Raw genomic sequence first — 144,179 nt, forward strand, 5'->3', positions numbered from 1 at the left:
TTAGCGGCTGCATAGGGCAATGTTTATCCAGACATACTGAACAGTTGTAACGGCACGAGTGCCCCCCCATGCGTGTGTAGCCGGTATGACAGGCTGGACAGACATATGGCGCGCCTAAAAAGGCTGTGATGTTAGTTACGGCATAGTAATGCTCATTTTGCACATAAAAGTACATAGTCTTAGGATGTGGTTCGGGTATATTTTGGAACTTGAGGAGAGCGTCATTAGCCCTACTGTGGTACAAAACCACAATCTTGATGTTCAGAAAGTTTTCAAATTTGACTATGTCTGAGAAAGCCACAGCATCCTGTATACCGAGACCCACCGCAGTTTGTAGCTCTCGAGCTTTATGTAACGCGGATTGATCCGTACATCCTGGGCTGAGTAAGTGGGCCAAACCTATGGCAAAACATAGCTTATTACCTGGATTGTGAACGTTTATGAGATAGGCCCTTTTATTGCTTATGATTTCGGACTGCATTAAACTCTCGAGCTTTCGTCTCTGACCCCCGCCCCCTTGTGGTTGGCGTACTAATTGTACTACAAGTTCGAGGGTCCTATCTGCTAGCACGTTTAAATTTGACTGTACAAGGCGTTCTAGCAGTTTAACAAATTGTTCAAGCTCTGCTTCACCATTCTGTAAAATAAGCGATACCTTGCTCTGTAGACTGTCTCCACAAATTTCCAACTGTAAGAGATCCCTAGGTTCGCTATAATCTCTAATCCTCGCTAACAGTTCATTCAAAGTGTCCATAAGCATTACGTAAAACACAGCATATTCCCGAATCTGACCCCCCCATGCGAAATTGAAAAACTGGCGAACCTCAATATTGTTGAATTTATTTCGACGCAAAACATGTACACTTCGATCAAGACCTCCCCCCTCCAGATTTACTAGGCAATTGTCCAACTGTTCAAAAACATCGTATTGGGTTTCAGACTCTTCGGACATTGGTGTTAAAGGCTGATTTATAGGTGTCTGGGGTGCCGAATTAAACCTAGCGCTCTCGTTCTGTACACTGATCTCAAGACCGCCCCCCTCCAGATTTGCTAGACATTTGTCCAACTGTTCAAAAACATCATATTGACTTTCAGACTCTTCGGACAATGTTGTTAAAGGCTGTCTTAGAGGTGTCTGTGGGGCCGAATTAAACCTAGGGCTCGCGTTAAGCTGGGTAATTAGAGATATGATGGTTTCGGGAATCTGTGTTAACATGTTTTCCTCGGAAGGCCCTGACTCATTCATACGTGTAATAATGTCTATGAGTTCGGAGGGAATCTGGGATAATAGATTTTCATCTATTGTCATTATGTCAATTACCCCCGAATCATTCATATGGTTAACTATATCTTGGAGCTCTGTAGGGATCCTGGCTAAGAGTGTTTCAATTGTCTCACTTTGGTCTATAGGGGGCGCCATCTGTCTAATTAAGGATGTGTGTGTGTGTGTGTGTGTGTTTACATGTGTGTTTTTTAACGGCGGTATTTGCTTGTTTTAGCCCTAATGTTTTTTAACATACGGGGTAGCTCGCTACGCCAGAATGACACATCCTGATTGTATTGATGCTCGAGTAGAATACACATGCGCCTCTGGAGTAGAGCCTTTCGTGATTTTAAACCCAGGGTAAACGCTTTGAAAAAACGTTCTTGGTCTATTTCAGAATCTGCTGTTTCCCCCACAGAATTGGCCGATTCAAGAAGGTTGGCAGCTTCACAGAACATCAAATCGTCTACCTCAGAAATGTCATTTAAATCTTTGACATCATCAGGTTTCGCTGGTGTCTTTGGAGCCTCCTCGGGGATGCTTGTCTGGGCATCCTCCGATGTTTGTGCGTTGTGTTCATAAGCCGGTGAGGAGTCTGAAATAAAAATAATACATACACAAATAGGTTATTAACCCTAAAATATGTTAAAAATGCCAAATACATTTCAGATATAAGCCTATATATTAACAATACATTAATTAAATACCTCGGCTTTTTTGACGAGGGCTGTTCTGAAGAAGCTCTGAAACCAGGGGCTTTTGTCTTTGTTCAACCTGTATTACAACATCTGCAGGTCCGGTAGATGGGGAGCCTGAAAAAAACAAAAAAAACAGCATTAGGCCTTGTTTTAACATATTCCGGCATAAAAAAAATATATAAATATTAAAATAATAATATATATAAATAATAATATATAATTGATTCATACCTAGTCCTTGGAACGACGTCTCGTGAATATCGGCCAAGTAGAATTGTTCGGGTGAAGCGGAACTGTGGATCTGAGCACTAATTATCCTTTGGTGTTTAGAAATATGGGGGACAACGTTGTCCTGGCCAAGGGGAGTTGACCTGCCGTTTAAAGTCTCTGTTCGCTGCTTTTGTGTAAATACATCCTGGGAGTAGGGCAGAATTGTCTCGTAGTCATATGCTTCGCAGAAACCGTTCAGGCTCCATAGGGCATCGTTTAACCTTCTAGGCTTTAGGTCCTCTGTAAACATATAAAATAACTTTTAATATAAGATGCCCACACTTTTTGTTTTTAAGGTATAAATATTTTTATGTATGGAATTCTTGGAGCTTACTTACGTTGACAATTCAGGGCAGGCGTTTGTTTGTAGGCACTTTGTTTCGGAGCCCCATGGGATGATTCGAGCTCAGTTATACCTCGGAGTATCTGCGTGAATGCTTCAGAATCTATAAAACATTCGACAATATTAAAGCTATAATCACTTTAGCTAATATTGCCTTGTTATACGGTAAGCATACTGATCCTAATGATTGTTTAATATTTCTATAACATCCCACGCTTTTCAAACAATTCCCCACAACAATCAAATCTAATAAAGATTTATTTCAAGAACTCACCTTGCGATAGATCCATTAGACTGTTTTCCCCGATTATCTTTTTTAACGCTTCAGTCCGATAACGATTCTTGGAGTTTCTGGAGGTGCTGTTTGCATCGGAACTAAAACGCTGCTAACATTGCCCATGGTTTCTAGCGCTTTTGTACCCTACGACCTAGAGAAAAACCCCTGAATGATTTTTTTACATAGCATTTGGGGTTTGTCGTTTTTTTTGGGCTATACCCCCGCCCATGGTATATTTGACACATTTCAAACACATGGTATTGGGTGTGTCTAAACATTAGGATCCTTTTGGAGCTTCTAAAATCTCCGGGGTGCTAGCACCTAGATGCATGGGGGTGTGTTGTTCTCGACATCGCTGGGATGAATGACTTTTTAGCCCACCTAAAAAAAATAGTTTTATGAAAGGCCTTTAAGATTAGGAGTCGTAAGACACAATATTATTGTTGGGGGGTAGGCATCTGTTTTGCAGGCTAGTGTAAACCTTGGTTTCAAACGACCCACCAGGCATGCATGGGTATTTTTTTAACAAACAACCCGCCCCCCTTTTTCTGTTTTTGAAACACACACACACACACACACACACACAGCCACTACAGAAAACTCCCTCACGCACATGCGCGCGCACATGGCTTTTTCCGCAAGATTTTTCTCAGGGACAGACTGCGCTAAGAGTGAACAAACGCGAGAGTTCATAACGTGGTGAGATTCTGATTTTAAAACCATTTATTTCATTCAAAATATTTAGTACATACATTTTATATCGTTACATTCTTAAGGTATTTTACGATGCCTTTCTTACAGATCCTGGGAGCTTATGCAACCAACCGCAATTGTCCGTGTCGAGTTCACCCTCAAAAGGCAAGGCTCTCTTGCTATGTCCATCAACACATGGTAAGTTTTCACTCCAGGGGTAGATCCGCCGTCGGGCCTTTTGGTCTTGACTCTGTCTCAAGGAAAGCCTCGCCCAGCGCTTTAACTGTTCCCCATTTTGGAAGAGAATGTCCAGCTTATTCATAAGTGTTATGAAAATTGGATAATCCACCCATTTAAAACTAAACACAGGAATAAAAAAGTTTACATGTTTGCGGGCTCTGGAAGCTACCGGAGAATTGACAGACTTTGTAGCATTAGCCTTATCATAAAGGTCACAGGCTAAAATTGTCACTTTGTTGTCAGGGCTATAGTCCATTGAAGCAATTCTTAGAGCCTTGAGATCACTGCGGCCGCAGACCTGTTCTTCCAACGCATATCCTGGCACATTTGTAACACTTAGGACCTGTTCAATTTTACAAAGAGCCAGCCTGATGTTTAGCCATTCTCTCATCCCCAGAGCCGGGGGAAAACTCCCAGGTTTTGCAGGATAAAGGGGTTTGGGTCCACGGTCTGTGAATATCTTTACCGTAGAATCCTCCGGGTGGAATATGTAAGACATGTGGCCCTCACTCGTACCCAAAAATCCTTTAAAACATTCTGGAGCTTCACACAGAACTTCTTCAAGGCTTTGGTCACTGGGTTCATGACAAGCCGAGCATAACATCCCTAAAATTGGCATAGGTGTCATTTTTGTTTAATATTCAGGGGGGTTATCATGTACAGTCTTAAACAGGTATTGTTCAGCGGCTTTATAAGGGGCCTTAACCAACCCAAACCGTGAGAAACAGTAACAGGTTGACCTGACACATGGTCACTTACTCAACCCAGGGCATGCACCCTTCTACATGACATAGGGTCATAAATCATTACATAGGGTCATAAATCAGGCTTGGGTCATCAATCATTAACGGCCTGTCAAAGGGACCCTTACTCACCCCATAGCCCCCACCTAACCAGGCTTGTCTATCAGGCTTGGGTCATCAATCATTAACGGCCTGTCAAATGGACCCTTACTCACCCCATAGCCCCCACCTAACCAGGCTTGCCTGACCAGAAGACATGCACACGTCATCACTACATAGGGTTCACATAGAGTTCACATAGGGTCATCAATCAAAATTTTGACCCGTGACATCTACTCTATTCTCTCTTACGGGTATGCTTTTCATCATCAAGAACGAGGGAGTTTTTTCAAATAAAAAATAAATGTAATAGAGCTAAGCACAGGCAACATCCTAGAGAAAAACCTGGTTCAGTCTGCTTTCAACCAGACACTGGGAGATGAATTCACCTTTCAGCAGGACAATAACCTAAAATACAAGGCCAAAGATGACATTGAAAGTTCCTGAGTGGCCTAGTTTTCACTTAAAGTAGCTTGAAAAATCTATGGCAAGACTTGAAAATGGCTGTCTAGCGATGATCGACAACCAACTTGACAGAGCTTGATAATAATGTGCAAACATTGTACAATCCATGTTTGCAAAGCTTTTAGAGACATACCCAGAAAGACTCACAGCTGTAATCACTGCCAACGGTGATTCTAACATGTATTGACTCTGGGGTTTGAATACCTATGTCAATGTGATGTTTCTGAATTTCATTTTCAATAAATATGTAAAATGTCTAAAAACATGTTTTGACTTTGTCAGTATGGGGTATTGTGTGTAGATGGGTGAGAATTATATATATTTTTTTTATCCATTTTTTAAATCAGGCTGTAACACAACAAGATATGGAATAAGTCAAGGGGTATGAATACTTTCTGAAAGCATTGTAACATCTCAAGTTAGTCATTTCATCTCTGCTCAGGCAGTAGCAGCCAGACAGACAGCAGGATAGCCAAGACAACCATCAAAACGTTATCTCTTTGCTCCACAACTAGCCAAGCTCCCCTTGGCTAGCGAAAAGTGTAGCCAGTAATCATTGGGTTGCCACAGCTGCCCATGCTGCACAGCTGTCTGACCAAATCCCTATTTAAGTAGTTCTTCAAAGCATACTATCAATATTGCTACAACTATCAATCGGGTAGAGCTACTTCATGAACTGTCTCTATCGCTCTCGTCACTGTGTTTTGTACATTCATCTCGCTCTCATGCGGTCTGTGCAAGGGGCCAAGAAGAATAGGCGCAAGGGATTCTGGTGATTGTAGTTAATTACCACATGTTCTGCACTGACCTAGGTTGAATATTTACCTCTTGAAAACTACAACTCCCTACAGCTTCCCACAGTTCGTTCTTGATTTGATTATTGCTCTCGTGTTTGATATGATTTCTCATTAGAGAAACGGCACATTCAGCTCACTTTCAACATGCAACAACTTCAAAGATTTTACTGAGTTACAGCTCATATATATAAATCAGTCAAAAAAATCGATTAGGCCCTAATCTATGGATTTCACATGACTGGGATTACAGATATGCATCTATTGGTCACAGAACCCTTAAAAAATAAGGTAGGGGCTTGGATCACCATTTGCCTCATTCAGCGTGACACATCTCCTTCGCATAGAGTTGATCAGGCTGTTGATTGTGGCCTGTGGAATGTTGTCCGACTCCTCTTCAATGGCTGTGTGAAGTTGCTGGATATTGGCAGGAACTGGAACAGACTGTCGTACATGTCGATCCAGATCATCCCAAACATGCTCAATGGGTGACATGTCTGGTGAGCATGCAGGCCATGGAAGAACTGGGACATTTTCAGCTTCCATGAATTTTGTACAGATCCTTGCGACATGGGGCCGTGCATTATCATGCCGAAACACAAGGTGATGGCAGCGGATGGATTGCATGACAATGGATCTTGTCACAGTATCTCTGTGCATTCAAATCCCCATTGATCAAATGCACTTGTGTTCGTCGTCTGTAGCTTATGCCTGCCCATACCATAACCTCACCACCACGGGGCACTATGTTCACACCGTTGACATCAGCAAACCGTTCGCCCACATGATGCCATACACAAACGTGGTCTGTGGTTGGACATGCTGCCAAATTCTCTAAAACAACATTGGAGGAGGATTACGGCAGAGACATTAACATTAACAGCTCTTGTGGACGTTCCTGCAGTCATATTTGATTTCAGCTCATGAAACATGGGATCAACACTTTACACGTTGCATTTATATTTTTGTCAGTGTAAATGTAAACTAAATACATATTTGGTTAATCGTTCAGCACTAGCAAAGGGTCAAGTCTATTGAAGTTGGTGCGCTCTATTCCGACCAGATTTGAGTTTTGAACAGAAAACTGTACTGAGATAGGATGTCATTCATGAGAACATTTGCAGAATGTCAGCCCAGCTTAATCTTCTGCCTCTGCCTTGCCACTACACTTCCTCTCATCACCATATTTGGTCATGATTGGATGCCCCTAGCAGACGCTTCGAGTTGTTCTACATGTGTCCAATCTGGGTTTCCACCGTTATGTCAACAATAGTTATTATTTACCACTTAGCTACCTCGTTTGTTTTGCTTTCTGTTGAAAGAGCTTACCAGGCTGGGTCAGGGAGTTTCATTTAAAGACATTCATTGAGCTAGTCCACCTGTGTAACTTTCAGAACACTTGTTCAAACCACTTTTGCACGTGCCAGGTTTTCCATACAATTTTGTTTTGGAGGAAGACACATGAAAAAACATGACTGTTGCTCCTCACTCAAAATGATGCACTTCATTTGCACACACCTGTTCAAACCTTCCTACCCACTGTGTACCCACTGTGTACCCAGTGCATCAGTCACATTTCCAGACATCGGACAGTGAATTTGTTTGGGGGGGAAATGATTTGTGTTTCTAGATTTGCTTGTTGCGTGTTTGAATGAGCATTCAAAGGAACTTTCCTTTCGTCTCAAAAACAACTAAGAAATGTCCATTGTGCCTCCAAACAGAACAGCCTCATCCTCATCACTCATGAGTCAAATCATCAGACGGATCAGACACAGCAGAACAGACACACTGTACTTCACACCTCACATCTGAACACAACACCGCAATGGTGAAGACCATCTCCACAGTGCTCCTCATGTCCAGTGTGTTTGGAAAGAGACTGATGACTTGAGCACAAGCTCAGAAGTTCTGCAGAGATCATTATACTGGCCTGTCCTCCATCAGCAGTGATTGGGAAGAGTAACAGCTAAGAAGTGTTGCAGATGGTTGGTTATACCATTGGATCTGCATTGGTCTGTACAGAGAGCCTTACAACCTAACAGGCTAGAGGTGATCAGGAGGTGGATATGCAACCTACCTTGGGACCTGTGCACCTGTACAACCAAACAATCTTGAAAAACGCTGGTTGTCTCTATTGTGATGGGTGGCATGATAACTATGAGAATGTTCCATCCTCCTGCTGCTCTGTGCTGATTGTGGTGAGGGAGAGCACGATGTGGGAGGAGGCTCTGGAGTACTCCAGGGAGCAGCACACAGACCTCGCCAGCCTGGTGTCTGAGACGGAGCTGCGTCTGGCCCCGAGGGAGAGCAGGGAGGCCCAGACCACCTCGGCCCACGTGTGGACGGGCCTGCTCTATTTTGCCGCCCGCTGGCTGTGGGTGAACGGGGATCCCCTTGAGGACCAGGCCCCAGGGTGGACAGCATCAGTGGCCCCCGCCTGGAACCTTCTCTGTGGGGCAATTGCAACAGAGGCAGGGTGGGAGGCCAATGATTGCCAGAAGGAACTCAGCTTAATCTGCTACTAGAGACTGAGACCTTTTTACAGAAGAGGGACCTGAGAATCTCATTGGGTGCATCTCAATAGTCCAAAATGCTTTTCTCTCAAATTCGAATAAGATTTTTCGGCATGATAATGCACGGCCCCAGCAAAAAAAAATACACTTTACTTCACACCTCGCACAACACTGCAATGGAGAGACCATCTTAAATTCTTAAAATAAGAATTTGTTCTTAACTGACTTGCCTAGTTAAATAAAGATTTTAAAAATTAAAAATCTCCACAGTGCTCCTCATGTCCAGTGTGTGAGGGATATTTGAGAAGAAACTAATGAAAGACTCAAAATTAAAAGTATCTGAGAAGCACATCTATGTTTGACAAAACATGGGCAATAGCTCAGGAGTTCTGCAGAGAGCCTTAGACTGACCTGTCGTCCTCCATCAGTGAAGAGGACAGGGTGCGTCTCAATAGTCCAAAATGGTTTCCTCTCAAATCCTAATAACGTTTGAACAATAAGGATAAAAAATCCACCATTTTAATTTAAACATGCCCTATTTTCTGAAAATGTTCCTACAGACAGTGAAAAAGTACACACACTGTAAAGTACAAGCTCGTACAACTTTTCAATGAGAGTTATTTTACTTTCAACACAGCCCTGTTCCTCCTTCAGGTTTAACTTTACTGTGAGCCATTGGAGGTAAGCAATTATGTCTGCTTTATGATATTCATATAAGCAGCATACAGTATGCCTTTGCTGTTAGGCTCTAATACGTACTTCCCCAGGAAAATACCGTTCTGACAGCGAGGCTGAATGTGAGCCAATTACGACTGTTGTGCATTTCCATTACTAGCGTGTCGGGTTCTATATTTACCGTGTCAATTGAAGTAGCCCGCCGGGTTGCTAATAGCTAACAGCGTTTTTGACACAAACACATTGGAGGTGAACAACAGGTTATGACTGAGGGTCCAACGGAGACCAGGCGCTAATAGGAACATGTTGCACCTCACTGCTGTACTCCTTCCCTTACAGAACGGACCTGAGTACACTTAGTGATGATCAAACCCAGTTGGTGGGAGGAAGGAGGCAGCAGAGCGCCATTCAGTGCTGAATCAACCATTCGGAGACCTCTGCACCTCTTTCATGAGGTTATTAGACAGGAAGTGTGCCTCACAGCGGGTGCTGCCGCAATGCCAACCTGAAGTGATTGCCAAGGCAACAAACTCTGACGGTTAGGGCAACACACAAGGAGACCTCAGCATTAAGAATCTTTATATTATTAGAAAATGTTGGATAATCCATTAACTTTACACTGTTAGTTGAGATTAGAAGTCCACCCACACTAGTTCTTCTTGTATCTGAGTGGCTCTCTGGTTGTAATAAATTCAAATATTCTTTAATTATACTAGTGTGGCTGCCCGAAGCCTGTCTGCAATCTGACTATTAAAGTGCCCCACTAATTTGATTTGATGTTGCCATACCAACCACGACCAGACAAATCTACGGGGATTTTTAGTTGGTGGCAATTCAAGTAGTTAGTCCTGTATTAGATGTTCAATTATGCAAAACAATGTATCTTTTTCAAAGGTCGATTTGATGGAGGGTCCCTGTTGCAGATGATACTGTATGTATTAGTGAAATGGATTGTTTTGCGTCAAAACAGAATCAAAAGTGGAGAGTTTTTCTTCTGGGTCTGTAATCACAAAGCGTCTCAGAGTAGAAGTGTTGATCTAGAATCAGTTTTCACTTTTAGATCATAATGTTTAAGGTTATATGGACTGGTAGGATCTGATCACAGATCAGCACTCCTAGTCTGAGAAACTTTGCCAATACAGGCCCTGAGCCTTTAATTTCTTTGCACCTGCTTTGTCCATCACAATGGTATAACTGCAAAGCAGGAAGAATCCCATTAGCCATCACTGTCACTGTTACAATGGTGACATACCATACCCTGGTCATTTGTTTGTTTTTCTAAATGACAAGTCTGACTGGAGCTGAGGAGATATCCTTGAATCGCCCACTGCGGGAACAGGCACTTTGCATGAGAGGTTAAAGAACAGGTGTGTGTTCGCGTGAGGGTGTCTGCATGTGCGTGTGTGTATGTGTGTGTGTGTGTATGTGTGTGTGTGTGTATGTGAGCATGTGCTGAGGGGTATAAATGCTCAAAATAATACTTATCATGTGAGTTTAAAGGGCAGGTGTATGTTTGCATGTGTATGTCTCTGAGAGTGTGTGAGAGATCTGCATGTGCACACACACACACACACACTTTCGGAGACGCACTGACTATCAAAGGCACCTCGGCAGCATCCAATTTGACCAGGTCCATAAATGATTGAGTGGGGAGAGGGTCAGGTGTTTCTCTTCTATTTATGCCTGTGAACAAAGTTCCTACCCACTCGTTTCATTACCGCCAGGCTTGTCACTCGGGACTCCAGAGGTGCCTTTGTTCAGACAGATTACACGACAGAGAAATGAATCAAATAAATCTTTCAAATGTTTCTCCATGAATATAAACACTATTTGACTGTAATCAACAAAAAAGGGGAGTCTATATACATTGTGTGCAAGAGGCATGAGGAGGTAGGCGAATAATTACAATTTTGCAGATTAACACTGGAGTGATAAATGATCAGATGGTGTTATAGTGTTTTAGACGAGTCAAAAGTTTAGTATTTGCTACCGTATTCCTAGCCAGCGATGACTACATCAAGCATGTGGCTCTACAAACCTGTTGGATCCATTTGCAGTTTGTTTTGGTTTTGTTTCGGATTATGCAAATTCATCCAAAAAGCAAACGCTTCCAACAAGTTTGTAGAGTTACAAGCTTGATGTAGACATTGTGTGCTAGGGGACCAAATCCTAAACTTTTTGGCTAAATGTAATACGCTATAAAAGTGAATTTGTCTAACTACTTATGACACCTTCAAATGGAGGGACAAGATACTTAAAGTGCATTCATTTCGAAAAGGCAAAACAAATGTATGAAAATACCCTCGAATAAAGAGTGACATTTTATACATTCGCCTCATAAAACATTTGATCTCAAATACCAAACTAAAAGATTCAGTTTCACTGTCCAAATAAATATGTAGGGGAGTGTACCTCTGCACTAGCATTTCTTTTCTATCAAAGAACCAGATAGATGCTCGGAAGGCGGGACTACAGCACCCCAACACACACACATTCACACTCACACACTACTTCTAATGCAGCAGCTGTATTCCACCAAAGCCAGGCAGATTTTTAACCCTCGTCCATCGATTTGGAGAGATTTCTATCTGATCCTACAGAGCTTTGATTGACAGTTTTCAGGGAGAGCGATCACCGATCCCTCTCCCATCCCGCCCCTGGCCATACTGTTTCTGTGCAGTTTAACGCCCAGCCATTATGCTGGGTTATGTGTGCGTCCATCTCTGGTCCTTCTCATGAATCTCATATCTGCCCAGTGGAGTGAAGAACTGCCAGGAGTTTCCTCCTCCCAGAACTTGACACTAACATAGAATACACATTTTTACGGCTTTTTCACTCCTCATTGCAGTCAATCATGCGACTGGATCGTGTTTTAAAGGCAATGTTCATGTGCGGGCATATTCTACCTGTCAATCAAACATTTTTACCCCCATAATTAAAATCTCTCACAAGTTAAAGGCAATGTCCATGGGCAGCATCCTCTACCTGTCAATCAATTATTGTTCACCGCCACAATCAAAGTGAATAGTTTTTCCTATGAGAAGGTGATCTTCTTATGAGAATGTAATATTCCTATGAGAATGTACATTTTTAGTTCTGCTTTCTAGTTGTATAATTGCTCTACGACGGTGTCAGAACAGGTCATGTGGCCAGGGGCTGGGGAACTGGTAACACCGCGCTACATCTCGTGGTGTTGCAGCATATGTTGCCTGCCAGCATATGTCAACTGCCGAGGGAGACCCGGCAATTAAACAGCAGTCTATGGCAGGAGGTGGCTGTCTGTAACACCATCTCCCAGGTGCGTTTGTAGCACAGGATCACTGAATTATTCTAGACCACCCCATTGGCTGCCTCCCTTTAAAAGTGCTGCCAGAAGAGGAGTAAGGTGAGCTTGTGTTTTGGCTTTGCCTTTGAGATACAGGATGTGTATAGTGTGGACCTAGTACAAAAGTCCCTGCATCCCAAACCAGCCAGTGGAACCAGCCGGTGCTGCATCCTTCCTGAGACCTAGAAGTACTGTCACCCAGGTTAGAGAAATGCTTTTCAGGGCCAGTGTTATAGACGATGTTTCGGGAGTTTGTTGTGTTGCAGTGCGGAGGGTTGTGAGTTCGCACCCCAGTCAGGGCGGAATTTCCACTCCTTCACACTTCCAGAGAGAGAAAAGTGCAACAGTGAAGAGTTGCATTTTACCTTGGAATAAACAGAACATTACTCATCTGTGGCCGGTGAGACTTTATACGCAGGCCGGCAGGAAGAGACAAATCTATATCTTATTTATGCAAGTGTCCTTCGTCCTCCAGATTGTCTGACACAAAAGCCTTTTCAGTGGTGTATCCCTGAGATGTTCTTTTCGATTCTCTACAGCTCCATTCAGTACATTTGTGCTCTTGCTGTGTGATCAACACTAGATAATAACAGAAGCATTTGAGATGGCATGTTTCAAGTGCAATCTTTCAGGAAGTCAGGTGTCTTTCTCTAACTGGCTATATTGTTTGGTGAGTGTGATTGGACCATTTGAGCATCCTGTAGTTACTTTGTATGCTACAAAGAGACACAATGAAAGGCAAACAAAAGAAGTCAACATCAGCACCCACCTGAGACAAAAAAATACATGAATGACCTCATGTTGAGAATTGTATGGGATAATATTAAATCTGCATGAAGAAGCCTGACACAGATTCTGCTGCCGAGGTTCATACAGTGCTGACAGCTCTCTCTCTCTCTCTTTCTCTCCACCATCTCCCTCTCTGTCTGTCTCTCTCTATCTGTCTCTCTCCCTCCCTCTCTTTCTCCACCATCTCTGTCTCTCTCTCTCTCTCTCTTTCTCGCTCTCTCTGTCTCTGTCTGTCTCGTTCTCTCTGTCTGTTTCTGTCTCTCTCTCTCTCTGTCTCTCTCTCCCCACCATCTCTGTCTCTGTCTGTCTCGTTCTCTCTCTCTCTCTCTCTCTCCCTCTCACTCCACCATCTCTCTCTTTCTCTCCATGCTCTCTCTCTCCATCCCAGCTGTGTTCTACAGTGTTATTTATCCTGGTCTTCTGGAACAACAGCTTATCGCACCATCCAAGCCTGTTCCAATTAGCTCTACTTCATGGGATCATCGACACACTCTCTAAGCATCTGCTCTGTCGTGCGCATGTATGTGTGTGAGACACTGACAGGGTTCGAACCCATGTCTCGTGAAAAGTGCATTGGCCCGCTAAGCCAAACACCTGCGCCTAATTGAAAGGGTAGACACCTGCGTCTCAGTCTTTGTGTGATATGTTTCATTTGATAGATGTTGCTCAGCTCAACATAACTGCAAATCAGTACCTCATTTATTTCATTTGGAACCATGCCTCTCTCATTCCTTTCCAAGCCAACTTATGTGATATAAGGCCGGGTTGTTTTTTTCCCAGCTACTCTCGTGTTGAAACCGTACCACCAAACAAAGAGAGGAATGAACGAGAGAGGAGTGAAGCAGTAATTACTGGCTTGGTTGCTGTGTTTCAGGGCTGCTGCCTGTGTTAGTGGCTCAAGGTGCCTAGCTAAGTGAAATAGACTGCTTTCTTTGAAGGGCATTCTGTCCTCATATAGAGGTGTAACTAAGCACACACACACACACGCACATGCACATACATATACACACATACACATACACATACACATACACATACATATACACACATACACATACACTTATTGAAAGAGAACAACTCTCTGGGCTGATATGTGACCCGCTAGCACCTCCCCTGGTAAGAGGGAAATGAGGCAACCTCAGAGTTCCACACAAGGATACTAGATTGACACATACAGGAATGAAATGGACATGGAATGGTAGTGGTTCTATAATGGACAGAAAACAGGGGTAATGAATACACTGTACACAATACAATAACTCATAGCAGAAGTAGAGTCACAAAGCTATTAACAAAGGGAGGACTGTAGACTGCAGTGTATCAATGGAACATTATGCCAATCTATACAGTATTGTCACGTCTACTCCAATTGCCCCGCTCTGGCGCTCAACGTTGCCGGTTTACTAACCACCAGACCTGGCAACCCATTATTACGGACACCTAGCAACCCATCACTATGCACACCTGCGCCCCATCATCCTTGATTACTTACCATTTATCTAGCACTCTATTTCTGTCAGTCATCAGGTAGTATTGTTTATATTTTCTTGTTAGACGCTGCTCTTGTTTTGTATTCCTTCCATGCGTCTACTTTACAAGTATCCGTATGTGTGATATATGTGAAGTAACCCAGACTGCTCTACATTGACAGTTACATGTGAAGCCTCGTACAAGGGATTATTTTACAATTGTCCCATCACTGGTGAAGTTAGTTTAATTCATTCATGCATTTGTGTGTTCAGCTAGAGTAAGAATTAAATTTTTAATTTTTTTAACATAAATCCTGTGACATGGTGAAATATTTGATTCATTTGACGTTGGTTGACAACTCAACCAAACTTATATCAAAACTAGAAGTGACATCTGTGTCTAACCGGTGGGGAATGCACGGGACTCTTGATGCTTTGCCAATCCTTTATCAGCCTTGTCATCTCGGTATCATAGAACCAAAATTACATTCTAACCCTTCTGTCAAATGACTTGCCTAGTTCTCTCAGTTTGCTTCATCTGCATTTGAAATCCACTGAGCATTGGACTTTAGAAGCACGACCATGACTGATATCCCTCTATCTGCCTGCGCAGCTTTCCTACCCCATTTGTAATCCCATCCAATTCCAGGCTTTGCAGGAGCGAGACCCATACGGAATACCGGGAAGAGATTCCCAGGGATTTTCTGCCCCATCTGTTCCTGGGAAGCAGATGGTGATGGAAAACTGAAAGGTGTCGTTTGTCTTCATCAGCCTCCCACTCCGTGAGGATCGAATGGAGGGGTGGAGGGAGGAAAGGAGGATGCAGGTTATCTATAAATGGCTGTGACTGAGATTGTCGTGTGAGCTGGGAGCTTGAGACATGAGACATGTCAGCTCCCGAGATTACTAATATAGATTTTCCCATACAGCCTGGGATATGGAGGGACAGAAGAACGGAGAGAGGAGAGGGGTGGAGTGTGGTGTGGGGGGCGGAGGTGCTCCCAGCTAGAACATTTGGATCTTTGAAAGTTGTGGGAAAGTACGTTTTTGGTTTTCCATTGGTTCTGGGTACAAAGCCATACGTTTCCTGACTGGTAAAACTGACAGTATTTTCAACTTTCCGAGAAGTGAATTACAGTTCCCTGTTCTGGGAACCTTAATGTTTATTTATTTATTTTTATTTATTTTACCTTTGTTTAACCAGGTAGGCAAGTTGAGAACAAGTTCTCATTTACAATTGCGACCTGGCCAAGATAAAGCAAAGCAGTTCGACAGATAAAACGACACAGAGTTACACATGGAGTAAAAACAAACATACAGTCAATAATGCAGTATAAACAAGTTTATATACAATGTGAGCAAATGAGGTGAGAAGGGAGGTAAAGGCAAAAAAGGCCATGATGGCAAAGTAAATACAATATAGCAAGTAAAATACTGGAATGGTAGTTTTGCAATGGAAGAATGTGCAAAGTAGAAATAAAAATAATGGGGTGCAAAGGAGCAAAATAAATAAATAAATAAAAATTAAATACAGTTGGGAAAGAGGTAGTTGTTTGGGCTAAATTATAGGTGGGCTATGTACAGGTAAGGTTTAGGTTGCAGGGAGGTTCTGAGAACGTTTTACTATGGTTCACTGAACGTTTCTTTGAATGTAAATTCTAGGTTATTTGAAGGTAATAAAAATGATGTTCTGAAAACATGTTTTTTGATAACAATGCTAGCTTAGTTTGGGTTAACTGTTTTGAACTCCAAGCACTGATGGAAATTGATTTGCTTAGGCATTAATCATGCAAATACATGTTTTCTATTGTGGCACAGCATTAGTGAATTTCTAAGCTATGCTCTTCTGTTTTAGTTTTGTTGATGCTGACAACAGAATGTATATGTTTTCAATAACATTCTTAGAACGTTCTCTGAAAGTTACTAAAGTTTTCTTGTGGTTTTTATGAAAGGTTTTCTTAACGTTCTCTGAACAATGTGAGAAATAAATAACCTTATGGCCTTTCTCTTGCATTTCAAAGATGATGGTACACAAAAAATACAAAAAACGGTCGTTTTTTTCATTGTATTATCTTTTACCAGATCTAATGTGTTATATGCTCTTACATTCCTTTCACATTTCCACAAACTTCAAAGTGTTTCCTTTCAAATGGTACCAAGAAAATGCATATCCTTGCTTCAGGGCCTGAGCTACAGGCAGTTAGATTTGGGTATGTCATTTTTGGCAAAAATTGAAAAAAGGGGCCGATCCTTAAACGTGCTGAGTTGGTTCCAAAGCCAAGCAACTATCCTGCACCATTCCCAGAAAGTTGTGGGAAGGTTCTATGCAAAATAACCATAGGACAACCACACTCTCACCGAGCTATAAGTAATATATGGTTCTCAGAACGTTATATGCTAGCTGGGTTATCTCTTATGTGACTCTCTCTGTCGCTACCCACTCCTCTCTTTCTCCTCTCATTTATCTCTTTCTCGCTTTCTCTCTCTCTCTGCCTCCCTCCCTCTCCTCCTCCCCAGAGCCTCCTCTTTGACATGCTGCACCACAATTATGTATCACTGTGCCATCTGCCCCATCAAAAGTGAATAACTTTACAACCGCACTTTCTCGCTCTGCTGAGACACACAAACACATACAGGTAGCCTCGAGGTTAGAGCATTGGCCCAGTAACTGATAGGTTGCTGATTTGAATTATGGAGCTGACAAGGTGAAAAATGTGTCACTGTACCCTTGAGCAAAGCACTTAACCCCAATTGCTCCAGGGGTGCAGGACAATGGTGACTCTGGCTGTGACCCCATTCCTTGCAGGTGTCTCAGGGGGAGTTGGGATATGCAAGAAACACATTTTCATTACGCACTTGTACAAGTGTGTAACAGGACAAGTAAAAGCACCCCCACCCCTAATTAGTATCACACACCTGCCCTTTAACCTTGCATGAGAATCAAATTAAATTAAATGTGCCGAATACAACAGGTGTTACCGAGAAATGCTTACTTACAAGCTCTTAATCAACAATGCAGTTTTAAGAAAAATAAGAATTAAGAAAATATTTACTAAATAAATGAAAGTAAAAAATGTAATAAATAAAAACACAATACAATGACAAGGCTATATACAGGGGGTACCACTGTGTGGGGGTACATGTTGGTAGGGGTAAAGTGACTATGCATAGATAATAAACAGAGTAGCAGTAGCATAAAAAAAGGGGGGGGGCAATGCAAGTAGTCCGGGTAGCCTGTTACCGTAGTGTGGCGGTCCAAGCTAAGCTCTCTGCACCAATCAGACAGGTCCTTTAGAAAAACAAACAAATGGGCAGGGTGTGTCACCATGACTGTGGTCATCCTACAACACATCTCAGACCAGTGTGCAGCAACTAGCAATGCTATATCGACTGCGGACCGGGACATTCACTTGATCAGCTAGCTATGCTGATAACTTGTTTGGTCCAACGGGACCAGTGGCTCATTCTAGTTAGTCTAGTTAGTCCTTTCTAGCTATAGAAACTATCACTAGGTTCCATGGGGTTTACAGCTACACGACAAACCCCCCCTGTCCATGCTGGGAAAGATCCTACCCTCCCTGGGGCCTTTATCAACCTCCCAGTCTCAGTCTGCTCCAGAAGGTTGCTGTTCTGTTCTAATGTTCTAATCAGCAGGACAGGAGTAATGGCAGACAGGAGGGAGCGTGCCCGGAAAAAAAACAGGGATCAAAAGAGGGACACTCCTCGTCACTCACTCACTGGTGATTGGCCTCCACAGAGGGAGGGAGAGCGCTCTCGGCTACAGGCAGACAGACGCCGAGAGTAAACAGCTCCACCACAACCACCCCTCTCACACATAGCTCCGCTGATGATTGGAGTTCAATTGGAAAGGAGAGGAGAGGCATGCAATGCACCATAGTAATCAATGGAGCTGTGCTCTGGCTTTGCTCTAGTTTAGTCGGCAACTCTTGACATTGGGGAACATCATTGTGTTGATCCTTTTTATTTTCCCTCCAGAGTTGACCTTATTAAATGGATCCTGTGATGATGAAGTATTATTGATTTGATTGTTGAACAGAGGGAATGTAAGGTAAAGGTTGTTGGTGATGATGATGATGATGGTGAAGCAGGGCTAGTGCTGCTGATCTCAGAACTGGTAACCTTCTTGGGACGGTAGTAGTTCCATCTAGTCTATCTTATGGCATCGCGTGATCTAGAGGGACAACATGTTCAATCACCAAAACAGCTGTCTTTAGAAGGACTTTTTCATGTACAAGTTCTCTTCATAAAATGGCGTACGGCTCCATCTAGTGGCTCTTTTTTTTTTAAGAAACAGGAGACAGCAAAGAGCAATTTCTCAAGCAATAATTTTTTCTGGGAGTGGTCTGAGTATGGAAGGGGAGAAAAAGCTGTTATTGTCAGAGAGGTTTAGACCTCTTTATTATTGGTCCATGACATAATTTACCACCTGGTGATGTAGCCAGGCAGGCCAAAACGCCATCCTACCTAAACAGATTGGAATTTCAGGTGGCCTTTTCAAACAGCTCTTACACTAAAAAGGACATTATCATTATGTTCACAATTTCACATTATTATTCAAACCTCATAGTGTGGAAATATATATAAAACACAGGAAATGTTCGTTTTTGACTGCATTGGGCCTAATGTTTCCTCTTTTCTCTTCTGAAGTGAGCAACACCCCTCCTATTGTTGAGCATCTGAAAAATTTATTAAAACATAATTACACATTGGCTTGTGGCACAATTAACATAAACAGGCTAACTCTTTACCTAACAAATGACTTTGGTTTATCTCAATCAAATCTTTAAAGTGGTGATTTCTCCTCTTCCGCCTGCTGCTGGGCTGACAGAGTCTGCCAATCTCCTTCTCTGCTTTCACCAGCTTTGTGGCCAACTCAGTGCTGGCCCCAGGCTCTTTTTCGAAATGCCTCTCTTCCTTCATTATTGCCATCTTGCCCTCCAGCTCAGCCTTGAGCTGCTCAAAGGAGATCCTCCATTGCTCCACATTAGCCTGGATCTCTCTCAGCTGGGTGCAGATAGTCGAGACTGTTTCCCTTTCAGTGAAGTTGTTCTCCAGCTCACTCTTCTTCTCCTCCATTTTCCCTGGCTCACTCCTTAGCTCGTCACAGGAGGTTCTTCTCCTCATTCAAAGCTCTAGCCAGCTGAGAGGCCCCGCTCTCCTCGTCCTGCAGTCTGGCCTCCATAACTGCCATCTACCCCTCCAGCTGGGAGGCCCTGGTCTCAGACTCCTCGTTGATTCTAAGTGTGTCTTTCAGAGCCTTCTCCAGCTGGGAGGCCCTGGTCATCCTTCAGTTGATGAGATGTCTCTTCAAGGCCTCTCTCTCCATCCACAAGGCTCCTCCACATTCCTCTTCCGCTCCTCAATGGTTCTCTGCTGCATGGCCCCACGGAGCGTCTCTTCAGGCTGTCCTTGACGTTCTGCAGCTCACAACATTTTATCGCTGGTGTTTCCGCCATAGATACGTTTCGACACAGATCCAAAAAATTATTGTACGCGATTGAGAAAAACTGTAAGTAAACAGATCTTATACAGCTAGCTTATATACCTCGCTGACAGAATCCATTTTATACTAGTTTATAGAATTACATTTGAGTAATTTAGCAGACGCTCTTATCAAGAGCGACTTACTAGTTAGTGCATTCATAGCTAGGTGGGACAATCACATATCACAGGTAAGTACGCATTTCCTCAATAAAGTAGTTATCAGCAAAGTCAGCTGATAGAAATGGGTGGGGTGGGTGTGAGGGGGGAGGGGTCTATTGTATGTGTTGGTTAATTCAGTACATTCCTTATAACGTATAAGATAAAGTGCTGTGTGTCAACGTATCATGATTGAGATGTTTTGCTATCACCTCCAGATGTGGTTTGATGTCTTTTCAGTACAGTCTGTGCTGCGCACTAGCCCTCAGCGGAGGGATGGTTTATGTTTGTTGTAGGAATATAGCGTTTGGTGTGCGCATCTGCACTAAACATTAGGAACATCTTCCTAATGTTTAGTTGCACCCCCTTTTGCCCCCAGAACCGCCTCAATTCGTCGAGGCATGGACTCTACAGGGTGTCGAAAGCGTTCCACGTGGATGCTGACCCATGTTGACTCCAAAGCTTCACAGTTGTGTCAAGTTGGCTGGATGGTGGACCATTCTTGATACACATGGGAAACTGTTGAGCATTAAAAATATATATTTTTTAACACCAGCGTTGCAGTTCTTGACACACTCAAACCAGTGCGCGCCTAGCATACCCCGCTTAAATATTTTGTCTTGCCCATTCACCCTCTGAATGGCACACATACATCATCTCTCAATTGTCTCAAGGCTTAAAAATCCTTCTTTAACCTGTCTCCTCCCCTTCATCCACACTGATTGAAGTGGATTTAACAAGTGACATCAATAAGGGATCTTAGCTTTCACCTGGATTCACCTTGTCAGTCTGTCATGGAATGTTTTCTGAATGTTCTGCAAATTAATGAAGTGTTTTTTATTGGGCATTTACTTCCTGTAGCTAATGTAAAAATATATACATAAAGTTAGAATACACATTACGTTCAGATAAGAACCAAGTGCAGACTATGTTGAAGTAAGACTTTATTTCAACAACAGACAAACAAGTCAAAGCAGGCAGGGGTCAATAATCCAGAATAGTGGGGCAAAGGTAGAGGACGGCAGGCAGGCCCAGGCAGAGATCGGTAATCCAGAGTAGGGGCAAAGGTAGAGGACGGCAGGCAGGCCCAGGCAGAGATCGGTAATCCAGAGTAGGGGCAAAGGTAGAGGACGGCAACACTCAATGTTAGATGGTTCAGGCGAGTTAATTAAGAACAAATTCTTATTTACAATGACAGCCTGGTCACTGACAACTGGGAAGTGCAGAGCAATACATAAAATAACAAAACAACATTGAAATCACAGGACAAGACAGACAGAAGGACAGGGACAATTGACAAACACAAATACAGAAGAGTTACAGCACAAGGAGAACAGATATCACACAACGGGACAGAAACACATGGCCACAACACAACACTTAATAAAAACAGTCAGCATAGATAGTAGACGGTCAGCAATAAATATGATAGAATATCAGGTACTGTGTCTATATTAAACATTTTAAGCGTCCATTGGAATGTTCATAATTCACATGCTATTTGTTAGAATAACACGTTTTCCGTGAAAGTGTCTAAGAATGACGTGATTCTGCAGAGTAACAATTTAAAGTCAGTGAGAATGACCAAGAATGACATGATAGGTTGCTGTGTGTCCACGGTGGAACTTAGACCGGGACATTGACTGACCAGCTGACGGAGTGGAGGCCACAGTGGAAATGCGGGACCAGGGAATGCAGGAACAGGCTTGGACAAAGCAGCTTGGCAGCCCGGCAAATGCCGGGACCGCAGAGGGGACAGTCGCCAGGTAACCACAGGTAGCGGGTGTGAGGAGCTCCGATTCAGTTTGTTGACCATCACTAATTAGGAAGAGAAATCTTTGAGAATCATAAAGATGCTCCAATCAAATCCTAAAGGTGCTCCAAAGACTGTGAAGACTCATTTTTTCTCCTCAGCCTGTTAAAAAAAATGTAATGTGTTTTCTCTTCTCTAGATATGAGACCCCCATAAAGGATGTTACCTAGAGGAAGTTTCCTCCTTGGCTACATCCTGTGGCAGTTTATTGCATTCTTCTGCTTCCACGTTAAAGTGAGTATCGTCAGCCAAGTATTGGTTGGTGATGAAAATGATGATGATCACAGAGTATGCTGTGCAGGTCCTCCCCGGTGGTTCAAAGTACTCCTGAGAAGAACCTGAACCAGCCCTCTCAGGAGATGAATACTCCATCCAGCGATGATGTCCTACAGACCTGTACGGAGGGTTAAGCCAAAGCCCTGGACGACAAACTTATCGATAGCCCACCTGACAATGAACCCCCACTCTGTGACAACATACAGGCCTTCCTTAGGGGGAACGAAAAACCACTCAAACTCGAAGACGTGAAGGACTCTAGAGGGTGATACTACTTCCCCTCCGTGACCTGCAGGTGTCGTCACAGATCAACGGCACACCCCTCGTCGACGAGCATCAGTGTCAGTTGGTTTGCGGAGCCCATGTGGACAGGCTGCAGCCCTGTCAGATGAGTGAAAGAGTCCAAAGTGCTGTACTCAGTACTGCTGGGAAAACACCTTGAGGCAGATCCAAGGAGGACATGCGGAGGGAAGGTGCAAGCAGTCTACTGTCAGCCCAGCCACCCTCCCCTCGCCTTCACATGCCCTTGCACACACCTGGGGATAATAAGGAGAAGAGAGAGAAGAGGAAGAAGGAGAAGAAGCCAGTCAGCTTCTTTCCTATGGACAACACACAGACATCCAACCATGTCCCCACAGATGTTGAGGAGCCCATTTCACAGGACAAGGTTTGGGGTGAGGTACAGACCTCCACCCATGTCGATGGCCAGGACAACACTACCAAAGCTAACGATACAATGGAGGATGAGGATCCCATTTCAACAAGGGACAAGGTTTGGCGTGAGATGCGACCCTTCCATTACTCCTACCAGACCATCACAATTCCACCCATGGCCGATGAGGAGGAGCCTATCTCCCAGGCTATTGCTCCCTCCATTGCCATTAGGCAGTCCCCAAAAGTCGACGCCCCACCTCCCAATGAGGCCAGCTCATTTGCCCCAAAGACTGAGGGGTGGTTCATTGAGGGAACGGGGACTCTACTGGCACTCCTAAAGGAGTCGACATGTATGTACTCTATGAGAGCAGGTGATTGTTTTAGTCAACATGTGGTTTTAACTCCAATACTGTCAGCCACCGTGTTACACAGCTTTATACCTGGTAGTGAACGTCTCAAACAACACATTATCAGTCAGTAGCTTCATTTCTTGACCTTGTATTTGTTATGAAGAAGATAACGGTTTGTTTTTTCTTCTCATGCAGTAATTGACTTTTCTTTTTCAATCATCTAACCCCAAAATCAGAAGGAGTTCTCGAGGCATGATCCTGAACAGCATCTTAAAAGGCATTGTTGAAACGTTCATGACATCTAATGAAACAGCATCTTCAAAATGTAATAAACACAAGATGTATTCAGGAAAATCGTACTCTCTGACATTTCTTCAAAATAGTTGTATTTTTTCTGGTTTTGCATTGCCATTGACTATTCCATGGGCCATGACTTATTTTTAATTATTGTGTTCAACTGTGTCTCACTCCTCGGGCTACATTTCCCTCTACAATTAAAAATGGTAGACTTTTGCAAGCATTTATCTCATTCTCAGAGGTGCCTAGTGAGTGTGCAGTGATGTCCTCTGCACTTGTCCAGGTGTGAGAGCTCTGGGGTATTTTTAGTACCAGAGAGGGGTGGGGAGCTCCCCAAGACAGAGAAACTGAGACAACAGCTGCACAGTGATACAGAAGAAGGGGAACCGAAATGTGGTCTCAAACCACAAGTCAGTGCACATACACACCCACATTCTTTTACAAACATGTCTGCGTCCCAAATGATACCCTCTATCCTTTATAGTACACTACTTCTGACCAGAGCCTTGGTCAAAAGTAGTGCACTATACTGGGAATAGGCCATTTGAGATGCATAAACATTCAGATAGATGACACAGGGAGGTGATAATAAAAGTGGTCCGTGATTTTCTTCTCCAGATCATGATTCAGCTTACTCATGAGTCCACTTTGAAAATGAAAACACAAAGGTTTTCTGCGACGTGTTTTATGACCTCTATGCATTATGTTATATTATAAACTGGGTGGTTCGAGCCCTGAATGCTGATTGGCTGAAAGCCGTGGTATATTGGTATATACATTGCTCAAAAAAATAAAGGGAACACTAAAATAACACATCCTAGATCTGAATTAATGAAATATTCTTATTAAATACATTTTTCTTTACATAGTTGAATGTGCTGACAACTAAATCACACAAATTATCAATGGAAATCAAATTTATCAACCCATGGAGGTCTGGATTTGGACTGACACAAAATTAAAGTGGAAAACCACACTACATGCTGATCCAACTTTGATGTAATGTCCTTAAAACAAGTCAAAATGAGGCTCAGTAGTGTGTGTAGCCTCCAAGTGCTTGTATGACCTTCCTACAACGCCTGGGCATGCTCCTGATGAGGTGGCGGATGGTCTCCTGAGGGATCTCCTCCCAGACCTGGACTAAAGCATCCGCCAACTGCTGGACAGTCTGTGGTGCAACGTGGCGTTGGTGGATGGAGCGAGACATGATGTCCCAGATGTGCTCAATTGGATTCAGTTCTGGGGAACGGACGGGTCAGTCCATAGCATCAATGCCTTCCTCTTGCAGGAACTGCTGACACACTCCAGTCACACGAGGTCTAGCATTGTCTTGCATTATGAGGAACCCAGGGCCAACCGCACCAGCATATGGTCTCACAAGGGGTCTGAGGATCTCATCTCGGTACCTAATGGCAGTCAGGCTACCTCTGGCGAGCACATGGAGGTACTGTGCGGCCCCCCAAAGAAATGCCACCCCACACCATGACTGACCCACCGCCAAACCGGTCATGCAGGAGGATGTTGCAGGCAGCAGAACGTTCTCCACGGCATCTCCAGACTCTGTCACGCCTGTCACGTGCTCAGTGTGAACCTGCTTTCATCTGTGAAGAGCACAGGGCGCCAGTGGCGAATTTGCCAATCTTGGTGTTCTCTGGCAAATGCCAAACGTCCTGCACGGTCTTGGGCTGTAAGCACAACCCCTGCTGCTGCTGGGTTGTTGCCCTCCTACGGCCTCCTCCACATCTCCTGATGTACTGGCCTGTCTCCTGGTAGCGCCTCCATGCTCTGGACACTACGCTGACAGACACAGCAAACCTTCTTTTCACAGCTCGCATTGATGTGCCATCCTGGATGAGCTGCACTACCTGAGCCACTTGTGTGGGTTGTAGACTCCATCTCATGCTACCACTAGAGTGAAAGCACCGCCAGCATTCAAGTGACCAAAACATCAGCCAGGAAGCATAGGAATTGAGAAGTGGTCTGTGGTTGCCACCTGCAGAACCACTCCTTTATTGGGGGTGTCTTGCTAATTGCCTATAATTTCCACCTGTTGTCTATTCCATTTGCACAACAGCATGTGAAATGTATTATCAATCAGTGTTGCTTCCTACAGTGCCTTGCGAAAGTATTCGGCCCCCTTGAACTTTGCGACCTTTTGCCACATTTCAGGCTTCAAATATAAAGATATAAAACTGTATTTTTTTGTGAAGAATCAACAACAAGTGGGACACAATCATGAAGTGGAACGACATTTATTGGATATTTCAAACTTTTTTAACAAATCAAAAACTGAAAAATTGGGCGTGCAAAATTATTCAGCCCCCTTAAGTTAATACTTTGTAGCGCCACCTTTTGCTGCGATTACAGCTGTAAGTCGCTTGGGGTATGTCTCTATCAGTTTTGCACATCGAGAGACTGACATTTTTTTCCCATTCCTCCTCGCAAAACAGCTCGAGCTCAGTGAGGTTCGATGGAGAGCATTTGTGAACAGCAGTTTTCAGTTCTTTCCACAGATTCTTGATTGGATTCAGGTCTGGACTTTGACTTGGCCATTCTAACACCTGGATATGTTTATTTTTGAACCATTCCATTGTAGATTTTGCTTTATGTTTTGGATCATTGTCTTGTTGGAAGACAAATCTCCGTCCCAGTCTCAGGTCTTTTGCAGACTCCATCAGGTTTTCTTCCAGAATGGTCCTGTATTTGGCTCCATCCATCTTCCCATCAATTTTAACCATCTTCCCTGTCCCTGCTGAAGAAAAGCAGGCCCAAACCATGATGCTGCCACCACCATGTTTGACAGTGGGGATGATGTGTTCAGGGTGATGAGCTGTGTTGCTTTTACGCCAAACATAACGTTTTGCATTGTTGCCAAAAAGTTCAATTTTGGTTTCATCTGACCAGAGCACCTTCTTCCACATGTTTGGTGTGTCTCCCAGGTGGCTTGTGGCAAACTTTAAACGACACTTTTTATGGATATCTTTAAGAAATGGCTTTCTTCTTGCCACTCTTCCATAAAGGCCAGATTTGTGCAATATACGACTGATTGTTGTCCTATGGACAGAGTCTCCCACCTCAGCTGTAGATCTCTGCAGTTCATCCAGAGTGATCATGGGCCTCTTGGCTGCATCTCTGATCAGTCTTCTCCTTGTATGAGCTGAAAGTTTAGAGGGACGGCCAGGTCTTGGTAGATTTGCAGTGGTCTGATACTCCTTCCATTTCAATATTATCGCTTGCACAGTGCTCCTTGGGATGTTTAAAGCTTGGGAAATGTTTTGTATCCAAATCCGTCTTTAAACTTCTTCACAACAGTATCTCGGACCTGCCTGGTGTGTTCCTTGTTCTTCATGATGATCTCTGCGCTTTTAACGGACCTCTGAGACTATCACAGTGCAGGTGCATTTATACGGAGACTTGATTACACACAGGTGGATTGTATTTATCATCATTAGTCATTTAGGTCAACATTGGATCATTCAGAGATCCTCACTGAACTTCTGGAGAGAGTTTGCTGCACTGAAAGTAAAGGGGCTGAATAATTTTGCACGCCCAATTTTTCAGTTTTTGATTTGTTAAAAAAGTTTGAAATATCCAATAAATGTCGTTCCACTTCATGATTGTGTCCCACTTGTTGATTCTTCACAAAAAAATACAGTTTGAAGCCTGAAATGTGGCAAAAGGTCGCAAAGTTCAAGGGGGCCGAATACTTTCGCAAGGCACTGTAAGTGGAAAGCTTGATTTCACAGAAGTGTGATTGACTTGGAGTTACATTGTGTTGTTTAAGTATTCCCTTTATTTTTTTGACAGTGTATATATCCTCTTAAGGATCGGACCCTTTTTAAAAATGTTTGCCTAAAATGACATACCCAAATCTAACTGTCTGTAGCTCAGGACCTGAAGCAAGAAAGCAAGAAATCCCCCCCTCGTGATTTATTGCTTAAATAGATGCCAGACAGACAGAAGATGCTTCTGAGAGGAAAAGAAGACGCCATGCCATATCTAGTGGATATATTCTCCTGAGACCCAGCAATTCATTTTTGTCGAAAAACATTCATTTTGGTTTGTGTCAAAGGCCATACATGCCACTCTGTTAGGGCCTGTTGTACCTATGAGAGGACATTCAAGACCTTTTAATGATATCACAATTGAATCAAAAGTTATGTGTTCATACCCCTTTTTCAGAATGAGAAATCATAGAGTTCTTATTGAACTCAAAAGCTACAAAAAATAGAATTGCTAAACTGTTCATTGACAATGCAAATGGTAGAGGAAGTGTGTGTTTATGGGTGGCTGGTTTTGGAAGGGGGAGTGGGGCTGGCTGACGGTTTCAGTACAGTAAGCTACTCTTTATAGGAGGCTTTGGGAGTTTCAGAGCTGCACTGAAGTGAAGACCGTGTGTGAAGACATCTCTTTCTCTGATATCACCTCTGCTTCCAACAGAAGAGATCACCATGTTCCTTTCTACTGCTTCTATTACAGCCCTGCTACTCACTCTGTCTGGTAAGACTGACTTAACACTGACTAACTACAGTAAAGTGAAATCCCTGACTATAGATTATATTGTAAATATGGAGATGATTACTTTCAGAAGTATTAATACCAGATCCATTGATATACTCTGCACTCACTAGGAGGCACAATGGTCTTGTATTGTAGGATCATGATGTATTGTAGTATTTTTTATCCCCAATTACATCAAAATCTTTCTATATTTCTGCAGGTATGGAAGCTCTCGTACTGACCCAGGAAAAGTCCCTCTCTGTGAACCTGGGAGATAATTTGAAAATATCCTGCGCTGTTAGTGATAGCTCTCGGACCTGGACAATTTCATGGTACCGACAGAAGGCTGGAGGTGGCCCAAGTTTTTTGCTTGCTGACACCAATAGAGCAGCTGGGCTTCCTAACAGGTTCACATATTCTGAACCAGGATCTGGCTACACTGAGTATCTACACATCAATGAAATCACGGCTGAGGATGAGGCAGTGTATATCTGTGCTTGTGTTGGTGGCTGTGGCGCCAGTGTATAACACAGTGATGCAGTTCAATAGACTGCTCGTACAAAAATCCAACAGAGCTTCAGATTGGAAAATACTACTAATTAAATATGCACAGGTCACTGAATGCCACCGTGTATAAAAGGGGATTGCGTTGGGTAACAATTCAATATCAAACGAAGTCCTTTGCTTAATTTTTTCATGGATTTCTACATCTTGATGAATGGAGACTTGACAATGAGAAGTGCATGAAGAACGGTCTTCAGCACAGATGTTTTTGTATCGAGATGTATCACTGTGAGGACATGGTACCAAGTTTGGACAAGGAACTGAAGTCACCATTGGTGAGTAAAATCCCTTGTAAATAATCACGTGATATGTTTTCTTATATCAACAAATCTGTATTTTTTTTAACCTTTATTAAGTGACATGTAATAGTTAGAATACATTTTCAAATCTTCAGCATGTGTTGATTCAAATGTATATAACACAAAATATACATGATCAATAATAATGAATATTAATCATTGTTGAGGTAATATATTAGTTAAAATCATACTGTACATTCATTTATTTAATTTATGGTAACAGGGACTACAGATGACAATTTGCCAGCTTGTTAAATCTGACACATTTATAGAGATGATCTTGATCAATGTGAATAGTGTCTTTCATATAAACCTAATTAAGTCAAGTACACTAATTGTCTTATGAGAAAGAGGAAAGCATGTATTTTTTTGTTTCAGGATTATAAGTGATATTCTGGAAAATATAAATAGACTACTGAGGCAGTTGAAAGTTTAACACTAGGATATTACATCTATGTTGAAAGATAAATAATCAATTGTTTTAATTTTGACTGAATTTCAAACAATTACAGTGTACTTTAAGTTAATTCCATTCTTGTTTTTTTCAATGAGAAAGTATCTTGATCCATCTCACTGTTGCAGTCTGTATCTTTTGTGTCCTCCCCTGTCAGCCCGTCCTCCATCACCCCCTTCTCTGGTCCTGATGGCCCCAGCCCAGGCCCCTCTCTCTGGGGACAAAACCACCCTGGTGTGCCTGGCGCAGGGCTTCCACCCTGACGGTGCCTCCCTGTCCTGGTCTGATGACGGTGGCTCTCTGACGGGTGCTGAAGTCCAGAAGGGCGAGTCTCAGCGCCAGGCTGACGGCACGTACACCCTGAGCAGCCTCCTTAGTCTGCCCTCAACACGCTGGAGCTCCGGACAGACCTTCACTTGTCACCTGAGCCACTCAGCACTGACCAACCCACTGAGCAGGAGTGTGAACAACGGGCAATGTTCAATGTTCGGTTAGGTTTGCATTTCCCCCACTAATGGTTAAGATTAGGATTGAGGGAGGGGAAGCTGATCCTAGAACTGCCCCCCCCCCCCCCCCCCCCCCCCAGCAGCAGTGTTCCCCCAGATAGAGGGACTGTTAGTGTGCTTCACATAGTTTAATAGATTGGCAACTTGCTTTAGAAGTTATTGAAGTTTAGTTTTTTTCATGATGTCTCTTTTTGTGAATAGGGACCTCTGATGATGAAAGCTGTATTGCTTGTGAAGTAATCTGAGGAATTTCTGCATGTTGATGTGATGAGTTGAATAAAGCATTTCATGATATGATGTTGCCTTTATTTGATATTTCAATAATGAAAGCCATTGTGCAAAGGCTTTAAAGTAGACTTTTACCATACAATTCTTCAGGGTTGGTGTTGATCCATTAATTTATTGGGACCGTATTCTGTTAGTCAGCACCTCTCCAACATTTTAGGGTGTGCGTCAACGAATGCTTTAGACTGCATGAGTGGAAATTCATTTTAGGGGTATATTCAGTCCGCATCGCTGAAGTCCAACTTTACAGCGTGATTGAAATTTAAATGGAATGTTTAAATACTACATTCATGTAAACACTGCATATATCGGCTCAATCGGAAATTACCTTTAGTCTACATTTCTATCTCCGAATCTGTAACATGCTGACCAGACGGACACGTCGCATGCGTGAGCGTCACAAAATAAATGTAGAAATCCATGTTATTCAATTATTGCACCCACACTACTCATGCGCCAATGAGCATCTGCGATGCCAAGGGCTAAAATAGAACTCCTTTCTATTTCTGACGCAGATCGCGCTGCAAGTCCTGCCTCTCCCATCTCCTCATTGGTTTATAGAAGCAGGTACCCACGTGCCATTTCCTCATTGGTTATACCCACGTGGGTGATTGAAAGACGGACTGTTTTGCCGGTTGTCGTGGTAATACTATGAAAGTGTAGATGCAATCACCATATAAGTTCAAAGATGAAAAAGCCTGGAAGGAGGAGAGATGACTAGAAACGATTCGGTTGGCCGGACAAAATACATTTATGCATGATAGCGCACAATGGCAAACTCGTGTAGCCGGTTTGGGTTCCGTGTAAAGCTTCAGCTTTACAGATTGAACAGAGCCTTACACGGAACCCAAACCGACCGTGTGCAATCGTGCGCTATCGTGCATACATTTATTTTGTCCCCCTACACCAAAGGTGATCATGACACGCAGGTTAAAATATCAAAACAAACTCTGAACCAATGACATTAATTTGGGGACAGGTCGAAAACCATTAAACATGTATGGCAGTTTAGCTAGCTAGCTTGCTGTTGGTAGCTAATTTGTCCTGGGATATAAACATTGAGTTGTTATTTTACCTGAAATGCACAAGGTCCTCTACTCCGACAATTAATCCACACATAAAATGGCCAACCAAATCGTTTCTAGTCATCTCTCCTCCTTCCAGGCCTTTTCATCTTTAGAACTTATATGGTGATCGGCATTTAAACTTTCATAGTATTACCACGGCGACCGACAAAACAGTCCGTCTTTCAATCCCCCATGTGGGTATAACCAATGAGGAGATGGAACGTGGGTACATGCTTCTATTAACCAATGAGGAGATAGGAGAGGCAGGACTTTCAGCGCGATCTGCTTCAGAAATAGAAAGGAGTTCAATTTTAGCCCTTGGCATCGCCGACGCTCCTTGGCGCAGGCGAGCAGTGTGGGTGCAATAATTGAATAACATGGATTTCTACATTTATTCTGCGACGCACGCGACGTGTCTGGTCTGGTCAGCATGTTAAGGTGTAAATGCACCAGAGTTCGAGAGTGTTGGAGAGACTACAGAAAGATAGGGAGGGTGTTGATCCATCTGATTTGTTTAATAGATGTCTGGAACTCTGGATACTGTGTATCAGGATTTGGTCAGCATTTGTAGTGCAGGAATATGTGTGGGGGGTGGGGGGGGGGCAGTCAAGAAACGTATTACAGGAATGTGGGGTGGCAGTCACTAAACATATTACAGACAGTGGCGATCTGTCATGAATTTTGGGGGGGGGGGGCTTGCCCGTTTTGCATGTTATTTTTTGCATTAATACGTGTCACATCAGTTCGCAAACAAAGTAAAAAATAATATATCATTGAGTTAATAAAGCCACATACAAACATGGTCTCTTTTTTGTTTTCTCGAGTAAAGCAGCTCCAAAATACAGGTGTTTCAGCCTAGCTCAATGTTTTCTGTGGTGGTGGCGAAGCCAGCAGACAATATGGAACGTTGCGCCATGATTGGCTCAGTGTTCCATCACTCGTGGGGACTTTACGTCACTGCCAAGTGTAAGAGGAGACATTGAAAATTCTAGTCCTTCGGCTGCTGCGGTAGAAGTGCCCATCCAAGAAGGCTCAAGGTCAGTGGCCACAGATAAAATGACATCAAATCACGTTATATGTACAGTAGCTTTGATTGGACTGATCATGTCAACATCATACATTCAAAATCTCAGCTAGCAGTCATCATCATGAATCAAATTGACAATCTACTGGCAAATCCTTTTTAATCCTTGTCATATGAAGAGAAATTATATATAAAACGTATAGGTGTTCATCGGCTATCGGACATTAACACTACACAAGTTGGAAATCGCAAATTCAATGAGTGGTTTGGAAGGAATCAGGGACAGTGGCTGTGTGGTCCCAAATCTAGGATTAAGGGGCTATTTTCCACATTTAAAATGATAAACAATCAACATTGGCCATGCTGTCAATGAAGTATGATTTGTGCCGTGCTCAAAACAACTTTTAACTTGGAGGACCGCTGCCCACTATCCTGTTAAAGTGAGCTGAGCACAACAATGTGAGTCCAAAAAGTTCAGTTAGGTCAGTTAGGATCACCACTTTATTTTAAGAATGTGAAATGTCTGAATAATTGTACAGAGAATGATTTATTTCAGCTTTTATTTCTTTAATCACATTCCCAGTGGGTTCAGAAGTTTACATACACTCAATTAGTATTTGTTAGCATTGCCTTTAAATAGTTTAACTTGGGTCAAATGTTTCGTGTAGCCTTCAACAAGCTTCCCACAATAAGTTGGGTGAATTTTGGCCCATTCCTCCTGACAGAGCTGATGCAACTGAGTCAGGTTTGTAGGTCTCCTTGCTCACACACACTTTTTCAGTTCTGCCCACACATTTTCTATAGGATTGAGATCAGGGCTTTGTGATGGCCACTCCAATACCTTGACTTTGTTGTCCTTAAGCCATTTTGCCACGACTTTGGATGTACAGTTGGGGTCATTGTCCATTTGGAAGACGCATTTGTGACCAAGCTTTAACTTCCTGACTGATGTCTTGATCTGTGGCATTGTGTCGTATGACAAAACTGCACATTCTAGAGTGGACTTTTATTGTCCACAGCACAAGGTACACCTGTGTAATGAATCATGCTGTTTACTCAGCTTCTTGATATGCCACACCTGCCAACTGGATTCATTAACTTGGCAAAGGATAAATGCTCACATACAGGGATGTAAACAAATTAGTGCACTACATTTGAGAGAAATAAGCTTTTGATGCGTATGGAACCTTTCTGAGATAATTTATTTCAGTTCATGAAACATGGGACCAACACTTTACATGTTGCGTTTATATTTTTGTTCAATATATGTAGCTCGTGAATGGCCTCACACTCCAGTGGGTGGCGGTGTATGCATCTTAAATTGGATGCGATCCGCCAACACAATCCCAAAGAAGAAGTATTTTTGTCATTGAGGCGGCATGCTAGCAAAGTAGAGCTCATTTTCAACTTTTGTTAAAATCCTACATGCGTTTATGTTTAGAGGAAAGGAGATGATTCGCAGGGATGGAAATGACCGAAACACATTGATGAACATGGTAAGAAAAGTGTCCTTGCTAACCTACCAGCCAAAAGCTGACGTTAGCTTGCTACGTTTGTTAAACGTCCAACCAGGCCAAACAAGTGTAACGTTATCTAGGACAATGACTGGGTCACATTTTGTAAAAAAACGGGAACTTGTTTCTGGTGACTGTTGAATTTATAACATGTAAATGTCACCTGTTTCTGGTGACTGTTGTATTTATAACATGCAAATGTCACCGTATTCCCTATTTTGACCAGGGCACTTAGGAAATAGGGTGGCATTTGGCAACCACGGTGTCGCGTTAGCTAATCTGGTTATGGCCAGGTGCTGCAGTGTAGCCATCATGGCGGTAGGCTGTAACAGTTAGCATGTTAAAATCTGGTGACTGACGTACACACTTTAAACCATATATGCTCTTTTGAGACCCCTCTTTCAAAGATTCAAAACTCTTCTAGCGATGGTAGTGAAAATAATAGGCGACTTAATTATTTTTTTTAATACATGACCCAAAACATTATGGGACGTTAATTGCTTGATGAATTCAGAAACCACATCTGTGTAGACGCTTTCAATCTACGTTGTATCCTTCATTTACTCAAGCGTTTCCTTTATTTTGGTAGTTACCCGTATACTATAGCAGTGGGTTCTGTGAAGCCTGGCAGTTGTGAATATGTATACAGCAGTTTGACGCTATTGATACTGTGCACAAACCTTTGTCTTTAGAAACACACGTTCCCTCAGTTTTTTTGTGTTAATCTAAAATGATGTAATGTATTTACTATTCAATGAAACTAGATTCGTTTTTACTAGCCAGCTGTCTAATTTAGTGACAGAGGTACTATAGAAAAGAGTACAGGTTTGGCTAGTACTCCACTGCCATAAAGGGTTCCCTGTTGGTGGTAATGATACATGTTGTCCAGTAAAGGGTGTGGGTACTAGGATAAGATCAATAAACTCAAGAGGAACAGAACATTTTGTAACATATGAAACCAATGTTTGTCATCAACAATAAACTGCTCTTCTAAAAACACGAATCTCCTATGTTTCCCATCTGTAGTGGTTCAGCATATCTCAACGAGTCTGCTGTCCTTGGAAGTCAAGAGATGCATGCTGACTATAGTACACACTTCTGTGGAGCCAAGATCATGGATCCCTCTAACCTCTGCTGTAATTGGCCTACTGGGTAAGTAGGCTACATGGCTTGGCCTATAGTCTGGCTTTTTTCCTAAATGGCACACTAGTCCCTATTTAGTGCACTGCTTTTGTCCAGGGCTTTGGTCAAAGTAGTGCACTATATAGGTAATAGAGTGCCATTAGGGAATCACTGTGTAAATAATCTGGTCTTGGGCAGGTGCTGCAGTGTAGCCATCATGGCTGTATGCTGCAGCGTGTCTTGTAGGACCTAGACTATAACAGGGGGTTCTGTGAAGCTGCCCTGGCAGTTGCAGGTGTGAGCATGTATACAGCAGTTTGATGCTCATGTATGATACTGCAGACAAACTGTGTCTTTAGATAACAGAAGTGTCCCTTCTATCTTTTTGTGTTGAAATAATGTTGTAGACGTATTTACAATAAAAACAAGATTGGCTTTCGCCAACTAACTTTAGTGGGAAAGGGGTACTGTAGAAGATTATACAGGTTTAGTAGTCTAGTGCAGGGGTGTCAAACTCATTCCATGGAGTGCTGAGTGTATGCTGCCTTTTAATTTCCTTTCAATTTGTGTGTAAAGACTTAAACAACCAGGTGACTGGAGTTTAAAACTAATCAATGAGCTCAATTGATCACGCAAGTACGAGGGAGAAGCGAAAACCCGCAGACAGTTGTCCCTCCACTGAATGAGTTTGACCACATTGTCTAGTGACTAAGATTTCCCTGTTGGTGGTAACGATAACGTTGTCCAGTAGAGGGCATACTTTGGATAATATCAATAAACTCATGAGGAGCCGATCAAATTCTTAAATTGAACTGTCCCACATATGAAACCAATGTTTATCAGATCAGCAAACTACTGTACTAATAACGTATCATCTGTTTCTCACCTGTAGTGGGTCGGCATCGCATCGTGCCCGATGTCCTTGATGAACTCACATGATGGGTCGTCTGTTGAGACCAGATGCATGATGACAATGAAGGGGCAAAGCATAGAAATATATTATCACATTCGATTTCTGTTAGAAATGGGTTCCTCTCACCGCTGCTGTAATTAGCCTACTGGGTAAGTAGGCTACATGGCTTGGCCTATAGTTTGTGTGTCCCAATGGCACACTATTCCCTACTTAGTGCACTACTTTTTAAGCTATGTGGCTTGGGCTATAGCCTGGCCTTTTCACCAAATGGCACTATTCTCCATTTAGTGCACTACTTTTGTCCAGGGCTTTGGTCAAAGTAGTGCACTATATAGGTACTAGGGTGCCATTAGGGAATCACTATGTAAATAATCTGGTCTTGGGCAGGTGCTGCAGTGTAGCCATCATGGCTGGCTGTATGCTGCAGCGTGTCTTGTAGAACCTAGACTATAACAGGGGGTTCTGTGAAGCTGCCCTGGCAGTTGCAGGTGTGAGCATGTATACAGCAGTTTGATGCTCATGTATGATACTGCAGACAAACTTTGTCTTTAGATAACAGAAGTGTCCCTTTTGTGTTGACATAAATCAAATGCTGTAGACGTCTTTGCAATTCAATTAAACTAGATTTGACCAGCTTGTTAACTTTAGTGGCAAAGGGGTACTGTCGTGAAAAGTGTACACAGGTTTAGCTAGTAGTCTAGGCCCAGAAAGATTTCCCTGTTGGTGGTAGTGACCCACATATTCCAGTGAGGCGTACCAGGGTAATATCAATAGTCATGAGGGACAGATCAAATAGTCTGTTTTATAAATTGAACTGTCTGACATATGAAACTGTAAATCATTTCAACAATAAACTGCATACTAAAACACTTCTGTAATCTTTCCCACCTGTAGTGGTTCAGGATATTTTAACAAGTCAATGTCCTTGAAGTCACGTGCGGCATTGAGACCAGATGCATGAAGGGCCAAAGCATAGAAATAGAATGACAGATTCTATTTCTGTGTCGCCAACATCCATGGATCCCTCTCACCTCTGTTGTAATTGGCCTACCTGGTAAGTAGGCTACATGGCTTTGCCTATAGTGTGTCTGTCCCAAATGACTCCCTATTTAGTGCACTACTTTTGTCCAGGGCTTTGGTCAAAGTAGTGAACTATATTGGTACTAGAGTGCCATTAGGGAATCACTGTGTAAATAATCTGGTCTTGGGCAGGTGCTGCAGTGTAGCCATCATGGCTGTATGCTGCAGCGTGTCTTGTAGGACCTAGACTATAACAGGGGGTTCTGTGAAGCTGCCCTGGCAGTTGCAGGTGTGAGCATGTATACAGCAGTTTGATGCTCATGTATGATACTGCAGACAAATGTCTTTAGAAAACTGATGTATGCCGGCCTCCCTTATATATTTTATGGTGGTTAAATGCTGTAGGTGTATTGTGCAACTCCCAGCCTATTTCCTCATTGCATGTGTCATGCTTCGTAGGCTACGCCCACCATTTTCAACTTATCTTGTGTAAAGATTTGTCAATTACATAAGCGATAATCAAGGAGCTATGTGTTCTGTGGAAAATGATGAACGACTTGGAAGGCATGTTCTACGACGCACTAGCGGAGTGGAACTTACCTCCCAGTGTGTTGCGTTCCAGAGAACGCATAGATCCCCCGCGTTGTATCATGGCTATAATTTTGTATCATGGCTATAATTTGACATAATTAGCAGAAGTGTGTTCCAAATCCACTGAAGTAGCTAGCAAGTTTAATTGATAGCTACAGTAGTTGCCTTAGTAACCGAACAGACTTGCTTATTTAGCTTACCGAACCAGAGAAGACTCCCGTTGGGCAATGGAGGAATGTATAACTCCTCGGTCAACAGATTGTCACCAATCATGTTCACATTGTCATGCAGCATCACACAGTTAGCTAATTGTCATGCTTGTGAAAATCTGCCAATTTTCCTCAACAGTACGTAATGTCACTGAGAACAAGTTAATAATCTCGAGAGAAACATGTGTAATGTTGTAGTTGATGAAATTCATGCTAATGTTTTTGTCAACATGAACTCCTTGAAGGAGAGCTTTCCTTGTCCGGCCGGCCCATTGATGACACATGGGCAATTTACACAATGGCTGTTAATACAATTCCAATGGAATGTCTGCTTCTCAAAAGTATCTGACCAAACCAGCAGTCTTATTTTACTATTATGAAAATGTTTTCAATTGGACTTTTGCTGTAAAAAGCAGTTCAAACATGAAAGAATGAACTCTAGCCATTGAATTATACTGTTATTTTATCTTTATTTAACTAGGCAAGTCAGTTAAGAACAAATTCTTACATGGCATTATAGGGAAATAATGCATACTCTAGAATGCCAATCCGAAACGAGTATTTAACAATTCCATGGTATAAAGTAGTGGTCTCCAACGTTTTCTAGCATGAGAGCTAGGGATGCACGATATATCGGTGAACATATCAGAAACTAGATGTCTAGTTTAACGCTTATGTTCAAATCCGATGTCAAAGTTTGTGCATACCTATATAACGTAGGTACATAGCGTAATGGTGCCACGTAAAATGTTGCGCTACACATGCAACGCAGCATTCCTAACCTAGCCCACAATGTCTGCTGTCTGGATCGAGCAGTCATTTGAAAGAGTAAAAATTTCAGCGCGACAACTCAAAAGGCGAAATCATTAAAGCCAAGATAATGGAATTCATTGCCCTTGACAAGTAACCGTTCTCTGTCGTGGGTGATGTTGGCTTTCACCGACTGGTCGAGCACCGGTACACACTACCAAGTGCGTTTTTTTTCAGATGTTGCCCTATCGGAGATGCACAGTAATAGCGTCACTGCTATTAGCTTCACGACATGCATACTATGGAACGCCGTTTGGGTCTTTACGTGTCAAAAAGGATACAGTAGCACTGTCAAAGCTGTACAAAAAAAGTCTGCAAACACCGGCCACGAACGATGTGTTGACAATACCGCATTGGTAATAAAGCATCATTTGTTCGACCGCAACTTCTGCGGTAGCTAGCTTTACCTTGGTACCTAGCTAGCACCAATATAACCAGCCTGAAAACAATGACAATTATAAACTGCAGTAATTTTCATTATTCTTAGAAATCATTTTGGAATCCTTTTAAGTATTGTTATTCGACTATTGAAATTGTAACTAGCCAGTTACTTAACCCTGTTGCCCAAAGCAAGCGTTATAAGCAGCCAGCGAGCTTCATCTGGCTAGTGATGCTCGACAGGACCGGGTTATGTTGTGAAGCTAACCACAATAAGGATTAGGCACAATAGAAGAAATTGCGGTTTGCCTTCAAAATAAACGTATGTAATTGACAGTGATGCAAATTAATACAAAGTAGACCTATGCCAAACTTATTTTGAAGGATAATTGCAAAGTCCACTACTGTTGCTATGTTTTTGGGGAAGAACATTGTTTGCATCCATGAGCTAGCTAGCTTTTTTTATGACCTGCATTGTAGGTGCGTGAGAACTTTACCAGCATATCATACATATTGATGAATCGTTGTGACGTGATACTGTAATCAATGTGTAAGAAATGTATAAACGTGTTCAATTATGTGCAGTCATTCAGGTCCTGATTGGTCGACAAGCTTATTTAGTGTTATTTGACACGCAAAGACCCAAACAGCGTTCCATAGAAATCCTGGTTGAGAATGAAATGAATTAACAAATGAACGAAACAGCACAGCATGTAAGTGAAAGAAATAGGTTTTGATTATGTTTTACTTGTAATGGGGACATGCGTAAATGCCAACAAAATAACTTTTTGGTGTGTGTGTGTAACCTTTATTTAACTAGGCAAGTCTGTTAACCAATTCTTATTTACTATGAAGGCTTAACCAAGACAAACACTGACGACCCTGGGCCAATCGTGCTCCTCCATATGGGACTCTCAATCACGGCCGGATGTGATACCGCCTGGAGTCGAACCAAGGACTGTAGTGACGCTTCTTGCATTGAGTGCCTTAGACCGCTGTGTGTGTAACTATTTAACTGTACTAGAATGCTTAAAAGCCCCCTAAAATGTTTATCTGTATTTATTCATTTTAAAAAATGACAAGGAAAATATTGGATATCAGCAAATTGTCATCGGTGCATCACTAAATGAGAGCTACTAAAACAATTTATTTTTTATAGCGTTCAAATTGGCACATTATTCTCCTCTGCAACTCTTCCATGGGATTTGTTTGCTAACTGGTCAAATAATGGGTCATAAAGGTATTTTTTTAAATGTTACACTCAATAGGCTTATTACAAATGTGCATTGAGAAGTTGTCAATGTTTAAATCAGATAAATTGAGGTCTGGTGGAAACTAACACATTTGAGTTTAATTCTCCTTTAATTATGCATTAAGCAAGAAAGGAATGTCAGTCTAGCTATGTTTCTGCTGTTAGGCCTGCTGCAGCACAGTTTGCAAAACAATGGCAACCCAATTGATACTACAAATCATCTTTGTCAGGTAAGCCTACTATGCAGTTACCATTTTAATTGGTTTTGGGGGAAAAGTCTGCCTACCCGCAGGGCGGCTATCATTAGCGCGCGTCTACCCGCAGGGCGGCTATCATTAGCGCGCGTCTACCCGCAGGGCGGCTATCATTAGCGCGCGTCTACCCGCATGGCGGCTATCATTAGCGCGCGTCTACCCGCAGGGCGGCTGTCATTAGCGCGCGTCTACCCGCAGGGCGGCTGTCATTAGCGCGCGTCTACCTGCAGGGCGGCTATCATTATCATCCCTAACTGGATATATACGGAGTGCTAGACAAATGCGCACACCAAACAGACAGACTGGGGCAATATTGCTGGAAATGAATTGGCAGATATTGTTACCTTTGTCTTTTTAAGCCGACGGTTGCTACCCAAGGGTGGGATAATGTCAATGTGGTGTTGATTGGATAGCAGCCGGGAGCTTTGTTTATGACCGTTTGCGATAGAACGCAAAATAAAAGCAGTGAAGGAGCAGAATCAAACTAACCGTTGATGTTTTGACTGATGTATATTCATAGAATTAGATTAAATGTTATGTATAGTGGTGTATTGTCATCACGATAACCATTTGTCAAAGATTCAGTGATGTATGTTATTATCCACTTCCTGTAGCAAGCAACAAACGCTACAACCATGAAAAATGTGTTCATGACAGAATGACCTTGCAGGGGGCTCTGTAACAACTTGACTCTCAGCCAAGACCATATCACATTTGTGTGACTGTATTTCTGGAACATGCTGTTCTCTTGGTGTAAACTAATGTGGCATGATATCAGAACTGTAGTTTTGCTGTACAATTGTTCATGACTCATCAATAAAACTAGTAAACAAATTAATTTTTTCCACGTCAAATCTATTCATTTTAATGCTGTAAAAATGTCACCATGAAAGCATTTGCACCACCTGAAGTTTTAACCTTGGTGGGTTTGATGGTAGACCTTGGTTTGGTGCTGAATGGATGTCATGTTACTAGTTTGCCTTAGAATGGAGTCGACTACATTTCAATCAGCACTAGCCATCTGTGCTAAATGTGTTGGGACGAAGCTTATTCTTCAGTATGCAAGGCTGATGCTTATGCCCAGAAGGCCTTGTCATTGATGGCACTGTTATGAAATATGAGCTAAAATCCCTATGTTTGACACGCACGTGCTAAGAACGGCACGGATAGATTGACATTGCCCTGTGTGGATCTTAGAGGATTATCTTAGTTCTACTTAGATAACTACATGTGCATGATTCCACAGCCATGTGAAATGTTTCCATATTGCAGCTGAATGCAAATTATTCTTACCTCTTAATTTCCCTGCTGGGATTTGGTGTTCTCAAATGGTTATCCAACAGGAAGCCCTGCCCTAGGGGAAGTGGGTAATTGTGGAACCTCACATGTAAAACATTTGAGGACACAAGGCTATGCCTTACACAACAGTCCCCCCCTGTGCCATAATGTCCTAACTTTATCAAATTGAATCAATGGAATGTTGGTAAAGGCATTGCAGCGGTGGAAGCAGATAATACATGGCTAATGAGGTTAGTAATGAAAATGTCATTACCAGTTCAGTCAAGTAAAACAAAGTCAAATACGTTTTCATGTTAGCTTCATGATTTCCATCTATCTTGTCATGGTTCCTCCTTTGTATCCCATGACTCATTTTGCCGTATACTGGTGATTTGAATTCCCAATGTTGACTCTGCAGCCTACTGAACATTTTGCTCATGCAATTGTATCTTATACAGTAACCATAACCTTATCATTTTGGGGGACCCTTCAACTCATGCTTATGATCTACTGTACTGCCAACTTAGGCCCCACACTTTTTTGAAAGACTGGCACATGGACTTTAGGAGAACTAAGCTGAAATCCAGTAAATGGTTTCTAGAGACTGAGTTGTGAAGTGCATGTCATGCTGTATTTTAAATGGATAAAGCTCTCATAAATTATACGAGATTGAGGGATTTAGATTATATTTGAGTGCAGAATTGGGCAAATATTTTATAAATGTAGTATGGATTTTAGGGGATCCACACAGTAAATTACTCATTTTGTAAACAGAAATATGGTGAAAGAGACTTAACACGTCACATGGGCATATTGTCCAATATCATGAATTGATGCATGGTCATGAAATGAAACGTTATTTTTTTTCAAATGTGCATGTGCACAGTTCTCTGCTCAGTGAAGATGACAGCTTTACTCATATCATGTAGCTTTTCCCTCTGTCGCTCGTCACAGTATGACAGCTGAGCCGGAAGCATAAAAAAAAATCATTTTCAATCAAATGCCAGCTCATCGGTCATGTCTCCTAATATTCTGTCCCATCACTCAACTATTATTTCTCTGATAGGCCTACATATTGATTTAGAAACGGACTTATATTCAATGATTTGTATTGGAACCGCATATGCACCACACCGCGGCACTGCTGAGCTCTGTCTGTCCCAAAGGGGGAGGGGCGAAGCTGTCAATGAGAAAGCTCAAGCTTTCAAATACATTAATTCTCTCCAGTCCTCAAGGCTCAAACCTTCAGCTGGCTGTCTTTAGCTCGCTAGCTGCATCTGGATATGAAAACCCAATTCTGAACCTGTTCGCTAGCTATGCCTTTTTGAAGTGCTGTTGTCGCTATCAGGTCGATGGCTAATTGGCTAGCAAAACGGCTAGCTAACCTTCAGCACTCGTTCATCACCGACCGGCGAAAAGGGAACCGAATAAGGCTATGGATTAACAGTTAGAAGTGTACTTGAGTTTCCTGTTCAGTCAAAACAATACGAGACAAATATATCGAAAGAAGCACATACTTGTTAAAGAAATTCGATAATTCATTGGTGAGTGTCATTTATATTTGTTAAGTTAACGTTATACATGTGTAAATTCTTATTACCTGCAAGGCACATGCCTGTAGTGATTGTGTACAGTGATGACTAGCTAATGTAGGCTAAATAGCCTAAATCATGCTTTTAACTACATAGGCTTCTACATGGTATAGCTATATAGGGTGTGTGAGAGTGTCACTCATTGAGCATCACTGAGTGACTGTTGCTGGTTTCTGAAGGGCTCAGCTATAAATGTTTGAGTAGCACTGGCACAGCTTGTTTGTACAGTAGATTACAGTGCTGCTGGCTATGGCGTATTGGTTAACAGTGAACGAACCTGTCTGGTTTGGTTTCTGAAATGTCACCTGTCCTTTTCCCCTTGACTTACATCTTTTGTTCAGCAGGGAAGTATCATCTCTCTCTAATACATGACGGTAACAATTGTTCACCTGTTTTAAGTAGCCTAAATAACCCCTATAGTTGCCTAAATGGAAAGGTTTAGCCTAGTTTTACTTTAGTAGAATATGATTAGCTTTTACATACAGTAGCATAGATGTAGCTTGGTGCCGGTCTTCTGCTCTCTTGCCAACTCATATGAAATTGTTATGCCAAATTTCATTTGAAAAACAGGCTGACACACAGGCTAGTGGGACGTTTTAGTTGAAAAGCCCCATATCACTCAGAAGTATAGCTCTGGTCCAGTGCATTACGTATGGCTTATGCCTTAAACGTTGGAGGCTCAAGCCGAACCTAACGCCCTGGTTGGAACAGACCTACCAGAAGTAGTGCTGTGTAGCAAGTGTTTGACACCCCTATCACACGATGTCCCTACCTTGCCGCACGGCTGCTGAAAAAGTAAAGCAACACTTGCTTAGTAACATGTATCTGCACGTTAAATAAATCAACAACACTGAACAAGTAAGGTATGTCGTGCTAAGACTGGGCAGGTACTCTGCCTGTCTTTACATGTCCTTGTCGGAGCAGTTTTACAGCAACACTTACATTTCACAATGTGATTTTTGTTTTGAGATCTTGTACATCTGGCTTGTGTTCAGTAGGCACAAAGCATAAGAAAATGGTCTGAAACAGGGAGGTAGTACAATCTGAACCTGTCCAGTAAGAAGCGCTCGTTGTGCCTGTTTGACAACAGGGCAATTCCACACCTGGACAGCCCGGAAATATTTAACGTATCTCAGATTGGTCTGGCAATTCTCACATAGAAACTTTGGGAGGAAGAATGTTTGACATGCTTTTTACATTTGTATCACAAACCATTAGAGAGTGGCAATTTTAGGCCTTTTTAGAATATAGGGCCTACATTCCTCCTGTAAGACCCTATGAGCTGTGAACCGTACAAGATAACATCTGTGTCCAAATAACCATACTAGCGTACAAAATAGTATGCGTAAAAAGAAAGTGTTATAGTTAGGGATGCAAGATATATCGGTGAATGTATCGGGATCGGCCGACATTAGCTAAAATTGCTGACATCGGTATCGGCCCAATGTCTAGGTTAATGTTGATGTTAAACCGATGTCAAAGCTACCGTGCATACTTTTATAACATGACATGACGTAATGACACCACGTAAAATTTTGCGCTACACATGCAACAAATCAAATCAAATCAAATTTATTTATATAGCCCTTCGTACATCAGCTGATATCTCAAAGTGCTGTACAGAAACACAGCATTCCTAGCCTAGCCCGCAATGTCTGCTGTGTGGATCGAGCAGTCATTTGAAAGAGTAAGAAGATTTCAGCGAGACAACTCAAAGGTAAAGTCCATTAAAGCCAAGATAATGGGATACATTGCCCTTGACAATCAACCATTCTCTGTCGTGGGTGATGTTGGCTTTCACCGACTGGTCGAGCACCGGTACACACTACCAAGTGCGCTATTTTTCAGATGTTGCCCTACCGGAGATACACAGTAATAGCGTCACTGTTATTAGCTTCACAACATACATACTATGGAAGGCAGTTTGGGTCATTGCGTGTAAAAAAAAAAGATACAGTAGCACTGTCAAAGCTGTACAAAAAAAGTCTGCAAACACCGGCCACGAACGATGTGTTTACAATACAGCTTTGGTAATAAAGCATCATTTGTTCGACCGCAACTTCTGGGGTAGCTAGCTTTACCTTGGTAACTAGTTATCACCAATACAACCAGCCTAAAAACAATGACCAGTGGAAACTGCAGTCATTTTCATTATTCTTACAAGGATTCCTAAATCACTGCCAAGTATTAGCTAGGTTGCCACTTGTTGTTCGCCTATTGAAATTGAACTTGAGTTCATGAAAATAAATAGCTTGTCAGCTACTTAACCCTGTTGCCCAAAGCTAACCGCAAAGTCCACTATTGTGGCTAATCATTATTGTGGCTAGCTTCACATAGATGGGTCCGACCACCATTAATCAAGTAAGAACTGTCTTATAAATTAGGGTTGTTTTAGATGACACCTAGCTATATAGTTAGCTCGCTAACTACTGAAACAGATGTCATTTTGCTATGTTTTTGGGGAAGAAAATTGTTTGCATCCATGAGCTAGCTAGCTTTTTTTTATGACCAGTACTGTAGATGCGTGAGACAACTTTACCAGCATCATAGCATACATATCGATGAATCGTGAAATGCGAGTGATAGTGTAATCAATGTGTAATAACTACGTAAAAAATTTATGAAGGTGGAAAATTATTTGACGTGCAGTCATATTCAGGTCCTGATTTGGTCAAATAGTGTTATTTGATGTGTATCTTTGACACACAAAGACCCAAACGGCGTTCCATAGAAATCCTGGTTGAGGATGAAACGAGTGAACAACAAAACAGCACAGCATGTAAGGGAAATAAATATGTTTTGATTATGTTTTACTAGTAATGGGGACATGAGTAATGCCAACAAAATAACATTTTGGTGTGTGTGTAACCTTTATTTAACTAGGCAGTCAGTTAAGAACAAATTCTTATTAACAAGACTGCCCGGACGACGCTGGGCCAATTGTGCGCCATCCTATGGGACTCCCAATCACGGCCGGATGTGATACAGCCTGGATTTGAACCAGGGACTGTTACGCCTCTTGCACTGAGATGCAGTGCCTTAGACCGCTGTGTGTGTGTGTTAACTATTTAACTGTACTAGAATACTTAAAAGGCTGCAAAAAATGTAAATATCGGCTATCGTTTTTTGTTGGCCAGGAAAATATCGGGTATCGGACATATGTTATATCGGTGCATCACTAGTTATAGTATGTGACATTTTGAAAATAGCACTCCGAATGTGTTGCAATTGCGTTGACTCCCACCATTAGTTTATTTTGGTACAGCTCGTCAATTTATCTGAGTATCAGCTGTTAGACACGTGAGTCAGAAAAGATGATTGAATTCTACTAGATTAGTGCTTGGTTATGTTAGGGCAGGAGATTCTGTATAAACACAAACTCACATCATTGACAACTTCCTTCACAACAGCTCTGCGAAGCATAAGAAGTATGAATGTCCTGACTTCTGCAGATGCCGTATCACCGTAAATGTTGCAAGGCCAATGCAGAAGTTGGATTGACCATGCAGAATGCACGTCTTTCTCCAGAATGTGGTCTCTCCTGCTAATTTGTGCACATTCATTGTTAAATAACTTGATTGTTAGTGTCTATCAATTCCCCATTACATACAGTAGATCACCAGTAGTACAATTACTGGTCTGCGTGCAAATGTAGGCATATAAATGTGTCCATTTGGGGATCTGATCGTATTTCTGATTGGCTTAACGCACCACCACTAATGAGCTGTGGAGCTTCTCAAAGTAATGTTTTCTTCACATCAGACAGCAAGCAAAGTCTTGTTTTTACATGAATTGAGAATTACAATAGTTCCTAAAAGTTTTCAAAAGATCTTTCCAGCTTTCTCCCTTTCGATAACCACTCAGCATGAAAAGGAAAAATGTCATGCTCTGATCCAGTGGAAATGTCATACAATAGGACTACTTAATGACTTCTTATCCGTTGCGCAAATAGCCTACAGGAAACTCTGAAGGCCCAGAATAATTTATCATATATCCCATGTTAATAGTTGATACATTTCAAGTTCGTTGCAGACAATGTGATTCATAGGATATTTATTATCAGGATATTCTCTACCTGCAAGCTACAATGTTTTTATTTGTTGGCTTTATAGGCAATTTTTACATAGTTGGCAATGGCAATATAAGTAACTTTTTACAATTGTATCATTTTCATTTGGATATAATTTAGATTAACCACATGACAATGATTTTGAAATATGAAGATGTTATTATAAATGAGATGAAACAGTTTCACGAAAATATGCACATGAAAACTTTAACTGGCACGCAGATCGGTAGAAATGGTAAGATAAATTGGTATTCACGTGAGAAAGGTTGCCGATTCCTCGTGTAGCCCATTACAGGCAACTTCGGGAGAGTAATGGCAGAATCTGCGAGTCAGTAGAAGTGGGAGGAGAATGGTCGGGTTAAGTTAGAGGTTTTTGTTATCTTGATCTCTGGCTCCCTCTTGAGTCATTTGTCTTATTTCATCAAAGGTGTGCTTAAGGCATCAGACAAGCTCTATGCATAGCTAGTTGATTTTATTAAAACACAGGGTGTGTCCTATATATTGAAAAATACACATTTTAACATTTCGACCAATCCAAATAACATGCAGTGGAACATTCCAGCGTTTTCAGGGTCCACATCTGTTGGCTCTATCAGGACCATAGCCTAGTCCTACTGTATTTGCCAACGTCTGCACTGTGGTGGTTACCACCACTAAGTTCTTGGAATGCGCTGCTTACATTTTACATCACAGAGGATGCATTAATTCATCAGTTCTCTACGGCCAAGAACGCATTCATGCATTTACGTAGGCTGTAGTGCAGTATTAATGACTCCCAAGCTTTCAGTTCTACCGCTAGCTCCACATCATATTTACATACGCATCAATGTAGGTCTACCTGAATAGTTTATCAGCCATGCGGTTGTGACTAATTGGCACTTAGCAGTCCCTGACTTTCCAGTATTTGGCCATGTCTATCTCCATCTCTGTTCCCAATGCAGTTCAGTACCTGAATGTGTGATGCATGGTGCGAAACTCTGCATTCATTGATCAGTTCAATGAGACGCGCTTCCTCTCCCACGGCAGACCAAAGTGCCTTCCTGCAGGCAATCACTGCAGACAAACTGCCAAGTACTCCGGGCTCCCAGCCAGCTGCCACACACACACGCACACACACAAACAAACGTGGCTTACTTAATGACATGTCAGATGCCTCCAGCCGGGCCATCCAGAACTATACTGCCATTTTAACAACTCAAGAACAATTTTCTTTGTATGTTACGCACCCAGTCTAATGCAGTCTGGCCCATTTCTGTCTTCTCTCACCAAGACAAGTCTATGATGTTGGTTATATGAGCTCTAATATCAGATTGTTTTCTCTCAGGTCGTTGGCACCACAGTCATTCCCACCATGGTGCAGAAGTATCAGTCACCCATCAGGGTGTACAAGCAGCCTTTTGAGCTGGTGATGGAGGTAAGTGTTACTCTACCCTAGACTCTTGACCTCCATTGACGCCCCACATGAATATTAGATAGTGGTGGTTATGCAACGGTAATGAATGGGTCGACAAGACAACCTCTAGGAAGTGGTTGGTAAGGACGTTAGGGCAACCCTGTCCTTCATATGATTGACTTGAACTTGACAACATGGTTGTTTGAGATGTAGCCTAGGTCTAACAAATACCCAGGCAGTAGTGGTTGGGTTATGTAATGGTAATGAATGGGTCCCCAAGACCACCATGAGGGAAGGGTTGGTAAAGTACGTTAGGGCAACCTTGGCTTCATATTGAACATGTGTGCCACATGATGTGTGGTCGTGTTGCACTGTTTTATTTATTTATTTTATTTTACCTTTATTTAACCAGGTAGGCTAGTTGAGAACAAGTTCTCATTTACAATTGCGACCTGGCCAAGATAAAGCAAAGCAGTTCGACAGATAAAACGACACAGAGTTACACATGGAGTAAAAACAAACATACAGTCAATAATGCAGTATAAACAAGTCTATATACAATGTGAGCAAATGAGGTGAGAAGGGAGGTAAAGGCAAAAAAGGCCATGATGGCAAAGTAAATACAATATAGCAAGTAAAATACTGGAATGGTAGTTTTGCAATGGAAGAATGTGCAAAGTAGAAATAAAAATAATGGGGTGCAAAGGAGCAAAATAAATAAATAAATTAAAATTAAATACAGTTGGGAAAGAGGTAGTTGTTTGGGCTAAATTATAGGTGGGCTATGTACAGGTGCAGTAAAACTGTAGCGTACGAAACTAGCTGCCTGGGTCTAACATGCACTAGCAGTCATAATACTTTGATGGTCTTCGACTGGTCTTCTTGACTGATCATTTGTAATGTACCAAGCAGACCGCTCAAGAATTGTCAAGCCAAGTCCAGTCCAGGATGCACAAATCTCTTCTAGTCCATCTAGTATGTAGACAACTCAAACCTCCACACCATCTCAGGCCATGTCCGTGCACCAACCCTTTTAATATCTCAATAGTAAATGGTGGGCACTGTTATGTTGAACAGAAGTACCACTGCTGAATTGGTTGCTGGTCTGTTTCCTCTGTTAAATGCAGCACCTGTGCAGGCTTTTGGTGAGTGAATGTCTTCTGGCTCCTATAGTGTGCTTGAGTTGTACTCACTCAGATAAGATGAGGGGATGCGTGCAGTACACAACCTGGAAGTATAGACGTAGCGTCTGCCTCGGTCTGTATCTCTCTCTCTGTATGTCTATCACTTTCTCTCTCCTCCATTTTGCCTCAATGAGTATATGTACACAGTAATGCGACCTATTGTGCATAGTCAGATTAATATAATAGTTCGGTTAAAACGTTTACATGCTTTGCAAGAACAATTTCCTTAATAGTCTTGTTTCCATGGAGACATCTGAAATCGGGCTACCTGATGGCACTCTGATAAATGCAGGAAATCCAAAATAAACATTCTACCACAGCGACCATGTTATTTTTGGGAAGCATATTTAAATCTGAAAACTACTTTGCATATATTCAGCTGTTCCAAACTCACTTCACTCACGCTAAAGAGGGACTCTCACTCGGCTGGTGCTGGCACATGCGCAGATCAAGCGCACAGCTGGATTTAAAACCAGGTGTTGTAATCCGCGTATGCGTACATAGATTTTGACCTTGAGCCGACGTACGGCGTTTACATGACTATTGCATAATATGCCTACTGCCTTAACCAGTTTAATATCAAATGATTACTGTAAACGTTAACGCACTCACTGTCCTTCTCTTTTTCATTCTCGTTTGCTCCATCTTTCTCCCTATTTTGGCAACTCTTCCTCCCCCTCTCTTTCTATCTCTTCTCAGCCTCCAGAGCTAGAGGACAGGACTGTCAGGCAGGGCTGTCACAGAGGGTTCACTGAGTAAACGGTTCAGTGGCAGATGAGCAGTGGAAAAACACTGGCTTATTCCGCCTCTCCACAGTACCACAGTACAGTGGCTACAGGCCGGGAGGCACATGTTCACTACATTAAACTGTGTTATGGTGGGTTATCAGAATAATTCACTGTGGTAACTTACTAGTGTTACTTCATGACCGTGTTTCACATAGCTAGGAGGAGGACGATAATATATAATTTTGGTTAACCATCTCATCTTGCTTTACTTAATAGGTGTTGTTACTCAGTTTTCATTGGAAAATCAAGGTTGGCCAACTTTAAGACCTGTGACTATTTCCAGAAGACATGCAATCAAGGCATTGTTTTTAGTTCAATCTCATTTAACTGCGCTTCAATTGAATGTGATTCAATAAACTATTTTGAGTTTGGCTATTGTAGCCATGCATGCAGGTTTTATTTGCTGCCTCAAATAAGCTTTCTCCATTAAAGTGAAGAAGAGGCAAATCTCCTTAGCGCTGGCCTTGGTGAATGGTGGGCAAGCACTGGACAGGGGGCTATAAATAGTCGGTGAGTGGCAGCTGCTTGAACACTACACCTGGGGGACAGCAGGGGAGGAGGAGGGGAGGGGGGCTGGACTGAAATGGCAGGAAAACCACATTGGGCTGCCTGAGGGGCATCCAAGCTGGGATGAGCTGCCTTAAGGCTTCGGTTCGGCTAGGTGAAACGATTTGATGTTGCTCTTAAAAGACCTTCACTTGAAAAACGTGAAATAAGCTGCAATAGTACTTTGTCCATCTTGAGACGCTGTAGCCAGTATACACTTCCTCAAAATAGTCAGAATTAATGTAACGCAAGAGATCTGTCATTAATTTTGACGTTTTTCCTGAGATCTCAGTCATGCAATTTTATGTTTGGTGCAGTATTTCTCAAGTGAAAAAAATTGCATGAAAACGAGTTGTCTCTTGTTGAATGACAACAAACACTTGATTGAATCATCCCTACTGTTGACCAAACATCGACGAAGTGGCCAAGACTTCACTACCGTCTTCGGCTTGCCTCGAAATGTTTGTGTGTGTGTGTGCACAAACAGCCCCCCCTCCCCCCACAAAAACACTTTGCTGAAGACCAAAACGAACAAAAAATTCACAAAATATCATGATATAAGCACAAACTGTTATGACCTGTCAAATGGGAAGCATGCAGATGCCTTTAGAGTCAGATGGGACGGGTTCTGTTAAACTGGGGCACTAGCAGAGGGGTAGAGAACCAACATAAGTAGCTGAGGAATCAAGGCAGAGGGTTATTTGGCAGGAAAAATGGTTGAACGATGCACACGTTTATGTGCAGATACAAGTGGTTCACTGTGTCTTAATGGCCAATTGTCTGTCTGTCTCCTGTATTTTCAAAATTTGATATCTCTTCAACAGGTCGGCCTGACTCAGTTGTCAGAATTCTGTAGCCTAGTAGAAGAGGTGGTTCACTATGCCACGTATTCTCTAGCCTATTGTCTGCTCTTTTCTTTATTGATGTGCGTGGTACATTTACACTGACTGATATGGCCCCTCCTAAAGCTGGTGCATTTGAAGAGGCAGTTTGATATATTCTCTCTCCACGGGGAAATTACAAATTGGCAGACACTCTGGGTATTTTCTGTATCAAAAAGCGGCTGAGATGGTGGTCCCCCCATCTGGGCGGCGTAGAGAAATGTTAGCATTTTTAAGACAATTTCCTGCAATTATACAGATTTCTCCATCGAGCTAAGAGATTGTTGCAGGTTTAAAGCAATTTCCTGCAACTCTAAATATTCTGCCATGGAGCTGAGAGACTGAGGGGGGGGGGGGGGGGGGATATTTACTGAACAGGACATTGCCCTGGTGTTATTGATGCCCTAGTGAGATCACAAAGCCATGCAAGCTGTCTGTCCCTGCTCTGCTCTCAGCTAACTCCTTGACTGCACCTATTTGAGTGTCCCTACTTTGTGCCACACCTTCATGCAGCATAGCTGTGGGCGTGCACTGCATGAGAATGTACGTGTGTTTAGGTGTTTTTGCAGGGCCCGTGTGATTTGATATGTCGTTGTGGGTGTGTTTATAAACAGTGCTGTGTTGTCATCAGATTCTGTTTAGTATGACAAGGCTTGCAGTTCGTCTTTCAACAGACTTGAAAGTTGGCCAACATGGCTTTTCATTCTTTAAGGGATTTTATTTGGCATTTTGCTTTGAGGAATGTTGCATGTCTCTTTCTCTCCCTGTCCACTTTTCTTCCCTGTTTGGAAACTGTCAGTCTTCTGAAACACCCTCTTACCGTCTCTGGAAGGAGAGAACTGAAGCGCTACATTCCTCTGACTGTCAATTACCTTTTTAAACGCATTCCTTCTAGAAGAAATACAGCCTCTTTCTTTGCTGTGCCTCAACCACCCACTCAAGGCAATGACAGGATTGAAGGAAAATGTTTCCACCTCCATCAATGTTGCTATTAGGCTCAAATGAATGTATTAACAGCATCATGATGTCTTCTTTTTTTTAAGTATTAAAATGGTTCTATCCCGCTTTGACTCGGGGCAATTTGAGAGGAGTTTAGTTAAAGTAGGCCTACGTTGCATTAAATCGCTTTTTGAAATGAAAAACCATGTGTTTGTATTTGATACCATTCTGCTCCAGCCATTACCACGATTGGGGAGCCCATCCTCCCCAAATAAGGTGCCACTAACTTCCTGTGCTGTGCCCATGTAGGCCCCACCGGGCCTTCACGACTGGACTACCGACGTTATCTGCCCGAGGGAGTTATCCAACTGGCCCCTCCATCGCGACGTTACCTGAATGACCATCTGCGGCCCGCTAATCGTTAGCTGTCTTAACGGCTGCTATCTGAATAAGTCTATCGGACAATTTTTTGGGGGTCACTATAACTATATCTATTTTGCCAATTGGATTGATCCCCTCTACCACACGGAATCCCACTAATCTACCGACAGAAACGCACGGGGTGGCTAAAAACAGACCTCCATCCTATGCTAGCTTGCTACCGATGGCCCGGCTAGCTGTCTGAGTCGCCGTGACCCCAACCAACCTCACTACTCACTGGACCCTTATGATCACTCGACTAAGCATGCCTCTCCTTAATGTCAATATGCCTTGTCCATTGCTGTTCTGGTTAGTGTTTATTGGCTTATTTCACTGTAGAGCCTCTAGCCCTGCTCATTATACCTTATCCAACCTTTCAGTTCCACCACCCACACATGTGATGACATCACCTGGTTTCAATTATATTTCTAGAGACAATATCTCTCTCATCATCACTCAATACCCAGGTTTACCTTCACTGTATTCACATCCTACCATTCCTTTGTCTGTACATTATATCTTGAAGCTATTTTATCACCCCCAGAAACCTCCTTTTACTCTCTGTTCTAGACGACCAATTCTCATAGCTTTTAGCCGTTCCCTTATCCTACTCCTCCTCTGTTCCTCTGGTGATGTAGAGGTGAATCCAGGCCCTGCAGTGCCTAGCTCCATTCCTATTCCCCAGGCGCTCTATTCTGTAACCGTAATAGCCTTGGTTTCATGCATGTTAACATTAGAAGCCTCCTGCTTAAGTTTGTTTTATTCAATGCTTTAGCACACTCTGCCAACCCGGATGTTCTAGCCGTGTCTGAATCCTGGCTTAGGAAGACCACCAAAAATTCTGAAATGTTCATCCCTAACTACAACATTTTCAGACAAGATAGAACTGCCACAGGGGGCGGTGTTGCAATCTGCTGCAGAGATAGCCTGCAGAGATCTGTCCTACTATCCAGGTCTGTACCCAAACAATTTGAACTTCTACTTTTAAAAATCCAACTCTCTAAAAACAAGTCTCTCACCGTTGCCGCCTGCTATAGACCACCCTCTGCCTCCAGCTGTGCTCTGGACACCATATGTGAACTGATTGCCCCCCATCTATCTTCAGAGCTCGTGCTGCTAGGTGACCTAAACTGGAACATGCTTAACACCCCAGCCATCCTACAATCTAAGCTTGAACCTACCAGGTACCACCCCAAAGCTATGAACACGGGCACCCTCATAGATATCATCCTAACCAACTTGCCCTCTAAATACACCTCTGCTGTTTTCAACCAAGATCTCGGTGATCATTGCCTGCATCCGTAATGGGTCAGCGGTCAAACGACCTCCACTCATCACTGTCAAACGCTCCCTGAAACACTTCAGCGAGCAGGCCTTTCTAATCGACCTGGCCAGGGTATCCTGAAAGGATATTGATCTCATCCCGTCAGTAGAGGATGCCTGGTAAAAAAAAATGTAATGCCTTACTCATCATCTTAAATAAGCATGCCCCATTCTAGAAATTTAGAACCAGGAACAGATATAGCCCTTGGTTCTCTCCAGACCTGACTGCCCTTAACCAACACAAAAACATCCTATGGCATTCTGCATTAGCATCGAACAGCCCCCGTGATATGCAACTTTTCAGGGAAGCTAGAAACCAATATACACAGGCAGTTAGAAAAGCCAAGGCTAGCTTTTTCAAGCAGAAATTTGCTTCCTGCAACACAAACTCAAAAAAGTTCTGAGACAGTCCATTGAGAGTAAGAACACCTCCTCCCAGCTGCCCACTCCACTGAGGATAGGAAATACTGTTACCACCGATAAATCCATTATAATTGAGAATTTCAATAAGCATTTTTCTACGGCTGGCCATGCTTTCCACCTGGCTACCCCTGCCCCGGTCAACAGCACTGCACCCCCCACAGAAACTCGCCCAAGCCTTCCCCATTTCTCCTTCTCCCAAATTCTGTCAGCTGATGTTCTGAAAGAGCTGCAAAATCTGGACCCCTACAAATCAGCCGGGCTAGACAATCTGGACCCTTTCTTTCTAAAATGATCTGCCGAAATTGTTGCAACCCCTATTACTAGCCTGTTCAACCTCTCTTTCGTGTCGTCTGAGAATCCCAAAGATTGGAAAGCAGCTGCGGTCATCCCCCTCTTCAAAGGGGGGGACCCTCTTGACCCCGCTGCTACAGACCTATCTATCCTACCCTGCCTTTCTAAGGTCTTCGAAAGCCAAGTCAACAAACAGATTACCGACCATTTCGAATCCCACCATACCTTCTCCGCTATGCAATCTGGTTTCAGAGCTGGTGCACCTCAGCCACGCTCAAGGTCCTAAATGATATCTTAACCGCCATCGATAAGAAACAATACTGTGCAGCCGTATTCATTGACCTGGCCAAGGCTTTTGACTCTGTCAATCACCACATCGTCATCTGCAGACTCGACAGCCTTGGTTTCTCAAATGATTGCCTCACCTGGTTCACCAACTACTTCTCTTCTTTGTATACATCAATGATGTCGCTCTTGCTGCTGGTGAGTCTCTGATCCACCTCTAAGCTGATGACCCCATTCTGTATACTTCTGGCCCTTCTTTGGACACTGTGTTAACAAACCTCCAAATGAGCTTCAATGCCATACAACACTCCTTCCGTAGCCTCCAATTGCTCTTAAATACAAGTAAAACTAAATGCATGCTCTTCAACCGATCGCTGCCTGCACCTGCACGCCTGTCCAACATCACTACTCTGGACAGCTCTGACTTAGAATATGTGGACAACTACAAATACTTAGGTGTCTGGTTAGATTGTAAACTCTCCTTCCAGGCTCACATCAAACATCTCCAATCCAAAGTTAAATCTAGAATTGGCTTCCTATTTCGCAACAAAACATCCTTCACTCATGCTGCCAAACATACCCTTGTAAAACTCATCCTACCAATCCTCGACTTCGGTGACGTCATTTACAAAATAGCCTCCAATACCCTACTCAATAAATTGGATGCAGTCTATCACAGTGCCATCCGTTTTGTCACCAAAGCCCCATATACTACCCACCACTGCGACCTGTACGCTCTCGTTGGCTGGCCCTCGCTTCATACTCGTCGCCAAACCCACTGGCTCCAGGTCATCTACAAGACCCTGCTAGGTAAAGTCCCCCCTTATCTCAGCTCGCTGGGCACCATAGCAGCACCCACCTGTAGCAGGGGCTCCAGCAGCTATATCTCTCTGGTCACCCCCAAAACCAATTCTTCCTTTGGCCGCCTCTCCTTCCAGTTCTCTGCTGCCAATGACTGGAACGAACTACAAAAATCTCTGAAACTGGAAACACTTATCTCCCTCACTAGCTTCAAGCACCAGCTGTCAGAGCAGCTCACAGATTACTGCACCTGTGCATAGCCCATCTATAATTTAGCCCAAACAACTACCTCTTTCCCTACTGTATTTATTTATTTTGCTCCTTTGCACCCCATTATTTCTCTCTACTTTGCACATTCTTCCACTGCAAATCAACCATTCCAATGTTTTACTTGCTATATTGTATTTACTTCACCACCATGGCCTCTTTTTGCCTTTACCTCCCTTATCTCACCTCACTTGCTCACATAGACTTATTTTTCTACTGTGTTATTGACTGTATGTTTGTTTTACTCCATGTGTAACTCTGTGTTGTTGTATGTGTCGAACTGCTTTGCTTTATCTTGGCCAGGTCGCAATTGTAAATGAGAACTTGTTCTCAACTTGCCTACCTGGTTAAATAAAGGTGAAATGTATTGGGGGCCGATTAGGCCTATGTAGCATGCTGTTATACAATATCACTCCAATTAGTTTGCCTTTGCACCCCTCCGAAGAAATAGAGGAAACACTGAACATTATTTCAAAAAGATAAGACCGCTAACATTTGAGATAGTGTTCCCAATGTGAGATAGTGTTCCCAATGGGAGGAGAGAGGGATGTCGAGACTTGTTGTTCCAGGTTAGAGGACTCTGTCCTCCTTGAAACAAACAACTGCTATTTCCCCTACGGACTACATAGGTTTTTTAAGTTTTGCCCTTTGTGGGAAATTGAGTTTCTCGCCTACTTTGGGAACAAACACGGTTTGTTGTTTCAGGTGAAGAGAGGCTCTGTGTTCTGATTTGAAGCAACCAACTCCTCCCTCTCCCTCAGACTCCAATAGTGTCCAGATGAATTAGAGTAGCGTGGCTCAATATTTAGCAGACGACACCAAAAGCAACTTAGAGTACAGAACATACATTGTTAGTGGGTCTAGCCTATGTGTTTGTGATCCCTGCAGGAATTGAATCCACATCCTTTGGATTGCTAATGCCACGCTCTTACCAACTGAGCCACAACAGACAGGGGGATGCACTAATCCACTAGATTAGGACACAGCACCACCGGGCCATTAGGGAAGGAACAGAGTGTCCCATGCCAGCCTGCTGCACATCTGGGCACGGTCAGAAAGGTGATTTTTAGCGTGGCCGTAAGCCTAGCCTAGTCTAGCATGCCCATTTTTTTAAGTGGAGGGTTGCGCTAGGCTAATCCGCTAGGACAAAACGCCTCAGACCTTGGGAATGAACAGTGTGTCCATTGCCAACCTGCTGTTGCAGCTGCACATCTGTGCACCGTTTGAGAAGCGGAAGAGTCCTCTTTTTAGTCAAATCCTCTTTGGGTTGCAGCCTTGCTACCTCCGCACACTCTAGCGGATAGAGATAGGCCATCGCAGGGTAATCTCCCTTAATATTTAATGGAAATGTCTGTTTTGCCATCAGCCAAGCATCTGTGTGGTATAGACTACTGATGCAATTTCCATGACACTAGTGAATTAAGTAGCTTTTCCACGAATTAATGTCATTGGGCAGATGGTTGTAGGCTAGTGGATAGTAGCCTATAGGCTAATAAGGGTTGGAGCTCTGATACTGTATCAGACAGCATCACGTTTATGCAGATGGCGTGAGAGACGGAAGGGAGGAGAGAGTAGCCTATGTTTGTCTGTGTGGTCCTGATGAGTGGATTTTCAGGCCAGATTCCAAGAATTTCTGCATATAATTTTAACCTTGTGGGGCCCTGTTTTTGGTGGACTCTACTCACTTTCGATATAATTTGTCTGGTAGAACAACACAATTTAAACGTCATCTCAGAATTTAGAACTTTTCTCACCTCAACTGTCTTACTGTCTTCAGAAGGTTTTCACACCCCTTGACTTTTTCCACATTTTGATGTTACAGCCTAAATTGAAATGGATTAAATCAACTTTTTTTTTTGTCACTGGCCTACAAACAATACCACAAGGTCAAAGTGGAATTTTTACAAATTAATTAAAAATGAAAAGCTGAAATGTCTTGAGTCAATAAGTATTCAACCTTTTTGTTATGGCAAGCCTAAATAAGTTCAGGAGTAAAAAATGTCTTAACAAGTCACGTAATAAGTTGCATGGGCTCACTATTTGAAATAATAATGTTTAACATGTTAGATGAATGATTAGCTCATCTCTGTACCCCACACATACAATTATCTGTAAGGTCCCTCAGTCGAGCAGTGAATTTCAAATACAGATTCAACCACAAAGACCAGGGAGGTTTTCCAATGCCTCGCAAAGAAGGGCACCTATTGGTAGATGGGTAAAAATAAAATCAGACATTGAATATCCCTTTGAGCATGGTGAAGTTATTTATTACACTTTGGATGGTCTATCAATACACCGTCACTACAAAGATACCGGTGTCCTTCCTAGAGGCCGACCGATTATGATTTTAACGCCGAAACCGATTATTGGAGGACCAAAAAAAGCCGATACCGATTAAACGGCCTATTTGAATTTTTAAAATATATTTTTTTATTACTATTATTTATATATTTGTAATAATGACAATTACAACCATACGGAATGAACATTTTTATTTTAACTTACTGTAATACATCAATAAAATCAATTTAGTCTCAAATAAATAATGAAACATGCTCAATTTGGTTTAAATAATGCAAAAACAAAGTGTTGGAGAAGAAAGTAAAAGTGCAATATGTGCCATGTAAAGAAGCTAACGTTTAAGTTCCTTGCTCAGAGCATATGAAAGCTGGTCGTTCAATATTCCCAGTTAAGAAGTTTTAGGTTGTAGTTATTATAAGAATTCTGACTCGTCGTCTATTTCTCTTATACCTTTTGTATTTCATATACCTTTGACTATTGGATGTTCTTATAGGCACTATAGTATTGCCAGCCTAATCTCGGGAGTTGATAGGCTTGTCATAAACAGTGCTGTGTTTCAAGCATTGCTGGCAAAAGGAGTAAAGTTTGAATTAATGCTTACGAGCCTGCTGCTGCCTACCACCGCTCAGTCAGACTGCTTTTTCAAATATCAAATCATATAAATATATATAATAAACACACAGAAATACTAGCCTTTGGTCGTTAATATGGTCAAATCGAAAACAAAAAGTTTATTTCAGTGAAATACGGAAGCGTTCCGTATTTTATCGAACGGATGGCAACCCTAGTCCTGTATTAGTGGACCAATATAGCCATCATTTCTTTCTTCCCCTCTCCAAACTTCTAACCGCAGCTATGGTCAACATTGTATTTACTCCACAGTACTAACCTAATTGACTGAGTGAAAATGAAGCCTGTACATAATACAAATATTCCAAAACATGCATCCTGTTTGCAACAAGGCACTAAAGTAATACTGCAAGAAATGTGGCAAAACAATTCACTTTTTGTCCCTGAATACAAAGTGTTATGTTTGGGGCAAATACAACACATTACTGAGTTCCACACCATATTTTTAAGCATAGTGGTGGCTGGCTGGCTGCATCATGTAACGGGTATGCTTGTAATCATTAAGGACTGGAGATTTTCAGGCAAAGCTAAGCACAGGGGAAATTCTGTAGGAAAAACTGGTTCCGTATGCTTTCCACCAGACACTGGGAGATGGTTTCACCTTTTAGCAGGACAATCACCTAAAACACATGGCCAAATCGACACTGGAGTTGCTTAGATGGAGAATGTTCCTGAGGGTCCGAGTTAGTTGTAACTTAAATCTACTTAAAAATCTATTGCAACACCTGAAAAATGGTTGTCTAGCAATGATCAACAACCAATTTTAACAGAGCTTGAAGAATTTGGAAAAGAATAATGGGCAAAATGTTGTACATTCCAGGTGTGTGAAAAACTGAGACTTACCCAGAAAGACTCAGCTGTAATCACTGCTAAATATGCTTATACAAAGTAATGATTCAGGAGTGTGAATACTTATGTACATGACATTTAATATTTCATTTGCAAAAATCTATAAAACATGTTTTCACTTTGTCATTATGGGTTATTGTGTGTAGAAGGGTGAATGTTTTTGTTTTAATCCATTTTGAATTCAGGCTGTAGTATGAATACTTTCTGAAGGCACTGTAGCCTTTTCTCTCCACTACGATTCTACACTGAGAATCAGAGGCTTGGCTGTAGAAACCTCAGAACCTATAGAATTATGAAATCATTGACAAGACGTCCAACCCCTCTACCCTACAAAATGAGGCTTCTGAATTTATACAGTAGTACATGTGGAATCTTTAGGTAGAGGCAATGTCTAGGCGTATATGTTGTAAAATATAAAGACCTTTTGTGGAGAGGGTTTAGATTTCACTCGAGGTTTGCGGGTACTCAACTCCCCTTGGGCCAAGGCAGCACTGGGTGTTGGATTGGCTATGAAGACGCAGTGCATATATCTGCAGTGTTTAACCAGCTCATTATGAGGATAACAACTGCTCTTGGCAACCGCTGGACAAAGCTGATGTCTGTTGACTAGACCCCAGTCAACTGGTTCCAATTTGCTCCATCTTTCCTCTTTGTCCTTTCTCCTTGGAACCTCTCTCCTTTTCACTTTCTCTCTGTTTCTCTCTCCCAATCTCTGTGCGGTGTGTGTAGTCAGCTGGCTGGTTAACCTTTTTTCTTTCTTACTTTCCTCCCTCTCCTTGTCACTTCTGTTTCTCTCTCTCTCTCATTTTCTCACTTTCTCTATGTGGGATGTTTGGCTTCAGTGTAAAGGTGTGCCAACAGTGCAGCAGGTCTGGCCTATGGCCAGCTTAATCAAATAGGCCTGTTTGCTGCCACGCTTGGTTGTCCCTCTGAGCTTCTCGCACCATACAGTCCCTCCAGGATTTCGCAAAATGTTTTTGTGATATCTGCGGCCAAAAATGCTTGATTTTGCGGCAGCTTTTCTGAAATTCTGCGATACATTTTGCAATGTTTTTTTTCACGTAAATTTTATATAAAGCAATAAAAAGTCATATGTGCGCAGTTTTTTTTTTGCCAAATTAGATTTATTTATGTTCATTGTACTGTCTATCAGCCATCAACAATCACCCATTTTAGCACGTGAATACGCTGACAGGCCAGGGGAAAAACTTTGTTTTTGGATTGGGCCATTTTCCACCTTAATAGTGCAGTAATTGGTCAAAATTACAAACCTGCTTTTGATTTGGACCCTTTTATGCTCTAAAAGTGCGGGGATTGGTCAGAATTGCGAGCGCTCGTGTAATCTGCGCTAATTGGTTGATTTCTGCATTGAATTATGCGATCGCGGAATCCTGGAAGGACTGACTATAGTACACACAAACAAATGTTATTAAAGCAAGCAGATTCTTGCAGATCCACTAAACGCACATCTCCCCAGCCCAATGGAAATATAATTTGAAACCTGAAAACCAATCGGACTAGATTAAGTTAACCTCACTGTCCTTACCCCTTTACTCACTATGACTCAAAACAACGGCGCCGCAGAAGGGGTAGAAGGAGCGGTCTTCTGGTCAGCCTCCGTAGACGGGCACATCGCCCACCGCTTCCGAGTATACTACTCGCCAATATCCAGTATCTCTTTTGACAACAAGGTGAACAAAATTCAAGCAAGGGTTGCCTTCCAGAGAGACATCAGCGATTGTAACATTCTCTGTTTCACGGAAACATGGCTTACTCGTGATACGTTATCAGAGTTTGTACAGCCACCCGGTTTCTTCACAAATCGTGCCGACATGGAAAAAAAAACTTCTCTCTGCTAAGAAGAAGGGCGGGGGTGTATGTCTTATGATTAACGAGATGTGGTGTGATCATAACAACATACAGGAACTCAAGTCCTTTTGTTCACCTGACCTAAAATTCCCTACAATCAAATGCTGACCGCATTATCTACCAGGAGAAGTCTCCCCAAGCAGACACCTCGACAGCACTGAGCGAACTTCATTGGACTCTATGTAAACTGGAAACCACATATCCTGAGACTGCATTTATTGTAGCTGGGGATTTTAACAAAGCTAATCTGAAAACAAGGCTCCCTAAATTTTATCAGCATAACGAATGCGCGACCTGGGCTGGCAGCATTCTGGATCATTGCTACTGTAACTTCCGCGACGCATACAAAGCCCTCCTTTCGGCAAATCTGACCACGATTCCATTTTGTTGCTCCCAGCCTATAGACAGAACTAAACTGCCGGCCCAGACGGCATCCCTAGCCAGCTGGCTGGTGTGTTTACGGACATATTCAATCAATCCCTATCCCAGTCTGCTGTTCCCACATGCTTCAAAAGGGCCACCACTGTTCCTGTTCCCAAGAAAGCTAACTGAGCTAAACGACTATCGCCTCGTAGCACTCACACCCGTCATCATGAAGTGCTTTGAGAGACTAGTCAAGGATCATATCACCTCCACCCTAGACCCACTCCAATTTGCTTACCGCCCCAATAGGTCCACAAACACAATCACACTGCCCTAACCCATCTGGACGAGAGGAATACCTATGTAAGAATGCTGTTCGTTGATTACAGCTCAGTATTTAACACCATAGTACCCTCCAAACTCATCATTAAGCTCGAGACCCTGGGTCTCGGCCCCGCCCGTGCAACTGGCTCCTGGTCTTTGACGGCCGCCCCCAGGTGGTGAGGGTAGGAAATAACATCTCCACCCCGCTGATCCTCAACACTGGGGTCCCACAAGGGTGTGTTCTCAGCCCTCTCCTGCACTCCCTGTTCACCCATGACTGCGTGGCCATGCACGCCTCCAACGCAATCGAGTTTGCAGACGACACTACAGTGGTAGGCTTGATTACCAGCAACGACGAGACGGCCTACAAGGAGAAGGTAAGGGCCCTCGGAGTGTGGTGTCAGGAAAATAACCTCACACTCAATATCAGCAAAACAAAAGAGATGATCGTGGACTTCAGGGAACAGCAGAGGGAGCACCCCCCTATCCACATCAGCAGGACAGTAGTGGAGAAGGTGGAACGTTTTTAATTCCTCGGCGTACACATTACGGACAAACTGAAATGGTCCAACCACACAGACGGCATGGTGAAGAAGGCGCAACCGCTCCTCTTCAACCTCAGGAGGCTTCAACCAAAAGCACTCTCAAACTTTTAGATGCACAATCGAGAGCATCCTGTCGTGCTGTTTCACCACCTGTACGGCAACTGCTCCGCCCACAACCTTAAGGCTCTTCAGAGGGTAGTGCGGTCGGCACAACACAACACCGGGGGCAAACTGCCTGCCCTCCAGGACACCTACAACACCTGATGTCACAGGAAAGCCAAAAAGATCATCAAGGACAACAACCACCCGAGCCACTGCCTGTTCACCCCGCTATCATCCAGAAGGCGAGGTCTGTACAGGTGCATCAAAGCTGGGACCGAGAGACTGAAAAACAGCTTCAATTTCAAGGCCATTGAGTGGCTGCTGCCAACATACTGAATCAAATCTCTAGCAACTTTAATAATTCAAAATTGGATGTAATAAATGTGTCACTAGTCACTTTAAGCAATGTCACTTTATATAATGTTTATATACCCCACATTACTTATCTCAAATGTATATACTGTACTCTATACCATCTACTGCATCTTGCCTATGCCGTTCGGCCATCGCTCATCCATATATTTATATGTACATATTCTTATTCATTCCTTTACACGTGTGTGTGTATAAGGTAGTTGTGAAATTGTTAGATTACGTGTTAGATATTTCTGCATGGTCGGAACTAGAAGCACAAGCATTTCACTACACTCGCATTAACATCTGCTACCCATGTGTATGTGACCAATAAGATTGGATTTACAGGTGGACCTGCTTACCTCCAATTTCTAAACTAGCTTGCTGACCTGACTAGCTGTGCTCTGTCTAGTAGTTTCTCTGGCCCAGTGTAGAAGAACAACTCCAGTATGACCTGGCAGCCGTCTCATCCCATCCCTCATCCTGACCCACTTCCTTCATCCCTCTTCCTCCATCCCAGATCTAGGCTATTTCAGCTCTCGCCACATTCTCACCTGAAGTGTTGTAGTTTCTCTCTTCATCTCTGTCTCTAGCTGTATTGTTATTATAATCTCTTTACCATCTCCTATAGGCCCCTAAGCCTGGGGATTGTCCATTTATTATCTCAATCCATCCTGTCCAGCGTGTCACCTTTCAGGCTTTTGTCATTAGGATTTCAACAGTAGTAGGCTAAGTACAGCTGTTTCATTCCTATGTTGACCATGTGAGCTAATGGGAATTCAAGTGCACTTACTGCGCTAATGAGAATTTTATACAAGACGGAGCCATTTTCCCATTCTTTCGGGTTAGGCTAGAGGTCTTTTTAATTGAGGTTTTAGAAACATGAACTCATTACATATTGCCTACAGTATTATTTCCATTCTCTGTGATGCGAGGTATTTATGCATTATGCAGAGAGTTGCATTCTCCCCTGTGGCTGGCGTCATGACTATATTTTGGTTCGGAATTGTTCCTCCACACACTTTGTGAATGAGTCTGTCAGCAAGCAGCATCCGCCTGCAGACTGTAATTCACTTCGTCGGATACAGTTCTGCGTCTGCCAGAGACTGGTTGTAGCCCCTAGAGAAGCGCTCTGCTCTGTGAGGCAGCATTGATGAGACTGACTCTGGGCCTGCTATGTGCGAGTAAGCTGTATTAATCAGAGTTTCTATCAACTGACTCTGGGACAGTGAGAATTATCCTGATCTGTTTCACTTATCACAGGACTCCCCATTGCAAGGTCGAGATGCTGCGACGACTTATCGACGACAACCCTCCCCCACTCCAACGCCTCGCTCTACCAGCAGTAGCACACACACACACACACACACACACACATGTCACACAATTGACCGTTAGCGTATTCTGCTGCACCTGTATGGTGCAGTCTACGTAGAGCCAAGCTGCAGTCAATGTGACTCACTACAGACGTAGGGAGCCAGTGTGACGTTAATAGGAATATGATTAACCTACATATTCCCATACAGTGTAATGTTTGTGTATGTGTGTACATATGTATTGTATACCAGTATGTAGGCTAGGCTATATGTACAGTGTGTGAGTCCTTCCCCCATCCTGCGTCTTCACTTACACAAACACAATAACACACACTCTCCTTCTGTGCCGTTATTTCCCTCTGACGCAGTACACCACAAATCACCTGCGCCCTGCTCCCCCGGTCTTCCTCGTTGTCCCATGCTTCACGACCCATAGCCTCCTGACACAGCAGCCTTTATTTCCAGGAAGCGATGACACGCTCAATGCAGCCTCTGCACCATTCACTAATACAGTCAATGGAGTTGCTCCACAGCCAGTGAGGATGGGAAGAAATTATGAAAAGAGGACCAGTTTCCAAAGGCTGTCAGCAAAAGTGCCAAGTTGTTTTCTATAACTAGTCATCGGGGATGGGAAGATGTTATAGAGCCTTGTCAGCTCGGGGATTCGATCTTGCAACCTTTCGGTTACTAGTCCAATGCTCTAACCACTAGGCTACCTGCCGCCCAAGTCCTGTGTATGTTGCTACAAGCTTGGCACACCTGTATTTGGGGAGATTCTCCCAAGCTCTGTCAGGTTGGATGGGGAGTGTTGCTGCACATCTAATTTCAGGTATCTCCAGAGATGCTCAATTGGGTTCAAGGCTCTGGCTGGGCCACTCAAGGATATTCAGAGACTTGTCCCGAAGCCACTCCTACGCTGTCTTGGCTGTGTGCTTAGGGTCGTTGTCCTGTTAGAAGGTGAACCTTTGCCCCAGCCTGAGGTCCTGAGTGCTCCAGAGCACTCTTCATCAATGATCTCTCTGTACTTTGCTCTGTTCAGCTTTCCCTCGATCCTGACTAGTCTACCAGTCCCTGCCGCTGAAAAACACCCCCACAGCATGATGCTGCCACCACCATGCTTCACTGTAGGGATGGTGCCAGGTTTCTTCCAGGTGTGACGCTTGGCACTCAGGCCAAAGAGTTCAATCTTGGTTTCATCAGACCAGAGAAGATTGTTTCCGATTGGTCTGAGTCTTTAGGTGCCTTTTGGCAAACTCCAAGCGGGCTGTCATGTGCCTTTTACTGAGGAGTGGCTTCTGTCTGGCCACTCTACCATAAATGCCTGATTGGTGGAGTGCTGCAGAGATGGTTGTCCTTCTAGAAGGTTCTCCCATCTCCACAGAGGAACTCTGGAGCTCTGTCAGTGACCATCGGGTTCTTGGTCACCTCCCTGACCAAGGCCCTTCTCCCCCGATTTCTCAGTTTGGCAGGGTGGGCCAACTCTAAGAAGTTTCTTGGTGGTTCCAAACTTCTTCCATTTAAGAAAGATAAAGGCCACTGTGTTCTTGGGGACCTTCAATGCTGCAGACATTTTTGGTACCCTTCCCCAGATCTGTGCTTCAACACAATCCTGTCTCGGAGCTCGACAGACAATTCCTTCCACCTCATGGCTTGTTTTTTGCTTTGACATGTACTTTCAACTGTGGGACCTTATTTATATAGACAGGTGTGTGCCTTTCCAAATCATGTCCTATCAAGTTGTAGAAACATTTAAAGGATGATCAATGAAAACAGAATGCACCTGAGCTCAATTTCAAGTCTCATAGCAAATGGACTGAATACTTGTGCAAATAAGGTATTTCAATTTTTATTTTTATTTTTTATACATTTGCGTGTATATGTTGTGTGTAGATTGCTGAGGATTTAAAAAAAAAAATAAGAATAAAATGTAGAAAAAGTCTAGGTCTGAATTAGAGGTCGACCGATTATGATTTTTCAACACCGATACTGATTATTGGAGGACCAAAAAAGGCCGATGCTGATTAATCGGCTTTTTTTGTGTGTGATAATGACAATTACAACAATACTGAATGAACACTTATTTTAACTTAATATAATACATCAATAAAATTTGCCTCAAATAATGAAACATGTTCAATTTGGTTTAAATAATGCAAAAATAAAGTGTTGGAGAAGAAAGTAAAAGTGCAATATGTGCCATGTAAGAAAGCTCAGAACATGAGAACATATGAAAGCTGGTGTTTCCTTTTAACATGAGTCTTCAATATTCCCAGGTAAGAAGTTTTAGGTTGTAGTTATTATAGGAATTATAGGACTATTTCTCTCTATAAAATGTGTATTTCATATACAGTGGGGCAAAAAAGTATTTAGTCAGCCACCAATTGTGCAAGTTCTCCCACTTAAAAAGATGAGGCCTGTAATTTTCATAATAGGTACACTTCAAATATGACAGACAAAATGAGAAACAAATCCAGAAAATCACTTTGTAGGATTTTTAATGAATTTATTTGCAAATTATGGTGGAAAATAAGTATTTGGTCACCTACAAACAATGCAAGATTTCTGGCTCTCACAGACCTGTAACTTCTTCTTTAAGAGGCTCCTCTGTCCTCCACTCGTTACCTGTATTAATGGCACCTGTTTGAACTTGTTATCAGTATAAAAGACACCTGTCCACAACCTCAACCAGTCACACTCCAAACTCCACTATGGCCAAGACCAAAGAGCTGTCAAAGGACAGCAGAAACAAAATTGTAGACCTGCACCGGGCTGGGAAGACTGACTCTGCAATAGGTAACCAGCTTGGTTTGAAGAAATCAACTGTGGGAGCAATTATTAGGAAATGGAAGACATACAAGACCACTGATAATCTCCCTCGATCTGGGGCTCCACGCAAGATCTCACCCCGTGGGGTCAAAATGATCACAAGAACGGTGAGCAAAAAATGTCAGAACCACACGGGGGGACCTAGTGAATGACCTGCAGAGAGCTGGGACCAAAGTAACAAAGCCTACCATCAGTAACACACTACGCCGCCAGGGACTCAAATCCTGCAGTGCCAGACGTGTCCCCCTGCTTAAGCCAGTACATGTCCAGGCCCGTCTGAAGTTTGCTAGAGAGCATTTGGATGTTCCAGAAGAAGATTGAGAGAATGGCATATGGTCAGATGAAACCAAAATATAACTTTTTGGTAAAAATTCAACTCGTCGTGTTTGGAGGACAAAGAATGCTGAGTTTCATCCAAAGTACACCATACCTACTGTGAAGCATGGGGGTGGAAACATCATGCTTTGGGGCTGTTTTTCTGCAAAGGGACCAGGATGACTGATCCGTGTAAAGGAAAGAATGAATGGGGCCATGTATCGTGAGATTTTGAGTAAAAACCTCCTTCCATCAGCAAGGGCATTGAAGATGAAACGTGGCTGGGTCTTTCAGCATGACAATGATCCCAAACACACCGCCCGGGCAACGAAGGAGTGGCTTCGTAAGAAGCATTCCAAGGTCCTGGAGTGGCCTAGCCAGTCTTCAGATCTCAACCCCATAGAAAATCTTTAGAGGGAGTTGGAAGTCCGTGTTGCCCAGCAACAGCCCCAAAACATCACTGCTCTAGAGGAGATCTGCATGGAGGAATGGGCCAAAATACCAGCAACAGTGTGTGAAAACCTTGTGAAGACTTACAGAAAACGTTTGAGAAACTTTTTAACAAAGTATTGAGTAACTTTTGTTATTGACCAAATACTTATTTTCCACCATCATTTGCAAATAAATTAAGTTCCACAATGTGATTTTCAGATTTTTTTTTCTTCTCATTTTGTCTGTCATAGTTGAAGTGTACCTATGATGATAAATTACAGGCCTCATCTTTTTAAGTGGGAGAACTTGCACAATTGGTGGCTGACTAAATACTTTTTTGCCCCACTGTACCTTTGACTATTGGATGTTCTTATTGGCACTTTAGTATTGCCAGTGTAACAGTATAGCTGCCCTCCCTCTCCTCGCCCCTATCTGGGTTCGAACCAGGAACACATTGACAACAGCCACCCTCAAAGCAGCGTTACCCATCGCTCCACAAAAGCCGCGGCCCTTGCAGAGCAAGGGGAACAACTACTCCAAGTCTCAGAGCGAGTGACGTTTGAAACACTATTAGCGCGCAACCCGCTAACTAGCTAGCCATTTCACATCGGTTACATCAGCCTAATCTCGGGATTTGATAGTCTTGAAGTCATAAACAGGTCCATGCTTGAAGCACAGTGAAGAGCTGCTGGCAAACGCATGAAAGTGCTGTTTGAATGAATGCTTACGAGCCTGCTGGTGCCTACCAGCGCTCAGTCAGACTGCTCTATCAAATCATAGACTTAGTTATAACATACAGAAATTCGAGCCGTAGGTCATTAATATGGTCAAATCCGGAAACTATCATCTCGAAAACAAGACGTTTCTTTTCTTTCTTTATTTCTTTCTTTATCTAACGGGTGGTATCCATGAGTCTAAATATTCCTGTTATATTGCACAACCTTCAATGTTATGTCATAATTACGTCAAATTCTGGCAAATTCGGCGGCCCAAACTGTTGCATATACCCTGACTCTGTGCAATGAACGCAAGAGAAATGACACAATTTCACCTGGTTAATATTGCCTGGTAACCTGGATAACTAAATATGAAGGTTTGAAAATATATACTTCTGTGTATTGATTTTATGAAAGGCATTGATGTTTATGGTTCGGTACAGTCGTGCAACGATTGTGCTTTTTTGGCAAATGCGCTTTTGTTAAGTCATCCCTGTTTGGCGAAGTTGGCTGTCTTTGTTAGGAAGAAATAGTCTTCACACAGTTCGTAAAGAGTCATGTTAGCAGGCAATATTAACTAAATGCATGCAGGTTAAATTTTTTTTTACCTGTGTATTGATTTTAAGAAAGGCATTGATGTTTATGGTTAGGGACACGTTGGAGCAACGACAGTCCTTTTTTGAGAATACGCACCGCATCGATTAAATGCAATGCAGGACACGCTAGATAAACTAGTAATATCATCAACCATGTGTAGTTAACTAGTGATTTATGATTGATTGTTTTTATAAGATAAATGTAATGCTAGCTAGCAACTTACCTTGGCTTCCTACTGCATTCGCGTAACAGGCAGTCTCCTTGTGGAGTGCAATGTAATCAGGTGGTTAGAGCGTTGGACTAGTTAACTGTAAGGTTGCAAGATTGAATCCTCGAGCTGACAAGGTAAAAATCTGTCGTTCTGCCCCTGAACAAGGCAGTTAACCCACCGTTCGTAGGCCGTCGTTGAAATTAAGAATGTGTTCTTAACTGACTTGCCGAGATAAATAAAGGTTAAATAAAAAGTAAAAATAAAATAACAATTGGCCAAATCGGTGTCCAAAAATACCGATTTTCGATTTGTTATGAAAACTTGAAATCAGCCCTGTGACTGCCCCGTTCCGCCCTGTGACTGCCCCGTTCCGCCCTGTGACTGCCCCGTTCCGCCCTGTGACTGCCCCGTTCCGCCCTGTGACTGCCCCGTTCCGCCCTGTGACTGCCCCGTTCCGCCCTGTGACTGCCCCGTTCCGCCCTGTGACTGCCCCGTTCCGCCCTGTGACTGCCCCGTTCCGCCCTGTGACTGCCCCGTTCCGCCCTGTGACTGCCCCGTTCCGCCCTGTGACTGCCCCGTTCCGCCCTGTGACTGCCCCGTTCCGCCCTGTGACTGCCCCGTTCCGCCCTGTGACTGCCCCGTTCCGCCCTGTGACTGCCCCGTTCCGCCCTGTGACTGCCCCGTTCCGCCCTGTGACTGCCCCGTTCCGCCCTGTGACTGCCCGTTCCGCCCTGTGACTGCCCCGTTCCGCCCTGTGACTGCCCCGTTCCGCCCTGTGACTGCCCCGTTCCGCCCTGTGACTGCCCCGTTCCGCCCTGTGACTGCCCCGTTCCGCCCTGTGACTGCCCCGTTCCGCCCTGTGACTGCCCCGTTCCGCCCTGTGACTGCCCCGTTCCGCCCTGTGACTGCCCCGTTCCGCCCTGTGACTGCCCCGTTCCGCCCTGTGACTGCCCCGTTCCGCCCTGTGACTGCCCCGTTCCGCCCTGTGACTGCCCCGTTCCGCCCTGTGACTGCCCCGTTCCGCCCTGTGACTGCCCCGTTCCGCCCTGTGACTGCCCCGTTCCGCCCTGTGACTGCCCCGTTCCGCCCTGTGACTGCCCCGTTCCGCCCTGTGACTGCCCCGTTCCGCCCTGTGACTGCCCCGTTCCGCCCTGTGACTGCCCCGTTCCGCCCTGTGACTGCCCCGTTCCGCCCTGTGACTGCCCCGTTCCGCCCTGTGACTGCCCCGTTCCGCCCTGTGACCGCCCCGTTCTGCCCTGTGACCGCCTCATTCTGTACTTGGATCTACATTTGACACCTTTTAAAGTAGCCTAACTCAGTTGGTTAAATATCAGGACTACTTTATGTTGCAGAAGTAGAACCATGTGTAGCATTACTGGGCAACACCAACAGCTTTGTGTGTGTCACGGTGGCAGTGGCCTCTCTAAATGCCTGTCTGGCCGTGGCACAGTGAGTGTCTACTTTTAGCTCAGCATTTCCTGTTTTGATGGCAAGAGTGTTTTTTACAGCTGACAGATGGGCTTCCTCAGCTCTCCTCAGTCCTCTCTCTCTCTCACACACAGAAAGGGGGCTCATGCCCACTATACCGTCCTTGGCAGAGCTAAGAATCCTGCCCTGACATTACCCTCTGTGTTGATGAGAGCTGTAGAGTGGGTGGTGGTGGGTACTTAGTAGCTGCCCTATACAGAGCTTAGGCTAGCTATGTAGCTATTCAAATAGTTCTAATAGTGTACTGTACTGTGCACCAAACTGAATACTCCAGTTAAACTCTGTAGCTACTTAGCGTTGAGATTAAGTGTGGAAACAATCAGGATATGAACAATAAAATAGCCCATACATGATGTACAAAACATTAGGAACACCTTCCTAATATTTATTTGCACTCCCTTTTGCCCTCAGAACAGCCTCAATTCGGCAGGGCAAGGTGTCGAAGCGTTCCACAGGGATGCTGGCCCATGTTGACTCCAATGCTTCCCACAGTTGTGTCAAGTGGGTGGTGGACCATTCTTGATGCACACAGGAAACTGTTGAGTGTGAAAAACCCAGCAGCGTGGCAGTTCTTGACACACTCAAACCTTTGCACCTGGCAACTACTACCATACCATGTTCAAAGGCACTTCAATCTTTTGTCTTACTCATTCACTCTCAGAATGGCGCATACACAATCCATGTCTCAATTGTCTTAAGGCTTAAAAACCTTTCTTTTACATGTGTCCTCCCCTTCATCTACACTGATTTGAAGTGGATATTGGTGTTCCTCATGATTTGTACTCTGTGTATAACAGGGAAGCCATTGCATCCTGATATGCCCCACTTTAAAGCTGTATAACCTGTTAGCCTATGCTCTGTATTGAGCAGGAGTGACAGGCCTCGGTGTTTTACCCAAGGACTCCCAACGGCGCGGTTCCACCTACTCCAGGCCACACTCAGTCAATAGCTATCATCCTATTAAACAGGAGAGGTGAGGGACTGGGCAGGATAAGGAAACCGGTTTTGATGAGCAGTGAAAAGACTTAAATGGAGGCTGTGACACCTGGCAGGAGTTTGCAATTTAAAGGGAATTTAGGCTATTCTACACTGCCTACAGAAAGGACGAACCATAGAAATATACTAGGAATACTCTAAGGGATCCTTAAAGCCCCTAGGCTGTGTCTCAGTAGCTTGTAATGGCTTCCTTCCTCATCTCCTTTCCTTGACCCCTAATCTTTCAAGGATGTAATGGTTGAACATTTAGGAAATCTATCCAGCCCCTTTCAGTACTCACAGAGGAAAGGAGACAAGGAAAGGGAGTCACTCAGGAGTATTAAGACAAGTTTTTTTATATCCCTATTTTTGTGGAACTTACCAAGTCTGGACTTGCATAAAACCACAATATTTTCTTAGCATTTCGACCGTTCAGAACAGTCTGGAACACAGCTGTCTCTCACTCTCTCTCTCACTCACTCACTCACTCACACACTCACACACTCACTCACTCCACTGTGACCTGCTTTTCTGGCTAAACTCTGAAAATAGAAACCATGAGGAATTTTTTTCCCTCACATTACATTTGGTGCAGAGTGCAGCACACCTGAACGCCTGCCCTGACCCTTTTAGGATGGATGCAGTCTTGTAATCAAGTTGTGTAAGCAGGTGTGTGTGTGTGTGTGATCTCTTGAATAGATGTGGAATTATGCTTCATATTTCAGCTTAATGCCAGTGGGAGAGGTGCCAAAAATATTGCCAGTTGGACTACATAGCAACAGCACAGGACCCAGCCACTGCAGAGAACCCAGCCACAGGCGTCACATATACTCTGGGGTCAAGTGGTTATTTGACCAACACACGTCACACACCATCCTCTCTGCCAGCTAGGTCAGTAGACACGACCCAGTCAGTCTAATCAACAGCCACCCTGTACCGTTCACCTGGCTACAGCCCGCATGTGGCACAACATATTCAACATATTGAACCACCAGGAACCCTGGGCCATGTTCAATAGGGGCCCTGGTCAAAAGTAGTGCACTATATAGGGAATAGGGTACCAATTCAGACACACTCAAAGCATCCATTGATCACTGCCATCATAGTCAGCAACACTGCATTCCCCTGACTACCAGCACTGGCATTGACTGTACAGTACTTTCCAGAATAGTGCTGAAGGCAATCACAATAATGCTCCTTTTGTTTCTCTGTTTACTGTGTGTGCACGTGGGGGGGGGGGCTGCCCTGAATTAAATCCACTTTGTGCTGGAAAAAGAGAAGAGAAATAGAATAATGGATATAGGGAATGTAAAAAAGGGGATTGTTCTCATTTCAAATATTACTATGAAATGTCATCTGAAAGATTTCATCTGAAAGTCTATGTTGGACCAAAGAGCTTCGTACATAACCGAACACTCCAAATACTTCAATCTCTTTTGTACAAATAGCTTCATTCTAAGGTAAACATCTGTCTTTTCGAACAAGATCATTGTTTTGTCAACCATTAAAAACCAAAGAAAAAAACATTCCGGCCATATCACAGACATCTAAATGCCTTGTTTTTTTGCTTTTGTTTTGATGTTGCGTGGCAACCAAGCCCTCATCAAAAGCGGCCCCTCACCAAAATGTCCTGCTTGTCGCCGTTGAACGGCTGTTATAAATATAGGAACTGACGTCCTGTTGGCTCTTGGCTCTGTTTTTACACAACAATGCTGATACAGTCCGGAGACGACACTCACACCCATCTAGGAAGTCCACTGGAGTCCCAGGCAATTTCAATTGCGTTTGAGATGATGTCCCTTGCAACTGTGTGAAAGTTGCGTTGTGTAACCCCAGCACTAGTATTGTCACTATAAACAGTGTTTTGATATAAGCCATGGGTCCCCCCATTACTATTGATTTAACCATTAGGCTACGTCAGCACTGTGCAATTACATCAATATTCCCTCTGGGTGTGTGTGTGTGTGTTAGGGAGAGTGTAGGACTAGGTATTTGTGATCTCAGTTTGTTGTTGGGCCTGTCTGCATTGTCCATTTTTCTTAATCAGATCCTGTCATCTGATCTAGAGTCAGTTCTCAGTGTCGGGCTTGACCTCTGCTGATTGCCAAGTAGGGTGAATAACTGATCCCAGAGCAAATCTTAGCTTAATTAGAGCTGATGTAATTGTTGTGATGTGAGGATGATTGTGTGTGTGCCGTGCATACAGGCTGCTCCGCCCCAAGCTACATGAGTCTCTACCCTACCCAACCTCTTTCACACATACAGTAGGCATAAATAGCAGAACAGGTCTCATAAACACACTGCGGTTCAGTGGTCATTGACCATCGCAGGGCACGTCAATTTCCCTTCCCAACACACACATTTACACACGCACACACTCAAACATTATCACTGCTACTGACGAACGTCATCGGCAACACTAAGGCAGTCACCCGCCCACACGTCAGCTCCAGCAGCCTGACCTTGGCCAGTGTCCTTCCCTTTCTAAAGACCAGTCTCTTTCACACACCTTCTAGTCCCCTCTAGTCTGGAAATAGTCGTGATAATATCCTTCGGTTCCTTTTCCACCCAACTCATTTATTCCCACTGTTTTCACTTCCTTGCTTTCCATTCCAAAGTGTGCTCCGTTCCCCTTCCTGAAAACACTAAGAAATAGTTCCTCTTCCAGTCTTTCACCCTCAGTCTTACTATCCTTTCCTAAAGGAAGAAGGCCTGTTTTCTATTTCCTGGAAAGGATTAGGTAGTGTGTATTGTTTTGACATTTCCCCATGCATGTCTGGAAAGTGATCCTATAAACGTCCCAGCTAAATTCCTGGGAATGTTACTCACACACTTGGCCTGCCTATCCTCTTAGTGTATCCTGTAGCTATGGAGACCTGAGCTGACACACACAAACACACACGCATGCTTTCGTGCTTATTTGGAAACCTGATATAGCCAATTTTAGTCAAATGTCTCTTTACGTTTTGTTTGATAGCTAGCCTAATCTGCTTCGGGGAAGAGTTGAGCTGGAGGCAATCGAATCCAAATTTGCAGTGCTGTGGTGGAGCTCTGCCGGTTGGGTCTGTTTGGATTAACTGCTGCATTTGACTGACTGTAGCTCTGTTAGAGTCATGTGACAATGGGGCGGTGGCTCGCGTGACTGCCTAGGCCTTTGTCCCAATTACCTTTTCATCTTTTGAATATTCTTAAATATTTCCCCCTTCCTTCCTTTCCGTCACAGTACACAACCTCTGATATCAGAAGTTAAAGCAACATGTTGGGGAAAACCATCCTGCCATTCCACCGATCAGCATTAATGATGGAAATGAAACAAGAAATGAGACCATGTCAGAGTATTGGAACATGTCCTCGTCTTCCTCTTGTCAACGTCGAGCGTGACATACTTCTCCCGTGACTTTTACCGACACCCTTATCTTGAATTGACTTTAAAAAGACCATGATGCTTTGTATCAATATTAGACGGCCTAAGGCCTAAATATTGACCCAGTCTCCCTTGTGAGTTTCTGATGTTTGAAGATGTGCTCAGCTGTGACCGAGCAATGAGTCATGCTTGCAAATGTGGTATTTGAGTTTCAGTGATGTGACTCAGGCCTTTTGAAAATATGTAATAAGTAGGTCATTTCCTGTTTGGAAGAAGCATCCCGGATCGATTTGACGGGAATCTCTAGCATCAAGCAACACCCTCAACAAGCTAGTACATTGTCTTTGGGCTACCACTAACAGCCGCTACATATTACACACTGCACCGTGTTTAGAAGGCACTTGGCGGGTTATGTGATTTCTAGTTACCATCATTGTTTTCCCCACACTGATCTGGAGTCAGCGCTCCCCCCCCCCCCCCCCCCCCCCTCTCAGTCAGAACACTGAGTACTGGCCTGAGTAGTGTTGCGTTTCTCTGTTAAAAATAGTCACTATCATGGCCTTTACATTTCCTGTTTTGCTTTCCTATTCATTGTGGGGTTTGTTTTCCCTTGTCATGTGACCTTTGTTTAGCATTGGGTGTATGTTGACTCTTTAAGTACATCTAACCTCCAAAATCAATCACACTTGAGTAAATGAGGTATACAAAGTAGGCCTATATTGAAAGTAGTTGGTTCCACACAGGTGTGGTTCCTAAGTTAATTAAGCAATTAACATCCCACCATGCTTAAGGCCTTGTATTAAAATGCTGGCAAGGCCATTACTTTGGCAACCAGAGCTATGAGTTTGATGAGCATGAAAACGATGTTAACCATTTTGTCATGGCCCTCTCAAGTCACCAGAACTCAACCCACTTGAACACGTATGGGAGTTTCTGGAGTGACGTCTGAGACTGCGTTTATCCACCACCATCAACAGAACACCAAATTCTGGAATTTCTCATGGAAGAATGGTGACAAATCCTTCCAACAGAGTTCCAGACACTTGTCAAATCTATGCCACGGTGCATTGAAGCTGTTCTGACTCGTGGCGGCCCAACACCCTATTAAGACACTTTATGTTGGTGTTTCCTTTATTTTGGCAGTTACCTGTAGCCTATAGCCTAGTGTGTTGTTTTTGGTCTGAAACAACATGTTGGACATGAGAGTAAATCCATTTTAGAATTCAATCACTTTTTAACTACGTACCTTTTTAATTAAAACTAAACTTGCCATACGTGTTTGCCCATGGAATAAGTGGTCATAAAATGCCTTTTTGTACCTTAATGCCAAAACATTCAGAAATGAAGGTTCTCAAAGTTGACACATTTTTCATACTTTACCATACCATGAAACATCAATGGAAAAGAGAAACAGTTGAGTTTATCATTTAAAAGCTTAGTGTTGTCAAACAATTTTATTATTTCATGGGAAAAAAAGTTTTTCATAAATTCTAAAATGTTAAACCTTTTTAAACTCCGAATTTGTTTCATCTCAAATGTTGCATATTTTGTAGCTTAGACAATTTTTCATATCGTCTGAGGTTTTTGTGTTCAAATCAAATCAAATCAAATTTATTTATATAGCCCTTCGTACATCAGCTGATATCTCAAAGTGCTGTACAGAAACCCAGCCTAAAACCCCAAACAGCAAGCAATGCAGGTGTAGAAGCACACAACAATCAGTATCCATCGTGAAATTTCAAAGTGTCCATAATGCACTCAGGTCGCCCCCGACAGAGAGGTAGTGTTCAGGTAGTGTTGTGCCTGCCATCGGTTGAGCCAAAACATGCTCTTGAATACAGGGGCAGGTGTAATTTCAATCCATAGAAAATACCTATCCCTTCAGACCACTGCAATTTAGCTTCCACCCACTGAATGTCAACTTAAATGGTCATGTCTATTCTATTTATATTTTTAGGATTTCAATAGGTTTCCTATGGAGGATGGACAGTGTAATTTAAAACAGATATTCCCATTCTCTGATGTGTGGACCTCCAACCATCTTTGTGTTCCCATTTGAAAGTAGAAATGTCTGTTATTCCCATGTTTGTACATTTGTCAGCCAAAACATAACACCCACCCTGTATTCAAGAGCATGTTGTCTCATCACAACCTGATGCAAAATAGGGTCTAAGCTATGCGAATGTGTAATTGACGTTAAAGGTTAAAAATAACAAATTCATTTTTTTTTTTTTTTACAATTCTCTAGAAATTCTAAGTTTTACAACCCTGTTTTGTAAGCTTTTAAATTATCACTCAACTGTTTATTTTCCAGTGATGAAGACACGGATGGGGTACGCAAAATGTCAACTTTGATCACATTTATCTCATGAATATTTTGGCGTTCAGGTCCAACAACTCACTTTCTGACCACTTCTACAATGGAAAAATATTTATGGAATGTTTCATTCAAATCAAAAAGGGTACTGTCAAAAAGTGATTGAATTCAAAGGTATTTTGTTTATGCAGTCTGAGGTGTAAATTGGGATTGAACATGTTGGCTGTTGAGTTTTTTTAATATACACTGCTCTATATACACACTTAAACAACACAATGTAACTCCAAGTCAATCACACTTCTGTGAAATCAAACTGTCCACTTAGGAAGCAACACTGATTGACAATAAATTTCACATGCTGTTGTGCAAATGGAATAGACAACAGGTGGAAATGATAGGCAATTAGCAAGACACCCCCAATAAAGGAGTGGTTCTGCAGGTGGTGACCACAGACCACTTCTCAGTTCCTATGATTCCTGGCTGATGTTTTGGTCACTTTTGAATGCTGGCGGTGCTTTCACTCTAGTGGTAGCATGAGACGGAGTCTACAACCCACACAAGTGGCTCAGGTAGTGCAGCTCATCCAGGATGGCACATCAATGCGAGCTGTGGCAAGAGCGTAGTGTCCAGAGCATGGAGGCGCTACCAGGAGACAGGCCAGTACATCAGGAGATGTGGAGGAGGCCGTAGGAGGGCAACAACCCAGCAGCAGGATCGCTACCTCCGCCTTTGTGCAAGGAGGAGCACTGCCAGAGCCCTGCAAAATGACCTCCAGCAGGCCACAAATGTGCTTGTGTCTGCTCAAACGGTCAGAAACAGAGATGAGGGTGGTATGAGGGCCCGACGTCCACAGGTGGGGGTTGTGCTTACAGCCCAACACCGTGCAGGACGTTTGGCATTTGCCAGAGAACACCAAGATTGGCAAATTGGACCTGAATCCAATTGAGCACATCTGGGACATCATGTCTCGCTCCATCCACCAACGCCCTGTTGCACCACAGACTGTCCAGGAGTTGGCGGATGCTTTAGTCCAGGTCTGGGAGGAGATCCCTCAGAAGACCATCCGCCACCTCACCAGGAGCATGCCCAGGCGTTGTAGGGAGGTCATACAGGCACGTGGAGGCCACACACACTACTGAGCCTCATTTTGACTTGTTTTAAGGACATTACATCAAAGTTGGATCAGCCTGTAGTGTGGTTTTCCACTTTAATTTTGAGTGTGACTCCAAATCCAGACCTCCATGGGTTGATACATTTGATTTCCATTGATAATTTTTGTGATTTTGTTGTCAGCACATTCAACAATGTAAAGAAAAAAGTATTTAATAAGAATATTTCATTCATTCAGATCTAGGATGTGTTATTTTAGTGTTCCCTTTATTTCTTTGAGCAGTGTGTATGTATGTATGTATGTATGTATGTATGTATGTATGTGTGTGTGTGTGTGTGTGTGTGTGTCTCAGCCTCCAGTATTTATGCTGCAGTAGTTTATGTGTCGGGGGGCTAGGGTCAGTTTGTTATATCTGGAGTACTTCTCCTGTCCTATTCGGTGTCCTGTGTGAATCTAAGTGTGCATTCTCTAATTCTCTCCTCCTCTCTCTCGGAGGACCTGAGCCCTAGGACCATGCCCCAGGACTACCTGACATGATGACTCCTTGCTGTCCCCAGTCCATCTGACCGTGCTGCTGCTCCAGTTTCAACTGTTCTGCCTTATTATTATACGACCATGCTGGTCATTTATGAACATTTGAACATCTTGGCCATGTTCTGTTATAATCTCCACCCGGCACAGCCAGAAGAGGACTGGCCACCCCACATAGCCTGGTTCCTCTCTAGGTTTCTTCCTAGGTTTTGGCCTTTCTAGGGAGTTTTTCCTAGCCACCGTGCTTCTACACCTGCATTGCTTGCTGTTTGGGGTTTTAGGCTGGGTTTCTGTACAGCACTTTGAGATATCAGCTGATGTACGAAGGGCTATATAAATAAATTTGAAATTTGATGTATATGTATGTATGTATATGTATGTATGTGTATATGTATATATATGTGTGTGTATGTATATATATATGTATGTGTGTGTCTGTTTTGTGTTGAGGTATGTTGTTGGGTGTGAGGAATTGTTGTATTTGGCCTACCGCTTCATGTGATGTTTAGGGGTGTTGAGAGCATTTGTTGATGTTGATGCAGTAGCCTGTTTTGATGGGCGAACACCAAACACCGTGTTTACTCCTGCCATAGTGCTGACTGTACACCTCCGAGAGCCTCTGTTCTAGACCAGAGAGAGAGACAGAACTCAGCATGATGATAGTGGACACAGCTCAATGGTTGCAACCCAAATAGCACCCTATTGCCTATATAGTGCACTACCTTAGCACTTTAGGGAATATGTTGCCATTTGGGACACAGCCAACAGCCCTGGCAGTGTTATTAGGCAGTCTGGTACCATGCTGACTGGAGCTACAAAGAATGGGGGGTGCAGCTATTGCCAATTTCCTAAGCCCCTAGTTAGCCTGGTTTGCTCGTCACCTCACACCCCGACCTGAATACCGGTCCCATTTTAGCAGGGTAAGCTCTAGCCCTTATTACAGTTATGACAAAGCCCTTTTTTTCACCTTTATTTAACCAGGTAGTCTCGTTGAGAACAAGTTCTCATTTGCAACTGCGACCTGGCCAAGATAAGCATAGCAGTTCAACACATACAACAACACAGAGTTACAGATGGAATAAACAAAACATAGTCAATAAGAACAGTAGAAAAAAAGAGTCTATATACAGTGAGTGCAAATGAGGTAAGATAAGGGAATTAAGGCAATAAATAGGCCATGGTGGCGAAGTAAGTACAATATAGCAATTAAACACTGGAATGGTAGATGTGCAGAAGATGAATGTGCAAGTAGAGATACTGGGGTGCAAAGGAGCAAGATAGATAAATAATTATATACAGTATGGGCATGAGGTAGTTGTCTAGGCTACAGGGGTGTTTCTCAACCTCCAGTCTGTGGCCCCAAAAAGGAAAAGCCATAGCTTGCGAGTCCCGGGTGTGAAAGGATTTCAAAACACTGGTTTTAGAGGACCTGAGCTGAACCCAAAGCCTTTTTAGAGGACGGGGACATCTTGCTCCATAATAACTGATGATTGAGCTGTGAACCCTGCCAACCTTGAGTAAAACATTTGTAAAAAAGCTTGTTCTTTCTCGCTCGCGCTCTTACTTAGCTTTTAGTGAGTGCTTTTACATGTATGTTTTCAGTCTGAGCCATCTTGACTAAGTGGTGGATTTGTGCCCGGTGGTGGATTTGTGCCCGGTGGTGGCCTCTCATTGCCCCAACGAAACTTCCCTCCTTTTTCTCGCTCTCTCTCCTTCCTCTCTCCTCTCGCTCTCTCTCCTCTCGCTCTCTCTCCTTCCTCTCTCCCCTTCCTCTCTTCTCTCGCTCTCTCTCCTTCCTCTCTCCTCTCGCTCTCTCTCCTTCCTCTCTCCTCTCGCTCTCTCTCCTTCCTCTCTCTCCTTCCTCTCTTCTCTTGCTCTCTCTCCTTCCTCTTCTCTTGCTCTCTCTCCTTCCTCTCTTCTCTCGCTCTCTCTCCTTCCTCTCTTCTCTCGCTCTCTCTCCTTCCGCTCTCCTCTCGCTCTCTCTCCTTCCTCTCTCCCCTTCCTCTCTTCTCTTGCTCTCTCTCCTTCCTCTCTTCTCTCGCTCTCTCTCCTTCCTCTCTTCTCTCGCTCTCTCTCCTTCCTCTCTTCTCTCGCTCTCTCTCCTTCCGCTCTCCTCTCGCTCTCTCTCCTTCCGCTCTCCTCTCGCTCTCTCTCCTTCCGCTCTCCTCTCGCTCTCTCTCCTTCCTCTCTTCTCTCGCTCTCTCTCCTTCCGCTCTCCTCTCGCTCTCTCTCCTTCCTCTCTCCCCTTCCTCTCTTCTCTCGCTCTCTCTCCTTCCTCTCTTCTCTCGCTCTCTCCTTCCTCTCTTCTCTCGCTCTCTCCTTCCTCTCTTCTCTCGCTCTCTCTCCTTCCGCTCTCCTCTCGCTCTCTCTCCTTCCTCTATCCCCTTCCTCTCTTCTCTTGCTCTCTCTCCTTCCTCTCTTCTCTCGCTCTCTCTCCTTCCTCTTCTCTCGCTCTCTCTCCTTCTGCTCTCCTTTCGCTCTCTCTCCTTCTGCTCTCCTTTCGCTCTCTCTCCTTCCTCTCTTCTCTCGCTCTCTCTCCTTCCGCTCTCCCCTTCCTCTCTTCTCTCGCTCTCCCCTTCCTCTCTTCTCTCGCTCTCTCCTTCCTCTCTTCTCTCGCTCTCTCTCCTTCCGCTCTCCTCTCGCTCTCTCTCCTTCCTCTATCCCCTTCCTCTCTTCTCTTGCTCTCTCTCCTTCCTCTCTTCTCTCGCTCTCTCTCCTTCTGCTCTCCTCTCGCTCTCTCTCCTTCCTCTCTTCTCTCGCTCTCTCTCCTTCCGCTCTCCTCTCGCTCTCTCTCCTTCCGCTCTCCCCTTCCTCTCTTCTCTTGCTCTCTCTCCTTCCTCTCTCCTCTCGCTCTCTCTCCTTCCTCTCTTATCTTGCTCTCTCGAGACTGCAGACTCCAGCTGGGCCAGGATAAGAATCTGCCCATTCAGCACAAAATGAAATAAATAATGGTGTCTAGAGCAGCCAGGAAGAAGTAGACAAAATGAGTTCCTTTATTACAACACATGGCACAGACTTGGCCTAGAATTAGCAAAGACGCTGTCATAATGTACAAGTCTCTTGACTGTACTGAGCGCAGTGTCACTTAGGTGGGCTGAAGCATTAACCTTGTCTCCCACACCTCTCCAAACTGATCGGGGACCTGTCGATACATGTCCCCTCATGTCCCCTTGCTGCTTACGTAGCCCTGCCAATTAGGTCCAGGATCAGTAATCAAACCATAATGAAACCAATGCAGGCCCATTGTGTGCCAAGGACCTTACATTGTGTAACAGCTGCCTTCAGCAGCACAATAAATCGAGGGCTGTGTCTGAAATTATACCCTATTCCCTACATCATGCACTACTTTTGACCAGGGCCCATAGGGTGCCATTTTGGTCGCGACCTAGGTGGTATGTGTTTATGAGCAGAATTCTACTGATATATTGTGCCTGGGGTGCCATTAATGGGCCTATTATTACTGGGCCTATTATTTTGCATCCTAGATAATGAACGATGCGTTGTGTAATGCTGGAATGTGTGCCAGCTGTTGAAACAATTGGATACGAGTCAACGATAGAACCAGAGTGCGGGTCAGGGAGTTTAATAGACCTGAAGGGTGTTTTGTCTCTCGCTGTCTATGTTCTCTGTCCTAAACTTTCATGCCCACCTTTCTCTCTTACTCACTTTTTTGAGATATGAAAACGGCTGACAAAATAGATTTTGGGAACTAGAATATCCATCCATTTTTCTTTTTATATATATATTTTTTACCTTTATTTTACTAGGCAAGTCAGTTAAGAACAAATTCTTATTTTCAATGACGGCCTATGAACAGTGGGTTAACTGCCTGTTCAGGGGCAGAACGACAGATTTGTACCTTGTCAGCTCGGGGATTTGAACTTGCAACCTTCCGGTTACTAGTCCAACGCTCTAACCACTAGGCTACCTGCCGCCCCATTAAATGTCATTGTTGGCTATACAATGGCTAGACTATCTTGTCTGATGCATCTCACGCTCTCTCAATTCAATCAAGTTTATTAACATGGAATGTGAAGGAGTTTGCGTTGTTTCAACAAATGAGTCCCACACTAATAACCCTTTCTCTTTCCGTCTCTCTCGCAGGCCTACGAGAGGCGATTCCCCACGTGTCACCTGATTCCCATGTTTGTGGACAGCGAGGTGTTGGAGGAAACTGAGAGCGAGGACGGATCCATACACCAGGTCCAGCGCCGCTGCAAACTGGACGTGGACGCCCCTCGTCTCCTCAAACGGGTACGGCTAACCTGTCGCTAACCTGTCGCTAACTTCTCTCTTGAGTCTTGTCAGTCAATCAATCAAATGTATTTTTATCAACCATTGTCAGTCAATGTGAGTCAATCAACCAATCCAATGTGTTTATAAAGCCCTTTTTGCATGTCAGGGGTTGTCAAAGTGCTTTACAGTAACACAGCCTAGACCCCAAAGGCCAAGCAGAAAGCCATATGAGAGTTTCAGTATTGTTTAAAGTTTCCGCTCAATGTTTCCAGACTTCTGTGAAATTTGACCTATAATTACTTCAAATATGAGTGAAATAGTTTTCCTTCCAGAAATGTTAATTTAGTATGTTATAAAGTATATTTTCTGTGTTGGAATGGTGTTGGCTTACCCCAAACAAAGAGTGGTGTTGATGTATACCGGTCATGAAAAATAGTGATGTGAGTAAGATCGCTGATTGGCCAGCTCATCCTCCTCGAGAAGATGATCTCTTCTATGAGGAAATAGCTAGCATTTTTTTACGGTTTATTTGAGATACAAGTTTGATGTGTTTTTCTCCAATTTATGCTTTGGCCACAAGTACGAGAATTGGACAGGTGGGCAACATTATTTGGATACGAGTTAACAGAATATTCATTTTAAGTGAGATTTTCAGGGGACAGTTGAAATAAAGTTGCATTTGAAACATCCGTAGCTTGTATTCTAAGCGAAGCTGACGTGACAAATAAATACATAAAAATACCTTCGGTAACAGGCAAATCAGGCATCGGCCATTTTGTAATCAGTGTATCCGTTTTTCCTTTTTGACCATTTAGTTTTGCTGCAACTGGTTTCATCAGTGTTCTTTGTGTGCAGATTGCGGGGGTGGACTATGTGTACTTCAGCCAGGAGAACACTCTGAACAAGAGAGAGAGGACGCTCCACATCGAGTCCCACAACGAGACCTTCTCCAACAGAGTCATCATCCACGAACTCTGCAGCTACTCGGTGTGTTACACACACACACATTTTAAAATGTACCTTTGGTTAGTATGGTTACATAAGCTACCTGTCCATTCGCTAACACACATTCAAGCCTTGGCTTTATTTTGTCAAACGCATGCACACACACTCACACAGCCCTGTTAAACCACTTTGAAGCCAGCTGTCGGCAGCACACCTGTGCATTCACAATGTCTCTTCAAATGGACGGATCAAGTTGTGTTCCAACCAGCTCCTGATATGTAGCTACACACATGCCACTTCAGTCTTAGTTTTATATCAACTTACCTCACACGACACTGACACGCACACAGCCCTGTAAAAGCAAGTTGTCGACGGCACACTTGTCTGAAAGCCCTTCCCTCCAATGCAATCACAATGCAGAGAAAGCTGTGCTCCAACCAGCCTCTCATGTGCTGCTTCCTTCCCACTGAATAATTCAGACCTCCCATTGTTCCCTGCAGCACTCCGCCTCAATGCACTCGCACACTGTTCTGGAGTCAGTTCTTTCACACCGCCCAGGCCTACTGCAGTGTGTTGCGGCACTCCCTCCTCTGACCTCAGTGCTACTCTCACCAGACTCCCGTGGTGAATGAATGCGCTCTGAGTTAAGGCCCGCTAGCCTCGTTAGATGCTATTTTAGGTCCGTTATGCAGCTTTCCTTATGGAAGAACCGTTACAGTTAGCTAGCGGAAGCTAACAGGGCTAGGTAGTTAAAGTTGGCTAAAGCTGACATATTTTGGTAGCCAGAGATAACAGGTATCCAATGCCGGAGCTAGCCGAAGAGCTACATAGTAAAATAAGCTCTTTCAGAAGTTGTGTGTCACAGAGGGATCACTGTATGACTTGCCTCGGTTTGCCTAGCGGTGTCTGACATTCAACACTCTCACTCCCAGTCCTATCTAACACACTCCACTCGCTGACATTCGACAAAATCTATTTTGATACAATCTCGGGCTGTGTCTGAATGTGCTGTCTGTGCTTGATACAGTCACAAAATTCCCTCCTATCAATATTTGTTGGCATATAACGACACAACCTGTCAGTATTGGTATAATGCAAGTGGGCAGTGTCATCAGTACGCACTCCCACACATAGCTGAGGATGTGTAGCTTGTAGTGTGCGTCAGTGCTCGGCACAGTCATATTGGTGTATGTGGTTGCCACGTTAACACTTGTATATTCTCTTTTGTGTGTGTGCGCGCAGGCCCACCCTGAGAATGAGGACTGGACGTGTTTCGAGCAGTCGGCCAGCCTGGACATCAAATCGTTCTTTGGCTTCGAGAGCACGGTGGAGAAGATGGCCATGAAGCAGTACGCCAGCAGTATCAAGAAGGTGTGTGTGTGTGTGTGTGATCCAGATCTGATCAGGGTCATATTCATTAGACACTTACAGTAAGAAACAGACTGAAAGGTGGCAGGACTACCTGAACCTTGTCCAGTAAGAAATGTTGGTTTTCGTTTACCGTTGGTACGTTGCGCCCTAATGAATACAACCCAGATGTATCATATGTAGAGAATTCACCAGAGGTCAAACATTCCCCTCATGCAAAAAATTATTAATCTAACTAGGTTCCATTTCAACTCAATAATTGAATTGAAATTCCAATTCAAAAATAACCAAATTTAATTCATCTCCTGCATTGAGTTAAATGAAAAGGAACCGGCCCAACCATGGAATCCAGTGTTGATACAGCAGACATACCATTGTGCCGTGAGTGGTGAGGTCTCGGGCTAAGTGGTTCTTATTATGTAATGTAAGCCACTTTGCTGAGCCAATGTAAACAAAGGTAAGCTACTATTCCCTATTTAGCCTCCTTCCATATTAATAACTATCTTCTTTTTCTCACTCTGTCGTTCGTTCTCTACTCCCCCCCCCCCCCCCCCCCCCCCAATCTCTCTTGCTTTCCCTCCCTCCCCCTCCCTCATCTTCAGGGTAAGGAGATCATAGAGTTCTACCTAAACCAGCTAGAGGAAGAGGGGATAAGCCACGTGCCCCGCTGGACTCCCTCCCTGGATGCTCCCTCCTCCTCCTCCGTTACCACCAAACATGTCTGTGCCACCCCAAAGCTCCTCCACCTGGAGCTGCCTGTCACGCCCGCCGTCTCAATCCCCGTGTCCACTGATGCCAGTGACCATGAGATTGCCACTGCCACCAATAATGATGCCACCCAAAGTGATGCCACCAGCAACGATGCCGCTAGCCAACCTGACAACCAGACAGAGAACCAGACGGGCACACCTGATGGTTAGTACTAATGAATGAATCACTGTTCAAAAGTTTCAATACACTAGGAAAATGGGAAACACTATTTTTAAGTGGCGTTTAGCGGCGTGATTGATTTTGAAGGAGATTGAATTGACTGACTTGAGAATTCCCTAAAGTTGTGTGTGTGTTGTAGACAAGTTAGATGCAGACTACATCAAGCGCTACTTGGGAGACCTGACGCCTCTGCAGGAGAGCTGTCTGATCAGACTACGACAGTGGCTGCAGGAGAGCCACAAGGGCAAGGTGAGACACGCATCCTTACAGCTGTCAATACACGCATACTAAAGCATATTCTATCTTTAAGATCATACTCTGCTACTTGAGACACAAATATAGAGGCATGTGTGACATGCTCACACGCGCACGCTCTTACCCTGCCCCCTCTGAACCCCCCCCCTTGGAGACCCTTACCCTCACTCCCTCCTCTCCCTCCTCGCCACCTTTCCAGATCCCTAAGGACGAACACATCCTTCGTTTCCTGCGGGCCAGGGACTTTAACATGGAGAAGGCCAGGGAGATCCTGTGTCAGTCGTTAACATGGAGGAAACAGCACCAGGTGGACTATCTGTTAGAGACGTGGACCTCACCACAGGTCCTCAATGACTACTACACTGGAGGGTGGCACCACCATGATAAAGGTATGGAGTATGGAGACGGAGAGAGGTGCACAGGCATACACACACACACACACACACACACACACACAATTTGTCGCTAATAATTGTCATGAAGTCTTGATTTGATGTAGAGGGATAGGCATATGATGTTCACAATATACAGTAGTCACTCAGAATTACTCACTCAGACACACACGGCACAAACACTGTTGTACTCGTATTATTTACTCTAATTATTGGTTAAAAAAAACTGGTGTGTGTGTGTCCGGTTTCTTTGTAAATAACTTCCCAAAACGTCACTTTGTATTTCACTGTGATAGAAAAAGAAGTCTAAGCCACAACTTCCTGTCTTGGTCCAATGAAGGAATACAACTTAGAATTGACATTGCAGTTCACCAGTCCCAATTTCAAATACATTGTTGTTACTTCATACTTGCCCTGGGTATTTGCATGCTCTGGTTTATTGCATGTCTTCACGGCAGTCCCAAGGCATTGCGCTCATCACACAATTAAATGTATAAGAGCCTTGTTTGAGGAGCAGTGCGAGAGCAGCTCCGTGCTTTTCTAAGCAGCAAACAACAACTCTAAATGCGATCGTGTGTAAACTGTTTTGATGGCCACGATTGGAAAAAGAGCTACCGTACAGTTTTTTTTTTTCTCAATCTCAACTTGTAATTAAAGCCCGCCTCGAATTCGCCTTTCAAGTGCATAAGCTAAAGTCAGAGGTAGGCAGGCTATCAGCGTGTCACACACCACTTTGCCATGTGAGCGTGAGGCAGCATAATTGCCATGTGAGCGTGAGGCAGCATAATTGCCATGTGAGCGTGAGGCAGCATAATTGCCATGTGAGCGTGAGGCAGCATAATTGCCATGTGAGCGTGAGGCAGCATAATTGCCATGTGAGCGTGAGGCAGCATAATTGCCATGTGAGCGTGAGGCAGCATAATTGCCATGTGAGCGTGAGGCAGCATAATTGCCATGTGAGCGTGAGGCAGCATAATTGCCATGTGAGCGTGAGGCAGCATAATTGCCATGTGAGCGTGAGGCAGCATAATTGCCATGTGAGCGTGAGGCAGCATAATTGCCATGTGAGCGTGAGGCAGCATAATTGCCATGTGAGCGTGAGGCAGCATAATTGCCATGTGAGCGTGAGGCAGCATAATTGCCATGTGAGCGTGAGGCAGCATAATTGCCATGTGAGCGTGAGGCAGCATAATTGCCATGTGAGCGTGAGGCAGCATAATTGCCATGTGAGCGTGAGGCAGCATAATTGCCATGTGAGCGTGAGGCAGCATAATTGCCATGTGAGCGTGAGGCAGCATAATTGCCATGTGAGCGTGAGGCAGCATAATTGCCATGTGAGCGTGAGGCAGCATAATTGCCATGTGAGCGTGAGGCAGCATAATTGCCATGTGAGCGTGAGGCAGCATAATTGCCATGTGAGCGTGAGGCAGCATAATTGCCATGTGAGCGTGAGGCAGCATAATTGCCATGTGAGCGTGAGGCAGCATAATTGCCATGTGAGCGTGAGGCAGCATAATTGCCATGTGAGCGTGAGGCAGCATAATTGCCATGTGAGCGTGAGGCAGCATAATTGCCATGTGAGCGTGAGGCAGCATAATTGCCATGTGAGCGTGAGGCAGCATAATTGCCATGTGAGCGTGAGGCAGCATAATTGCCATGTGAGCGTGAGGCAGCATAATTGCCATGTGAGCGTGAGGCAGCATAATTGCCATGTGAGCGTGAGGCAGCATAATTGCCATGTGAGCGTGAGGCAGCATAATTGTTTGAAACCTGAACGTTTTTACTTTACTTCAAATAATGAGGCATGTCTTACCTTGAAGTAGCATCCATCCATAGAAATGTGGAACTAATTATTTTATATTGACTTCCTCATACCATTTATCCAGCATGATTTTATAAAAACTTCCTCATACCATTTAACCAGTATTAATTTATAAAGACTTCCTCATACCATTTAACCAGTATTAATTTATAAAGACTTCCTCATACCATTTAACCAGTATTAATTTATAAAGACTTCCTCATACCATTTAACCAGTATTAATTTATAAAGACTTCCCCATCCCATTTAACCAGTATTAATTTATAAAGACTTCCTCATACCATTTAACCAGTAGGATTTTATAAAGACTTCCCCATCCCATTTAACCAGTAGGATTTTATAAAGACTTCCCCATCCCATTTAACCAGTAGGATTTTATAAAGACTTCCCAAATCCCATTTAACCAGTAGGATTTTATAAAGACTTCCCCATCCTATTTAACCAGTAGGATTTTATAGCGACTTCCCCATCCTATTTAACCAGTAGGATTTTATAGCGACTTCCCCATCCTATTTAACCAGTAGGATTTTATAGAGACTTCCCCATCCCATTTAACCAGTAGGATTTTAGAGACTTCCCCATCCCATTTAACCAGTAGGATTTTATAGAGACTTCCCCATCCTATTTAACCAGTAGGATTTTATAGAGACTTCCCCATCCTATTTAACCAGTAGGATTTTATAGAGACTTCCCCATCCTATTTAACCAGTAGGATTTTATAGAGACTTCCCCATCCTATTTAACCAGTAGGATTTTATAGAGACTTCCCCATCCTATTTAACCAGTAGGATTTTATAGAGACTTCCCCATCCTATTTAACCAGTAGGATTTTATAGAGACTTCCCCATCCTATTTAACCAGTAGGATTTTATAGAGACTTCCCCATCCCATTTAACCAGCATTTCTCACCTGTTCTATTGGTTTTCATATCAACTGTATTTTGTTGTCCAGAAGCCAAAGACCCAACCCATCCTAGTTGTTGCTATTAGATTCCCCCTCTACGTTTCTAGCAGAGATTTGAATCACTGTCATATGGAGCCACTTGCATTAGGCACACAGTTTTAGAACTGGTTTCCCGCAAATTGCATTTTGGTAAATGTTTGAAAAATATACTTTATTAGCTGCTTCATTACAGGAGTTGAATGTTCAATAATAGACTGTAATTAGCCTTTTGACTGGAAGACGATAGACTTGCTGTTGTTGCATGTTTCACATAATGAAAAATGTCCATTCCTTGTATGCATGCATAATATTTTACTGTTTGGAATTGTATTTTTTGTTTGTTGACTGGTTAACGAGGGTTAGTTAGTCTGCAGCAAACTGGACCGAAATTTGCATCCCTAGACTATTCAAATATGCGTCTGTCTGTGTCCTTCCAGAGGGTCGTCCTCTCTATATCCTGCGTCTGGGACAGATGGACACCAAGGGGCTGGTCCGAGCCCTGGGGGAGGAGTCTCTACTCAGACACGTGAGGGGGCCTCTTTTGCTGTCAGTCACACATGTGATAACTAAAGTGTGTGTGAGCATACCTACATTAAGTGTGTGTGTGTTTTTAACCCTTCAGGTTCTATCCATAAACGAGGAGGGCCTAAGGCGCTGTGAGGAGAACACCAAAGTCTTCGGCCGACCAATCAGGTACACACCCTGTTGATATTAGGTAGTAGCTCCACCACTCCCTCTGATAGGTCAAGTGGAGTTTAAGCCATATTGCATACACCTATCCAGGCTTCTCAGATCTACAGGACATGAGTTCTTGGGAGAAGGGGGACTAAACGTTAATGAGTCCTATGGTACCTCTGTTGCTAAGCTAATGTGTATCATGGGAATTACCTTGGTGCAGTGGGGTTATTAACGCAGAGTGCTGAGTGTTGGGGATGCTCTTTAAAGTTATCTCTAGGCAAGATGGAAAGAATGGAGGGTTCCTCTCTGAAGGGTGTGGGTGAGAGAGAGAGGGAAATTGATTAAGTGACAGAGAAATGGAGCGAGTGAGAGGAGAAGTGGAAAAGAGAGGGGAGAGAAGAAAGAAGGTGAGAAGGGGGGGGGGGGGGTGTTACCTGGCAGCTGTCAGGCTTATCAGATGGACGCGACTGTGGAGAGAAGCCATGCAGGAATCTCAAGTGTGCTCGGGTGGAATGCCATGGAGCTTCCCTCACATAAGACAGGGAGCCAGAGCCCTTGATTGAGAGAGGGAGGAATCTGTCCGTTTCCCTTTTTTGACGTCATACGGTCGTATTTGGAAATGTAATGTGTATTGTACTTGCAATCTGTGTAGAGTACTTACAATCTCTCTCTGTCTCTCCCTGTGTGTGTAGTTGTTGGACGTGTCTGGTGGACCTCGAAGGGTTAAACATGCGCCACCTGTGGCGACCGGGGGTTAAGGCCCTTCTGAGAATCATTGAGGTGGTGGAGGCCAACTACCCAGAGACCCTGGGACGTCTGCTCATACTGAGGGCTCCTAGAGTCTTCCCTGTGCTCTGGACCCTGGTGAGACACTATGAAATACTATGGCTGGAGACTCCTAAACGACACCCTATTCCCTATATAGTGCTCATAGGACACTAGATAAGCTGCAGTTAGGCATGACGTGTTTAGGCGGGAGCAGAATGGGGGTTGACTCGTCCCACCGTCTCTGTCCTGTGTTCAGGTGAGCCCGTTCATCGACGAGAACACCCGTAAGAAGTTCCTGATCTACGCTGGAAATGACTACCAGGGCCCCGGCGGCCTGCTGGACTACATAGACAAGGAGGTCATCCCTGACTTCCTGGGAGGAGAGTGTATGGTGAGTGTGTGGTGTCATCACCCAACATAGTCACGTTGTCGTGTGGTTGCCATGATAACGTTTGTATCCCTTTTTATAAATTATATTATGATTTGAATTTAAGATTGTAGCAAAGATGTACTTTCTATGCAGTTTTCGTTCTCCTATGGCCTAGTTCTTTGTGTGTCGTCTGTGTGCAGTGTGAAGTCCCAGAGGGAGGCCTGGTGCCCAAGTCTCTGTACCGTACTGCAGAGGAGCTGGAGAACGAAGACATCAGCCTGTGGACAGAGACTATCTACCAGAGTGCCAGCGTCTTCAAGGGAGCGCCCCACGAGGTGAGCCCCCAACACAGTGCACCTCGGCTGGGGCAGAGCAGAGACGACTCGAGGAGAGCGGAGCGACTGTGGCCTTAGCTGGAGCTTTGAAGTCATTTGTGGAGAAGGAGAAATAAGAAAGCGAGAGAAGGGCAGATAGGCGGGAGGAGAGAAAGAGAGAGATGGGGAAAGAGGTATGGGAAGAATGAGCGAAAGATGTGGATAGAGGAAAATAATTAACAAGCCAAACGTTGGTCTGCTGAAGTTCCTTGACCAACACTGCCACCGACTGGAGAAATCCTGAAAGTGCATTCAAACTGATCTTCAGACATTAAGCCACTGTTCTGTCACACTGTTCTGTCACAAATTGAACATGAACGTTGCTTTGAGAGGAATCTGCACCCATTTGTTCTTTTGTTTCTGTTACAGGAAAGTAGATTATATAATCTATTATAAACGAAGCCATGTGGATACTACTCGGTAGAAATCTGCTGTCTTCCCTCCCTCGGTCATCTGTTCTCTTTAATTCTTTCTCAATCTCTCTTTTACTTCTACTCTTCTCATCTCTTTTTCTCCTGATTTTCCCATCCTTCCTTTTCTCATCCCTCCCTCTTTCTCCTTTTCTCTCCCCTCGTCTTCAACCCTCCATGGTGGCATAGCAGTTCAGACGTCTTTTGTCCTCGTCTTGTCGTGTCCTGTATATATATATATTTACAACTTTTTCACATACATTTTATTTTTATTTTCCATCAACTCATCTTCAAAACACTCTCCTGCAACCCGCCTCACCAATGTATATTTATAAAAAAGTATTATTTACCTCAGATCTGTAATCCTCCAAGAAGCTAGCCAGAAACTCCAAGAAGCTAGCCTGAAACTAGCCAGAAGCTAATCCAGAAGCTAGTTCAGAAGCTAGTTAGCTCCTTTACTGGCAAATCGTTAGTATCCAGCTAACCACGGTTTGTGGTCATCAGCTATCCTTTAGCTCGAAAATCTATCGCCAGTTCTGTACGGCGCAGCGCGGCTCGGAACGGAACATACCGGACCAATTTTTCTCTCCATGTCCCTGGATTTCGACTGCTCTCTGGACATTCATACCCGGATCTCACAGCTAGCTAGCTGCTATCCGTGTGACTATCGGCCTTCGTCGATTCCGGAGCAAACATCAATTATTCCGGAGCTAGCAAGCTCCGTCAATCACTCCTGAGTTCCATCAATCACACCTGGGCTGCAGTCACCTATCCGGACCCGTTTTACTGCTTTCGCGGAGCCCCACCGGGCCTTCACAACTGGACTGCCCACGTTATCTACCCGAAGGAGTTATTTGGCTGGCTCCTCCGTCGCGACGTTACCTGAACGCCCATCTGCGGCCTGCTAACCGTTAGCTGTCTTACCGGCTGCTATCTGAATAGACAATCGGACATTTTTTTTTTTAAATATATTTATTTTTATTTTTTTATTTTTTTATTATTATTATTATTATGTTTTCTTCTTGGGCCTCTATAACTATATCTATTGTTTTTATTTTTGTTGTTGTTGTGTGATTTGGATTAATCCCCTCTACCACACGGAACCCCACTAATCTACTGACGCAAGAGGTAGCTAACAACAGACCTCCATCCTATGCTAGCCTGCTACCGATGCCCTGGCTAGCTGTCTAAATCACCAACCAACATCTCCACTCACCGGACCCTTTTGATCACTCGACTAAGCATGCCTCTCCTCAATGTCAATATGTCTTGTCCATTTCTGTTCTGGTTAGTGTTTATTGGCTTATTTCACTGTAGAGCCTCTAGTCCTGCTCACTATACCTTATCCAACCTATTAGTTCCACCACCCACACATGCAATGACATCTCCTGGTTTCAACGATGTTTCTAGAGACAATATCTCTCTCTTCATCACTCAATACCTAGGTTTACCTCCACTGTATTCACATCCTACCATACATTTGTCTGTACATTATACCTTGATGCTATTTTATCGCCCCCAGAAACCTCCTTTTACTCTATGTTCCAGACGTTCTAGACGACCAATTCTCATAGCTTTTAGCCGTACCCTTATTCTACTCCTCCTATGTTCCTCTGGCGATGTAGAGGTGAATCCAGGCCCTGCAGTGCCTAGCTCCACTCCTATTCCCCAGGCGCTCTCTTTTGACGACTTCTGTAACCGTAATAGCCTTGGTTTCATGCATGTTAACATTAGAAGCCTCCTCCCTAAGTTTGTTCTATTCACTGCTTTAGCACACTCTGCCAACCCGGATGTTCTAGCTGTGTCTGAATCCTGGCTTAGGAAGACCACCAAAAACTCAGACATTTTAATTCCAAACTACAACATTTTCAGACAAGATAGAACTGCCAAAGGGGGCGGTGTTGCAATCTACTGCAAAGATAGCCTGCAGAGTTCTGTCCTACTATCCAGGTCTGTACCCAAACAATTTGAACTTCTACTTTTAAAAATCCACCTCTCTAAAAACAAGTCTCTCACTGTTGCCGCCTGCTATAGACCACCCTCTGCCCCCAGCTGTGCTCTGGACACCATATGTGAACTGATTGCCCCCCATCTATCTTCAGAGTTCGTGCTGCTAGGCGACCTAAACTGGAACATGCTTAACACCCCAGCCATCCTACAATCTAAACTTGATGCCCTCAATCTCACACAAATTATCAATGAACCTACCAGGTACCTCCCCAAAACCTTAAACACGGGCACCCTCATAGATATCATCCTAACCAACTTCCCCTCTAAATACACCTCTGCTGTCTTCAACCAAGATCTCAGCGATCACTGCCTCATTGCCTGCATCCGTAATGGGTCAGCGGTCAAACGACCGCCACTCATCACTGTAAAACGCTCCCTGAAACACTTCTGCGAGCAGGCCTTTCTAATCGACCTGGCCGGGGTATCCTGGAAGGATATTGATCTCATCCCGTCAGTAGAGGATGCCTGGATATTTTTTAAAAATGCCTTCCAAACCATCCTAAATAAACATGCCCCATTCAAGAAATTTAGAACCAGGAACAGATATAGCCCTTGGTTCTCCCCAGACCTGACTGCCCTTAACCAACACAAAAACATCCTATGGCGTTCTGCATTAGCATCGAACAGCCCCCGTGATATGCAGCTGTTCAGGGAAGCTAGAAATCATTATACACAGGCAGTTAGAAAAGCCAAGGCTAGCTTTTTCAAGCAGAAATTTGCTTCCTGCAACACTAACTCAAAAAAGTTCTGGGACACTGTAAAGTCCATGGAGAATAAGAACACCTCCTCCCAGCTGCACACTGCACTGAAGATAGGAAACACTGTCACCACTGATAAATCCACCATAATTGAGAATTTCAATAAGCATTTTTCTACGGCTGGCCATGCTTTCCACCTGGCTACTCCTACCCCGGACAACAGCACTGCACCCCCAACAGCAACTCGCCCAAGCCTTCCCCATTTCTCCTTCTCCCAAATCCATTCAGCTGATGTTCTGAAAGAGCTGCAAAATCTGGACCCCTACAAATCAGCCGGGCTAGACAATCTGGACCCTTTCTTTCTAAAATTATCTGCCGAAATTGTTGCCACCCCTATTACTAGCCTGTTCAACCTCTCTTTCGTGTCGTCTGAGATTCCCAAAGATTGGAAAGCAGCTGCGGTCATCCCCCTCTTCAAAGGGGGGGACACTCTTGACCCAAACTGCTACAGACCTATATCTATCCTACCGTGCCTTTCTAAGGTCTTCGAAAGCCAAGTCAACAAACAGATTACCGACCATTTCGAATCTCACCATACCTTCTCTGCTATGCAATCTGGTTTCAGAGCTGGTCATGGGTGCACCTCAGCCACGCTCAAGGTCCTAAACGATATCTTAACCGCCATCGATAAGAAACATTACTGTGCAGCCGTATTCATTGATCTGGCCAAGGCTTTCGACTCTGTCAATCACCATATCCTCATCGGCAGACTCGACAGCCTTGGTTTCTCAAATGATTGCCTCGCCTGGTTCACCAACTACTTCTCTGATAGAGTTCAGTGTGTCAAATCGGAGGGTCTGCTGTCCGGACCTCTGGCAGTCTCTATGGGGGTGCCACAGGGTTCAATTCTTGGACCGACTCTCTTCTCTGTATACATCAATGAGGTCGCTCTTGCTGCTGGTGAGTCCCTGATCCACCTCTACGCAGACGACACCATTCTGTATACTTCCGGCCCTTCTCTGGACACTGTGTTAACAACCCTCCAGGCAAGCTTCAATGCCATACAACTCTCCTTCCGTGGCCTCCAATTGCTCTTGAATGCAAGTAAAACTAAATGCATGCTCTTCAACCGATCGCTGCCTGCACCTACCCGCCTGTCCAACATCACTACTCTGGACGGCTCTGACTTAGAATACGTGGACAACTACAAATACTTAGGTGTCTGGTTAGATTGTAAACTCTCCTTCCAGACCCATATCAAACATCTCCAATCCAAAGTTAAATCTAGAATTGGCTTCCTATTTCGCAACAAAGCATCCTTCACTCATGCTGCCAAACATACCCTTGTAAAACTGACCATCCTACCAATCCTCGACTTTGGCGATGTCATTTACAAAATAGCCTCCAATACCCTACTCAACAAATTGGATGCAGTCTATCACAGTGCAATCCGTTTTATCACCAAAGCCCCATATACTACCCACCATTGCGACCTGTATGCTCTCGTTGGCTGGCCCTCGCTTCATACTCGTCGCCAAACCCACTGGCTCCATGTCATCTACAAGACACTGCTAGGTAAAGTCCCCCCTTATCTCAGCTCGCTGGTCACCATAGCATCTCCCACCTGTAGCACACGCTCCAGCAGGTATATCTCTCTAGTCACCCCCAAAACCAATTCTTTCTTTGGCCGCCTCTCCTTCCAGTTCTCTGCTGCCAATGACTGGAACGAACTACAAAAATCTCTGAAACTGGAAACACTTATCTCCCTCACTAGCTTTAAGCACCAACTGTCAGAGCAGCTCACAGATTACTGCACCTGTACATAGCCCACCTATAATTTAGCCCAAACAACTACCTCTTTCCCAACTGTATTTAATTTTAATTTATTTATTTATTTTGCTCCTTTGCACCCCATTATTTTTTTATTTCTACTTTGCACATTCTTCCATTGCAAAACTACCATTCCAGTATTTTACTTGCTATATTGTATTTACTTTGCCATCTTGGCCTTTTTTGCCTTTACCTCCCTTCTCACCTCATTTGCTCACATTGTATATAGACTTGTTTATACTGCATTATTGACTGTATGTTTGTTTTTACTCCATGTGTAACTCTGTGTCGTTTTATCTGTCGAACTGCTTTGCTTTATCTTGGCCAGGTCGCAATTGTAAATGAGAACTTGTTCTCAACTTGCCTACCTGGTTAAATAAAGGTAAAATAAAATAAAAAATAAATAAAACCCTCGTCTTTTTCTCTCCCTCCTCCCTGCTTTCCCTCCCAGGTGGTGATCGAGATCATCGACGCCTCCTCCGTGATCACCTGGGACTTTGACGTGTGTAAGGGAGACGTGGTCTTCCACCTCTACCACTCCAAGCGCGCCCCCCAAACCCCCCGCAAGGACCCCCTAGTGGGGCAACACAGCAGCAGCACCACCCCCGGGGGGAACAACGTCCAGCTCATAGACAAGTCCTGGACCATAGGCCTGGACTACAGCATGGTGGAGTCACCACTCACCTGCAAGGAGGGGGAGAGCGTTCAGGTCAGCACTGGAACAGCAGACTAGATGTTCATAGTATTGAGAAAGACATGAGGCATGCAGGTGGCTCTTTGTCAGTGCCTGAGAGAATCTCTTGACTGAATGAATTAAGATTGACTCATTAAAATATACAGGTTTGCATATTACACCAATGTTGAAACCAGTAGTTTAGTGTTAAGTGTGATTTTAAATGCCTTTCGATACTTAATAGATCTAATGTTAAGAACATTCAGATTGACAATGATTACAACCTCATCTAATGCACCCCCCCCCCCCCCCCCATCTCTCCCTCTCGCCGTCCCTCTCCTCCCCCTCTCCCAGGGTTCCCACGTGACCAGGTGGCCCGGTTTCTACATCCTGCAATGGAAGTTCCACACTATGCCGGGCAGCGCCTCCACCAACCTGCCCCGCGTGGACGACGTCCTCGCCTCCCTGCAGGTCTCCTCACACAAGTGCAAAGTCATGTACTACACAGAGGTCATTGGCTCCGAGGACTTCAGGTTAGTGTGTGTGTGTGTGTGTGTGTGTGTGTGTGTGTGTGTGTGTGTGTGTGTGTGTGTGTGTGTGTGTTGATATCAAATGGGTCATCAAAGTAACTTTAATTAATTTTTAAATCATATTGTATATTGTGTTATGAATTTATTGTATCATCACTTTTTTCCATTTTATATTTTTTGTATACAATATTGACATCAACATTGTATCCACTATGAAGTGCCAAGCGTAGGCTTCCCCTCCTAAAGAGAGAGATGTCCGTTTTACCCTCCACTCTCTTTTCAATGCGCTCCTGTCCTCTTATCGCTCACCAACCCCTCTTCCACTCCTCCTTCTGTCCCTTCTCTTTCTGTCTCTTCCTGTGAAGAATGGCTTGCTTTGATGTTCAAAGTTTGTAAGTGGACTTGTGTTCCCTTAGCTTTGCATTGCATTTGGTTGCTTATGAGAACTCCCATTTAACAGTTAGTGACAACTCTAAGATGCTAGCATCTAAACCCTTCGCTTATGGCTTTATTTGAGCATTACCTCACCAGTAATGCTAGGCTTTCTCTGTGTGCGTCAGCTAGAGAAAGGCCACTCACTAAGCTAGCTAGTCTCACCGTTGCATGAATGACTAACAGACACATGCCTTTTTAGTTTGAATTGCCTTCCTCCTTTGCCACAAAGGGCTACCTGTATTTCAGGGTTCCCCAACTGGCCGCTTGCGGGTGTTTTTTTGTTTGTTTTTTACATAAAAGACGGATAAAAGTTATTTTTAATTTAGGAAATCTGTTCCCGAGTATTGCCATGCATAATAGAAGTACGTGATGTCATACAAATCTATGTACATTTAAAATGAAAAGGTTTTAATCGAAATATGATATCTGTTTGGGCTTCTTGTGGTCAATTTGCAGTCCTATAAATGATTTGTAATTATGTTCCGGCCCCCTGACCATCTGCTCAAGACCAAATCAGCACACAGCTGAATGTAGCTGATGATCCCTGCTGTGTTTTTCTTTCTCTGCAAATTGGTTGATAAGGATAAGAAGTCTTTTCATTCGTGCCCCTCAAAACTATCACTGAAGCATGAGAGGCCATGTTTTAGTCCCCGTGGGTTAGAAGGACAACCTATTTAGTGCAGTATGCTAAATGAATGTCACACAGAGTGGATTCACCTCCGTTTGGTTTGACTTGCTGCATGATCTACACTATTCGGCACTAGACTTGACAAAGCAGGAGCTTGAGCTGGGCATCATTAATACCAGACCAGGGATCAAATACTATTTGAAATCGTTTCCTATGTGACAAGATAACTTTTTTTTGTTGTTTATACTTCAGCTGTGCTTGATTGAGCTTTCCTGCTGCAATATAACCAATAAACGAGTCCCACAAGTGCAAACCCCTCCCACTGGTCACTCCTAATGCAAACGCTCAAAGTAATTGAAAGATTTCAAATAGTACTTGCACCCAGGTCTGATTTTTAAGCCCATTTAGTATGTAGTTCTAAAACCTTAGTTAGGCCAACAATACGTTTAAATAAAATCTAACCTTTTTTCTCTCAGGGGCTCTATGACCAGTTTGGAGTCGAGTCACAGTGGTTTCTCCCAGCTCAGCCACGCTACCTCCTCCTCTAACCACTCCCAGTCCAGCTCCATGATCTCCAGGTAGAGGACTACATCTCCTGCCAAGGACTTACAATTCTCCCTCTGCTGAACTACAAGTCCCAGCTCCTCCAGCCTTCAGTCTACACTTTCCGCCCTAACCACCTCAAACCTGTACTACTATTAGTCAGTCACAATGTGGAACTGAAGCATGCTTGCACAACAGAGGAGAAAGAAAATGTCGGCGGTTGAACAACTGAAAACAAAGACTTGTGATTTAAAGGGCTCCTATTTTCTTGCAGCAGTCCATGTATATTTCTTCCTAGCTTTCTCCTGGGCTGCTGAACAGAACGTTGGCAGAACGTTTTCTGCTTGCTGAGACTTTGGTAGGTGTGGGAAGTGTCGCACCCATGGAGCGCAATGCCAGTTCAAGCAATTGTCACACTCATTTAAGGGAGCTGTGGAACTGGATAAAAACGGGATGCGTCGATACATATGTGCATTAGAAGACTTCACACACGTGCACACTTCCATGGTATTGGTGATACTGGATGCGCTGTTACATAAGAACATGGACACTTTATAGGTTGAAGAAACGGGATGCGCTGTTACCTGCAGACAAAACATGCTCAAGCATAGGAAGACACACGCACTCACATACTGTATAGGCACAAACCATGAACACACCTGCAATGACATGCAGAGAAACACAGTATTTGCCATATCATCAGTGGGGTTGGTCTCTACCTGGTGAATTGTTTATATGTAAGGATTGGGGGTAAAGCTGTAGCGAGGTATCGTTTAGAAGCAATAAGCAGAGTTCAAATATCAACTATTGAAATAATTACATTTCTATTTACCATGAAAATGTTATGTATGGAGGTTTTTCCTCATGGGTGCTATGTGTGCAATGTATAGGTGACCTTCCAGTTCCCGGGTGACTAGATGGACAGACAGACATTTAATTTAGCTGAACTTTCATTTGGAGAAATTGCCAGAGGTTATTTTTGAAATTTGAATTGACACATTTTGAATGTGTCTGCAAATTCATCTACACATCTACCAGTCTCTTTTGGGCTCAAGACACTTAACCAATGATTATGTTTAAATTCTTGAATTTCAATTACTCTGACTTGAATTTGAATGGACTCCACCCCAAAATGAGTGTTTCCAATCTGTCCCTGTCTGCAGGAATGAACCTGACCCATAGCTAGGTGTGGTTGTGGTCATTGGTTTGAATGTGCTACTGATGGTCAGGTGAGCTTTTGCTAGCCAATGGAATGCCCCGAAATGTCAGGGTCACAGGTTTAGGTCAAACTGCTATTCTTTATAGAGGGGTAGATATAGAGGGGGAGGAAGTGAATGTTTTTTGTGGTGAAGCTTATCATTTGCTACTGTGCCATTCATGGAAATGTATTGATGCATACAAGTACTTGGGCTAGTGCTGCTTGGATTGTTAGTTTTCATTGAAAGTGAAGTGGGTTGCTGCATGTTCATATTGGGATATGGTTGATTTTAGTTTAGGAGTTACCATAGTAACTACTCATGAGCCATTTGTTAGCACCATTTTAGCCTTTGTAACTAACCATGTGTATAAGAAATATATCTGCTTGGTTAGGGGACACCCCCTTTGCCTCGACTGAGCGAAGTGGAGGATGTTTCCATTGTAATGCAACGTACCCATGCAAATAATGTTCTGGACAGCCACCTTGTGCTTCTAAAGCACCAAAGACGACGACAAAAAACTGTTCCGTCTTATAGTTTCCATGTTTGTTTGTTTTTTGAGTGTTTTTAGGGGATATTTTGTGAGCTTCAAGCTCACAAAATAAATATTCAACTTCTCTACAGATTACCGTCGGCTGTTTCAAAGGTTTGATAAGCTTTTGCCTTGCATTACAAGCTGAGGCTCTCAAGACAAGTCACCATGCTGCTGCTTGACGTTAAGAGGGCCAAAGACGTGTTTGTTGATGGGGCGTTGGATCTCACTTCAAGGATTATCGGCCAATCAGACCAGCAGCACGTCTGTTTTTAACAGCTTTTTGAGATGCTACTTTTTTAACGATGATAACGAAAACCCAAGGTCAAAGTGAACAGTCTAATGTACAGTGTGTGTCTAACTGGAATAGCATGAAATGCTTTGCTCACTGAGGAAAGGACCCGCTCAGAACGAACTCATTAACTTATTGAATGAATGGAATAATGAGTAACTAAATGTCTGTAAGGGTGTCACCCATGTCAGGACTGAGGATGTATAGTTGTACTTATTGTCTTCTGTACTCATTTTAACCTTGAAGCATGTCTAGAGAGACTAGCGTAGTTTCCTACTTTCCTGCTCTCTATCAAAGGAAACTCATAATGTCCACAATGTGTAACATAATATCAACACAATGTGTAACATGCTCAACGGTTCACCAAGCTTTAGAGAAAGGTTCCAGTCCTCTTTGAACACGACATGCGTGTGAGAGGAGACGATGTTAGTTTTTCCTTTAGCTGAGTTGGAACAATGCTTTAGACCCATGTCTTCAGTTACCTTTCAGTTTCAACTGACCTCAACATAATGTCACTGCTACTACTGAACTGTATCTGCTATGTAACCTGCTTTGCTCTACTTGTCAACCTTCACTTTTACTTAACTCATTTACATATGAGGGCTATTTCTGTCTTGTTTGTCACCAACCATATCCTGATTTCTCCATTTCTCTCATCTAGCCTCCCTTCCTGTAAGACAACGATAATGTTGCATATCTTTATTTCCCTTGAAATTCATAATTATGTTTAAAGAAAGAACTTCAAATTAATATAAAATAGCGCCTTTCCAATTTTTCAAACCATTAAACTTGAATTATGAGAATTAAAAGTTGTCCTCTTTGTGTAACATATATCTTTCTACTTTTGATCCGGCTTCAACCTGCAATGCACGCAGCAATCTTAGTTTAAACTCAATTTTACTGTCAATGTGGATGCATTTTGTTATCTGTATGTAGGTGACTTGAGTTATCTCAGGCAAAATGATAAGCAGAAAGAGTTGAACATTGAGTGGTTGAATAGGTGAACCAATGGATGGACGGGATTACATGCACGCTGGGGTTTTTAGACTGGAATGGAAGATGGTCTCTGAATTACAAGCAGATAGTATGCACTAAGGGACTGTTTGAAACCTAAAATCTCATTTGAAAGTGCTTTCTCGGCAACATGAAAATAGTTAATTACTGTATGGGTATTGAGGAGATGTCCAACGTACTACTGCCTAATGCCCAGTAGGTGGCAATCATCAAATATCAAACAGAATATGCACAGTCAAATCAACATTTTATTTGTCACATGCCGAATACATCATGTCACTGTAAGGTCTACTACACCGGTTGTATTCAGTAACATAACAATAGTGAGGCTATATACAGGGGGTACCGGTATAGAGTCCATGTGTGGGGGTACATGTTAGTCAAGGTAGTAGGTAGAGTTAAAGTGACTGCATAGATAACAGAGTAGCTGCAGTGTAAAAGAAGCTTCTGGGTAGCCATTTGATTAGCTGTCCAGGAGTCTCATGGCTTGGGGTTAGAAGCTGTTCAGAAGCCTTTTGGACCTAGACTTGGCGCTCCGGTAATGTTTGCCGTGCGGTAGCAGAGAGAACAGTCTGACTAGGGTGCCTGGAGCTTGGCCCCAGTGATGTACTGGGCCATACGCACGACCCTCTGTAGTGCCTTGCGGTCGGAGGCCGAGCAGTTGCAGTACCAGGCAGTTATGCAACCGGATGCGGGTCCAAAAGACAAGTTAAGATTTGAACAGTTAGGATTTAGGATTTTAACTGCACATTTTGTACAATGCATATTTTATGAGTCTGTCTCAGTTGTGTTTGAAATACAGTACAAGTGCCACTGCAATGGAACTGCTAAATGTGAACTTTTTAGTGACACTTGGTGTTTAAGACAACTGGAAACTCGGGGGGGAAAAAATTGGTAAAATCATAACGTCCGTGATCGTCCGGTCGGAAAGCCGGAGCTCGAGAAAGATGCCCGAGTTTCCGACTTGGAATTCCAACTTGGATGATCATTCAAAACAAATTTCCCCGTTGGAGTTCGTTTTTTCACCAGTTTCCAGCTGTCTCGAAAGCACTGAAGTCGGAAATTCCCGAGTTACCAGTTGTTCTGAACGCGGCAAGCGCTGTTTGGTTCCGCCTCTGGTCTGCCCACATAGAGAGATGTCACGAAACAACACAAGGTACGACCAACGATATTTATAACTAACCCAAGACACTGTCTCGTTTACAGTGGGGGCAATAGCCGCAGTGGGCAAAGCCAAGCACGAGCTAGCGAGATCCTATTGGGGCGTTGTGGCATGTATTTGCATATTTTCGTTAGGGAACGCCTCCTCTGAAGTGCATGTGTGCACAAACTCAATTCGACGTTGCACTCCTTTTTAAACTTAGGCAAAGCACCAAGTCTATAAAACTTAGTGCACTGTGTTCGTACCATTATTATAGTTTTGCGAACAGAAATGTATTGAGAGCAGATGTTTCGAAAGAAGAGAGAATTTGGCCCAGTTTCACCTAGTTCCATCCTCTTCCACTACCCGCGACTGTACTTCCTCTCACTACCATATTTGGTGATAAGAAAACGAATGTTTCAGATTTATAGCCCCTGTGAAGTGTCTCGAGTTTCTCCTGTCTGTGGTACAAACGTTATTTTTGAACGTCAGTGGTACACACAAAGAAGATCTTCGCTGCAATAATTTGACACTTCTGCTTGTTCCTTTCGAATAACTACATGTCTATTCTTCCTCAAGAAGAAATAGAATGGCTATATGTAAACTGTATTCCACAGCTACTCGCAGTGAAAAGGAGCACGCGCTGCTCCACCTCACCTGTGTCAGATTGTAGAACACCACAGACAGGTGTGACAGCTAGCTATCTAGCAAGCTCACATCATTTGCCAGCCTCTTGGTAGCTACAGTGCTTTCTAGCGAGTTAGTATAAATCAAGCCAGACATTACAAGAGGCAGAGCAGTTGTATGGCACATGGAGTATTGACCGTCAGTGCCGTTCAAGATGAGAGAGGATCATTTTCTTTTCCTAGGCATGACCTTATTTTTCTATTAAAGCATATTGGATGAATGTCATTCAAATTCCATTCACCCAGTTCAATGTAACAAGCGATATGTTTAGGCAACTACTTTATGCTCAAATTGTCCCTATACCCATCATGTTGCTACAACCTAGCCTGTGAATGAAAGTTAACGTAGGTGCACACAGGCCGATAGATACATTTGAGGTGACAGTGATATTCAATACTGCCCCTTGCGCACTCTTGCCTGTATCAAGCTTATATTGGATGTAATCATTAGTCCAACAGTTGCAAGCGTTTGTTGGACAAATTCAAATATTTTTATCCCCGTTTGCTTCCGTTTAAGAAACATTGTTAAAAGTGGGATGGAGGGAACGCACGGTTCGAATGTGCTCGGTGGCTGAGTTGTCGAAGCACAGCGACGTGCCTTCAAGTATGGAGGGGGCAGTGTAGAAAACCTCACTATATGAGCCACGTTACAATTCCCAGCAACTGGGTTAACCCTTTTGGCACGATGTTTGTCTTTCACGCCAGCGATCTGAGTTGTAATTTCCTGCTCCACTGTTCGCTACAATACCAAAACACTAAAGTCTCTTGGTGAGGTTGCTAGGTGTTGTACACAGGTTGTTTAGTATTATTGGGGTGCAAGTTTAATAACATTATAATATTATGATTGTTGTTTTTTTGCTGGCTCGCTTTACATTTCAAAATGTTGTATCCGTTATACAGTTAATTCAATTTGTAAAGTCTTAGGGACATTATTGTTTTCAAGTCAGTACAGTTCTACTATAGACTGTAAATTGGAATGAACATGCAATTGAAAAAGCCCTGTTATGCCCTGTTATTTGAATGTTTAATTCCATTTGGATCAATTGTGGGTCTACTCTCAGATGATAACATCTAGAAAGACAGCGTACAGGACAGTCCGGCTGTATTTTTACTTCTGATACTGATGCACTGTCTGTTGCAGATCATCATTCCCCGAAGTCTTCCTTTATAGTGAAGTCACATAGCCCTATACTCCCAGCAGGCCTTGTTATTCCGCGAAATTTAACGCGCGTTCTGCCTCCTTTCCGACCCGAGCGGATATTCCTCGATCTAGAACCCAAGGCTTCAATATAGCCGACATATTTGTCACTTAACTTTTAAAATGTATTACCTTTCTTTGTGTGTCAGAAACATAACTAGTCACGATGTTTTAATCTGATTAGTCTACGTCAAAAGTCTCATGTAACCTACCTGCGCACGTTCATCTACTCCACTCAAATATAATTCCAGCATCCAAACTGCACACTGGCCATTCAATCAATGGCAAGAGACATTTGATACAAAACACCCACAAATGTAATGACATTCATAGATTGTCAAGCCAAGCCGTTGATACTGAGTAGGGAGGGATCTATTTTATGTTTGTCGAGGTTGACGTACTCTATTTGACTAGTGTTGAAAACGTAAACCAAGATGAAGTCGACAATCGGTATGCAGTTATGCATTGCTTATTGGTTGTATGTGGTGCATTGGCACAGAAACCTGTTGGTAGGAAAACGATGCACATGTTGGCCAAATAACACAAACCCCAAGGTGCTTTATTGCTATTATAAACTGGTTACCAACGATATTAGAACAGTAAACAGTGATTTCAGCTAATCAGCGTTCAGGGCTCGAACCACCCTGGCTTACAATTATAGGTATCATAAAAATGTAAATCTGATTTCCCCGTCTGATTGTAGTGTAGTGAGACAGTGGCATCGACTGTGCCACAAAACCATGTCGAAGTGGTCAATTCAATATCCACATTTACTCAGTTTACAAGGGGGACATTTTTTGCAGTTTTAAAGCTCATTTCCTACATGACTTATGCCATGTTAATGATAACTGAGTGAGAGTGACTAACAAAATCAAAGGGGGCCTCCTGGAGGTCAGCGCCCCTGGGTGACGGACAGAACAAAGGGGGCCTCCTGGAGGTCAGCGCCCCTGGGGGACAGACAGAACAAAGGGCGCCTCCTGGAGGTCAGCGCCCCTGGGTGACAAACAGAACAAGAGAGAAACTGCTGATGCACAACCAAATTTAGAAATTACACCTTGTGTATTCTACTATTCTAGCTCTCAACAGTAAATTGAGACCCAGGCTGAGTTTCTGGCTTGGAACCAGCCCTGCACAAGTTGCTATTTTAAACCCTATGGTTGAATATCACATATCAACCACATAACCATGTAAAAGGTCTGAATGTAGGCCTAGTTATTCTTGTTCGATACTGGATAGCCCTTGTGAGGTTCAGGTAGGGTTGTCTTGGGAGAACAGTAGTAAGTTACCCTATGACACCAGCTGATGGACACAGCAACTGGGCAGGTGAGGTGAGACCTTTCCGCAAGAGAAAAGTTTCCTGCCAACAGTAACCCTGGAATGCTGCCAGTATCAGCTATCAGCCGTTGACTTGTGAATCTATTGTGACCGTCACTGATAATGGTATCATGTCCCTTTTCCCAGCGCCGCCTCCTTGGTAGATTTGTGTCTGACACTAGAGATGTAGAAGCCAAGCAGATGGTGTAGGGGGACCGGTGCTGTAGAATGCCTCATTACTAGTAGAAGTCTTCATCATCTGTTGGCCGGTCCAAATGTTCTCCCAACCTCTTCCCCCTTGGCCCTAACCCTTTGTTGTTTTTGCTCCCTCTCCTCTCTCTCTCTCCTAGTGAACCGGCCAGCCGGAGGCAGCAGGTGGTGGAGGAGGACACAGAGGATTGGCAGAGAAGTCCAGACTTCACCGGGATGGAGGAGTGGACCTGTCGTTCATCGAAGGAGATGACGTCAACGCCTGTGCCCAGCTAGTGGTGCTCAGCTACCCAGACCTAGAGGTAAGGCACTGACTCTTTTCAGCTGACCATTTCTATGCAAATTCTAACCATTGGCTGCATCTTAATGCTATAAAGCCCAAACAGACCATTTCGACACTAATGCTAACCATGGGCTGCGTCTTAGTACTATAAAGTGGTTTCCTTTTCTCCTCTTGACTCATAGGCACTGTTTGAGCATACTAGATGAAAGAAAGATGGTGTTCTTTTTGTATTTCACCTGAATAGCTCTTCTGTATTAGTGTGGATCAAAGAAAGGAGACGAGGAAAGGAAGTGACTTGAAGGTATTGACACACAGGCCATGTCTGTTCAGTCATCCTAGCAGTTTGTGACCATGAGTCTTGCCTCAACTTTTCATTGCCTCTATTTTTCATTCTTAACCGTTCCGCTCCCTCTATTGGACCCGACCCTAATTCTCCATCAAGGGCTGTCAACACATTCTGAAACACAAGCCATCATAATTAATGATATTTGCCAGCTTGTTTTGTTGATATATGGACCAATTTTGTTGTAATGTTATTATACTAAGACTAATTAAATGTCCCCCAGTCAGTGCAGACACAATCATTTACCCAGAGTCTCTTCCATTGGTTTTTATTGGATTAATTCACAACATAGTGGTTTTTGCATCATCCGCCCAAACAATTTCAGAATAGCCAAGAGCCACAATGAATTTTTACAAATTGGCTGCTTGAAGTTAAAATAGTTTTGAATATCCAAGGATGAATATCTGAGTAATTTTCTGAATCATAGTAATTTATGTGACATTCACATGACAATTAACGTAGAAGACAGTAAAATAGTAAATGAAAATTCTGACAAGGACGGGCATTTTAGCAGGAGTACTCCGACTCCTCCTCAATCAAATCAAATTGACTCGATAGAACAATGTGAAATAAATCAACACAATTTCTTAAACAAAATATACACTTGTGTTATACCCATTTCCCAACAACTTAGTCACAAATACTTGAAGCTCTCAGAAATAATAACTTTTACTTATGAGTACAATATATATTATATTTATATATTTTATTTATAAATATTTTATTTTCCAACACAACCTGCAGCAACAGTATTTTACTATAGTTGATGACATCCACTGAGTGGTAGCTGTATCGTGGCATCCTGTGGGACTCAAGTCAGCAGCTTCTTTGTATCTCATGACGAACTCGGTTCAGTAGGCGGCCCTGTCCGGTGGCTTCATGGAATGGTCTCCTTGCAGTCTATAGTGCTTCTGCATGTTGAACTTGTAGGCCCCATTGTGGAGAACTTCCTGCAAGCCCTGAAGGAAGATCCCTCGATTGAAACTGCCAATGTCTAAAACCTTGGCTCCTCCTCTCTCTTCCAGCTGGAGAAGATTGTCAAATTGGTCTTGGAACAGTGGCAAACCCAACACCATGGTAAATGGCCTCCTTGACCACATTTGTAACCCCACACAAATGCTCTGATCTTGTCATGACCAAGGAGGTCAGACTGAGCCAGCCATTTTACCAGGAGGGTATTGTTACCCGAAATGGAGGGTTTATCGCTAACATGTCTCCACATGACTTTCTGAGGCGTTGGGAAAAGGCAGAAGCAATTTCAGTGGAGCGGTTGAACAGGCTTGCAGTAGAAGCCATCAATGTGTACGATGTTTGGCACAATTGGATGTGGAGACCCGAAAACAAAATCGGAGCGAATCAACCATAGGTCAGCTGAACGAAGCAATGCGTAATAATGAATATCTCGGCCAAAGTATTTATCACAAAGCTCATCATAGTATATATTGAACTCTATAATTTCCTGGTTAACCATAATGCTATAAAAACATATTTCTGAGCCTCTGTAAGAGATTCATATCTTCCGATAAACCTGATCTAAAAATTGGAACAAATAACTGGTGAGGGAGAAAGAGCTAAATGTGCCATACAAGCTATGGTCCAACGAGCGCTGTAAACTAAAGGCAATCTAATATAATGCGTCAGCAAGACTTCCCCACCCCACCCAGATCTGTGAGCACCATGTCATTCCTCACTTCCACAAGGCTTTTTATGAGTTCTTTATCCTCAAACATTGCTCTTACCAAACCACACATACATTCTTCAATCTTTGAAAGTATATCAACATCAGTATTTTGTTCTCTGACGAATTTCAGAAGAAATATATCCTCTATGTGTTTTTGAAGGATTGTTTGCACAAATTATATAATGGAATTTTATCAAGCCCGTCTATTGTTGAGATGCTTATTAAGGTACCCCCTCCCATGCCCAAAAGCCACCGTAATTCAAGAATGACTCTGATGATGGAATTTCCAAAAACAACTAACTCTCTCCACATGTCTTCCCTGGGGACATATCAAATACACCAAAACGCCTCCATCAATCAATAAATATTTGCATTATTTATTGCATTACCGCGTCAATTTAAATACCTAATTTTAAAAAATTCACCCCCAAGATTACATTCATATTCAAAGAAATATATACTGTATATTCCGATAAATTTTTATTGTATCATAATGTCCTTACTAAAGCAGGGTAACTAAATTCCAGGACTCAGGACCATCTATAAACCTTTTGGTAGACTTAAACACTAGATTTTATTTTTAATTTAAAAAAAGAACTCCCCCTGTGTAACATGACAAGTCGCAAAAGACTGAGGAAAAATCCCAAAGACTTTGTCATCGACTTCAGGTAGATACCGTCAGCTCCAATGGATCCATCACTGGAGACCAAGATATAGATCTCTGTTCAATGATTAACAAAATGTTTAACTTTAGAGCCAACTTTGTCAAAATCGGTAAGCCAGAACACTGTAGCGAGAGTTGTGCAGGTCAGTGGAAAGATATTCTGGGTTAAACTAAAGGCCCTCCTGAGATATCTAGAAAGACCACACACACAAGAGAGGGAAATAACATTTGATCAATCACATCCCCTTTTAACAATGAGTATGCAGTACAGTATTGACTTCGAAACATAGACTCAGGTCTCTACCTCTCAAGACCAACAGAGACATTATGTTTTGCACCAGAATCAGTGCGGTTTTAAAGGGATAGTTCTGTGAAATTACATATTTATAAAAAGGAAAACCCGCACACTGAAAAAAAGACAGGTCACCGACCCTGACTTTAGTGTTTATTTACTTTTCATATTTGAACTGATTGTAAGCACTTAAGTCAAGGTCGGTCACCTATCTTTTTTCAGGGTGTGGTACTGTATATACTCTTATTTTTTAATGCTTGTTTCTGAAAAAAAATAGCACCTGGACCTAGACACACTGCTGTGCACAAGCGTTTCTCTTTCTTTGTTTATATAGTACCAGTCAAAAGTTTGGACACACCTACTCATTCAAGGGTTTTTGTTATTTTTTCAATTTTCTACATTGTGGAATAATAGTGAATACATCAACACTATGAAATAATACATATGGAATCATGTAATAACCATGAAAGTGTTAAACAAATCTAAATATATTTTAGATTTTTCAAAGTAGCTACCCTTTGCCTTGAGCATTCTTGAGGAATGCTTTTCCAACAGTCTTGAAGGAGTTCCCCACATATGCTGAGCACTTGTTGGCTGCTTTTCCTTCACTCTGCGGTCCAACTCATCCCAAACCATCTCAATTGGGTTGAGGTTGGGTGATTGTGGAGGCCAGGTCATCTGATGCAACACTCCATCACTCTCCTTGGTCAAATAGCCCTTACACAGCCTGGAGGTGTGTTTTGGGTCATTGTCCTTGTAGAGGACGGTGGGGGTACTAAGGTTAAGACACTACAGTCCTGTTGAAAAACAAATGATAGTCCCACTAAGCGCTAGGCAGATTGGATGATGTATCGCTGCAGAATGCTGTGGTAGCCAACCTGGTTAAGTGTGCCTTGAATTCTAAATAAATCAGACAGTGTCACCAGCAAAGAATCCCCACACCACCACACCACCTCCTCCATGCTTCACGGTGGGAACCACTCATGTGGAGATAATCCGTTCACCTACTCTGCGTCTCACAAAGACACGGCGGTTGGAACCGAAAAATCTCTGATTTGGACTCATCAGACCAAAGGACAGATTTCCACTGGTCTAATGTCCATTGATCGTGTTTCTTGCCCAAGCTACTCTCTTCTTAGAATTTGTGAACTTTAGTAGTGGTTTCAATTCGACCATGAAGGCCTGATTCGCTCAGTCTCCTCTGAACAGTTGATGTTGAGATGTGTCTGTTACTTGAACTCTGAAGCATTTATTTGGGATGCAATTTCTGAGGCTGGTAACTCTAATGAACTTATCCTCTGCAGCAGAGGTAACTCTTGGTCTTCCTTTCCTGTCCTCATGAGAGCCAGTTTCATCATAGCGCTTGATGGTTTTTGCGACTGCATTGACTGACCTTCATGTCTTAAAGTAATGATGTAAAGTAGTTTCTCTTTTACCAAATATGGCTGTCTTCTGTATACCAACCTACCTTGTCACAACACATCTGATTGTCTCAAACACATTAAGGAAAGAAATTCCACAAATTTACTTTTAACATGGCACACCTGTTAATTGAAATGCATTCCATGTGTACCTCATGAAGCTGGTTGAGAGAATGCCAAGCGTGTGCAAAGCTTTCATCAATGCAAAGGGTGGCTAATTTGAAGAATCTGAAATATAACATATATTTAGATTTGTGCTTATGACAGTGAACCTTATAACAGTTGTTATGCTTAATAATACGCGTGGGATACACATGAGGCAATTCTAGGTCTTGTGGCATATTTTGGTTAAAATATCCCCAATTAAATGGAATTGCAACCCTTTGCATGCACAGTGCATTCTTCCATCACATGTACATCTGATTCTCAAGATCTTGCACACTAATGAGACGCTATTGAGCCCACACTACTACACTGTCTGGGTTGAAAAATTGGTGGCCATCGGGGCAAATTTGAGGCTTTTTGAGCCTGACAACAAGCCATCTTCAAAAAGGTTGGAAAGTGACAGTGAAGATGAGGCCTCAGTCTGATGTTCAAGACGTGGACATTGAGGAGATCCAGGGAGAGGACATGGAAGCCTGAGAGGAAGACAACTAGAGGTTGAATGATTAATTGGAATTGCCGATTAATTAGGGCCGATTTCAAGTTTTCATAACAATCGGAAATCGGTATTTTTGGACACCAATCTGGCCGATTTTAAAAATATAAATAATTCAAATGTAATAAATTAAACACTTTTAACTAGGCAAGTTAAGAACACATTCTTATTTTCAATGACGGCCTAGGAACGGTGGGTTAACTGCCTTGTTCAGGGGCAAAACGACAGATTTTTACCTTGTCAGCTCGGGGATTCAATCTTGCAACCTTACAGTTAACTAGTCCAACGCTCTAGCCACCTGCCTCTCATTGCACTCCATGAGGAGCCTGCCTGCCTTACGAGAATGCAGTAAGAAGCCAAGCTAGCATTAAACTTATATCTTATAAAAAACAATCAATCAATCAATCATAATCACGAGTTAACTACACATGGTTGATGATATTACTAGTTTAATCTAGCGTGTCCTGCGTTGCATATAATCGATGCGCATTCGCGGAAAAAGGACTGTCGTTGCTCCAACGTTTTCCTAACCATAGACATCAATGCCTTTATTAAAATCAATATACAAGTATATATTTTTAAACCTGCATATTTAGTTAATATTGCCTGCTATTGCCTGCTAATTTCTTTTAACTAGGTAAATTGTGTCACTTCTCTTGCAACAGAGTCAGGGTATATGCAGCAGTTTGGGCCGCATGGCTCGTTGCGAACTGTGTGAAGACAATTTCTTCCTAACAAAGAGGGCAAACTTCGCCAAATGGGAGATGATTTAACAAAAGCGCATTTGCGAAAAAAGCACAATCGTTGCACGACTGTACCTAACCATAAATATCAATGCTTTTCTTAAAATCAATACACAGAAGTATTGTTAAGGGTATTTTTATCAATGATGACTAATTATGTATACATTTCAATCAGGACTGACTAATCAGAATACTATTATGTTACTGTATATGTATGAATTTTCTTTTTAATCTTAGTACTGAATATAATGTGTGCAAATATAATCAAGAATTAGAACAATGACTATCTGTTCCATGGTAGAAATGAATGAACTCATAGCCAGACTGGATAGAAGGCTTATCTACACCAGCTGTCCTAAGCTCAAGTCAAAAATCATCTTAATAGGGAGAGACGATGTGAGAACCATACAGCCTTTGTACTGGAGCGGAGATGGCACGGGTTGGTACTGAAACTAATGACGTCATTTTAAGTTTATAACCTGTGGTAAAATGTTTAAGGAGCAGTACTCTCGTGAATAAAAGCTGCTGTTTGACTTTGACTGGGCTCTGTCCATTTTTATAAAATAAGGGTCATACAAATCCTTATGAATTGACAGAATGTTTCATTTTAATTGGGTGTTAAAACATAGAGGAATTTAATTCCTGCAACAAGTATATATTTTTAAGCCTGCATATTTATCTAAAAGAAATCCAGGTTAGCAGGCAATATTAACCAGGTGAAATTGTGTCACTTCTCTTGCGTTCATTGCACGCAGAGTCAGGGTATATGCAACATATACGGTTCCGTATTTCACTGAAATAATAAAGGTTTTGTTTTCATAATGATAGTTTCTGGATTCTACCATATTAATGACCAAAGGCTCGTATTTCAGTATGTTATAATTAAGTCTATGATTTGATATCTGATTGAGCAGTCTGACTGAGCGATGGTAGGCAGCAGCAGGCTCGTAAGCATTCATTCAAACAGCACTTTCATGCGTTTTGCCAGCAGCTCTTCGCAATGCTTCAATAATTGAGCTGTTTATGACTTCAAGCCTATCAACTCCCAAGATTAGGCTGGTGTAACCGATGTGAAATGGCTAGCTAGTAGGCGGGGTGCGCGCTAATAGCGTTTCAAACATCACTCGCTCTGAGACTTGGAGTAGTTGTTCTCCTTGCTCTGCAAGGACCGTGTATTTTGTGGAGCAATGGGTAACGCTGCTTCGAGGGTGGCTGTTGTCGATGTGTTCCTGGTTCGAGCCCATTTAGGGGCGAGGAGAGGGAGGGCAGCTATATTGTTACACTGTCAATACTAAAGTGCCTATAAGAACATCCAATAGTCAAAGGTATATGAAATACAAGTGGTATAGAGATAAATTGTCCTATAAATACTATAATAACTACAACCTAAAACCTCTTACCTTGGAATATTGAAGTCTCATGTTAAAAGGAACCACCAGCTTTCATATGTTCTCATGTTCTGAGCAAGGAACTTAAACGTTAGCTTTTTCACATGGCACATATTGCACTTTTACTTTCTTCTCCAACACTTTGTTTTTGCATTATTTAAACCAAATTGTCAATGTTGTCAAATTGTCAATGTTTCATTATTTATTTATTTGAGGCTAAATTGATATTTATTGATGTATTATATTATTGATGTATTATATTAAGTTAAAATAAGTGTTCAGTATTGTCGTAATTGTCATTATTACAAATACACGTTTTAAAAAATCGTCCGATTTAATCGGTATCGGCCTTTTGTGGTGGTCCTTCAATAATCGGTATCGGTGTTGAAAAATCTTAATCGGTCGACCTCTAAAGACAACCAAAGCTTTAGTTTCTAGACTATCATTTTACAGATATATATTGTAAAGGTTTTCGGGAGATGCGATGGATCATTGGGGATCATTCAATATTTCCTTTATTTTGTTGTTCAGTGTAATCATCTCATGTGAACTGAAAATGGTTGTCTAGCAATGATCAACATCCAATTTAAGCGCTTGAAGAAATGTTTGCTTCAACAAAGTATTGGGTGTGAATACTTAAGGAAATTAGATATTTCTGTATTTAAACTTAAGGAGGCTGAAGAAATTTGGCTTGTCACCAAAAGCACTCACAAACTTTTACGGATGCTAAATCAAGAGCATCCTGTCGGCTCTATCACCACCTGGTACGGCAACTGGTTCCTGGTCTTCAGGGAGACTCCCTATCTGCTGGAGGCCCTGCAGCGCCTGGAGACGACCCAGCCCAGCCTGCTACCTCAGGTCAGGGTTCCTGGCCTTCAGGGAGACTCCCTATCTGCTGGAGGCCCTGCAGTGCCTGGAGACGACCCAGCCCAGCCTGCTACCTCAGGTCAGGGTTCCTGGCCTTCAGGGAGACTCCCTATCTGCTGGAGGCCCTGCAGTGCCTGGAGACGACCCAGCCCAGCCTGCTACCTCAGGTCAGGGTTCCTGGCCTTCAGGGAGACTCCCTATCTGCTGGAGGCCCTGCAGTGCCTGGAGACGACCCAGCCCAGCCTGCTACCTCAGGTCAGGGTTCCTGGCCTTCAGGGAGACCCCCTATCTGCTGGAGGCCCTGACCTCCCCCTACATCTCAGGGTTCCTGGCCTTCAGGGAGACCCCCTATCTGCTGGAGGCCCTGCAGCGCCTGGAGACGACCCAGCCCCCCCTGTTACCTCAGCCGGCTACCTCAGCCTGCTACCTCAGCCTGCTACCTCAGCCTGCTACCTCAGCCGGATACCTCAGCCGGCTACCTCAGGTCAGGGTCTGGCCACTTTGGCATTGGAGATGTTTCGGTTTAACTGACGTATTTACTGTTATACTCAGAACACTAATGTGTTTACATTTAGTTCAATTTACTAAATCTCACTCTGACATGTCTCATACGGTCTAACTTCTGTTGAGACTAAATGTTCCGTTTCATTGATGTTTTCGGTTTGCTGTGACCAACTGTTTAACTGTTCACCTCAGAGCGATGCAGCTCTGGGTGTTAATGCTTTTCTTTTCAGCTGTCCAATAACCCTCCGTCTTCCTCTCCCACGATGTGTGTCCATAAGTCAGCTCTGTGCCATCCATACCTTCCCACTCTCCTGAGTTAGTCACAGCCCACACAAATCACTCACTCCCACCTCAAGTCGGGTCCCTATCCACACATGCACACACACGCAAACACACGCAAAACACCTCTCCGGCGCAAAACATTCACACACACTCGCCATCTTCTGCCTAACACATGCACACTGCCCTCATGAATTTATCACTGACATTTAGCCACGGACACTGACATTTAGCCACGGACACTGACATTTTGCCACGGACACTGACATTTAGCCACGGACACTGACATTTACCCACGGACGCTGACATTTACCCACGGACGCTGACATTTAGCCACTGACGCTGACATTTAGCCACGGACACTGACATTTAGCCACGGACACTGACATTTAGCCACGGACACTGACATTTACCCACGGACACTGACATTTACCCACGGACACTGACAGACCAGTCCCCGCTGCTGTATGTACAGCCCCTCATGATTTCTACATGGCTTATGATTCACAGCAGAAACATGCCTGTACAACCACCTTGACACTGTTACAAATCAGTGAAAGGGAGGTTGGCACAGTTCAATACATCCAGCCAACAAAATCTCACGAAGTCTTGGGAAAACTCTTATTTTGTTAGCCTGTAATGAAGAAAGACCTCATGCTTAGAAGTACAAGGGACAGGAGAGAGCCGCTTTGAGCCTTGTCCATCTCTCACCCGTTGCCGCTTTGAGCCTTGTCCATCTCTCACCGTAGCCTCTTTCTGTACTTGTCCATCTCTCACCGTAGCCTCTTTCTGTACTTGCCCATCTCTCACCGTAGCCTCTTTCTGTTCTTGCCCATCTCTCACCGTAGCCTCTTTCTGTACTTGTCCATCTCTCACCGTAGCCTCTTTCTGTTCTTGCCCATCTCTCACCGTAGCCTCTTTCTGTTCTTGCCCATCTCTCACCGTAGCCTCTTTCTGTACTTGCCCATCTCTCACCGTAGCCTCTTTCTGTTCTTGCCCATCTCTCACCGTTGCCTCTTTCTGTACTTGTCCATCTCTCACCGTAGCCTCTTTCTGTACTTGCCCATCTCTCACCGTAGTCTCTTTCTGTTCTTGCCCATCTCTCACCCGTTGCCTCTTTCTGTACTTGCCCATCTCTCACCGTTGCCTCTTTCTGTACTTGTCCATCTCTCACCGTTGCCTCTTTCTGTACTTGCCCATCTCTCACCGTAGCCTCTTTCTGTTCTTGCCCATCTCTCACCCGTTGCCTCTTTCTGTACTTGCCCATCTCTCACCCGTTGCCTTTCTGTACTTGCCCATCTCTCACCGTTGCCTCTTTCTGTACTTGCCCATCTCTCACCGTTGCCTCTTTCTGTACTTGCCCATCTCTCACCGTTGCCTCTTTCTGTACTTGCCCATCTCTCACCGTTGCCTCTTTCTGTACTTGCCCATCTCTCACCGTTGCCTCTTTCTGTACTTGCCCATCTCTCACCGTTGCCTCTTTCTGTACTTGCCCATCTCTCACCGTTGCCTCTTTCTGTACTTGCCCATCTCTCACCGTTGCCTCTTTCTGTACTTGCCCATCTCTCACCGTTGCCTCTTTCTGTACTTGCCCATCTCTCACCGTTGCCTCTTTCTGTACTTGCCCATCTCTCACCGTTGCCTCTTTCTGTACTTGCCCATCTCTCACCATAGCCTCTTTCTGTACTTGCCCATCTCTCACCGTTGCCTCTTTCTGTACTTGCCCATCTCTCACCCGTAGCCTTTTTCTGTATCTGTCCCCAATAGGTGGTCTTGGTGGATGGGAATGGTCTGTTCCACTACAAAGGTGAGTAGTGGAACAGACAGTCTCGGTCTCAAACTGACTGTACTTACTGTCTCAAGCTACATACGGTCTACTAATAGCATTGACTATTTACTACTAACAGTAGCCTGCTACATACTTGCATAACAATTCAGACTTCATCTGGTTGTGACGGTCATGTCCCCTACTATATATACGGGGTTGTCTTTTTTCCAGAGTTTGGCCTGGCGTGTCACCTGGGAGTCCTGTCAGGGCTTCCCTGTATAGGTGTGGCCAAGAACCTCCTGCAGGTGCAGGATGTGGAGAAGAAGGAGAAACACCAGTCACAGGTGAGAGTTCCACCGCTCACATTTCACACTGGTAGAGACTAAAATGATGAACAGATAAACACATTTTTGCAGAGGGGTAGAATTGCATTGAATCAAAGGACTAGTTTCCATTGATTTAAGGGCGGAGTGTTCGCTAGTTATATTTAATTTGTTTTTCGTTTTTACAATAACAACTGGTTAAGACATTCTGATGGATAGCACTCAAATGAGATCTCAACTGACATTGGACTACTAAACTGTAGCCTACCTACAGTAGGTCTGCATTTGAGCAAATGTCTGACCGCCAATGTCAAGCTTTTGTCAAGCTTTTCTTCTCCTCTTCTGGGGACCATCCCATTCTGGGGACCATACAATTCTGGGGACCATACAATTCTGGGGACCATCCCATTCTGGGGACCATCCCATTCTGGGGACCATCCCATTCTGGGGACCATACAATTCTGGGGACCATCCCATTCTGGGGACCATCCCATTCTGGGGACCATACAATTCTGGGGGCCATCCCATTCTGGGGACCATACCATTCTGGGGACCATACCATTCTGGGGACCATACCATACTCATGGCATGGTCCCTTTTCCTGTTGCTGTATCAAACAACATTTGAATGCAACAACAAAATAATTATTGGCATACAGTTTTATAATGTTAATTTCATCTTCATGAATCATTCATGTTGGCTCTTGTCTACCTTTGAGCTCTATTTTTCACACTTAGTCATATTGTAGCTGTGTTGAAATTGGAGCACAGAGAGCACAATGCATTATTCATCATTCTATTGTGATAAATGTTTTTAAGGTACTGTGTTTTCTTGCCTGGATCTATTGTAATATTTTATTGTGTGATGTTAGTTTCTCTCCCCAGTGTTTCTGTGGCTTGAACAGTATTATACAAGTTGAGCAAAAACAAAAACCTGTTGGTGAAAACCGTAAACCAGCTCTTACTGAAGAGAATACTGGTGGGAGAAGTCTCCGGTAAATATATATATATTTTTAAAGCAATTATGCAGCAATTTGTGTTATGTAAATGTACCCTTTGTTTCGTTGTGTGAAATTCCAATCCAAAGTTACAAATAATTCAATTTTAAGGAAATGAATTGCATGCTTCAGGCTTGCAACAGAGCAGTACTATAGTGTGATGGTTTGGTGTCTGCAATGACTGATGGAGGGGTGGTAGTAATGTCAGAGGTAAGGGTTTCACTCGCTTCTGGTGAAGGATTTTGAATGCGAGAGATGGAGACAGTCGGACAGACAGACATGGCACTAACATGACTAATGTGACCACAATGCTAACAGATTTCCATCGCAAAAGGCCATGGGAGTTTAGCGCAGTACCCTGAACACACGCCACCAGCAATCAACTGCCAAAAGGCCATGGGAGTTTAGCGCAGTACCCTGAACACACGCCACCAGCAATCAACTGCCAAAAGGCCATGGGAGTTTAGGGCAGTACCCTGAACACACACCACCAGCAATCAACTGCCAAAAGGCCATGGGAGTTTAGCGCAGTACCCTGAACACACACCGCCAGCAATCAACTGCCAAAAGGCCATGGGAGTTTAGCGCAGTACCCTGAACACACACCGCCAGCAATCAACTGCCAAAAGGCCATGGGAGTTTAGCGCAGTACCCTGAACACACGCCACCAGCAATCAACTGCCAAAAGGCCTCCGCACCCTAAAAACTCAATTACCAGGCAATAACCGCAGCTCAAACGGTCCCCGCGACGCACATCTATGTTAGTGTACCGCACTAATCTTACATAACACTTTGTGAAAAGCACTTGATGTCCCTCAGCTCTGCTTTAGCTCTAACGGCTGTTATGTTTAGACTCAGATTAGGTTTCCACTGTTTATGACCGGAGAAACGGGTAGCGACTCCCAAGTTAATTCGATCTCTCTCAGGCGACAGTTAGCGTCTCACAGACGATAGCGATCGCGTAAGCCTCGCTAACCGAACTACTGTAGCTGCGGTGTGGATTGCATTGGCTGAGGTTTCTGAGCCTCTGAACAGTATCTGTTCTGGCTCTTAGCTAGTCTTTCATTAAGGTATCAGGTAGCTTTTAGCCGTCCAGATACATTTCCCTCAGGCTTTTAGCCAGCGACGCTCCAGTTATTTTAAATGGAACATTAGAACACCTCTTATCTTGACTTTGAGACTGGCGTCAGGGTCCGTTTTCAAACGATGACTCACTGCAGATTGTAGAATGATAGATGTGACCTCCCTGACTTCAATATTGCGTAGATGCAAGCGTAGCGTTAAACTGCCATGTGTGCAGTTGTTTTTGCTCGTTAATCACATCAATGCAACATGAGTCATATTTGTTCCTCCAACTGCTCTCACCTGAAATTAGATTAGGGGAATCCGTGTTCCTACATCCAGAGTGAAGGAGACGTCAGACACTCACAGACACCCAATGTGTCCCTCGGGTTATGAAATGTCCAAGTGTTTTTTGTAACATTGCGATGAAGCCCAATAGGTTTACTGTTGGACAATCAATTCAAATCCAAGCAAAGTGTCCATTGAAACATCGCATTACAATTTCCGTGAATAGTTCATGGGATTTAAACATGAAGGCTTGTATAGAAGTTCCTTTAACCATGGAGCCTCTGTTGTCACGGTGACATCACATTTCTGTGTCCGTGTTACCCACTGCGTCTTATTATGGGCCAAAGGTATGTATGGACATGCCACTGGTCTTCTCGTGTGTGTGTGTGTGTGTGTGTGTGTGTGTGTGTGTGTGTGTGTGTGTGTGTGTACAATGTGTGTGTTATGCGTCACTGCAACACATTCATCCCCAGATGTACAGGCCATCAATGGTTCTATTGTGTGCATTGCCAGGGAGTGACTCACTGAGGCCTGTTGAATGAGATGAGCTCGATGGATAGAGGCTTCATTCCATTCACACAACATCTGCTGCCCCTGCCTGCTGATAGGTGGCTGGAATTCCTCTCAGTCTCTCTTGTTCACTTCTCTTTCTTTGTCTCCACTCTATTTCCCAGCTCTCTCTCACTCCTTTCACTCCTTCTCTCTCTACAACTGCCGTCTCTCAACATCCCATCGTAATTTTTTACCTTTCCCAGAACCCTTCACGCATTCTTTCTCCCCCTCCCACTTCCTCTTCCTCTCTGGCACTGAGTCAAACCACTGTGTTATTGATGGTTGGTCTGTCTCATGTCCTACTGCCCAGGGCGGCTGACTCCGACAGACACACCGGTCTCCTAAATGCCACCAGATGGGCCCTGGGCCCTACCTGGCCCCTCACCTGGCGTATCTTCATGTCCTGTATTATAATTAGTTATAGTGAAATGGATAGGACATCAATGCTTTCATTAGTTTAAAGCCAAGTCCTCATCTCCAATGAGACACCTGTTACAGCATCAGTCTTGGCAACAGGGATGAGGATGGTTCGTTTTGATCTGAATGTATCTCAAGCTGATTGCAGGATCTGAGAGCCTCTCTCATATTAACACAATATCATCCAATATTTGTAATATAAGATTTTTACCTTTCAAGTTTAAGGTCGAGTGAAGACGGGTTTGTGCGGTTTTTCACGGACCGATGACTCACACCAGCCTATGCACATCAAACGAGATATACATTTCATGACCAAAAGTATGTGGACACCTGCTTGTCGAACATCTTATTCCAAAATCAAGGGCATTAGTATGGAGTTGGTCCCCCTTTTGCTGCTCTAACAGCCTCCACTCTTCTGGGAAGGATTTCCACTAGATGTTGGAACATTGCTGCGGGGACTTACTTCCATTCAGCCACAGGAGCATTAGTGAGGTCAGGCACTAATGTTGGGCGATTAGACCTGGCTCGCAGTCTGCATTCCAATTCATCCCAAAGGTGTTTGATGGGGTTGAGGTCAGGGCTCTGTGCAGGCCGGTCAAGTTCTTCCACATCAATCTCAACAAACGATTGGACCTTGCTTTGTGCACGGGGGTATTGTCATGCTGAAACAGGAAAGGGCCTTCCGCAATCTGTTGCCACAAAATTGGAGGCACAGAATCGTCTAGAATGTCATTGTATGCTGTAGCGTTAAGATTTCCCTTCACTGGAACTAAGACTCCTGAACCATGGAAAACAGCCCCAGACCATTATTCATGCTCCACCAAACTTTACTGCCAGATGGTGAAGCGTGATTCATCACTCCAGAGAACGTATATCCACTGCTCCAGAGTCCAATGGCGGCGAGCTTTCACCACTCCAGCCAACGCTTGGCATTGCACAAGGTGATCTTAGGCTTGTGTGTGGCCATGGAAACCCATTTCCCGACGAACAGTTCTTGTGCTTGTTGCTTCCAGAGGCAGTTTGGAACTCGGTAGTGAGTGTTGCAACCAAGGATAGATGATTTTTACACACTTCATTACTCGGCGGTCCCATTCTGTGAGCTTGTGGCATCCTATGACGGTGCCGTAATGAAAGTCAATGAGCTCTTCAGTAATGCCATTCTACTCTGTGGAGATTGCATGGCTGTGTGCTCGATTTTTATACACTGTGTGGCTGAAATAGCCGAATTCACTCATTTTAAGTGGTGTCCACATACTAATCTCAGCAAAAAAAGAAACCTCTCCCTGTCAACTGCGTTTATTTTCAGCAAACATAACATGTGTAAATATTTGTATGAACATAACAAGATTCAACAACTGAGACATAAACTGAACAAGTTCCACAGACATGTCACTAAGAGAAATGGAAAAATGTGTCCCTAAACAAAGGGGGGGTCGAAATCAAAAGTAACAGTCAGTATCTGGTGTGGCCACCAGCTGCATTAAGTACTGCAGTGCATCTCCACACTCTTTCACCAAGGCACCTGCATGTTCCCGGGTATTTCTGGGGGGGAATGGCCTTAGCCCTCACCTTCCGATGCAACGGGTCCCAGACGTGGTCAATGGGATTGAGATCCGGGCTCTTCGCTGGCCATGGCAAAACACTGACATTCCTGTCTTGCAGGAAATCACACACAGAACGGCTGGTGGCATTGTCATGCTGGAGGGTCATGTCAGGATGAGCCTGCAGGAAGGTTACCACATGAGGGAGGAGGATGTCTTCCCTGTACCGCACAGTGTTGAGATTGCCTGCAATGACAACATGCTCAGTCCGATGATGCTGTGACACACCGCCCCAGACCATGACGGACCCTCCACCTCCAAATTGATCCCGCTCCAGAGTACAGGCCTCGGTGTAACGCTCATTCCTTTGATGATAAATGCAAATCAGACCATCACCCTTGGTGAGACAAAACCGTGACTCGTCAGTGAAGAGCACTTTTTGCCAGTCTTGTCTGGTCCAGCGACGGTGGGTTTGTGCCCATAGGCGACGTTGTTGCCGGTGATGTCTGGTGAGGACCTGCCTTACAACAGGCCTACAAGCCCTCAGTCCAGCCTCTCTCGGTCTATTGCGGACAGTCTGAGCACTGATGGAGGGGTTGTGCGTTCCTGGTGTGACTCAGGCTGTTGTTGCCATCCTGTACGTGTCCCGCAGGTGTGATGTGCGGATGTACCGATCCTGTGCAGGTGTTGTTTCTTGTTGTTTCTTGTTGTTTTTTTACCTTTTATTTATACAGTTTTTTTCTCACTGAGATAACATCTCTTTTCCAAGAGAGACCTGGTCCAATAGCAGCAGGGGGAACAATGTTTCAGACAAAACAACTTACATACACTAACACAACATTAAACAAAACTATAAACACACATACAGTACAACAACAAAAATCATTTTAGGTTAAAAACACGAAAGTCTGGCCTAAGGACAATTACACTCTTCTGTGATATATTCATTGATTAAGTGTTTAAAATCCATCAATGAAACTAGATCATCACATTTTTTTATATTCAGGAGAGAATTCCAGGGCAACGAAGCTGAGTAAACTAAAACTATTTCTACCATGACCTGTTCTGATTTTTGGTACTGTTAGAAGCAAATGAGAATGGGACCGTAATTTATATTTATTTACCGACCTGACTAAAAAAGAAGAGAGATAAAATGGCATTTTATCCATTTTACCTCCACCTACAATGTGATTTTCTGGATTTTTTTCTCTCACTTTGTCTTTCATAGTTGAAGTGTACCAATGATGAAAATTACAGGCCTCTCATCTTTTTAAGTGGGAGAACTTGCACAATTGGTGGCTGACAAAATAATTTTTTGCCCCACTGTATATATAACATCACTAAAATCTAAAACCGCCAGTAATGTACATCGTACCAGCTCCTTCCTGGCCTCAAAAGAAAAACAAGCCTTATGCCGGTAATAAAAACCAATTCTCAGCTTGAGCTTCCTTATCAAGTTCTCTACATGCACAGTGAAGCTCAGCTTGTAATCAACCCACACACCCAAATATTTGTACACTTTAACTTGCTCTATAGTATGTCCAGCCAATGTAGCAATGACATGATTGGTAAGATTGGTAACATGCCTGGGATTTGAAAATACCATGCATTTTGTTTTACCCGAATTTAGAACCAGTTTAAACCCTTTACAATGAAGATCTGTGAAGTTATTTAGATTTTTACGAATTATCTTTGAAAGACAGTCCTGAAAAATGGACGTTTCTTTTTTTGCTCAGTTTATACATAGTATATTACCAGGAAGGGAACAGGGCAGCTACTAGCATGTTGCCTTGTGAGAAAGACAGGAACATGGCTGACAGGACTGTGAAGAACACGTCAGGGCCTCATCCTCCCCTCGAAGAAAAGAGGGGCCGAGGAGATGGCAGAGAGAAAGACTTTGATATTGCAAGAAAAATACCCCCACAGACAGAAAGTCAGACATGCACAGACGGTCGGACGGACAGTAGTAGTGTGGATGAAGGATGGTCTGACTCCACTCCTCCTGCTCAGATTGCTTAATTGCAGAAGGGAGGAGACCGATTCCCTCTGACTACCGACTCAGGAAAAGTGCTGGGGAGGGTTAGACACACACGTTCACCGTTTGCACACAAACACGTAATCAGTAGTTCTAAACATACAGTCTCTCCTCTGTCTGTCGCTCTGTTTCTCCTCTCTCTCGCTTCATCCCTTTTCATCCTCTTTCTTTCTAGGCCCTGCGTAGTCCTGACGGCAGTACCAAACCAGTGTATGTTTCAGTGGGTCAAAAGATCAACCTGGACACGGCCCTGCGCCTCACACACTCCTGCTACCGTGTCCCAGAGCCTATCAGACAGGTACACAAACACACACATATGAAAAGAGCCACTCCGTCACCAGATTAGAAGTCAGTCCGATCAATGAAAGCCAACTGTGATGAACCCTGTTAAATGTCAAATGGCTGGGAGGAACAGAGCAAATCAATACGGCTTGCTGGACAGGGGACACCATGTGAAGTTCACATGTCTATGCTGCTCTCATAGAGCGGGATAGCGGCTGCACTTGCCACAAAGCCTGTTGTAGCATGGGCAGCGCCATTGAAGTTTATAATGGCAAAAACAGGGTGGGCTGACTCTCTAACTTTATGCTCATCTCCACCTGCAGTCTGTTAGTGTTATTCTGCATTCCTGCCACTAGACTGTGCTGTTCCCTTAGAGAAAAGTGTGGTGCCATAACTCATCTGCCTTACACACTGTGCTGCTGTCAAAATCAGCCCTGCACTGCACCCAGCGCTCTCACACACACACACATGCACATAAACTCACTCACTCACTCACTCTTTCTCGCTCTCTCTACCCCCTCTCTCTGTCTCTCACTGTCATTTTTCTCCACTGCAGTCAGCACACACACACACACACACACACACACACACACACACACACACACACACACACACACACACACACACACACACACACACACACACACAGCATTTCACACATCTCTATTCTCAGTATATTGCCAGGAGAGCTGCAGCAGTAGTGTATCCTTGGCTAACTCATCTCCTCCTGTGTGTGTGTTCATTTCATCAGTGAGTGTGCTAATGTGTTTAGTGGGTGCTAGGGGTTTGTCCAATAAGATTGAACCTGGACATCGCTGAGAGCAAGGGGACTGGCAGAGAGATAACCACTTTGTTCTTTCTCTCTTCGTATCTCTCCCTCTCTTCAACTCTCTCCCTCGTCTCTCGTTCCCCGCTTTATTTGGTTCATCTTACTTATCTGTCTTTGTCTACCTCTCTCTCTACACCTCTCTCTCTCTACACCTCTCTCTCTCTACACCTCTCTCTCTCTACACCTCTCTCTCTCTCTACACCTCTCTCTCTCTACACCTCTCTCTCTCTACACCTCTCTCTCTCTACACCTCTCTCTCTCTACACCTCTCTCTCTCTACACCTCTCTCTCTCTACACCTCTCTCTCTCTACACCTCTCTCTCTCTACACCTCTCTCTCTCTACACCTCTCTCTCTCTTTCTCTCTCTCTACACCTCTCTCTCTCTACACCTCTCTCTCTCTACACCTCTCTCTCTACACCTCTCTCTCTACACCTCTCTCTCTACACCTCTCTCTCTCTCTCTCTCTCTCTACACCTCTCTCTCTCTACACTCTCTCTCTCTACACCTCTCTCTCTCTCTCTACACCTCTCTCTACACCTCTCTCTGTCTCTACACCTCTCTCTCTCTCTCCACCTCTCTCTCTCTCTACATCTCTCTCTCTCTCTCTACACCTCTCTCTCTCTCTACACCCCTCTCTCTCTCTCTCTCTCTCTCTACACCTCTCTCTCTCTCTCTCTCGCTCTCTCTCTCTCTACACCTCTCTCTCTCTCTCTATCTCTCTCTCTCTCTACACCTCTCTCTCTCTACACCTCTCTCTCTCTATCTCTCTCTCTACACCTCTCTCTCTCTCTCTACACCTCTCTCTCTCTCTCTCTCTCTCTCTCTCTCTACACCTCTCTCTCTCTCTCTCTCTACACACATCTCTCTCTCTACACCTCTCTCTCTCTACACCTCTCTCTCTCTACACCTCTCTCTCTCTCTCTACACCTCTCTCTACACCTCTCTCTCTCTCTCTCTACACCTCTCTCTCTCTCTCTCTCTCTCTCTCTCTCTCTACCCTCTCTCTCTCTATATACCTCTCTCTGTCTACACCTCTCTCTCTCTCTCTACACCTCTCTCTGTCTCTCTACACCTCTCTCTGTCTCTCTACACCTCTCTCTCTCTTTCTCTCTCCAGACAGTCATCAACGTTGACCCTTGATAAGCTGTACTGCTGCCAGCCAGCACTCAAACAGGTGTGTACACATACACACACACACTGATGATAGCTCAGAGCCAGCAGCGACAGGTTGCCAAGTTTTCTTGTGCTTTGGAAACAACAATATGCTCGTGCTCCTCAGCGTTTAATTGCAGTTTACTGTTGGGACCCAAACACAGGAGCAGGTGGCAGAGGTTTGCCAAATAAGGGCACAGGCATCGTTTATGCATTCAGGAAGAGGGACAAATTGGAGCGTGTACGTTAATGAGGTGTTTTGGGGCACCGGAAGCAGGGATTTGGGTTGACAGGTTGGGTTAAGGACCTGGGCATGTATACCGTTCATGTGAGATGGGTTGGGGATCATACTGTAGCAAAATAATTTTAACTAGGTTACAGTGGCACCTGTTCAGAATGTAAACTTAAACCCCTTGCCTCTTTTTCCATTCTTCTTCTCCTCACCTATCTTTTCATGTCCTTTCCACTTCCCTTCTTTCATCTTTTCCCTTCTTCTCCTCTTTCCTTTCCTCTCGTCTATTCTCCTCCCTTCCTCTCTTTCCTCTCCTCTCCCCCTCCCCTCCTCACTGTACCTGTTAAAGCTGAGAGAAAGAAAAACCCTCAGTCTGTCTGATCTCTACAGTTAAAAGAGCGAGAGAGAGAGAGAGAGAGAGAGATGAAAGAGAAAGGTGACATCATGGTTGGAGTCTGCAGTGAAGAGTTGATGGTGCAGAGGGCTGAGGGAAGAGTCAAGGCACTGCAGCAGAGTCTGTATGCACAGTGCGTTGAGTGCGGAGGAACACGCGCTTTTACACGGACATGTTGAAGCTCTCCATCTCACCCACTCGCTCCCTGAGAGGAAGATTGACAGGTCTGTGTCAATAACACACACACACACACACTCCCTTCTTCCTAGCCTTTCCTAATGAGGCCACAAACAAAGCTAATGGACAGTAAGAGTCCTTTCACCGAATGTTGACGGAGGCCATGCAGACCGTACAGTGAATAACGCCGCACCATTCACACACTCCCAGTGAACTGTGTGCACACACACACACATGTGATAATTACCAGACAAGCGGATGTGGCCATATATATATACATATACGGCCACATCCGCCTTGTCTGGTAATTATCTTCGGACAGCAGAAATCCATACTAACTGACAGGAAGACATGAAGTTGTTAATGGACAACAAGGAACTAATGCTAAAGACATAACACTACTCTGCTCTCTTTCCTTTAGGGAGGAAGGACTCAGAGGGCTCACCAGGGAAGTTGATTACTGCAGCTCAGGAACAGCGCCAGTCTTGTGGCACTGACCATTGCCAATCAGTTAGGGCTAGTAGTAGTAATCAATTCAATTTAGTTAGCTTTACTGTACCCAAAGGGGTGAATTGTTGACGAGACAAAGCACACTGATGTGTCCAGTGTCACACAAAGTCCTGCAGACAGGGGTAACAACGTTAAAAGTCCTGCAGGCAGGGTAACAACGTTAAAAGTCCTGCAGACAGGGTAACAACGTTAAAAGTCCTGCAGGCAGGGTAACAACGTTAAAAGTCCTGCAGGCAGGGTAACAACGTTAAAAGTCCTGCTGGCAGGGTAACAACGTTAAAAGTCCTGCAGGCAGGGTAACAACGTTAAAAGTCCTGCAGGCAGGGTAACAACGTTAAAAGTCCTGCAGGCAGGGTAACAACGTTAAAAGTCCTGCAGGCAGGGTAACAACGTTAAAAGTCCTGCAGGCAGGGTAACAACGTTAAAAGTCCTGCAGGCAGGGTAACAACGTTAAAAGTCCTACAGGCAGGGTAACAACGTTAAAAGTCCTGCAGACAGGGTAACAACGTTAAAAGTCCTGCAGACAGGGTAACAACGTTAAAAGTCCTGCAGGCAGGGTAACAACGTTAAAAGTCCTGCAGGCAGGGTAACCACGTTAAAAGTCCTGCAGGCAGGGTAACAACGTTAAAAGTCCTGCAGGCAGGGTAACAACGTTAAAAGTCCTGCAGGCAGGGTAACAACGTTAAAAGTCCTGCAGGCAGGGTAACAACGTTAAAAGTCCTGCAGACAGGGTAACCACGTTAAAAGTCCTGCAGGCAGGGTAACAACGTTAAAAGTCCTGCAGGCAGGGTAACAACGTTAAAAGTCCTGCAGACAGGGTAACAACGTTAAGTCCTGCAGACAGGGTAACCACGTTAAAGTCCTGCAGACAGGGTAACCACGTTAAAAGTCCTGCAGGCAGGGTAACAACGTTAAAAGTCCTGCAGGCAGGGTAACAACGTTAAAAGTCCTGCAGGCAGGGTAACAACGTTAAAAGTCCTGCAGACAAGGTAACAACGTTAAAAGTCCTGCAGGCAGGGTAACAACGTTAAAAGTCCTGCAGGCAGGGTAACAACGTTAAAAGTCCTGCAGGCAGGGTAACAACGTTAAAAGTCCTGCAGGCAGGGTAACAACGTTAAAAGTCCTGCAGACAGGGTAACAACGTTAAAAGTCCTGCAGGCAGGGTAACAACGTTAAAAGTCCTGCAGGCAGGGTAACAACGTTAAAAGTCCTGCAGGCAGGGTAACAACGTTAAAAGTCCTGCAGGCAGGGTAACAACGTTAGAAGTCCTGCAGGCAGGGTAACAACGTTAAAAGTCCTGCAGGCAGGGTAACAACGTTAAAAGTCCTGCAGGCAGGGTAACAACGTTAGAAGTCCTGCAGGCAGGGTAACAACGTTAAAAGTCCTGCAGACAAGGTAACAACGTTAAAAGTCCTGCAGGCAGGGTAACAACGTTAGAAGTCCTGCAGGCAGGGTAACAACGTTAAAAGTCCTGCAGGCAGGGAATCAACGTTAAAAGTCCTGCAGACAGGGTAACCACGTTAAAAGTCCTGCAGACAGGGTAACAACGTTAAAGTCCTGCAGGCAGGGTAACAACGTTAAAAGTCCTGCAGACAGGGTAACAACGTTAAAAGGATAGACTGGTGAAAAACGCCTAAAACAAACAATGACTCGCTGCTCTAGTGAGGTAGTCGTTCTATTCAACAGCAAATATGAACATTTGCCTCGGGAGTGTAAATGTCACAACACTATGCCTATATCTGCTCTGCTCATCACAACTGCCCTGTAACATTGTGTTTCCCGTGGCCCTGAGAGCCCTGAGGTGAGATACTCATCCATTACTCTGCTCTGCATCCGAATCAACTGGAAATGCTGCTCCCCAGGTTGTTGCCGTAACAAATGGAATTTGGAAGTGAGCGATTGTTGGAGGCAGCGTTAGCGCTGGGCCGGGGTGAGTCTTTGTAGACAGAGGTAAAGGGATGCTGATGGTTGTTTTGTGTGCCGGTGTCCCCGCTGGGACTCTGGCTTCTGTGTTTGTTTAAAGGGAAGGCTTTAATCTGTGTGTTGTGTTTTGTGGGCGTCTCTCTCTTCCTACTGCAGCAGCTACACGCACAGTCTACGTACAGAAACTCATGCCTATTGTGTCTCTCTCACTCTTTGTGTCAATGTTTGTGTGTGTGTGTCTGTGTGGGTGCACATGCCTGTCACATTTCTCCCTTTCTCTCTCTTTCTCTCCCCCCTCCAATCTATTGCTGTCCTTCCCTCGCCCTCTCTCTCCCCTCTCCTTTGAATAATTCAACCCCCACAGAGCTTTGTTTTTCTGTCTGTTGACACTGACACATTAACAACACCCACCCACCAAAACAAACCCAAACACATTGTCTACTGCAGACCTGGGTTCAAACCCAAACACATTCAGTCTACTGCAGACCTGGGTTCAAACCCAAACACATTCAGTCTACTGCAGACCTGGGTACAAACCCAAACACATTGTCTACTGCAGACCTGGGTTCAAACCCAAACACATTCAGTCTACTGCAGACCTGGGTTCAAACCCAAACACATTCAGTCTACTGCAGACCTGGGTACAAACCCAAACACATTCAGTCTACTGCAGACCTGGGTTCAAACCCAAACACATTCAGTCTACTGCAGACCTGGGTACAAATCCAAACACATTCAGTCTACTGCAGACCTGGGTACAAATCCAAACACATTCAGTCTACTGCAGACCTGGGTTCAAACCCAAACACATTCAGTCTACTGCAGACCTGGGTTCAAACACATTCAGTCTACTGCAGACCTGGGTACAAATCCAAACACATTCAGTCTACTGCAGACCTGGGTACAAATCCAAACACATTCAGTCTACTGCAGACCTGGGTACAAATCCAAACACATTCAGTCTCCTGCAGACCTGGGTTCAAACCCAAACACATTCAGTCTACTGCAGACCTGGGTACAAATCCAAACACATTCAGTCTACTGCAGACCTGGGTTCAAACCCCAACACATTCAGTCTACTGCAGACCTGGGTTCAAACCCCAACACATTCAATCTACTGCAGACCTGGGTTCAAACCCCAACACATTCAGTCTACTGCAGACCTGGGTTCAAACCCAAACACATTCAGTCTACTGCAGACCTGGGTTCAAACACTCCTGCCTGGAGTGTCAGATGGGCGAGAATAATTTTCTTGGATTTTTCTATTGGTCCATTGATCCAGGCAAGCTCAATCAAGCTCAGCTTTGAAATGATTTCTAATAGTATTTGAACCCAGGTCCTGTATCCAGTACATTTGATCTCCTCTCCTCTATGGAAACAAATGACAGTGCAGACCCAGAAAACACACAATGCAGGAGAGAGGCTAGACACTAACTATGAGGAATTACACCAGCAGAGTCATCACACTAACTGCTGTCCTCTTCCTGCTGTGTTATCGTGGATGGGGATTGAGTGCGACAAATGCATCTCACTTAAGGTGGTTAGTGTGCTTAGTGCACGGCACGTGTTCTACCGTAGCGGGTGATCAGGGTGTACGGTAAGATTTCTTGACGAAGGCTCGGAGATGTGACTCAACATTTGACTCTTTACTCGAGCGCATCAATCCCAAGTGTACCGTGTGTCCAGTTTACGGTCTTACCAGGGATTTGAACTAGCCTACACATCACACAACTTGCGTTTTACCCCTGAGCAAGTATCACCAGTTATTAATGTTTTGTCATGTGTGAAATATTGGCGAAATAGTTCATATTCATAATATGGCAGAAAGAAATGAGTTACTTTGAACGATTTGACTCTGCAGGTGTGGTTTCTATCCCTCAGCGGAGGTGATACTACTGCAGCATTAAACGGTGCTGCTTGTTGAAGCCCTCAGGTTTTCTAAATGTTAATATATTTCTGTTTGACATTTTCAGGTTGAACCAGAAACCCAGTCCCACTGGAGTAGGGAGAGGGATGGAGGGAGGGAGAGGAAGAGAGGGATGGAGAGGAAGAGAGGGATAGTGTAGCCAGACAAACTGATGTAGGGCTGCAGGGGGAAAGCAATAGCCGTGCCTCAGGCCAGTGGAACGAGGCCAGGGCGCAGAGTTAGAGTTAGAGAGAGAGTGTGCATGCATGCCGCGTGTGTGTGCGTAAACATGTCTGCATGTGTGTGAGTGTGCGTGCGGGCATGCAAATGTACATGTTTGTGTGAAATGGTGCCAGTGCCACAGCTGAGCTGTCCTGTGCCCAGTGTAAGAGCCCTACGGGGGACAACAGGAGACTGGTGGACAAAGCTTCAATCAGATCCCTTCATTTCTGTTGCCACTACCTTATCTACCTTCTCCCTCTATCAACCACACGCCGATGCATCACCCACATCTCTCTTTCTCTGTCTCGCTTCCATTCTCTCTCTCTCTCTCCTTGTCTTTTGCTCCCTCCATTCTCTCCCTCTCTCCTTGTCTTTTGCTCCCTCCATTCTCTCTCTCTCTCCTTGTCTTTTGCTCCCTCCATTCTCTCTCTCTCTCCTTGTCTTTTGCTCCCTCCCTCCATTCTCTCTCTCTCTCTCCTTGTCTTTTGCTCCCTCCATTCTCTCTCTCTCTCCTTGTCTTTTGCTCCCTCCATTCTCTCTCTCTCTCTCCTTGCCTTTTGCTCCCTCCATTCTCTCCCTCTCTCCTTGTCTTTTGCTCCCTCCATTCTCTCTCCTTGTCTTTTGCTCCCTCCATTCTCTCTCCTTGTCTTTTGCTCCCTCCATTCTCTCTCCTTGTCTTTTGCTCCCTCCATTCTCTCTCCTTGTCTTTTGCTCCCTCCATTCTCTCTCTCTCTCTCTCCTTGTCTTTTGCTCCCTCCATTCTCTCTCTCTCTCTCCTTGTCTTTTGCTCCCTCCATTCTCTCTCTCTCTCTCCTTGTCTTTTGCTCCCTCCATTCTCTCTCCCTATCTCCTTGTCTTTTGCTCCCTCCATTCTCTCTCTCTCTCCTTGTCTTTTGCTCCCTCCATTCTCTCTCTCTCTCTCCTTGTCTTTTGCTCCCTCCATTCTCTCTCTCTCTCCTTGTCTTTTGCTCCCTCCATTCTCTCTCTCTCTCGCCTTGTCTTTTGCTCCCTCCATTCTCTCTCTTTCTCGCCTTGTCTTTTGCTCCCTCCATTCTCTCTCCCTATCTCCTTGTCTTTTGCTCCCTCCATTCTCTCTCTCTCTCCTTGTCTTTTGCTCCCTCCATTCTCTCTCTCTCTCTCCTTGTCTTTTGCTCCCTCCATTCTCTCTCTCTCTCTCCTTGTCTTTTGCTCCCTCCATTCTCTCTCTCTCTCTCCTTGTCTTTTGCTCCCTCCATTCTCTCTCTCTCTCTCCTTGTCTTTTGCTCCCTCCATTCTCTCTCTCTCTCTCCTTGTCTTTTGCTCCCTCCATTCTCTCTCTCTCTCTCCTTGTCTTTTGCTCCCTCCATTCTCTCTCTCTCTCTCCTTGTCTTTTGCTCCCTCCATTCTCTCTCTCTCTCTCCTTGTCTTTTGCTCCCTCCATTCCCTCTCTCTCTCTCCTTGTCTTTTGCTCCCTCCATTCTCTCTCTCTCTCGCCTTGTTTTTTGCTCCCTCCATTCTCTCCCTCTCTCCTTGTCTTTTGCTCCCTCCATTCTCTCTCTCTCTCTCTCCTTGTCTTTTGCTCCCTCCATTCTCTCTCTCTCTCTCCTTGTCTTTTGCTCCCTCCATTCTCTCTCTCTCTCGCCTTGTTTTTGCTCCCTCCATTCTCTCCCTCTCTCCTTGTCTTTTGCTCCCTCCATTCTCTCTCTCTCTCTCTCCTTGTCTTTTGCTCCCTCCATTCTCTCTCTCTCTCTCTCCTTGTCTTTGTTCCCTCCATTCTCTCCCTCTCTCCTTGTCTTTTGCTCCCTCCATTCTCTCTCTCCTTGTCTTTTGCTCCCTCCATTCTCTCTCTCCTTGTCTTTTGCTCCCTCCATCTCTCTCTCCTTGTCTTTTGCTCCCTCCATTCTCTCTCTCTCTCTCTCTCCTTGTCTTTTGCTCCCTCCATTCTCTCTCTCTCTCTCCTTGTCTTTTGCTCCCTCCATTCTCTCTCTCTCTCTCCTTGTCTTTTGCTCCCTCCATTCTCTCTCTCTCTCTCCTGTCTTTTGCTCCCTCCATTCTCTCTCTCTCTCTCCTTGTCTTTTGCTCCCTCCATTCTCTCTCTCTCTCTCTCCTTGTCTTTTGCTCCCTCCATTCTCTCTCTCTCTCTCTCTCCTTGTCTTTTGCTCCCTCCATTCTCTCTCTCTCTCTCTCTCCTTGTCTTTTGCTCCCTCCATTCTCTCTCTCTCTCTCTCTCCTTGTCTTTTGCTCCCTCCATTCTCTCTCTCTCTCTCTCTCCTTGTCTTTTGCTCCCTCCATTCTCTCTCTCTCTCTCTCTCCTTGTCTTTTTGCTCCCTCCATTCTCTCTCTCTCTCTCCTTGTCTTTGCTCCCTCCATTCTCTCTCTCTCTCTCTCCTTGTCTTTTGCTCCCTCCATTCTCTCTCTCTCTCTCCTTGTCTTTTGCTCCCTCCATTCTCTCTCTCTCTCTCCTTGCCTTTTGCTCCCTCCATTCTCTCTCTCTCTCTCCTTGCCTTTTGCTCCCTCCATTCTCTCTCTCTCTCCTTGCCTTTTGCTCCCTCCATTCTCTCTCTCTCTCTCCTTGTCTTTTGCTCCCTCCATTCTCTCTCGCTCTCCTTGTCTTTTGCCCCCTCCATTCTCTCCCTCTCTCCTTGTCTTTTGCTCCCTCCATTCTCTCTCTCTCTCCTTGTCTTTTGCTCCCTCCATTCTCTCTCCTTGTCTTTTGCTCCCTCCATTCTCTCTCCTTGTCTTTTGCTCCCTCCATTCTCTCTCTTCTCTCTCCTTGTCTTTTGCTCCCTCCATTCTCTCTCTCTCTCCTTGTCTTTTGCTCCCTCCATTCTCTCTCTCTCTCCTTGTCTTTTGCTCCCTCCATTCTCTCTCTCTCTCTCCTTGTCTTTTGCTCCCTCCATTCTCTCTCCCTATCTCCTTGTATTTTGCTCCCTCCATTCTCTCTCTCTCTCCTTGTCTTTTGCTCCCTCCATTCTCTCTCTCTCTCCTTGTCTTTTGCTCCCTCCATTCTCTCTCTCTCTCCTTGTCTTTTGCTCCCTCCATTCTCTCTCTCTCTCGCCTTGTCTTTTGCTCCCTCCATTCTCTCTCTTTCTCGCCTTGTCTTTTGCTCCCTCCATTCTCTCTCCCTATCTCCTTGTCTTTTGCTCCCCTCCATTCTCTCTCTCTCTCCTTGTCTTTTGCTCCCTCCATTCTCTCTCTCTCTCCTTGTCTTTTGCTCCCTCCATTCTCTCTCTCTCTCTCCTTGTCTTTTGCTCCTCCATTCTCTCTCTCTCTCCTTGTTTTTTGCTCCCTCCATTCTCTCCCTCTCTCCTTGTCTTTTGCTCCCTCCATTCTCTCTCTCTCTCTCCTTGTCTTTTGCTCCCTCCATTCTCTCTCTCTCTCTCCTTGTCTTTTGCTCCCTCCATTCTCTCTCTCTCTCTCTCCTTGTCTTTTGTTCCCTCCATTCTCTCCCTCTCTCCTTGTCTTTTGCTCCCTCCATTCTCTCTCTCTCTCTCCTTGTCTTTTGCTCCCTCCATTCTCTCTCTCTCTCTCTCCTTGTCTTTTGCTCCCTCCATTCTCTCTCTCTCTCTCTCCTTGTCTTTTGCTCCCTCCATTCTCTCTCTCTCTCTCTCCTTGTCTTTTGCTCCCTCCATTCTCTCTCTCTCTCTCTCCTTGTCTTTTGCTCCCTCCATTCTCTCTCTCTCTCTCCTTGTCTTTTGCTCCCTCCATTCTCTCTCTCTCTCTCCTTGTCTTTTGCTCCCTCCATTCTCTCTCTCTCTCTCCTTGTCTTTTGCTCCCTCCATTCTCTCTCTCTCTCTCCTTGTCTTTTGCTCCCTCCATTCCTCTCTCTCTCTCTCCTTGTCTTTTGCTCCCTCCATTCTCTCTCTCTCTCTCCTTGTCTTTTGCTCCCTCCATTCTCTCTCTCTCTCTCCTTGTCTTTTGCTCCCTCCATTCTCTCTCTCTCTCTCCTTGTCTTTTGCTCCCTCCATTCTCTCTCTCTCTCTCTCCTTTCTTTTTGCTCCCTCCATTCTCTCTCTCTCTCTCCTTGTCTTTTGCTCCCTCCATTCTCTCTCTCTCTCTCTCTCCTTGTCTTTTGCTCCCTCCATTCTCTCTCTCTCTCTCTCCTTGTCTTTTGCTCCCTCCATTCTCTCCCTCTCTCCTTGTCTTTTGCTCCCTCCATTCTCTCTCTCTCTCTCCTTGTCTTTTGCTCCCTCCATTCTCTCTCTCTCTCTCCTTGTCTTTTGCTCCCTCCATTCTCTCTCTCTCTCTCCTTGTCTTTTGCTCCTCCATTCTCTCTCTCTCTCTCCTTGTCTTTTGCTCCCTCCATTCTCTCTCTCTCTCTCTCCTTGTCTTTTGCTCCCTCCATTCTCTCTCTCTCTCTCTCTCTCCTTGTCTTTTGCTCCCTCCATTCTCTCTCTCTCTCTCCTTGTCTTTTGCTCCCTCCATTCTCTCTCTCTCTCTCCTTGTCTTTTGCTCCCTCCATTCTCTCTCTCTCTCTCCTTGTCTTTTGCTCCCTCCATTCTCTCTCTCTCTCTCTCTCCTTGTCTTTTGCTCCCTCCATTCTCTCTCTCTCTCTCCTTGTCTTTTGCTCCCTCCATTCTCTCTCTCTCTCTCTCTCCTTGTCTTTTGCTCCCTCCATTCTCTCTCTCTCTCTCCTTGTCTTTTGCTCCCTCCATTCTCTCTCTCTCTCTCCTTGTCTTTTGCTCCCTCCATTCTCTCTCTCTCTCTCTCCTTGTCTTTTGCTCCCTCCATTCTCTCTCTCTCCCATCCAAAGCAGTGGCAAATCAGCCGAGTGTTGTCTCTGTGCTTCGCTGAGTGCTATGGGAAGTTATGATAATGAGGACGTTGGAACCCACCTGTTATTTCTGCGTGCGCCACGCCAACAGCTACGGGAGCAGATTCCAGAAGAATCTAAGTTTGACACGGGTCTTTTATGATGTTTTTGGGGGGGGGTTTTAAGATCTGTTTGAGTGCCTGTTCACCACGGTTGTGAAGTTTTTGTGTGTGTGTCTGTGCACAGTGTCTGTCTATGTGCCAGTGTGTGTGTGTACACATGTTTTCATGCGGGTGCTGGGTAATTCAGGGGCTTCAGCTGCAAATGGACTCGGGTCCTTGCTGATTGACCGAGAGAGAAGAAAAATCCCCAGTGGAATTCACACTCTGACGGTTCTCATTAAGGTAACTGACACTTGGGCTTTACCAAGGCCACACATTCATTACCAAACACGTTCTCAACCCCCGTTCATTCTAAATCCTCATACCGACCTTATACCATCCATGACTTTACAGCTAATGCATAACCACACACGCACACATACGCATAGAAACACACACGCATACACTTACAGCCAAAACACACACACACACACAATCCACGACTCTTACTGAGTCACGTAGCAAGAACAAAGGCAGGTCGGAAATCAAATAAGCATTTGTAGATGAGTTTTTAAAGCAATTTGTTGGATGAATTGTTGGCATTGTCATGTCGAGATGAAGCATGCAGCACATCTTTGTGAGGGTGTTCTTGTTGATTTGTTTTAGGCTGCATTTTTTCTAATCCTATGCAGAGGAGGACGGGGGGGATTCTAAGTTGAGAGGTGTAGTGTCATAACTCAAACATTCACAGAGATATTGCAGAATACACAGGTGTGCGGTTTTATGACGGGTTTTAAGACAGAGGCCTAATCGGTGGTGTTGACGGCAGCAGAAGTTAACCCCTCTGCTATCTCTTTGGGATTGCAGGCGGACATGCGCTCCAGAGAGTACCTGCGTGTCCACTTCCCAACTGCTGCAGACACCTGAGCATAGAGGAGATGGGTAGGTGTTTCAGCACACACACACACAGGTAAAGCACTCATTGCAGGCATTTGCCGTGGCTTACAAATACTAACACTTTTGCAGTCCCCAATGCTGTGGAGGGAGATAAAACACAGTCCCATTTCAAACAGATATTGCTGGTATTGATGTGTCTCCCTTTCTCTCTCTCCTTCTCTCTCTCTCTCTCTGTCTCTCTCTCTCTCCTTCTCTCTCTCTGTCTCTCTCTTTCTCTCTCCTTCTCTGTCCCCTTCTGTCTCTCTCTCTGCACTCTTTGGATCTGTGCCAGGCTGCCAGCCCAGTGCTGAGCCCTTAATGTCCTTACAGAGGGTATACCAGGCACTAGTGTTTTCCCAGGACAGCCTCTCTGCAGGGGGAGGGGTGGGAGGTGAGCCAGTGGGACCACCTTGGGTTGAGCTCTGAAAGAGGGAGGAATGGAGAGAGGAATGGAGGGAGGGAGGGAGGGAAGAAAAGGGGGTGTGAAGCAGTGGCGGTTTGTGCCGTTCAAGATTAGGGAGAGGATGTAGGTGCACAGGTTCGTGAGACAAATTGGAGTAATCAATGTGGCAGACAGTGACTCATTTAATACCACCGTGCACACTCTTGACTGCATCTACCTGATCTGGGGTGTAATCATTAGTCCAAACAGTTTGCAACTTAAACAAGAGTATCTTTTGGACAAATGTAGGTAGGTCCTTCCCTGTTTCATTCCGTTTGCGTTAGTTGAAGAAACATTTTGCAACAGAATCTGTGGAATAAATACATCCTGATCACCTGCACACACAGTTCACTTTCATAGCAGCCACATACAGCATCATCACTTTGCTCATTGTATAATTCCTTCTCACGTCTACACGCTCTCCTCATCTCACCTTTTCCCTTTGCTTGTGGACTTCAGTGCACAACACAACAGCTGTCTGTGACCAGGAGCAAAAACCTCTCCAAGCCAAACCTTCATACCGCTAACCGATAGACAGCCTACATCATTGTCACTTTATTAATGTTATAGTTTACAAACTAGACCTAAAGTGTTAATACACTCACAATCCAATCCATGTGTACAATCATGCAGTACAGTGTATGTACAGCAAGCAGTTTAGCAGTTACACCGGTGAATCCCGGTGGCAATAAATAATCAAAACCGAAAGCTTACCTTGACTTGGAAGAGTTGCATTGTTGGATAGCCTTAGCCAGCTAGTTAACATAAATAGCATTCCTCTGAGTCAGGTTGTTGAGTAGGCTAAATTAGCTGCATTAGCTAACAAAGTGGAAGGTAAACTAACAAAAAAATATAGCTAGCTCTCTCTCTGCTGCTTCTCCTTAATTTTTGAACAAGATCATTTGTTCAAAACTGTTTAACTATTGTCTTTCTCTCTCTTTAAGTCAACTCACCACATTTTATGCACTACAGTGCTAACTTGCTGTAGCTTATGCTTTCAGTACTAGATTAATTCTCTGATCCTTTGATTGGATGGAGAAGATATTAGTTAGTACTGCAAGAGCTCTGATAGGTTGGCGGACGTCCTCCGGAAGTTGTCATAATTACTGTGTAAGTCTATGGAATGGGAACCATGAGCCTCCAAGGTTTTGTATTGAAATCAATGTACCCAGAGGAGGATGGAAACTAGCTGTCCTCCGACTATGGTTCTAACCTACAGAGTGCTGTTGAGGCTACTGTAGACCCTCATTGCATAACAGTATGTTTTAGTCAGTTATTTGGTGATGTGAATATATTTAAATGTTTCACTATTTTTATGAAATTCACTGAGTAGGATGATCCTCCTCCTCTGAGGAGCCACTGGTGTGAGGTGAGAGCTCCTCGGATGGAGCGAGGGAGAGGGGGAAGAAAGAAGGATGGAAGGCTAAGGCAGCCTTAGATCCAGAGATCATCCTCCCAGACAACAGCCAGTCTCCCATCATCCCCTCCTTTTAGTGAGTCATCAAAGCTCTAGCGCTTCAAGAGTCGTATGAGGATACAAAGGATGTACGCATGCCCAGTTACAGTACAGTAGGCATGGATGCGTGGCACGCGCCCATATACAGATACACATAGAGACATGCACACTCTTGCTTAGTCACGTGCATACACACACATACACACACACGGAGATGCATGCATCCACTGGACACACACACACCCATTTGAAATGCAGCCCGTATCCTGACATTCCAAAGTTATCCCCCTTTGAACTCCCCCATGGCTGGAGCGATGCTCTCTCTCACCCCTCGTCCTCTTTTGATCATTCTCTCAACAAAGGGAAAAGAGACAGGAAGGTTTTTGCTGAGTGAGCAAGGCTGCCCCTCTCTGAATCTCCAGGCTTTAACTCCCTTATCTCCCTTCCCCTTTAAAAACTCCCCTCACGCCCTTCCACTTAAAAAACCTCTGTGGATCGGCTATGCAGGGCAGATATTTTCCGTCCTCTGTACTACTGTAGTGGGACTTTCCCCAGCCCAGAAGTCCAGCATGGAACCTCTGGTTCTGGCACTGTTCTGATGAGGGCTGGATTGTGCTCAACCCCTCTAACTGTACAGTATGCTACTGTCTCCGACATGGGTGGTAATGAGAAAATGGGGAGGATCCGTAGTGGTTTCTAGCAGTGGCAATATGGTCAGGGTTTCGGTCTTCTTGTTGCTTTATTCATCAGTGGAGGCCTCTGTCTTGTTAAGTTTATCCCATACCGTTTCTCTACAGACAGGGATGGTGGGTAAACTTACTCTGCAAGGGCCAGTATAAGCGCAGTGTAGCCTAACCCTGCACTGTAGCCTTCTTATAGAGTTTAGTCAGAGAAGCCTTGTTGCTTTATTCATCAGTGGAGGCCTCTGTCTTGTTAAGTTTATCCCATACCGTTTCTCTACAGACAGGGATGGTGGGTAAACTTACTCTGCAAGGGCCAGTATAAGCGCAGTGTAGCCTAACCCTGCACTGTAGCCTTCTTATAGAGTTTAGTCAGAGAAGCATTGTGCTCTATCTCAATAGGGTCTCCAGGTTTAGATTAAAGTAATTCAAGGAAATTGATAATGGATACTTCTACGATTGCACTCCGCTACTCCACAGGTTTCTTGTAGGGGTTAGGCAGAGAATCGTCATGCTCCCTTCCCATAACCGGTCTCCCTTGAAGTCCACAATCTATCTCAATGGAATCCCATTACAGAAAATGTGCTCCTCTGGTAGATACCCAGAGCCTATCATCCCCTGGACCACTGGGTAGAGCTGGAGTACCCATTCCTCTGTAAGCCTCTGGACTGTGAGCCTCCTGTTGTCTCTCACAGCCCCCTCATAGCCCCCTGCAGGGCAAAGGGAATGAGCACCTCTCTCACTGACTCATGCTGGAGGGAGAGAAAGCGTGGCAGGAAAGCAATAGGATTCTGACAGAGAGAGAGAGGAGGGGATGAAAGATGGATCAGCAGGAGAGAAGATGAAGGGATCTGAGGGGAGGAGAGGGACGACAGGAGCGGAGATGGGGATGAGGAGCGAGGGAGAAATGGAGTACAGGAATTCAATGCAGATGGGAGAGAGCTATTGTAGTGGTTTGAGGTAGGTGTGTGCGTGTGCATTCGTACCTGAGTTTAGCTTTTTCATCTACCTAAACTTTTACAAACAAGAACCCAGATTTTTTTTTCTGATCATGTGACCCATCCGAGGCGAAAAAACAACATTTTCTATTGTATTTATCCTCATTGATCACCACGGTAACATTACCGATAGTCCCTCACAGACCTGTACAGCTCTTCCTTCCCAGAACTGATGGATGCTGCCCAATGCTGT

At 44.0% G+C, this 144,179-nt stretch overlaps 2 protein-coding genes and 1 pseudogene across 11 annotated transcripts; all 3 read left to right on the top strand.

Moving 5' to 3' along the window:
- The first annotated feature begins 28,058 nt into the window (after positions 1-28,058).
- On the top strand, positions 28,059-30,328 carry LOC109889423 (immunoglobulin kappa light chain). 2 transcript variants are annotated; one of them, XM_020480847.2, is made up of 4 exons: positions 28,059-28,208; positions 28,429-28,732; positions 29,004-29,047; positions 29,683-30,328. In XM_020480847.2, the coding sequence occupies exons 1-4, from the start codon at positions 28,160-28,162 to the stop codon at positions 30,018-30,020; spliced, it is 735 nt and encodes a 244-aa protein (XP_020336436.1). In that variant the 5' UTR covers positions 28,059-28,159; the 3' UTR covers positions 30,021-30,328. The 2 variants fall into 2 exon arrangements, with proteins under 2 accessions (XP_020336436.1, XP_020336443.1); XM_020480854.2 differs by having other exon boundaries at positions 29,007-29,047.
- A 1,950-nt stretch (positions 30,329-32,278) lies between these two features.
- LOC109888435 (SEC14-like protein 1) lies at positions 32,279-104,174 on the top strand. 9 transcript variants are annotated; one of them, XM_031829864.1, is made up of 20 exons: positions 32,279-32,420; positions 34,948-35,073; positions 35,936-36,105; positions 36,851-37,010; positions 48,734-48,823; positions 84,591-84,740; positions 85,578-85,709; positions 86,910-87,038; positions 87,638-87,950; positions 88,105-88,214; positions 88,375-88,609; positions 91,814-91,902; positions 91,999-92,069; positions 92,747-92,918; positions 93,079-93,213; positions 93,393-93,527; positions 98,966-99,223; positions 99,542-99,720; positions 100,083-100,109; positions 101,257-104,174. In XM_031829864.1, the coding sequence occupies exons 5-20, from the start codon at positions 48,761-48,763 to the stop codon at positions 101,360-101,362; spliced, it is 2,304 nt and encodes a 767-aa protein (XP_031685724.1). In that variant the 5' UTR covers positions 32,279-32,420; positions 34,948-35,073; positions 35,936-36,105; positions 36,851-37,010; positions 48,734-48,760; the 3' UTR covers positions 101,363-104,174. The 9 variants fall into 9 exon arrangements, with proteins under 9 accessions (XP_031685724.1, XP_031685716.1, XP_031685741.1 ...); XM_031829856.1 differs by lacking the exon at positions 32,279-32,420 and adding an exon at positions 33,591-33,903; XM_031829881.1 differs by lacking the exon at positions 32,279-32,420 and adding an exon at positions 33,592-33,903 and having other exon boundaries at positions 88,420-88,609.
- A 4,497-nt stretch (positions 104,175-108,671) lies between these two features.
- Positions 108,672-140,401, top strand: LOC109887987 (endonuclease V-like; annotated as a pseudogene).
- The last annotated feature ends 3,778 nt before the right edge of the window (positions 140,402-144,179 follow it).

The sequence above is a fragment of the Oncorhynchus kisutch genome, linkage group LG1 (assembly GCF_002021735.2).
Source record: "Oncorhynchus kisutch isolate 150728-3 linkage group LG1, Okis_V2, whole genome shotgun sequence".
In the NCBI taxonomy this organism is placed as follows: Eukaryota; Metazoa; Chordata; class Actinopteri; order Salmoniformes; family Salmonidae; genus Oncorhynchus; species Oncorhynchus kisutch.

Coding starts and splice junctions, on each gene's coding strand:
- LOC109888435 (XM_031829864.1), top strand. CDS start 48,761: ATGGTGCAGAAGTATCAGTCACCCATCAGGGTGTACAAGCAGCCTTTT. Junction 87,951..88,104: donor CCAGACGGGCACACCTGATG/GTTAGTACTAAT, acceptor TGTGTGTTGTAG/ACAAGTTAGATGCAGACTAC. Junction 99,224..99,541: donor AGGAGGGGGAGAGCGTTCAG/GTCAGCACTGGA, acceptor CCCCTCTCCCAG/GGTTCCCACGTGACCAGGTG.
- LOC109889423 (XM_020480847.2), top strand. CDS start 28,160: ATGTTCCTTTCTACTGCTTCTATTACAGCCCTGCTACTCACTCTGTCT. Junction 28,209..28,428: donor CCTGCTACTCACTCTGTCTG/GTAAGACTGACT, acceptor ATATTTCTGCAG/GTATGGAAGCTCTCGTACTG. Junction 29,048..29,682: donor AGGAACTGAAGTCACCATTG/GTGAGTAAAATC, acceptor CTCCCCTGTCAG/CCCGTCCTCCATCACCCCCT.